This window comes from Amblyomma mixtum, chromosome 3 (assembly GCF_055824585.1).
Source record: "Amblyomma mixtum isolate Tamu chromosome 3, ASM5582458v1, whole genome shotgun sequence".
NCBI lineage: Eukaryota > Metazoa > Arthropoda > Arachnida > Ixodida > Ixodidae > Amblyomma > Amblyomma mixtum.
In genome coordinates, this window is record NC_143014.1 from 74,490,949 (window position 1) to 74,635,127 (window position 144,179).

General features: G+C 48.2%; 2 protein-coding genes and 1 pseudogene across 5 annotated transcripts; 1 reads left to right on the forward strand and 2 right to left on the reverse strand.

The window, feature by feature from the left end:
- Positions 1-39,050: 39,050 nt before the first annotated feature.
- Positions 39,051-42,282, forward strand: LOC149350609 (uncharacterized). Of its 3 annotated transcripts, XM_089576907.1 has the most exons (6): positions 39,051-39,209; positions 39,471-39,595; positions 40,584-40,628; positions 40,731-40,757; positions 40,828-40,894; positions 42,082-42,282. In XM_089576907.1, the coding sequence occupies exons 2-6, from the start codon at positions 39,473-39,475 to the stop codon at positions 42,168-42,170; spliced, it is 351 nt and encodes a 116-aa protein (XP_089433033.1). In that variant the 5' UTR covers positions 39,051-39,209; positions 39,471-39,472; the 3' UTR covers positions 42,171-42,282. The 3 variants fall into 3 exon arrangements, with proteins under 3 accessions (XP_089433033.1, XP_089433034.1, XP_089433035.1); XM_089576908.1 differs by lacking the exon at positions 40,584-40,628; XM_089576909.1 differs by lacking the exons at positions 40,584-40,628; positions 40,731-40,757.
- Positions 42,283-48,265: 5,983 nt separating this feature from the next.
- On the reverse strand, positions 48,266-98,785 carry LOC149350610 (putative NADPH-dependent quinone oxidoreductase VAT1L). 2 transcript variants are annotated; one of them, XM_089579673.1, is made up of 10 exons: positions 98,398-98,785; positions 62,209-62,338; positions 60,559-60,774; positions 59,721-59,863; positions 57,886-57,989; positions 56,339-56,394; positions 54,771-54,965; positions 54,190-54,288; positions 50,006-50,111; positions 48,266-49,172 (listed from the first exon to the last, which is right to left on the reverse strand). In XM_089579673.1, the coding sequence occupies exons 1-10, from the start codon at positions 98,613-98,615 to the stop codon at positions 49,162-49,164; spliced, it is 1,278 nt and encodes a 425-aa protein (XP_089435799.1). In that variant the 5' UTR covers positions 98,616-98,785; the 3' UTR covers positions 48,266-49,161. The 2 variants fall into 2 exon arrangements, with proteins under 2 accessions (XP_089435799.1, XP_089435798.1); XM_089579672.1 differs by having other exon boundaries at positions 54,148-54,288.
- An 11,052-nt stretch (positions 98,786-109,837) lies between these two features.
- Positions 109,838-111,342, reverse strand: LOC149350611 (uncharacterized; annotated as a pseudogene).
- Positions 111,343-144,179: the final 32,837 nt, after the last annotated feature.

Consider the following 144,179-nt stretch of genomic DNA (forward strand, 5'->3'; position numbering starts at 1 on the left):
TGAAGGAAGCAAGATGGGAGCTGTTGATATTGGGCCTCAAGGCTATTGAACGGTCACGCTCGGCGGATATTTGTTTCTGCTAGCTTTTCTACTATATTTCGCTGGAGCAAAAGTGGGACAGTCTGTAACTAATTTAATGGACAGTTCACTTGGCTTTTTTTAAGCTTCATATTTGAATTCAGCACTTTCCCAGGGAAGTCGAAAGGCTAATCCAAAAATACTGGTATTCGTTTTTAAGTAGTCGGCTCTTAGCCTGTAAACTATCATTTCCTGTTGTAAGAAGAAGCCATTGAGTGAGGTATGACAAATTCATGTTGTGTATTTGAGTTCAGTACAGGAGGTCTTAGCTTTGTAGAACTTACGCACGGAGCGAGCGGACGGGGCGGGGAAGTGCTCGTCACAAGTCGAGTGAAGCAATTTCGCTTCTCGTACTAAAATCCAACTGCACATATGCTGCAAAAAAGTTTGCAGGCGCACAATACTTGCAAACGCTTAGCATTTAAGTTGACTAAGCCCCACACACAATGACACAGGGTGTGTACGGAGAGCCAGTGGTACTGATTACTAATCATGCAAACAAAACTGATGATGGAATTTGCCAACTAAATATTTCTCATGATGGTGTCGACTAACCATTTTTGCGCGGTATTAAGTATCCATGAGGCCATGGCAGTGCAGTAGCTTTCCTTTCCAATAGTGAAACCGTTCAAACAGCAGTAAAAAAAAAATAATCTCACAAAGAAGCAAAAACAAAAAGATCCCCGCCAAGTGGGCTAATGGCTATTACGAAACAGAAGTGTTGAGTACGGGATTCAGACTTAGTAAACCAGCGGCTTTATGTGGCTTCATGGCGAAGTGCCAAGACACCCACTTGCCAATATTTCAGTGAACATTGTAGATGCAGGCAGCCGAAATAAAACGGTTCCCCCTACATTATGGTGCGCTTCACAGCTCGGGGCTCGCGAAATTCAGATTTTCCAATAAATTGATAAGTGCTTCAACAATACAACTTGAGACTGCAACGAAGCTCTGCCCATATTTACGACCTCCGAACAGAATTCCGCCACGACAAAAAAAAAGCAGTCGCTGTTGAAGCCTTTTTCCTGTTAATTACCTCAACAAAAAGCTAACTGTTAAGGCAGAAGCCTACGGCGCCAGTATAGCTAATTCCCCCCCTACCGTGTCCGTCTGAAGTCGGGAGCGGTTAGGAATGGTGACAGCGGGTCGCGCGCCTCGGACGCTGCCCAAGGCCGCGGGAAACAGGGAGCAAGGGTCGGCGACCTTCTCCCATTGAAGAGAGATGAGCTGTCAAGTGGGGGTGGGGGACAATAAGGTCGGCGCCTTCTGAAACCACCCGACTATCGCGTTAAGCGGTGGAGTCGACTTTGCTGGCGCCTCGGAAAGTGCGAATGTTTCAGGAAAAGTGCGCGGTCCGCCAGAGTCGGGCTCTGGCGAGCACTGGGCTCCGCCCACTTGTATCTACGGTGCCATCGCGGCAGTATTGGTTGAAATTGGGCGAGAGCAGATTTGATAAAGCTCCGCCCAATTATCCAAGGTGTTAACGAACACAGAGCAGGCACGGGCGCGCCAAGTCCCAGTCTCGGCCGCTTTTCTACAGCCCTTCTTTTAAACCGCCTTTTCTCTAAGTGTTTGTATTTTGCTCCAGTCTTCAATAGATTAGTTTTTTGCTTCTCAAGAAGTTTGGAGTGGCTGCCCCAACCGGCAACGTGTCGCCGGACGAGTGGACGAAGACGTGAAGTGCCCAGCATACGATCAGACCAACCGGCCATTCCGACCTTTTCTAACTCTAACCATCAGATGAAATTACAAGTTCACAAATGTTATTGCCTCTGGCTTGTTTAACACTGCAAAACGTTAATAATCTTATTCCCTTTGTTGTTTTCATTGGTCCGGCAACACAGGACGCCGCGGACCGCGGATATGATTACCAATGCTGTTTCTTTAAGTTGTATCCAACAATAATCGACCGCGTAAAGAACTGTCCGAGTTTCGTCCTCGCACAACCTATTATGTACTACTTTTTTCGCGGGAGACCATGCAACTTCCCAGCAATGTTTTCAAGTAATTTGATCCTCAGACAAATCATCCTTGTAAAATACAGTTGCATCGCCTTACGGACGTCCGTTGGTTCAGCCATTTATCTACGTATTTGTTTCTTGTTTGTTCATTGCATTGCAGAATATTGGTCTTTTGAGAAGGATAAGGCGATGTTGTGGTATGGTATGTCGGGTTTAACTTCCCAGGGCAACGCATGGGCTATAGAGGACGCCGTAGTGGAGGGCTGTGGATTAATGTGGACTACGGGGGTTTCTTTAACGCGCGCTGACATCGCGCAGTACATTGGCGTCTTGAGCTTCTCCATCGAAACGCGGCCGCCGCGGTAGGGATTGAACCCGCGTCGTCGAGGTCAGCAGCCTGGCGCCCTAACCAATGAGCCATCGCGGAGGATCAACAGCAGTCCGGTGTCCACAACGGACAACGAGATGAAGTCCTACCACAGTACTGGCCATTACTCTCCCTAAACTGGGACGGGCCGCCGCGGTGGCTCAGTGGCTATGGTGATTGGCTGCTGACCCGAAAGACGCGGGTTCGATCCCGGCCGCGGCGGCTAGAATTTCTTTGGAGGAGAAATTCTAGAGGCCCGTGTACTGTGCGATGTCAGTGCACGTTAAAGAACCCCAGGTGGTCGAAATTTCCGGAGCCCTTCACTACGGCGTCTCTCATAGCCTTAGTCGCTTTGGGACGTTAAACCCCATAAACCAAAACCTAAACTGGGACGGGATGTAAGATATGCGCAGCGTAAAGAGCCGAAGCACTGGCTGCGGAAGTCTTGGAGAGAACGTGGACACAGGAGCCATCTGTCCGGACAACTCGCGGCCAGCGTCGTCTTTGCTCATTACTTCATATTTATGCGCGCAAAATAACAAAGAAAAAAGTGGAACGGAATGACTGTAAACAGACGAACTGACAGGTCCTCGCGGAGCCGCCTTCCATTGCATCCGGCGTGCGACAATGAAGGCATCGCGCGATAAACTCGGCGAGCAAAATAACCTCTCGACCACCGAGCTACTCGCTCCCGCCCTTTTCGCCACGGGGAACGTCAAAACAACAGCGCCGGAGCGTGGACTGTCGTGCCAAGAATCGCACCAGGGCCAGCAGGGTGGACCACTTCCTTCTCCTATCGGCGACGAGGTATCATCGATTGGCTTTCGCGCAGAGAGAGAGCGCGCCTTATCAGGTGGGGGCCCCGCAGCTGCGCGCTATGATAAAAGGCGGCCGGTGGTGCCATTGTGCGCGGGCCACGTGCGCTCTCCCCGGCGACGGAACGCGCACGCCCACGTGCGCGTGGGCGCGGAGGAAGACTGCGGCGACAGCTGGACGGCGGCAGAGGGAGGCCGCCCTGGGCGTTTATTTTTTACGATGCCCCTTTGAAGTCGCCGAAACGCGTAAAATGACCCCCAGCCGACTTCCAGAAACCTATCATTGGGATGGGCGGGCACCGCGTTGCATGACGGGCATTATCCGCCGCCGGCAGCAGCCACGCGATTTGGCCGCGGGGACGGACAAGTGTGAAATCTTCCTCCTCGCCGCCCGCCGCGTTGACAGGGGTTTCCGCGGCTCGCTCTCGGCGGTGCGGCCGACGCCGATGGCCTCTTTTAATTCATCCGATACGAACGCGCCCGCTTTTTATTATCGTCATCGCCGGAGAGCGGCTCCTCCGACTCGGGGCCGAAAGCCATCATTGGGCCCCGGGAGGGGACCACTCGCTTCCACGCTTTCGCGAGGAGGCGACTGCTGGAGAATCGACTCCAGCGACACTGCGTTTCTGCAATTCAGATGCCCCGCGAGAAGCAGACGCTTCGGATGTCCGATTGCTCTCAGATTTCCTCGGTATAATGAAGGGCGCGCTTGGTATAGTATCCCAAGTGGATGCAAGAGCCCCATTCGTAAGCTCAGCAGATTTTTTCACGGAAACATACATCGCATGCGTGCTCAGCGGTTAGCTTGGGCACGAGACCTCCCGATATCTGCAGATACCTTGAACTAATCCAGCGGGGCTATCAGCGGCACACGCTGCGCGGCTGCTCCCACTTCCGCATGATTCAATCCGAGCTTTTCTGCCATTGAATAACGAGGAGGCATCAAAAGACGTACTGGCCTTCCGCACTAAAGTTGTTAGCTTGGTTGCTTCCCCCCCCCCCTTTTTTTTTTTTTTTGCAGCGAGAACAGTATCTGCACCGTTGAAAAAGATGCGCGCTCTCTTAGCGGAGAGGGGGAAACGCCGTCAAAGGTATGGAGGAGGGCGCAAGTTCCTCACGCCTTACCTTTCCTCTTTATCCTCCTCTGGTGCGGCGCTCCCGCAGCTGCAGTCACGTGACGCAGTTGAGGGGGAGGTCTCATTTGAGCTTCTTTTTGGTGAAAAAATTGGGTTCGGCATGGTTTTCCTTGTAAAATTTCAAGTTGGGGGCGCGGTGGGGGGGGGCGACCGCTCCTAAAATCCGCTCCTTGTGACCACCTGCAGAAAGCCCGTTCATGGCGCCTCGTGCAACTGTGGTTATCATCGATGGGGACGTGCGGTTGTAAGACGCCGCCAAAAGCTTCAAAATGCCAGTAAAGTTGTTCGATTTTTCACAGGAAGGTTTCCAAACCCTTCCTCTATAGCAAATTCGGCATGGAAGAAGACCAGGAGGTGTTTTTGTAAATGATGACAGATAGAAGAGCATATATTTACAGTATACGAGTACAAAAAGTAAAACTGGGAACAACAGGAATGAATTTACAAGAAAAACAAACTTTGCGCTACTTTACTCTTCAACCTAGCAGGTTAGAGCCTAAGAAGCAGAATGTTACATGCTAAGCATGGAGCCCCAGCTCAGGCTGGTCTCCATTCCTTCACTTCGGTTTTTATAACCGTAACACACAAAGAAATGGGGCGGTCATTTTCAGTGGCCCGCCCCAAACATCAATTCTCCAATCATTGACCTACCCCGTGGGTTGAGCTCAGCCCCAAACCCAGGGTCTCGCTAAGAGAACAAAATAAAAAACAAACCAATACTACACCACACTCTCGTCGGTAAAGGCATGCACATCCTCTCCCGTTGGGGCTCTCCTTCCGACTTGTCCCAAGCACACCGTCGCCCCCCTCTCCACTCGCACTGCAAGTCAAGTTCTTGGCACATATGCGCACCCCTTGTCATCAGTGCGTGTCATATGCAAACAATAGATGAGAGAGAAGCCGGTACGGCACAGACGGTGGGGCGCTCGGACAAGAGTGATCGATGAGCGGGCGGATAAAAGTGAGGAATGGATGTCGTTCACCACGTCGCCAAAAAAATGCTCTAATCGTCCTTTCCTGGGCTCTCTTTGTCGGCTCGGCAAACCAGCTACGAAAGGGTTCCTGTTTTCCCCCACACATTGGAGGGGCTTTCGTTCATAATGGACAGCCCCTTCCGCGGGGGCAGCGCCCTGTACAGTGGTTGTAGCTGGAAATGAGCAGCGACCTTTCAAGGCCGCTGTGGGCCATCGGGCGCCTTGCCGACGTTAGCGTATGCGTAAGGGGTGATAGGGGGGGGGGGGGGGGGGCGCCCTGAAGGTAGCGGCGGTGCTGTCGTTCACAATGGACAGCAACTTCCGCGAGGGCAGCGCCTTACACAGTAGTTGCAGCTGGAAATGAGCGGCGGCCTTACAATGCCTCTCGTCTCGGACATTGCACGTAGCCGGTAGGAGAGACCCCCAAGGAGCACGCGCTCGGGACGCTGTCCGCCAATTCGCTGTCCAAACTGTCCGCACTGCCTTCGTACTTGATTCATAGCACAGCTCGAGGTACAAGCGTCCTCACCCTGCCGAAGCCAACAGAGAGTACGCGCCTTAGTACATTACAGCGGGTGGACACCGCTGTCCGAAAGCAAATTAGGCTATGCGGACCCCAATATATATGTGCGTGTGTGTGTGTGTGTGTGTGTGTGTGTGTGTGTGTGTGTGTGTGTGTGTGTGTGTGTGTGTGTGTGTGTGTGTGTGTGTGTGTGTGTGTGTGTGTGTGTGTGTGTGTGTGTGTTTGGTTTATTGGTTTATGGGGTTTAACGTCCCGTAGCGACTCAGGCTCCCGGAAGGACTCCGGAAATTTCGACCACCTGGGGTTCTTTCACGTGCACTGACATCGCACAGTACACGGGCCTCTAGAATTTCTCCTCCAAAGAAATTCAACCGCCGCGGCCGGGATCGAACCCGCGTCTTTCGGGTGGTGGTGGCGAAAACTTTTAATTGCTGAAATAAAGTTTGGGATCCACAGAGTGGCCCCGTTACACGGTCGGCGTCCCTAGTCCGGGACACCGCATGGCAATGCGGCAGCAGCCGAGCACCATAACCACTGAGCCACCGCGGCGGCTGGAGACGCTTTCTAATGCGAAAGCATTATACTAGGCAATGTCGGCGGGGTCATGTCATCAAAACGTGTAGGCAGCAGTTGTGGCGCTCTCAGAAGAGGCAGGATCAAATGAATGATTGTAATCGATAGAGGATGATGTGAGGTTGATGCGCAAAAATGTGATCTCAATAGGATGATTAGTTAATTAATTAGAACCAAAAAATGTCGAAAAACCGTCGAAATAGCGCGGACGTCGATATATAGTAAGTGGACGGGAAAACAGCCGTGGACGGCAAGATAGTGTAAAAACAGGCAAAGGAGTGAAAATAAAGTTTGAAATCAATTGAAATGTGTTTGATGAGTAATAATTAACGGGCAAAAAGCTTGGTTGACATGGATTAATTAATTATGAGCAAAACCATTGGACGGTTGAATAGACGGGACGGCGATATAGTGGGCAGACAGAAAAGCAGCGTTGGCTCCAAATTTGAAAAACAGTATGTGTGATTGAGGTGAAGAGATGTAATCAGAGTTAAAATAATTATGTGATTAATTAAGGTGATTAACATGAACAGCTTTGAGACGGTGCTGACCGAAGGCCAACTGACGTGCCCAGTGACGAAGGAAAGAGGGGCAAAGAGTATCAAAGAGGAGCTAAGAAAGACGACGAGTGCCGTGGAAGCGTCAATGCTTTCGCATTCTCCCACTGCGGGTCGCCACAGTGATCTAAAGGCCCATCTCCATGTGCCCATCCAAGGCGCACGAGCGCAGCGCCTACGCGTACCAGCGTACGCCAGAGCCGGTCTGCGCATGCGTGAGGCGCAGACGCGAGCTGCCGCTAGCGCTTGGCAAATATCTGTCCATGTCAGATATTCGCGCCGCGCTCGCGCCGGAAGGGGCTCGCTGGTTTGCGGTCGGTGTAACCAATCAGAGAACGCATGCAGTTCTCTCTTCTCTCGGCATACGGTACGCCCCCTCGCGCCGTTTTCTTCGCTGAGCTGAGCTGAGCGACTGTACCAGCGACAGGAGGCGACAAGCCATCGAGTTGCGCATGTTTTTCGACGCTTGTCGCGGCGCTCGGCGCGTAGGCGCTGCTCTCGTGCGCCTCGGATGTGTCCATGGAGATGGGCTTTAATGTTTTTGCTGTCCAATAGCGAAACAACTCTCCTTATGGCTTATCCATTGCTGATATTGAGAGAGCAGAGAAACACAAAGTAAATGTGCTCAAATAGCGCGCACGAAATAGCAAACGATGATGATGATCATATAAAACGAATAGGGCAACCCAGCGCCCTCAACGGCCAAAAAGCTAACGAAAGTTGGCGCATGCTGCTCCATAGGACCCCGCCATATGTGCGGGTCTATAGTTCAGTATGTCTTGGTTACATCCATAGAGGAAGGAAAGAACTCAGGAGGGGCGGTTACATCACAATTTTTGAAGCCGGCGCCCCCTGCTCCCCTCCTACTTGGCTGCCGTCTCAGCTCTGTTGCGCATGCGCAGCAGGCATTGCAGCAGACGACGCTGCTACGCCATGCGCTACGAACAGCGTTACTATTGGCTGCGCCGTCGGCCAAGGACACCCAGTACTCCTTGCGAAAGCACGTGACTTCCGGCACACTTTTTGGCGTGCAGCTCGGTTAGCGAGGGCCTCTCAGCTTTCCTTCCTCCATGGTTACATCAATCAACGTACGCAGACGAGATAGCTCCAGTGATAGTGGCGCCATTCAGTTTGAATGAAGAGAACAATCTCTACAACAAACCCGTGCTCGTTAGGCCTAGCAGCTACCGAATCGTCCAACGAAATAAAAAAACAGACCAAACTTATCGTTCATCTAATTTGTTATAGGAAAGATAAGACGAAGCGAAAGCCCCGTACCCAGTTTATAGCCAGTTCATGTGCCGAAAAACGCAGTAACACCGACGAGTTCACTTCGAAGCGAGAGGCTCCGCTTCGAGCGTGCCGCCATGTTGGCTGTCCTAGAGCATCTGCTGATAGAAGCTTACGCTATGTGTAAGCTCCTATCAGCAGATGTAAGCTCCTACCAAGCCGGTTGTTTGTTCGATCATTGCCGCTGCATCCGAACCACCATATCCGCTTCCGGAGTTTCGACCAACCAGGTGTGACCACTATACGGCAGATTGTGACGCTTTTTATTACGACACAAACTCGGAATACGGACCCAGGATAAATTGTATTCAAAGAAAATGGCTTTTCCTGGCTTCGGCAAGCCGACGTAGCCTCCCTTTCTGTTTATCAGGCGGCATAACGACGGAGCCGGCAAGCGAGCGAACGCATCTTATACCCCTCCCCCTCGTTCTCCAGCCTCCACTCCACACTCCGCAGCTGGCGAGCGCGCGGCAAGGGCAGCGCCTCCACTCGGCAGCTACGCCGCGCCTCGCGCCGCCCTTCAAGGTCAAACGTGCCTCGCGGCCGCCCCGACGCGAAGGGCTGAAACCGGTCGTAATATTGCTTTCGCAATAAAAGGGGGTAAAAAAAATCTGCTTCTCCCGTAACCGAGAGTAGAGTAAGCATGAAGTGTTTACGGGCATAACACATTGGTTGAAGATGGTACTAGTCAAAATCTTAAAATGGGTCTAGTGTTCAACGCACCACACCACACCACACATACTGTGCACTGGTCCATGTGGACGCAATCGTTTCCTGTGGGCGGCCGCATAATCATCGCGTTGTCGGCAGGAGCGAGCAGTCTTCTGCTGTGGCGTATCACTTGCAAAGCGATCGCTTTCCGCAAGTCGCTTCCTACCTCTCCTTTCATCAGGCTCCATTGCTCGGCTTAAGCAGCTGTGACGGTGGCGGCTTTGAAATGCAGGACGATGCAGAAGCGTACGCGGACACGACGAGACGCAGGCCTGACAATAATGTATATGCAGCGCGTTCGAATACTCCGCGAGCGTGTATACATCTGCCTGCCAAAGGGGGAAATGTCATGAACTGAAGGCCCAGCGGCTGGTCTTTTACATGCGTGAGTGTTAGGGAGCCTTCATGAAGGCTCCCTAGTGAGTGTGGGACCGCAGCGCCATCCTTGGGGACGGCGCGGAAGCAGTTTTTCCGCCCAAAGCCCTTCTTGCCCTGGAGCACCCCTCTTGCTCTAAGCGGCCCTCTCTCAAAGCCCAGAGAGTCTCGTTAAATCTCGTACGGTGCCCGGATGAGTGGAATTCAGTGCCCGGATGTTGGCTCTCGGTCTCGGCGTGACGTCACCACACTGCCGACAACGGGAGCTAAAAGCATTTCATGCTTAAAAGAGTGCATCTTCACGACTTATGCTATCTGAACACTGTTAAGAGTGGACAACGTGGTCCTGGGAGCCGGGTGTGACTCATCGCGAAGCAAGGGATATGACGAGGCCTGGCGCCGGCGGCAGAAGCATAGACGACGACGGACGGGGTTGTTGCACTCCAAATCACCGAACCTCCGAACCGATCGAAGGACGCTGTGTCCCACGGGCCTGGGAGAAATTACTGTCAGACGAGTGTCGTCGTTAGGCAAAGATGTGGCGAGAGCTTGCGACAGCAGCAGCAACGGTGGAAACAGAAATGCACAGGAAGCACGGCGGAAGCAGCGGTATACGTTGGTCGAGTCGGTCTTCGGGTCACCGGACGAGGTGATGCTACACAAGGTCACGCCGAGCGAGTCTGCTAATTGAAAGACGCTGTGTACTCGAAGAGGTCTCGTGCTTCGGCCATCCGGCGGGGGAGATCGAGGAGGTCATTCACCTGCGGGGAGACTGCGGGATTCTCCTTTCCCGCGAACGCAACGCACAGAAGACTAGCCCCAGTGGACAAGGCGACACCTCAGTGTTTGTTGGTGTTCCCCTTCTCATCCCCCGAGCTGTGAGAGAGCGAGAGCTTCAGCACCGCCCCGTGCCGTGGGGGGTACCGCCAGCGTCATCAATGGCCCATCCGATTGGACAACGTTATTCGAACTAAGTTCCTGTCGTGTCCGGTCGCTGTGTTGAATGCAGCGAAAGACGCACACGGTTAGACTTCGTTTATTTAAGCCGATGAGGGTGCGACCAGCGTCGACCGAGGCAGCAGCCGAACTGGCCGCCCGAAGAAAGGAGGGAGTGGAGAAGCGTCCACGGCAGGGAGTGGCTTCCCAGAACAGGAGGAGGGTGCGGGGGCGCACCGTGGGGGGGCATCTGGTGACAGCGTGCGACGAGGGGCAAGCGGTCGTTAGGAGGAGGATTGAGTGGTCGTTAGGAGGAGGACGCGGGGGCGCACACACACAAAAGCAATAAGGGGGGGACACAACACTTCCTTCCCCCTTAGAAAGTTGCCTGGTATCGTGCAGGGGGTCGGCGCTCACGCGTGGAGGCGCGCTGGCTTTGTGCGCTCGGGGGAGAAACACTTGTAGGCTGGCTGTTGTTCGCTGTGTCTCCTAGGTCTGTCCTGGGCGAAGTCTCTTCTTCCGGGAAGGGGTGCCAGGCTATGTGGGAAGATGGTGCACGTGCTCTCTTCGCTGGCGGACAGCTCTCAGACGGCGTCGTAAATCTACGCAGCTGGTTGAGATGTCGGCGTGCTACTGTGCCATGTATGTTGACGAGCCAAGAGCGCAGGCCTATGCGTCTGACAATTGTAGCTTCCTCCCAGCGTGGCTTTTTCAGAAACTGTCGGGCGAGGACGCGCTGCCCCTCATTAAGCGTGCCGCAGCGCGGAATTGCTTTTTCTTCCCGGAACGTCTCTGCCTTTGGCTCGGGGAGGATGGCTGTGAGCTGGGTTCGCATTTCACGCTCGAACATCATTTTCGAGGGGGTCTCGCCTGTTGTGCTCTGAACCGTCGTGTGCTGCTTGAAGAGAAAGCGCGCAAGGCGGCGCTGCAGCGAGCCTGTCTGATCTCTTTCAAGGGCGCGTTTTAGCTCGGCTACGTAGCGCTCGGCTTGTCCGTTTGTCGCTGGGTGGTAGGGGGCCGATGTAACTGATGAGATCCCGTTGTCGCGATAAAACTTGAGGATCTCCGCAGACACAAACGGTGTTCCGTTGTCCGACACTACCTTGCGCGGCAGGCCGAACGTTGCAAATAGTGATCGGAGGTTGTCAATGACTGCTGCCGAAGTCGTCTGTCCCATTTGCCTTATCTCAAGCCACTTTGTGTAGGCATCTACGACCACAAGGAAAGTGCAGCCCTCAATTGGTCCTGCAAAATCAATGTGCAGTGTGTGCCATGGTGTGTCTGGCTTTTCCCATTCTGGGACAGGAGCTTTCGGCGGGGCGCTCCGGCTGCTCTGGCAAGGCTTGCATTCTCGCACCACTGTTTCGATGTCGTTGTCAATGCCAGGCCACCACATGTAGCTTCTGGCACACTTTTTCATTGCAACGATGCCCCGATGTCCGGCGTGGATGAGAGACATAGCTTGTGCGCGTAGTTCTCTCGGCATCACAACTCGGGACCCAAATATGATGCAGCCGCGATGGGTGCTCAACTCTGTAGCTCGCCTGCGGTAAGCGTCGAAGTTGTCCCCTTTGAGTTTATGCACGTTGCCTTGTTGAACAGCTGTGTAAACTAGCCGGAGAGCTGCGCACTTCTGCGTAGATGCTGCAACTGTGCCTGCTGTAAGCGGAGGTTCTGGCGGTGCTTCGAACATCAGAACGTCTCCTGGTGGAAATGGTTCGTCAACAGTTGCGTCTAGTGGCAGACGGCTTAGCGCATCGGCGTTTTGATGTTTACTAACCATGTTCTGGCTCGGCGTCTGGTGTATGCCGCATATCATCACGCCTAGTGGAGAAAACCAGTTTCTCCCTAGAAGGCTTGATCCTGTGCCCTTCACAACAAGCAGAGGTAGCGTATGGGTCTGGCCGTTGTAGTTAACCTGCACGTTGGCAGAGCCCAATAGTGGCAGATTCTGTCCTGACCACGTTCGCAGGTGCGTGTCGTCTTGTTGCAGGGCGGGTGCGTCAGATGGCCATGAAGTTCGGAACGTGTCCTCACTGATCAGAGTACAGGCTGCGCCGGAGTCCACCTCGAACTTAATCAGCTGGTGATGTACGCTTACTTCTGTAAAAATCTTCGGTCGCGTGCCGAGATTCATGGTGTTCAGGTCGTACAACACAGATGGTGTTGCTGATGTTGTTCCATGGAGATCAGATAGCGGCGTATTCTCTGAGGCGTTGACGCTGTGATTAGGCTGGGAAGGTGACTTTATCTTGGCAAGTCTCCGTTTCGTAATGCATGCTCTTTCGATATGCCCTCGCTTGTGGCAAAAATTACACGTGGCTGACTGGAATCGACATCCCTGGGGGTTGTGTTGGTCGTCACACCGCCAGCAGCGTTGTGCCTTTTTGACCGATTTTACAACAACAGAAGGCTTGCGCACCTGGTTGCTTGTCTGGTGTACCGGCTCGGTGTTCCGGCGAATCCCTCTCTGCTGGTGACCGGCGCTCTCCGCTCGAACGGCGATGTCGTAAGCTTTGCTGAATGTGAGGTCCTTCTCAGCGAACAGGCGCTGCTGCAGTGACTCGTCACTCAGTCCGCACACAAATCTGTCGCGTAACATCACGTCCAAGGGAAGCATGGTGGTGTTAGCAGAAGAAGCTGCGTCTCCCTCCTGCCCGGTAGCTGTTGTCGACAGCGTTCCAAAATTGCAGTCGGCAGCGAGCTTCTTGAGCGCGGCTACGTAGGCGCTCACAGTTTCTCCTCCCAGTTGATCTCGTCGTTGGAAGCGAGCCCGGCTGTAGAGCTCGGATGGCCTTGGGTCGTAGTGCTTTTGCAGCGCTTTTACGATGTCGTCGTAAGACACTGCCGCTGGTGTGCTTGGCTGAATAAGGGCGCAGACAGTATCGTAGGTCTGCTCCCCGCACAGCGTCAGCAGGTTGGCCCTCTTCAAGGCTGGGTCTGTGATGTTGTTAGCTTCAAAGTAGAACTGAAGGCGTCCAACCCACGATGACCACGATGAGCCGTTGAACTCTGGTATCTGATTGGGAAACCCTCGCGTAGCCATGGCTTGTCAATAGCGTTGCGTAGCGCGGGTCGAATCCACTTTCTCGTCGCCACTGTCGTGTCCGGTCGCTGTGTTGAATGCAGCGAAAGACGCACACGGTACTTTTAGACTTCGTTTATTTAAGCCGATGAGGGTGCGACCAGCGTCGACCGAGGCAGCAGCCGAACTGGCCGCCCGAAGAAAGGAGGGAGTGGAGAAGCGTCCACGGCAGGGAGTGGCTTCCCAGAACAGGAGGAGGGTGCGGGGGCGCACCGTGGGGGGGCATCTGGTGACAGCGTGCGACGAGGGGCAAGCGGTCGTTAGGAGGAGGATTGAGTGGTCGTTAGGAGGAGGACGCGGGGGCGCACACACACAAAAGCAATAAGGGGGGGACACAACAGTTCCCCAGTCAGGGATCTGGGGAACGCGAACCGTATTTAACGGGATGTTGTTGTGTGATCGGAGCATTCGATTCGATTCTCATCTGTAAATATGTAGAATAAACCCTTCTGTACAGTTTCCTCGATAGCGCAGTCCGACAACGTCATTCGGAGCCGGGACCTGCGGTGCTAAACGAGTTAGTCATCTCCAGGACCCCTCCGTCTTCAACTCTGGTTCCAGCGGTGGGATAGAAGCCCCATCTTTAACACTGGTTCCAGCGGTGGGATTGTGGCCCCATCTCTAACAACACGCATGGACTAACGATACACTCTGCTAACACCCACGTTGAGGCCGTTAGTCTCTTTCAGAAAACTTACCCCCTTTTTTACTCTGCTAAAACCAGTTCTGTTCCCTCTGCGCGAAGACGCTGTACAGCAAAGTATGCAGCCCTCACCGCCTCCCCTCCCTCTCGAAGACGGCCCTCTCCAGAAAGCAGGGTGGCGGGGTTATTTTGAGGACAACAATTAAGAGCTAAGCTGGCATCGCCTAGCCAGAACAGGTAGGCGTGAGTCATCTGAGGACACACGCTCCCCCACTGCAATGATCTTTTCATCCGCGCTGGCGAAGCTGACTGCGCCTCCTCGCTTCTGCGAGGGACCAGAAGCACTTTCTTGGAAGAACACGTACAGCGATATTTTCCCCATTACCGCCTGACATGGTCAGCAATAATGGCGGACGAGGAAGCTTGGCGGATGCGCAGAACAGTACTGGAAAAAGGTCCATTGGCCGCGATCGGTCACTACAACCATCACGCATGCAAACATGCTCTTGGTCGCTAACGATCAAAATAATCACTAATATTCGGTGCATGTGCTTTCATACTCGTGATTGGATACCGTTTCAAAAAAGCAGCAAGTCAGCAAATACAGACGGCATGGTAGGTGCTGTGTTACTCCTTTGACCAATCGCAGCTCTGAACGAAATCAACATTTTAGCGTTTCACTCTAACAAACATACCAGAGGCATTAAAATTATTTCGCCTATAATTTACGCTTATGATTAACCTTTTATTAAAGCAGTAATGAAACCTTTAAAAGGAACCGTCTTGCTTCATAGCCAGCTTAAGCTCTATTCGTTAGCGCTGTTGTTCATTTTCTAATAGCGTGAGATAAACACCAAGCCGCTTAGTTCCCCCCCGTGCAGTTCCGAATCACTTGTACTGCTTATTGAGGAAACCCTTGTTATGTCATGGCACGTGTTCCTGATAGTGTTCATGAAATCAGCGCTACGCTCTCTCGTGAGACAACAGCCAAATCGCACCTTGCACATGTCACGAATGTCCTCGATAGTGCATTACTCGTTACAGCCGCTCGAGTCTTAACATGGAATATCAGCGATGCCAGACGAATAACAGAAGGGGTTCAGGTTAACGTACTTGCAAGTTAATAAATCAAAATCGGACGAACGAGCGAGATTGTTGACGTAGTAATTTTATGTTAACTGAAGATATATTGTAAGGTAACGCAAATCCCGAATAAATTGCAGTCTCATATTTCTGCTCCATTTCAACAAAAACAAGCCCTACTCGCTGATAAATGTGTCTCTTCACCGCTAATATTAACAACGCTGAAAAAGAAAAATGCAAGAAACTAGGGAAAACATAATTCTGCAGCTGAACTGCATTGTGAAAGAGGACTGAATATTCGATATAGTACATACGTACTTTTTTGTTTAGAACACTTTTACTATGACACGAGCCAGGTCTCTGAGTCGCAGTTCTGGTGATCTACTATGAGATCACCAGAATTTGTACATCTGCTCGGAAACTTCTCAACGCAGCGTAAAAGACATTTCGACGTTTCCTTTCCAACACGATTACGGATCCTTTCTCTCGGCACAAGATAGCGAAGCCCACGGTAATCAGTTTTCGGGATAGCTGCATTTCCTGATCATGTTTTGGCGCGTACAAATGTTTCACGTAGAAGCAGATCGATTTCAGCTTATTTTAAATTGATAAACAGGGAGCGAGGCGACCAACGCAGTTTACGTCTATTACGAACTTCTCTTGCAGCTGAAATCGTGCTGCACGCTTACAAGAGCAGAAATTAGCTTGAACTCAGTGTACGCGTACGTAACTTGTAGCTTTTTGGTTGTTTCGCGCAGCTTTAATGCAGTCAAGTACTATTGATAGGCAGAAATGGAGTTGATCGCCTCCAATTTGTTTTTCGAATTGTAGCGCAATGAAAGCATCGCATTGAGCAACAAACCGAGTGCCACAGGTGCCCGAAGACCCAAGCTCGAAAATAAATGAAACCATGGCATATAAACAGACAGGTTTTCCTTCATCATCGTAAGCTGCTTCGGATGATTGAGACTTTTATCTTGTACGCACAAATAATATTGAGCTAAAGGACACACTGTATCGCACTGATGAACCGATCTTTAACAAGAAAAAAAAATCCAGCGGTGGTAGTTGCCTATATTGAATAAAATGAAAGCGCGTATAATAGACGGAATCGCCCGAATCACCCGTCGGTTGAAGCGTCTTAACGGGTGATTGGACTGGCATAGCTCTGCCAGTGCTTAATTTTTGCTCTGTTGACCAGATATGAAAATATTTCGAAAACTTCGCGCACACTCGAGCGTTGAGAACTGCTACATCATCAGTGGTCGACTGTCGTTTGAAACCCTCTTCTGCGCCATCTTCTTCAAAATTTCAAATGTTGTGAATCCCCTTTGTTTGCCTGAAGCTTCTTATCACTCGGTGTCGGTGCGGCTTTAATAAATACATATTTCTATAGCTGTATCTATTTCGCTTGAACTAAACTATTTTTGAACTGAGCTGGTTTTTTGCTTTCTTCGGATTCTCCTTACACGTGCGGCCCCATAAGCAAAAATAAAGCTGAAATGTCATATCAATATTGCAAACTGTTATTGTATCTGACGTGGAATCAGTAATGCTCTAGCATTTACATCCCTCTCTTAGCCAGTTCTATGAATGACTTGAAGTGCAGGAAGGGCAGTTTATTGATATTTATTTCGCAGTGCCTTCCGCATGCGGCAGTAAATGAGAGCTGACGAGAGCTTCCACTACTCTGAAAACTATTCTGTTGCATACACCGCAGATTTACGGCAGCATCTGCGTAATAGCCGGCTGCACTAAATACTTCAAACGCATACTGCAAGGCGCACATTGCAAGCTCCGAAGGCTGTTGCCCCGCACGCGGGAGGCATGACTTTGGAACACTGGTGAGAATACTGACGTTCCCTCAGCCAGTGGAGAAAAGGGAAAGAGGGGAAGCGCGTCGCCTCGCCGAACAAAACAAGGCGCAAAGCAATGGCTTGTAGTTTTTTCCTTCTCAATTTCGGTCACGTGCCTGTCTATTTGGATTGGCTATTTCCTCCCCTGGAGTCGAAGACGAAGCCGCTGTTTACACGTAACGCTCGTCGTAGTTGTTGCAGGGTGTCGCGCGTGCGAGTCAGGGCGCGCGTTCCTCATTTTGAGGCGCATGGCCTGTGTGCATTTCGTGTTCGCTTGTGCTCAGCGATTACTTCATCGTGCACGCTCCATCGATGTGTGACGCTGCAGTGGGCGACATCTTCGCGAAAGAGTGAACGCCTGAAAGAAACAGCGCACGCCAGATCGTCGCGTCGCAGCTCATCGTACGGATTTTTCGCGCCCAATTTCAACCGTACAAGTAAGTGACCTTTTCGTTTGGCTCTGATCGTTCGTCTCCTGTGCGCAAGAACATTGCCGGTCGTCTCTTCAACGCAACGTATTTGTCCCTGCTCATGACCATTCAGTCAGGTAAGTCGAAAGCACAGTCTCCGTTCCGAATAGTGTGCGCGCTTCTGTGGCACGTACTGCGCCCAGTGCTGACATTTACCGCAGCACTGTATGTGATTCTCATTGGACAGTAATCCTGTTATAATTTTAGCGCTACAAGACGACTCTTCCTGCCAGGTCGCTTTTTTGGGAGTGAATAGACGGGGCCATTTTTTCTTTTTTTTTTATCGTGGAGTTGAAAGCAAACGATAAAACAGTAAACGGGAAATGTTGATAGGCAAGAAATTAGCAGCTCATATGTGCTCTGCGTTTCCTAGCACGCGGTCATTTTCGCACACAGCTTGCAATATTCTTTGCTAATCCAAAGAGTGGCTTTTCATGCCAGCCGTTTTACTGCATTCGAATGGCAAGGTGCGCGTGCTAATGGTGTTAAGTTTATATGTAACTTGCTCTTCATTCAGGATGAAAAGTGGGTTTGTTTAGTTCTTTTTAGTAGTGAAAAGGTCTGGGCTAGTTGGTGACCAAACATTAGATCACAAAATTGTTTATGCATGTAAATGATGTGCAGATGTGTGAGGCTGTTAACCTTCTTTGCACAGTTCACACTTCCTTCCCAGCAAACCTCTCAGAGACGTCTTGCTAGACGTCTCTGAGAGGTTTTTGGTTTGCTGGGTTTTTGAGTGGGAAGGTGATGTTTACTGATGTGAATAATTTCCAATAACTCACATGAACCCATATTAGTATTATTTCACATTGTAGTGAACATAAAATTTAATTAAGCTCACGTGGCCTGCACGTGACAGCAGATATGAAAAGCAACTGTTTTAATAGCCATACTTGCATGCTGTCAGTCAGTGCTTACAATTTCATTGTGCTAGGCATCTGAAAAGATGTTATATAAAGGTTGCATTCTACTGTGCCGGCAAAGTGTAATTCATGAGAATTACTGCTGCTGCATATGCTGCAAGCATTGGATGAAGCAGCACTATCTATATAAAAAGTCGAGGTTTGCAATTTGCTCAAGCAAAAATAGTGCTTTAGAAGGAGATTGTTTTATGCTGCTTGTGTAGTTGATGTAGTCTTTTCAGTGAAGGCCGGCATAATGTAGAGGTGCAGTATGAAACAGGCTATGAACGGGAATAAAAGTTACCTTTATTATAATGTGGCCCATATAATTTTGTGTGTATGATGTTACCTCATTACCAAATGAGTGAAGACAACTCTTAGATGTGTAGGTTGACCTTGCAATTATTTGGTATTTAGCCCGAAGCTTTTCCTTGTTTTCAAGAAGCGGTACACTAACATTCATAGTGCATAGCCTTTGTGCCATGTCCAGGCTTTTACAATGGAATGCACCGAGAAATGCCATCACAGGCATAAGCTTCTTGCTGTTTACTAATAGGAAACGAATTCATAGGTAATATATGCAAGGAAAGCAGAACACACTGAAAATTACAGCTGGCAGTATCACTCATTGATGCTGAGATAATCACCTCACCTACACTTCCCTTTAAGGAAGCAAATTCACATATGGGCAACAAAACACATAGTGGCATCAGAGTGAAACCTTAACCACTCTAAATATGGAGAATTAAACACATGATATAGGAGGGAGGGATTTGTTAAATTGCATTTCATTTTTTCACCTTTTAGTAGCTTCCATTTCATGCAAGTGTTTTTCTGTTTCTTGACACGGCCCTCTCACTAGTCTGGCATCCCTGCAGCTGGGAACAATATTACGCATTTTTCTGATTCCTTAGTGTTTTTTCGCTTTGTTTTCCACAGCATTAATTTTTTCCTGAGAAACCAGTGTGCTTGTGATTATGTTAGCATATGTGAATGATTAAAAAGCTGTCATTAAAGACATGTTTTGTTTTTCCTGCATATATTTTCTGATTAATAAACAGAGGCCTGTACTTGTGGCATTACTTTCATGCGTATCCGTTTATCCCTGCCTTTTGTGCAGTTTACATTTTTAGACCTGAATTAACTAAGCGCATGGCCACGTTGTACTGAGGTTTGTGGTTTCAAAATTTATTACATGTTTTCTTCTCTGTGCAGGTCAAATACATGATACATACTGCCCCCATCTGTATGAAGAAGACTGCCAGGGTCATTGCTGTAGTATGGTGTAGCATGTGGCAAAATAAATACAACGCTATGTTTCTTTCTCTAATTGTTTGATGAATCCTTTGTGTGCATTCTGCAGTCGTACCTGCACCTGAACACAAGATGACACAGACCATCTCACATTAAAGATTTGTGCAACACTTCGACACTGCCAGCACTTCCAGAAAGGCTACGGCTTATACCATATGGGTCAACTTTAGTCCTGCGTTCAGTGGCCAGCTTTACGCTGCAGAAGGGCAATAATACTCTTGTGTGGCCAGTATATATATTAGAGCTGTGCACGGGCTCGGGCCGGCCCGAAAGCCCGTACCCGGCCCGGCCCGCGGGCCGGGCTCGGGCCTTGCGGAAGTCTATTCACCCGGGCCCGGGCCGGGCTCGGGCCACGGTATATTTGTCTCGGACGGGCCGGCCGGGCTTCGCGATCGCGATTGCTCCTGCGTGGCTCCAGCCGCCCTACTGTTGCAAGGTTCGAAACTAATCTCCACATGAGTGGTCTCACGAGCCCAAATGACACTGCACAAAGGAAGGTGAGGTGTGTCGAACCGAAGGCACTCGCAAAAGTACCCTCCGCCACGCGTTGACGGGGGCCGGGTGAGAGGGGGGGTCGGGGGGGTCATTATCACATGTACGGGACAACAGGATTCTCGCTCGTGTGGCAACAACGACGTTTTGTGACCATTATCTTCTTGCTCGCCATGGTTACCTGCGTAGGCGCATAGTTTAGTTGCCGTCACGTGAATGCGTGGAGGTCGCGCGACTCGATTCGTCACGGAGGACAGCGAAATCGGGCACCAAACGTGTCGCTGGCGACTCATTGGGGTCGCCCCTTCCGTGACGATTAGAGTGCCTCCGCGAGTCACCAGAGTGAATTAGCCTTCAGTCAAAAGTTTAGAGCTCTGCGGGTTTCCGGGTAGTAAGGTTCCTGTAGTATTCTAGACCATGAGAGCCGAGCATTTTAAAAACATTGAAATAAACTAATTTTCCTTAAATTATCTCTTTCTGTTTCATCGTCACTTCAATTTCAGTTTTGCAGGTCGGGCCGGGCCCGGGCCTGGCCTTAACTCGGGCCGGGCCCGGGCGGGCTTAGGTTTCTTCAGTGTCGGGCCGGGCCTCCGTCAGTAGTGTAGGGCTCGGGCCAGGCGCGGGCTAGAATTTGCGGCCCGTGCACAGCTCTAATATATATACCATCGAATAGTGCATAGATACCCTTTGCAATAGGGCATTACCTTGTACCACAGAAGGGTAACTTTATCCATCATGTGAGGGTATAAGCTTGCACCACAGGGGTGCAAACTTTGCTCTGTTTATTATGGTATAAGTTTAGTCTTTGACAAAGTAACTTTGCACTTCTAGACTGTGGGGTTTAATTGGGGAGATAAGTACGTTCTCCCCGTTTAACCGCGGCTGACAGAGTTCAAAGCCGCACGGACCCCACCCCGTGGTCGCGTACGCTACCGAGCGCACGCCGACCACGGCGGGCCTTGCTCTGCGGGAACAAAGGAACGACACACTGGCTGACACAAACAAGGCATTTATTGCTATAACAACAATAACGCCAGCTAGCAACAAAATACACTGAGGAATCGAGGATGTCCGACTCACTAGCACGGTTACGAGCGAACGTTCGCCCACGCTAGGGCAAAGGGATAAGCTCCGAGGCCGGACGGGACGGGGTGGCGGGAGCAAGTTCCGACCACGAGGCGCCCGTCGACGAAGAGCGGAGCCGCGAGCTAAACGTCCGCTCGCTATCCCGGTCCCAGGGAGAAGAGACCCCGTCGCCGTCGCTCCCCGCGCGCGCGCAGCAAAACGCCGTCCGTGGCGCTGGTGTCGCTGCGACGCGAGCGCCCTCCCGTGTCAGTTAAACACAACTAAGGGAAGTACGTTGCGGGGAAGCTAACCACAGGAAACTAGTGCGTTGCGGGAAAGCGAACGCAGGGGACGAAGGCGTCCCCACAAGACATAGCATAAATTTACCTGCTAAAGGTGCAAAGTTGTGCCTTTCATGCTAGGATATCTTTATGCTGCCCTCAGACTAACACTTACCCCTCTTAGAAAGGCGTAAGATTATACCTAACTGGCTTAAAGTTACTCTTCTTAAGGCAGCGCAAGTTTAGGCTATTAGAAGCGTAACATTACACTACGTGCAAGAGCATAATAAATACTTAGTCTCCAAGAAACAGCATTACCTTACCCCCAAAAAGGTCTCAGCTCAGCGACAAGGGATTTACCCCCCAAAAAGACTTAAGATCACACCTTTTTTTTTTTTTTTTTTAGAGTGCGGTTGCAAACTTGCACATTTCGAAACCCAGCCCTCTGGAGTGTTATGCACCCAGGGCAATTGTCGGAAAAATGCGCACACTGCGAACATAGCGCCACCTTGGACCACATACTATGGGAGTGTCCTTATGCCCCCCGGGAGGGATGACACATAAAGTCGAAAGACCAATGGGAGGCCTTACTACCGAGCTTCGACTCGAAGACTCAACTACGACTCAACCGACTGGCCGAAGCCGCCGCCGCGAGCCAATAGCTTTCGGCCGTCGTCTCGGCAGGTAGCCCTCTAGCTAACCTTCTGTTGGACATTAAAAGTTTTCCTATTCTATCGCATCCAGCACAATATCACTGTTTTCTAAAGCTGACGTGGGTTTTCTAAAACGCAAGGAACTCATTCGGTTCTTTTTATGACTCGCTAGCATGGTCCCAGTTAAGTACGGATTGCTCAATAGATAGAAATTCTCCCCCCGCCCGGTGTTTGGCTTTTCAAGGTTGGGTGATTGCATGGGAGAAGATCATATGGCTACCAGTCCCGTCACTCTAGGAGCTGCAAATTGGCAAAAAAAAAAAAAAAATGGGCCACTAAGGCACATCACCGCACAAGGCGGCCATCAATCGTTCGAAAGCGAATCGCACAGTTAGGTCTCTACATACCGTTATAGGAGCTATTTGTTAAGCACTTCCCTCCATTGAAGCCAAGCAGCAGGCTGGAGGGATGCTTGTACCCGCACAAGGCGGACAGCAATCGTACGAAAGCGAATCGCATAGGTAGGCCTCTACAGACCGTTATAGTAAGCATTTCCCTCCATTAAAGCCGAGCACCAGGCCGGAGGGATGCTTGTACCCATTAATAAACCGGTGGGTATCCGGCGGCACTGGGAATCGAACCTGCAGCACCTCCCGCATGCGAGGCGGGTGCTCAACCACAAGGCCACCACTGCGGTGCCGGTTTACTGCTAATGAGACAGCAAAAGCAATTTCAACGATTAAAAACGTGAAACAGTCATGCATATCCTGTCTGAGTGTGTCGCAAAATATCTATAAATTTGACGCGTAACTTGTGCAGAGGACCACACGTCCGTATTCGGCGGCACATGGGGTCATGACGGGGGGCGCAGCAGCGGCCCCTGGTGAATTGGGATCAAAGTAATTGTGCCGGAAGCCTGTAGCAAATTACGTCACAAAATGTGCTCTTTACCGCGAGTTTTGAAATATTAAGGCGAATGCCTTCAATGGCTCATACTGTCGTCCGTTAGCAGAGGGTGTCACACCTTTGGCAGCGTTTAACTCGTGTTAACTCGGGAACTAAAATAGATAGGAGAAAACGAATGGTTGCTTCAGATATAGGAGGAAAAAATGAACCTAGAAGGCACGTTTGATGACTGTAGAGTAATTAGTTAATTAATTATAGTCAAAAATGTCAAATTGCGTCGAAATAACGCAGACGTCGATATAGCCAAAAAACATGTGACGTCACATCCACCGGAAGTCGTCACGACATAGTGAAAATTGTCACAGATTGGTCGGAAAGACGCCAAATTTGTGTCAAATGAAATGAAAAAATATGTATAATTAAGCATAATTAACACTTAAGATCCCCGAAAGATGTATAATTTGGGTATAAATATAGACACGAGAAAGGTGTGATGTCATATCCACCGGAAGTCGTCACGGCATAGTGTCCTCGGCTTTCGCCTCTGAACACTTTAGTTGCCAAAACTCGCTATTTATTTTCATATTTGCAATGTTCTCACCCACCGGTAGGGCCCCTGCCCACCCCATGGTCCCAAACACTATCTACCTCACTTTGAGCGAGCCTCCTCTCCTTCCATTCCCTCCTCGAAATTTTTCTCTCCCGCTCCTCGTCGAGTAGGCTCGGCAAGGCAAAATCACCCCTTCCATCTCCGGTGTAAGCCGGAGGCGTGATGTCTGTGGAGTGCGTCACAGGGCGACGTCATGGCCCCGCCTTCAATAGAATTCTTTTCTTGGTTTTTGCATTTTCCCCGCACTTTGAACGATCGAGAGGCGCGATCGGCTCGACCACCTAGACTTGTTAGCGAGCGCATCCTTTCATACATCTGTTTGTCATTCCCAGTCAACGAGCCACCTTTTGATTTTCTTTTAGGCCTCCCCACCGTTTCACGAGCGGAGGGGCGGAAGTCGGTTGTGTTCGAAACACACGGCGAAGCGCAGACCCGGCAACCGCCCGTTTGCTTTTCTCCATGCGTGTTTGTGTTCTGTGTGTTTGTGTCTTTTCTCCGCTCCAAAGCATATGTCATTCATTGGAGTCAAGGCGTACGCAAGATGCACGAAAGATAAGCGGTGTGTGTGCGGAGCGGTCAAGTGGGCGAGCGAGGGAAAGGCTCTGCTGCACTAGTAATTAAAACCTTGTTTTGGGGGGCTTGCTTAGAAGAAAAAAATCTGAGAAGGGAGCGCGTACGCAGATCGTCTCGTGAGGTGATCACGGCGGGGGAGGGGAGGGGAGGGGAGGGGAGGGGGGGGGGCGAACCAACTCCCTAAGTTTTACTATTTTTTACTTTTTATGGCAAGGGTTCAAGGCTGTCGCCGCACGCTCCCTCCGCAGTTTTTTTTTTTGTTCCTTCATGCGGGTTTGTAGGCATGAGCCAGAACAGAAGGCGCTGCGGAAAGCGTTGTGCAGATGACGCGACGCCAAGGCTACGCCCAATCTTCTCCCGTCAGTCAGAACGATGCACCAATGGAGTGCCTTCAGCGAAAGTAACCCCCCATGACGTCAACGGGGTTCAGAGTAGTGGGCCGGGCCCGTTTTTGTTGAAGGAAAGAACGAGCGGGCTTTGATTTGAATTTTCGCAGCTTTTCGGGGCGCGCATGGCTCTAGTATTTTGCAGAGGTTTTCTTTGATGCCTCATCTATGCAGTGGGCTTGTTTTTCAAAAATGTCCGGACCCTGGGCAGTGGCCCTTTAATTCAGCACACGCGTGTGTTTTTGCTCTTTCCGTAGAACTATCTTCTCCAAGCATATAGACCGAGAATTGCTGCTATAATTTTGCAAACGCAACGAATAAAGTCCACCCCTAATTCGCTTGTTGCAGCAGGGCATCCACATGTTCCAACGCGAAAATGATTTAATTAGGAGCGTGCTCATGTCATCCACAGCAGCTGTGGCTCCTTTGACTTAAGGTTGCCTATTATTTGGTAGGGAACTCTCGAGCACTGATGTTGGAGGGCTCCCAACCGCAAAGGAGGGTGGGGGATAGTTTTCCAACAGCAGGACTTAGGAGGAGGAGGAGGAAAACTTTTATTCCTATTTACAGTGAGAGGTCGATGGGGCGAGCCGGAAGGGCCCGTCCCTTACAAACACTAGGAGGGATCCCTAGTCCGGGATCCCTGTAGCTTCCGCAGCGGCCCGAGCTCTAGCTACCAATGCCTGCTGGGCATGGAGTTCGGAGCAGCCGCGCAGGGCAGCTTCCCAGTCCTCTCGAGTGGGGTGGAGGTGGGGTGGGTAGGCAGGATTGGAAGGGCATGCCCACACCATGTGGTAGGTGTCCGAAAACTCCTCCTCACAGTGTGGGCACGCGCCCGAGAAGGAAGAATTGAAGTGCTTAAGTACTGCCGGGCACAGTACAGTATTGGTATAGAGGCGGAGAAGCCAGCGCTCCTCCACCCTGGTGAGGCCTTTACAGGGAGGGGGATATATCCATGAAAGTTTTGATAAAGAGAGGTGATCTCTTTAAAGGTGATGGCCGGATTGAAATTGAATTCCGGATCAGGCTGCGGATGAGGCGACGCCCGGTGAGTAAGCGCGCGGGCGGCAGCGTCGGCTGCCTCGTTCCCCTCAAGACCCGCATGAGCCGGAGCCCACACGATGGTACGATGGGTCGGAAACCCTGTGTATTCGCATGCGTGGAGAATTTTGAAAGCACGGTCTGGAATATACCCTTGCTCAATATTGCGGCAGGCGCCCCTGGAGTCCGTAATAATGACTCGGGACTCTGGATCTGCGGCGGCCAGTGCAATGGCGATCTCTTCCGCAAACGTAATGTTTGGGGCACGGAAAGTAAGGCCCTGAACTGTAGTGTTTTGGTGGATGACGGTCGCCGTGTACCAACCCCCATGGTGTGGGCCGGCCGCATCCACATAGAAGACACCTGGCTTATGGCCATACTGTTGAGAAATAGCCTCCGCCCGCGCGAGACGGCGACCATCATGGGTGTCTGCAGTCATGTTCTTCGGAAGGGGCCGCACCTGGAGTGCAAAGCGCCAGGCTTCAGGGATGCGGACCCGTTCTTCTGTATGTGTTGCGTAGGATATGTGCAAGCGGGTCAGAAGGCGGCTCCCCGCAGGTGTTTTGCTTAGGCGCAAGTATTGATTGTTAAGATGAGCTTCTCGTAACTCCCCAAAGGTGTTGGTCATACCCAGACCGAGGAGACGCTTGTTGGACGTCGTTATGGGGAGGTCGAGCGCTCTCGTATAAATCTTGCGGAGAACTACTGGCCTTCCCACAAACCAAATGAGCTCAGCTGCGTGACTACTGGGCCTCCTCAAGAGCTTCAACAGGCAGTAAACAGCTTCAGAAGCACATCCATCCTTATCATGGGGAGGTGGCTTGCCTGCATTTAGTCGCGCACTGGCCAACTGCTCGTTGTTGCCAACCCGAGGACGAAGGCTGAATTTGGCGCCACTCTGAACAAGGTAATCGATGTCCGGTGGTGCCGCCGCATCGTGAAGATGCTTAATAGCATCTGCACCCAGGGTAACTATGTCTTTTTTTTTTTAGCCAGACAACGCCCCACTTCGTTCAAGTGTAATTCATAAGCTGAGCAGCCAAGTGGTGGTTTTGTATGCGCCAAAACCTTTAGACCCTGCTTGTCTTTGAAGGCCCAGCTACTTATCCAGCACCCAGAAATTTCACCTGCGTGCAGCGCTCGGACTTGAAGGCATTGCAGATCTGCTTCCACTGATTGGCAAGGGAGCAAAGAGGCCAAAAGATGCAGCGAGGTCAAGAGAGCGTAGGTTCTGCTGATCGCATTAGGAAAGGTAAAGGGCTCGACATGCCACGAGCATATCAGTTGTGACCCACAACGGGCTTTGATCCTTGGATTGTATAATGTGTGGACCGCATTGCTCGTGTTTTTTCACCGGTTCCGCTCCTTTTTGTTTTAAATACTTATTTGGAACGGCGTAAAAACACAATTAACTCCTCCTGAACGTTCTTGTTCTTTTTATTTTCTGGTTAGAAGAAAATAAAGAGGAAAAGACAAAGGTGCTATGTGCACCTAACTCGGTCCGGGACGCGTATTGCCAAACCATATCCAGACGACATCCAGGTGACCCAGGTGTGCGATTACGGGAAATGACGCCACTTCCGTCGACAGCAAAAACGGCTGCTTCATGTGTGGCCACGGCGACCGCGGTGTTTTCCCGCCGTTTTAAACAAGTGGTTCCAAGACCAAGGACCTATGCAAGCCGCCTCGTTGGATCCTGGTACTTGCCTATGAATGCTTAAACTGCGTCGATTCTAAGGACCCATGCAAGCCGCACCGTTGGATGCTCAATATGCGTGGTCCAACGGTCTTCAAACCGACGAAAAACCTATGCTTGGCGGTGTCACGGAGCCTTTATTTGTAGCGATTTGTGGTCGTCAGAAGCGTTCCCAATTCCTGCAAGGATCATAATGGGCAGCGGCGAGTAACAGCTGCTTACGGTGATTTTGCTGTGCGTGCATAGGTTGCACAGCACTTGACAAGTGTCTGTGTAGTGAATGTGATCGGAGCGAGTGCTTTTCCGTCAAGGCGGAGAAATCTGCCCCTGCGAAAGCTCACTACGTAAACCATGTTTTCTGAATGCTGCAGTGAGCTTGGATTTATGCAGGTAGTCGCATTTGTGGCGTTGGTTGCAGTGATCGCGACCGATGCGCAAGCACGCTACGTTGTTCCCGCTACATATCCATCACTGATTTTGATACTGTGCTTGAAAACTCGCTGGAAGTTACACTGCCTCCACTGAAAGTTACGCTGCCGTGAAGCGTGCAATAACGGTTTCTGAATGACTACGCGATTCTTATCGAATAGTCTCCATCGCGCCAAACACAGTTACTGGAACAAGCAAGGCTGTAGTACAAGCTGCTAACAACCATCATAATTCCAAAATCACATGTTTCAAATCGCTAAGATTACATACTTTAAATTATTAGTCAGTAATTCAAAATGGCGCAATGCAGTGGATTTACTTGCTGACAGAAAAAAAAATAATTGTACTTGCAATGTTTCCCAAGAAGTGCACAGGAGTTGTCGCTGTAATATGTAAACAGGCCTCCTCCCTGCCTGCCTACTGACAGTATTGCAAAAGACGCGTATCCAGTTAATAATGCTTGCGCGTATATGAAGAGTGCATGCATTAAAATTCATATTTTAGCACACTGCTGTCCTTCACGAATGCAATGCACACGAGAAAATTATGACGTTTCTAGCCATTTGTCACACGTACAATCAGTGGTAACTAAAGCAGTTCTGCATTTCAGAGAACAGTGACAATGCTACAATACGGATTTATTTTGTTGTGTTTTTCAGGCCATTATAAAAGCCAAAATAGAAATAGAACTCTGTGGGTGGAAAAGGGCTGAGACGTGCATCATGTGTGCAGGGCTTTATTCTCCACAGTGACAGCGGGACATCAGTTCTAGCGGTCTTTCCTGAACTGACACTGCAGTTGCACAAGCCAGAATGCAGCGTTTAAAGCAAGTGTGGGATGTTCTGGCGAAGGCAAGTCATTGTTGACATGCACAGAACAAGCTGGCGTATAATCTGTGCAACTCAAAAACATCCTCAAATGTCCCTGCGCATGAAAAAAAAAAAAAGCGGGCACCCAGTACGTATTGCATAAAAGTCTACACATGCCGTCCTCATTAATGTCGACATAATGGGATTTAGAAGGCAGTAAACTGGTTTACAGGTAGAGGAAATGCAAGGAATAATTTGGAGGGTTTACCTAGTGGTGGCTCCTGGCTTATGCTGAGAAAGAATACTTCGTATCGCCAGGGAAACAGAATACGATGACCATAATGAATGTCTGGTTATATCAAGCAAACCCTATCATTTCAAGCAGACTTTGTAAAATTGGATTTTCGTTATGAGAGCTGACAATGTTGCAGAAAAAAATGAAATTTTTTTTAGTCATTGAAGTATGCGACAGGCTTACATGTCTATGTTCTCGGGTACAACTTCAAAGCAACGTTTAAGAATTGTTTCCGCTGATCACTAAAATGTAGTACAACGGTGACCAGGGGGTATATCCACGAAACGGTTCGCTTTGGAACCGGCTCGTTTCTCCACGTTTGGATGGCCACTTCGCCACCTGACGTCGGGTTGGCTGACGTTAAGTTGCAAACCGTTTCGTGGATATACCCCGGTTCCCAAAGTAGCAAGCAAAAGTGAGCACTGCTAACAGTTACCGTTCACTGATGTTTGTACCACTTAATATACGTAGAATCTTGGAGTTGCAATTTATCAATATCTTCAGCAAAATACATCTATTTCACGGCTAGTCTGATTTTCAAGGAAAGCAATTAAGTGAGGCATCGATAGGCATCAGAAACTTGGAAAAGACCAAGGGTAACACCTGATATTGCAGAAAAAAAGCAGGATGCGTAAGAATTAGCATGGGAAATCTGCCGACGGCTGGTGGTTAAAGCTTGGATCCAGTTTAGAGTTATTGCATGCAAGTTAACCAGCCTTACAGAAGTGAGGGATCTTATCACTAGCTTTTTCAAAGCCAAGAAAAAAAGCGTCGAGGGGGATGTTGCAGTCAAGGTGCAAGTGCGTATCACAAAGAAAGAGAGCAAGTCGGCTATGCACACAACTTAATGGGCCAAAACATTCTATCAGCGCAAGAACACAAAATATGTTTTACGATTTGGCGCACGTGTCAACGGCACAAATAGAGACATACGTGCTGGGTGATGACTGGAGGCACACAGAAAGGGGCCACGCTATCAAGAGGTAGGAAGCTATCTTCACGGCATGCACAAAATATGTATGAACAGTTGAACACACTGCTTCCTGCCCTGTTGTTGCCTTCTGCATGTTTCACACACCTTGAGCTGAGTGTTGTTGACGCTGCATGTTGACTGCATGTTGACGCTGTGCTAAGGGACGAGAACGACAGAGCAAAAAAGGCTACTCTGTGTGGTGACGTTGTTTGTTCTTTCGCGCCATCTTTGTTCCTGACGTAGGTTTGTAAGCTCCAAAGGGCTCATTTTCCTATCTGTAGTTTCAATGTGGCGTCAAAGTGGCGTATTCTTCAACCGCCACACTGTTGTACAATAGAACACATTCTTCTGATCAGATTTCATAATTTGCAAAGTGAAATTTACTTCTTAGATCACTTAGTTAAATAATCCAGCATAATTACTTGTCATCATGTCAACTAAGAAATAACCATAATTTCATGTATATGGTCATGCCTCGTTAGTATAGGCTCTCTTATTATGGACTCAAATTATGGACAGTATTTCTGAGGTCAAAACTTTTTCAATTCACTTACGCCTGATTAATATGGAAACTCGGTTAAGACAGTGGACAGAGTGAAAATGCACAGAGCCCATAGTCGCACGTATTGTTGTCAAACAATTATGCAGAGTGCAAAGACTTAAAAATTTTCGGATCTGAATAGATAAGTCAAACACTGTCTCAATGATATATCTTTGTTACACACTGGAATTGCCATCATACTGCTTGTCGCACTCTGTGCACAGAGTTTTGTGTTAACCCATGAAGGACACCGACTCCTCCTGCTTATACACTTGCTGGTTGCCAAAGCACTTCTTTTTCTGGCGTCAAAACCATTGCCAGTGCTTGGCGACTCGCATCCTGGCACAGGCTGCTCTTGTACAAAATGAATTAAGCTGCTTGGAAATAAAAGAATAGACCCACTTGCTTCGATTATAACCTCTATAACCTCACAGACGGTTTTCCGCAGCACACAACGCTGTGTTAGCACATTTTAAACAGAGTACCCCATGTTGCCACAACCTAAACAGAAAACTATATACTCTCTGGCTCAGCCCACCATCATGCACAGAAGTTTGTGTTGTCACCAGTTCTTCACGCGAACATTTTTTTGCAGACATTGGTCCGCATAGGTGGCAGGAAATAAAAAAAAGACAGCGCTCCGGAAGAGGCTGCTGTACTACACACCGATGTTTTCACACGTCGAACCCCATACCCATCACCCAAAAACGTACTGCATGGAGCACCAAGCCGCAGAAGGATGGCGACGCTGCTGTTGTCGCGGGAGTACAGTGAACGCGGGAGAAAGCAGACCGACGGCCGTGCAGCCAAGATCGTGTGACGTCACACACACGGCAGTTTTCAAGCAGAGTGGGCCTCTTCGATTTACCGCGCTCGGGCAGCCCGCTGGCTGCCAGAAAGTTCGCCTCTGACAGGAAATAGCATCACGGTCACATGGGCTGGCGGCTACCGGAACCACCCCTTCGGCAATCACGGCAGCAAGCAATGGACGGATCACGGAGGCCAGATGCTCTCCGTAGCCCCGTAGCTTTGCGTTCGGCTATCTCTCATTGCTACGCACGCGCACGGCAGAAATAGGCTGCTTGGGATCGAAAACAACGACCTGAAGTTATTGAGGGCTGCCGCAGACAGCTGCAGAACAAACAGCTGATCATTCTCGCACCAGTATACAACGGCGACGACAATGCGAGCGTGTGCCTTCGGTGCACAGTGTGCTGTGTAAGCTTCGAGAAATCTTCAACAGCATGCGATGAGCAATCGCAGTCTAACGTGTTTCACTCGACACCTCGTCGGAGGAAAAAACTGCCCTTGCGTTGCTTATCAAACGACACGCGGTGCTCTCGGATTATCGCGTGTTTGTTTACTACGCAGTAAGTATGACTGGTATGACCGCAGATGATCGACCCTGCATGACTCTGCTGTGGTCATTGCGATTTCTACGCTCGTTGTCTGCTTACTGTAAGCTGTAAGCAGAAAAGAATCGGGATACGTTCCGTTCAACTGCAGTCTGTCGGCCGCCGGCTTTTCAGGCGAAAGCCTTTAATGCCGCATCGTTGTCGACAGAAGGTTGCCAGTAGAAGCTTGTCAGCAGAGGTGTCACGCTTCTGACGAGTGTCCACCGAGATATGTGAGACAGTTACTGCGTAATTTCCTTTCCTGAAATACTATTCTCATTTTCTTCATTACGGCCTCTCTTTCTCTTTTTTCTTTCACTCCCACTTCCTCCCTTCCTGTGCGGTGCGGTTCAGGTGTCCACCGAGATGACAGAGAATTACTGCGCCATTTCCTTTCCTCAAAAAGCGTTGTGTTCAAAGGGCAAGGCATCGCGCTGAACGGGTGGTGGCGTTCCATGGACTCCCTGGCAGCGGGTTCCACTCGTGCGGAAAACGCTTTCGCCTCTACGCACTTTGGGCAGTCAAAGTGCCTCCTAAATTTTTTTTTGTTGTTATAGTTCTTTTGAAATTTGTGTTTTTTTTTTGCCGGGTCACAACAACGTGACCACCTGTTCCAAAGGGTTGCCAACACGAACATCATCATCATTATCATTGCGTATCCGTTTCCATACTCTCAACTAAAAGTGAGAACGTGAGAAATGACGTAATGTCTGCGTTTAGTGTACGTAGACAGCATCGATTAACCTCTTGCCATATCTGAGTACGCCGCGAGCAGACGACACACACACGACGAGCGGCGCCGTGGTGGCCGGCACGTGTGAACGAGGCAGCATTTCAGCGGCCACGAATTTTACTCGCTCTCACCGCCGAATGCCCAAGTCTTAACGAGCCTTTAGAAAGATGTGCTGCACATTAGAAAACATACACAGTACGCGGATTGCGCCAACAAGCGGAAGATAGTCTATAACTGAATTTTTTTGCTCACATGCTGTTTCGGTTTCAACAGCCAAACAGCGGCTGTGGCGTACAAGACGCGTGAAGGCCACGTGAGGCATACATCTTATAGTATAGTCGCTGCTTTCTCCATTTTATTTCGCAAGAACTCTCACATAAGCTTGCTAAAAGCTGAACTGACAAAAATGAAAAAGCAGCGATTATATGGCAGCTTTTGGACGCCTCACGTGACCTGAACCCGTCTTGAACGCCACACTCACTGCTCGGCTTTTTTAAACCGAAACAACACGAGAAAAAAAAAGTTATTCAGCTGCCGTAAGTGAATTCCACGTCGTAACTCGTATGTGCTACTGCCCAGCGCATTACTCCAATGAAAAAATACGCATTCAAAAATTTGGTGGCTCTACGATATAGAAGTCTTGGCGGGAAAGGAACGCAAGTTTGGCCGGTTTTTCGGCCTTGTGATAAATACGGGGCAGAAGACGGGTTCTATTTCAGTCCTAATTAAGGCATATCTTACAGACGCACGAACCCGCCGCGGCGGCTCAGTGGTTAGGGCGCTCGGCTACTGAGCCGGAGTACCCGGGTTCGAACCCGACCACGGCGGCCTCATTTCGATGAATGCGAAACGCAAAAGGCGCCCGTGTGCTGAGCGATGTCAGTGCACGTTAAAGATCCCCAGGTGGTCGAGATTATTCCGGAGCCCTCGACACTTCTTCCTCTCTTTCTTCTTTCAATCCTACCTTCCCCCCTTCCGTCACGGCGCGGTTGAGGTGTCAAGAGTTGCGATAGTTACCACGCCTTCCATTTCGAAGTATTGGCGGTAAAAGAAACTAATTTTGGCAGGCTTTTCGGACCAGCGGTGAATACTGGGCAGAATACGGGTTCTATTTGTGTCCTCTTTATGACATCTAATGGACAACAGAGTTTCTGCGGATAAGGCGTCCAATTGCAGCGGGCTGTTTAGGCTCGGCGTTTCGGCTGTCTATACCCGCCGACAGGCGGCGGCCCTGCCGTATTCGCTCCCGGTGCACGCCTGAAACAGTGCATGCTTTCTTCAGGCTTCCCGCATCCAACCTGATTCATGCTGTGCAAATTCTTCACTGTGGAGCTAACTTTGCGAGCGCAGATGTGGGCAGGTAAACCTTGTCGCGCCTCTACTTGCAGGGTTTTCACCAGCGGATCCGTCGCTCTTTCCCCGTTGCGCGGAGGCCATAGGCTCCAGAGAAGGGGACGCGAGTGGCGAGGCGTATGTGGAAAGTACCCCAGTTCCCATGCACGCTCGGTGGTCGCTGTATGGCAGGAAGGTATAACAGCAGTCACCACCGGGTGAGACCTTGGGGCACCCTTCTCAAGCGGTTGTCGTATGGAGTTACCTGCCACCGGTGCCGCCTGTGTCATTCGTCGCCCTCACAAAAATGCACACTGAGTGTCAACTGACCACTTATTCAGTCCTTGTAGTGTCTATAACATTTCACTAAAAACCCCAAGTTTATTGAGCTCGTTCGTTATGATGTCAGAACGTTCTCTACTGATATGAATCAACAGGAAACCAATTATTTAAGATCGATTGAGTCTCATTAGAGTGTGAGTCAACAGGAAGCCAAGTGCCTGCAGGTAAGTTGAGTCTCATTCAAAGTTGAGTCGACACGAAGCCAATTGCCTACGAGTCAAATGAATCTGAATTTATTTTCGTTCGGTAATAATTTCCCCGGAGCTTAATTTTTTCCATAGAACGCTCAATAAAAAAACTGATCAGTAGCGTTAGAAGTAGATGTTTCGGCAATATTTATGAAACTTGAAGCATTGAACCACTGGTGCAAAGAAAAAAAAACGCGCCAGACTAGTAGAAGTCTACATTAAGCATCGATTTCAAGAACTATACTTTTTTTCAATGTACGTCCACTAAGGACTCGGTTCAGTGACTAACATAACTTCGCAGCTAAGCCTCTTGGTTTGTGCCACCCACAGATTGTGTCACTTGCGCTGAAATTCTTTTCGAAATATACGGTTGTTAACAACTAAACACTAATACTAGATCGTGCATCCTTCATAGCGAGTATACACTGGGTAATTCTTTTTAACGTTTACAGATCTTTATTTAAAAAAAAACTGCAGAAATACGTCGGTGTGGTCTGTGCAGGAGGACTGTACAGCAGGGCGGGCATTATGTACGTGATAAAGGTCAATAATTAAACGATTACTAGATTATAAATTTTTTATTTCTGATTTTAAGGGTCAAGATTATATTGTGAAACTGAAGGCCGTCAAAATCGAAGGTGAGCCCACGTAACGTAACTGGTCAAAAAAGCCAAATTTTGGCGAGTCACAGCGCCAAGGGTAATCGCGTTTTCTAAGTTGTAAAAGCTGATATGGCTATTACTAACGACCGGCTACAAATCTCTAATTGCAACTGGGCGCCTAACTCTAACAGTTAAAAGTTAATTTTTAAAAATTAGTTCACCAGCAGCTTACTACTTAAAACGATTAATCGGTTTTCTGGTGTCCGCCAACACTGGTAAAAAAGCAATATTTTTATCTCAAAAAACCTATTTTTGAGAATTACTTAAAGTCTTACCTAAAATGCCCGGTACAGAGAAATAGAGAACTTTATTGCACTCCTCCATGCCTCAAAATTAATTCGCAAAAAAAAAACGACCATTCTACTGTCATTTGTTGCAAAATGCAGAAGGGATGAGTGACAGCAATTCCAGGAAAAGTGAAAGCTGAGGAAATCAACCTTGAAGTTTCTTCCCTCGTTTGCCTCGTTTATCGCCTCGTTTGCTTTTGCTTTTGGTCACCGAAATGCGGCGTTGCAACCAACGGAAGCTCTGATCTTTCCTCTTCGCAGTGGTAATAAGATGGCTGTGCTCCGTCGTCTGAAAGCAACAGAATCTGCGATGCTCCAGACAATCAGAAGCGCGATTCGCTCACAATTTTCCACGACTGCAAATAGAAAAAAAAAAAAACGCATTTTCTATATTTATACAGCATGTTCCGCTATCATATTTCGTCAGGACACAAATTGAGACCCGAAGATAACGAAAACAAATTTATATTGAGAAATTGAACATTTTGACTAAATAGTAAACAGCGACATCGCACAACACACGGGTGTTTTTTGCGCTTCGCCTCCATCGAAACGCGGTCGCCACAGCCAGGTTTTGAGGCTGCGTGCTCGTACTTAGCAGCAGGACACCGTGCACTTGAACTACTGCGACAGGTTCGTCCACCAAGGTTCAGTTCTGGCCGCGGCGGCCGGGCTTGAGCCGAAACGCAAAAGGCGCCCGTGTATACTGTGCGTCGTCGGAGCCCTCCGCTATTATGACCGGCGCGCTAGGTGGCTGGTGGCCCTTGGCTCTGGCGCGCGTGTTAGTAGATACCTCTCCAGTGACAACACCAGGTCCCAGGGATATTTGAATCATAGCCAAATATCCGTACTATCACCCGTTCGGGTGATAGTACGGACATTTACTTGAATCACGCCTCATTATGTTTGCACAATGTTCGCGACAAAGACGGCACAGTAGGCTTCTATGTTTTTTTTTCTAATAGAAGGTATCTGCAATGTTGTCTGCTAATTTTCATTTCTAATGTCATGACAGATTCATAATTGAATGAAATAATATTTCTCATTGTGCAAGAGCCACTCTCTCCAAAAGAAGGGCTAATACTAGTATATGAGCTTGCGGAAATACTTCGTTTTGTGAATGTATGCTTAATATGTTGATGCTGCTTGACTTCTGGTTTGTTGCGTTTCTGTAGCCTGATCTGTGTTTCGCATATGCTTGTTGTTAAACATGTTCGACGTGACATCCTGTGATGCCATGCAGATTTTAACCGTAAAAATTTCAGCAATGGTTAAGCAACTTCACCAAAGTAATAAGCGTAGTCATTTCTTCACGTCTAAATCACAGAAAATAAATTAGCTGTGCGAATATTTTTTACATGGGCCGAGCAAGATTTTTCTCTTGGGCCCATAAAAATCACCTGAAAAATTTACCATTACTTGACCAATAACCAATATATCCTTCTTAAGGCCGATGAAACTCCTCGGGGAATTCCTACGGAGCTCCCTTGGATATAGAGAGTGCGTCCAAAAGGATATGTGAGGGATTCCCGCAGGAGTTTCTCCGCACTTCCTAGGGATATTCGCATGTCTTTTCAAGACTTCGCAGGTACATCCCTTGGATGTCAGTGTTGTCACTGGGATCCGCTAATGCGTCCGTCATAGCCCCTGAGTCGTTTCGGGACGTTAAGCCCTACATACCAAATACCATACGATACCATCCCCTACTATAACATATGATCGTGATCACAGGCACAGCTACGTTTTTTGGGTAGCAGGAACAATACGACGAGAAATTTGCGCCCCTTCCCCATGTCTTCGTTTACTCTACCCATGTGTATTAGGGGGGCCACTGCACCTTGTCCATGTCTATATGAGGGGGAGGAGGGGGGGGGGGGGCACTGCGCCTTTGCCCTTCAGCCACCACAGTGGCTCAGCGCTTATGGTGATCGGCTGGTGACCCGAAAGACGTGGGATCGATCCCGGCCGCGGCGGTCGCATTTTGATGGAGGCGAAATGCTAGAGGCCCGTATGCTAGTTATCCGCTTTGGGACGTTAAACATCGTAAACCCAAACACCTTGCCCTTCCTCTAAGCACGTCTATGCATGATACCATACCATACCATACCATACCATACCGTACCATACCATACCATACCATACCATACCAAACCATACCATACCAAACCATACCATACCATACCATACCAAACCATACCATACCATACCAAACCATACCATACCAAACCAAACCATACCATACCATACCGTACCATACCGTACCACAGCATACCATACCATACCATACCATACCATACCATACCATACCAGCCGCCGCGGTGGCTCAGTGGCTATGGTGCTCGGCTGCTGGCCCGAAAGACGCGGGTTCGATCCCGGCCGCGGCGGCTGAATTTCTTTGGAGGAGAAATTCGAGGCCCGTGTACTGTGCGATGTCAGGGCACGTTAAAGAACCCCAGGTGGTCGAAATTTCCGGAGCCCTCCACTACGGCGTCTCTCATAGCCTTAGTCGCTTTGGGACGTTAAGCCCCATAAACCATACCATCGATACCATACCATCGATACCATACCATACCATACTGAGACAGACAGTTGCCACGCCGCCCCTCGGATTGAACACGAGACGTAAGTTGTTAGGTAGGCATGACGCCTCTGTGACATTGCTTTTCATAAAAATAAAATAAACAAAATGTGGTGGGCCCCCATTGAAGGGGTTAAATGCGAGCTACACTATAATTACAGTGTACTATCGGGAAACATTTGTCTCATCAGCGTCTGGACGAAGCGCTCGTCAGATTTTTCTGTGGCCCTACAAATTTTTGGGATGGCGACGGCCTCCCTTCCCTTGGCACCGTTGGTTAAAGTCCCTTGTCAGGTGCGAGACAGGGTTCGCAAGGCAGGAGAGAGTGGTCGGAGGCTCAAGGCAGCGACATAAAAGAGGCAAAGATATATTTCGTCGCTTTTTCGCACTTCAATGTTTTGATTGTGGCGGCAGTGGCGGTGCAGGAATAAATTGGTTTTTGAGGAAAGGAAATGACGCAGCATCTGTCTTACTTATCTCACTGGGCCACCGCGGTGGCTCAGTGGTTATGGTGCTCGGCTGCTGACCCGAAAGACGAAAAAGTAGTCCGCTGCTTAAACGTTTCTTGTTACGCAAACAAGAAGCTTATCAGAAGAAAAAAAAATATAAGCTCTAGGATTTTGACACGTGGATTGTTTGATATAGTCAAGCATTAAAAAGCTGATTTCGTTTACAGTTGCGGTTGGCCAGCGGAGTAATACAAGACGCCGCGGACCGCGGCCCAGTTAGCAACTGCTGTTTCTTGAAGTTGTATCCTACTATAGAGGCCCGTGTACTGTGCGATGTCAGTGCACGTTAAAGAACCCCAAGTGGTCGAAATTTCCGGAGCCCTTCACTACGGCGTCTCTCATAGCCTGAGTCGCTTTGGGACGTTAAACTCCATTAACCAAACCAAACATATCTCAGTGGACACCTGAACCGCGCGCCGTAAGAGAAGGAAGGAAGGTGGGAGTGAAAGAAGAAAGAGAGAGAGAGAAAGGTGCCGTAGTAGAAATCTTCGGAATAATTTCGACCACCTGGGGATAATTAACAGGATTTTTTCACGTTTTGGAATACTTTTTTTAAGTTTTGGCGAGCCTCGCTCGATTGTCACGTGGCGCCATCCCTAAGATGATGTGCACACTACACGGATGCCGCTGAGCTGTTTTTTCTTGGCTTGGCAACTGTGGGGCTCGCGCCGGTGTTCCGAAGTGTTCCGAACGTTCTGGGGTGTAATGTTTGTGCTGCTACAACTTGTTCAATCGTAGCCACTCATCCTGAGCTTTCCTGCCTTTTTCAGCGACACTGTACTTCGGTAAGCTATCTGCTACACTGGCATGAAAGTACTACTGTTTTCAGTGCACGCTATCTGCAGTACAGGACATAGAATTAGGTGGGCTGCTCTTCTAGCTCGTAGCCGTCACAGAACGCAATGCTTGCCAATCGGAGTGATGTAAAAATCTGTCAGGCGGATTTTGTTGCATTTAGTTCAGCTCGCACACTCAAATTTTGATCGGTATCCCTAATACGTGGGGTGCTTGTACTAGAGATATTCAGTTATTATCGTGATATGCAGAGATGGCTGAGCAGCCTGGTTACTCGTCTGGCAAAAACCAAGATTCGAAGTCCGATCTGAACAAGTCTTCGGCTGGAGGTGACCACGTGCCGGATCCCAAGAACATTCAAGATCTGACACAATATGTAAGCATACCGTTCATCGCACTAATGGGCGCGTGCCGTTATCCGCTGTTAACAGTTGGACTCCAGCTTGACGTATTTCTGCACTTGTGGTCTGCTTTTTGTTGCAGACGCAGCACTATGTTTTGACCAAATGGCACCATCTATTTTAGACCACTAGTTAGCAATATTGAACTGTGGAAAGGTACCAAGCCCAGTGTTTTTTTCGGTTAAGCTGTACAGAGGTCACAGAGTAAACACTTCTGGGATTGCCTCAGTATTCACGCAAAGTAATCACATTATTATTTACATTTATTTACAAATATTGCTGTCTCTAAGGAGAGACATAGCAGGAGTGGGTAAATACATTAGTAAAAACAAATAACGTGGGTAGCATAGAAATAGATAATACAGAAGTATTAAAAGCAGATCAACAGGTCAAATTGTCAGGCAACTGAACAACACTCTTCAATTGGCAATAAACGAATTGAGCCGTCCAATCCATTCCAAATTTCAACAGTTAGAGCGAGGAAAGAAAATTTAAAAGAATCTATACGTGGTATGAAGGGAACAATGTTTAATGGATGGTTCCGTCGGGTTGCACGTGCGCTTGAGGACACAAATTTGAAGGGTGCCTGAATGCTAGATGACGTGTGAACGATCTTGTGCAGCATAATGATGCGTTCACGTGTGCGCCTATGTTCTAAAGTTTGTAAAGATAAGCTGTGCATATGGGAAGAAGGGGAAAACTTGCGATCGTACCGGCCGAAGATGAATCGTATTGCTTTTTTTTGAACTGATTCTAAACGGTCAATGTCGCGCGCGTAATGAGGCAGACAATTGAGGCGTACTCCATGGTGGGTCGAACTAGTGATTTGTAAGCAGCTAATTTACATTCCTTCGTGGCATTTTTTAAGGTTCGTTTGAGATAGCCAAGTTTGCGAAGTGGTTTCCCAGATATGTTATTTATGTGAGCATTCCATTTTAAGTTATGCGAAAATATAACGCCCAGGTATCTCAAGTCGCTGACATTGGTCAACAAATTGCCGCTATTACTGTAAGGGAAATTCCTTTCCTTATTCTTTCTTTTTATTATTCTTTATTCTTCTTTTCTTATTCAACATTTTCTTATTCAATTATTCTTTTCTTTTTTCAACAGGAACTGACCTTAAGCTGTCTGAGTAATGTATGCACTTCTCTTGCAGGCATCTGTGTTATGCATTGTGTTAAGCATGTCATATTGTATATTTTTCTAGGTGCAGACCCTGCTTCAGCAAATGCAGGATAAATTTCAAGTGATGTCTGACCAGATACTCACAAGGAATATCCTTTTTGTGTGTTATTTTTGTGTGCTGTGCATATACATTTTATTCTTCAAGACATTAACTGCAAAGGTGTTTCGAAATTTGCTACCGTTTAGTACAGGCCACTGAATTTTAATTGGTGAGTAAATTGGCTCCAAAATCATTCTCAAAGAATGTCATCTATAGTCTGATACAATTCAAGAATGAAGCGGCTTTTCTTGGACAAAGGACCCTCTTCCAGCCAGTGTCGTCGGCCGATTCTCATTAACCTGCTAGCATGACAATGCAGTGAGGGGACCTCAAAACTTGATATGACAGTGCAGAAAAAAAAAAAAAAAAAACTAGAGACAGTCACTGTAATTTCATGCAGATTACTCATCTGCACTTACAAAGAGAAAGAAAATACTTTGAGATGCGAGCGCTGAAAGTCAGAAAGGTTGGTTTATTGGGGTTTAACGCCAGAAAGCGAGAAAGTCAGAAAGAGCTACATGTTCTCATATAGGCACTGTCATATCAGACAAAGTCATTCCAACCTGTTGTTTGCTGTTGACTTGCATATGATTATAATCTGAGGCACCTGCTGCAGAGTTCTTCAGTTTTCATTTACTGTTTACAGTCCATGAAAATGTCAGCGCTGCAAGGGCCATAAGCATGTCAGTAATGTTGACATTGAGGAACTGGGGTATGCTACTTCTTGTTGCACATTAAGTTGAAAGCTATAGTTTGTAGTCAAGAAGTTTTTGGATGGAAGTTCCTGGCTACCTGAATGCCTGTTTTGTGCATTACGCATGCACCAAAATTAATGATGATCAATATAGCTAGATACTGCTCACAGTGCATCTTTAACATTACAGCCCAGACCCAATTGTATCAAGTGAGCTGCTTTATTGTACTATTGGCAGCAGCAGTTTACGAGAAATGGGTGTGCAGAAAAAAGTTTATTCTAGCGCAGTCGCACAAGGAAATCAGCTGAAATTTATGAAGTATCAAGGGATGTACACGCTCCTTGCTCTGGCAGCATTACCAGGCGACTCGGTAGTGATGTAGAGCTATAATAAATGCTTTTTTTTTTGCGAGCAGTTGGGTGCCACAAACTTTTGCTGCCATTGGTACTCTAGTGTTGAACTGCTTCATGATAAGTGATAAATGCATGCAGTGTATTAGAGGTGGTGTTTATCTGATGTGTACTTTCCTTAATGTGCCCACTTGATGAAATGGGACATCGTATTGATGACTTGGAAAGGAACATTACAGATCTCATGGCTCAAGCAGGAGTTGAAGAAGCTGACAAGTGAATTGTGAAGGACAAAATGGTGTGCACATAGCTATTATATCGTGTGTTGCGGAAATAGACGCGCCCCGTAAAATGCTTCTTTCAGCTAAACGGGCTCATTGTTCGAGCTCAAATTTCGCATAGAAATGGCATTTGGTCGGCAGAATTGTTTAATACCACGTTTGCTTGGGGTACTTACCTGATTCGAACAGAATAAGTCGGATATTCACATCGTCTGCGGCGACGACGAAGGAAATTAAGCTGCTCTGTCAGCTATCGCACCGGTGGCGCCATCTCGTTTGTTGGTCGTGAACAATCAGGAAAGGAGGGGGGGTTTCGGGGGGTTTGAAGACGCTCTTTCAACTGGTTTTTTAATGCTCACAGAAAACTTAGCTTGCTGAAAACTAAGTCTTCAGCAAGCTAAGTTTTCTTGCTGAAAACTAAGTCTTCAGCAAGCTAAGTTTTCTGTGAGCATTAAAAAACCAGTTGAAAGAGCGTCTTCAAACCCCCCGAAACCCCCCCTCCTTTGCTGATTGTTCACGACCAACAAACGAGATGGCGCCACCGGTGCGATAGCTGACAGAGCAGCTTAATTTCCTTCGTCGTCGCTGCAGACGATGTGAATATCCGACTTATTCTGTTCGAATCAGGTAAGTACCCCAAGCAAACGTGGTATTAAACAATTCTGCCGACCAAATGCCATTTCTATGCGAAATTTGAGCTCGAACAATGAGCCCGTTTAGCTGAAAGAAGCATTTTACGGGGCGCGTCTATTTCCACAACAGTCGATATACAGAATGTAAAATAACTGTCGCTGTCACTGTGCTGTGTGCATGGAAACAAAGCACCAAGTTAAGAAATGTGATGCCTCACCTCACATCTTTGTTTGCCAGTTGACTTTTCTAGTATTTGGTTTGCTGTGGTAGATTGAGGCAGGCCTCATGTGAATTAAAAGCCAGTTCTGTATTTCATTGTATGGGTTGAACCACCATGTTTGGCCATAACCTTTTCTTGCATAGAATGAAAACCACTTGAATAATAACATACCCTTATGCTGTATATATTTTCAACTCATTTAGCTCTGCAGTATGCCAAAAGTTGTAGCATGTTATGCATGTGCTGTGAATTAAATCTTTTGTGACATGAAACCTTGCCTTTATACTGTTTCCTGTGGCTGCAGAAATTTTGTTACTGTTTGAAATTTAGTTGACCACCAGTGCACTGATTCTACTTGGCAAGTTTTTCATAGTAAAAAGGACTTGTTTCGGCAGCATAAATCCTATATCATTATCAAGTTAATAAAAAAAAACACTTGTTTACAGTGCTATGCGTTAAGTCTCATCATGATGCAAGTTTGGCAATGTTAACTAGCTAATGCAATGGCTTGACACTTACTCCGAAATGCCTGCCTTTGGTCAACTTTGTCTGCTTCACTAATAGCCCCCTTTTGGGGATCAAAGTAAGTTTTGAAAAATCTGGGCAACTAAGCTTATACCATTGGTGTTGCTTCACGATTTATATGGTTTTAGGGGGTTTAACGTCCCAAAGCAACTCAGGGTAGGAGGGATGCTGTAGTGGAGGGCTCCGGATAATTTTGACCGCCTGGGGTTCTTTAACATGCACTGACATCGTACAGTACGCAGGCCTTTAGCATTTCTATGGAGAAATGCGACTGCTGAGGTGGGGATCAAACCCCACGTCTTTCAGATCAGCAGCCGAGCACCATAACCACCGAGCCATCACGGCGGCTTTGTTGGTGTTGTGAACACAGTATCAAACTTGTTAGGTTAAATGTCTGATGGCAGTGACAGTGGTGTGGAGGATTTTTTTCATAGTACTCTGGCATTTTTTTTATTTATTGGAAATGGAATTGCTAAAAGGATGGAAAGCTAGGTGAGCTTGCATGACTGGCGCAATACAAGAGAGGCGTAGATGAGAAGCAGAAACAGCGAGTGTGGCACAAAGTACCTGTGTGATCATTGTTCGTATCTTGTCCATCTTCTGCTATCATGGCATTGTGATATCAAAATTTGCTTTTTCCACAAAGTTAAATGGTCCAACATCGTTTACCTTTGACCTCAATCTTCACCCCCATCTCTGGGCACAATTTTGAAGCAGTCATGTGGTACCCATTCCAATGCTAACTTGTTGTTTCACTCTGGATACTCTAGATTCTATAGTGCAGCCATCCTGTGATGTGCTGATCCTTCAAGGTTCTTTGGAGACCTTTCTGAGGCGAAAACTTCTTCAATGGAGGCCAAACATCTTCTGGCTGGGTGGAAAGATTTGGTGGAGCTTCACGTGCTTACTTGAGTTCACTGTAATAACACTGTATTGCTACTAACCCCACTCTTTAGGTCTCCTCAGTTTCATTTACTTGAGCTTGCGAGATCTTCGCAAGTGGCTTGAGAATCACTACTTATGCATAAAGTACACAGCATGGGTTCCACACATTTGAACTTCTGAATTTGCTTGTATTGTCTGCCAACAAGATTAAAATCAGACATGTAAGGGAGAGACCGCTTCAAGATGCTTTTTTTTTTGTGTAAAACCTTGTGTTTGCTTCCTTGCTGCAGGACAGGACAAATAGGAGGTCTGTGGGAGAGGCCTTTGTCCTTGAGTGCTTAGTTATTGCAGACTGCACTGAAATGGATGCTAGTATTACTCCCTTTTGCTCCTCCTGAGGTGGTTTCCTGTAAACACATTAGACTAACGTCATACAGCTTTGCTCTGCTACTGCTAGCTGTCTTGGTCAGTTGGTAGAACAGCAGCAGTGGAGAGGCAATGGTTCCAGGTTCAAACCCCATACCATAGTAAATAGCGTAGATAGCGTAAGGAGTTCGTTGTGCTGAAAACCCCGCGTCGGCCATCTCTCGCGTCAGTCAGAAAAAATCCCAGAGGTTTCATATCAAAAAAGAAATTCGCCGGCATTGGGGTTTGAACCCAGGCCCTCTGTGTGCCAGGCTGGCAGGCAACGCGTAAGCCACGAAGGGTCATTGGTTCAGGCATCTTAGAGGGCCACCTAGGGAATGCCAACACATATATATACTTCTATAAATGTTCGTGAATGCGTTGTGGTGGGGATGACTCAGTAACCGAGTGTTTGAGGTGTGCGCTGTTATGGTAATCAACAAAAATAAATATAAATATTATTAGGAATCAGAAATTGCACAACATTAAAAGGCAGTGTTATGGTGCTTCACTGTACTGAAACAAATGGCTGTTAGGAGCATGTAGTGGTGCGGTAGGTCATGCAGTGTAACCTAGATAGTGTTCGGAATTGATGATGTGATTGATAATTGTGTGTTGTGTTGGGTTTAATGGCACATAGGCAGCTAAGGCCATCATGCGCCAAGCACAAGATATACTGTGCTGTAATTGGTACTGTAATCTATGACTGATCACTAACGTGAATGTGGATTGGTTATCTGCGGGAAACGAGAAGAGAAGGTGCTATAGCATTTATTCTTCAGACGAAGCTTAAGCATCATCCCAATTTTTGGAAAAGCCATGTAGCTTTCCTTCATAGCTGAATGGCTGCACTCCAGTGAAGGTTAATGGACAATCACTGCCCCGGTTGGCAACTGCACTAAGGTTTCTTCTCAGATGCCGCAGCTGGGCTCATTGCTAACTTCACATGCCTGGTCTATACGCCTACTACTTGCTAACCATTCTACACAAGACCAGAGCACATTTCGCATTATTACGCAAGGCACCTGTGGTACTAGTGTTCAAATTCGGTAAAATGCAAGGAAAGTCTCGTCATATTGAATCCTTGTAGAGACTGGAGTACGGCCATGACACAGTCTGGGGGCTGCTCGGAGCACATGTGAAATGGCCAGCACATGCTACTCAAGAACTGCATTTATTCCCAAGCCTAGTCCAGTTTCTGCAAGGATACTGGCCGCATGGAAAGGGTAGTACAGGATTGTGCGACAGGCCCTTGTTTTCAAATAGGCATTGGAAAAACTTTTTGCCCCCGCTCCAGGCTGAAAACGTGACAGCTATACCTGGACTCCTCTGCTCAACTATGCCAAGAGAGCATCCACAATTACCTAGATAACCACCACACAGGGCATATTCTCGAGAGTGCCCAACTTCTTTATCCGGCTGGCAAACATATCAGGCAACAGGTGGACAAGAAAGTGTTTGGTTATGTGCAATGGCAGCCCCCAATATTCAACAGGGAAATAAATGTTCAGAAGCTACCGCAAAATGCAGGGATTAACCTCAGATTTAAAAAAAAAATTCCGAGATACGTGTCTATGGCGTGTTGAACTGGACTGTACTGCACTGCAAGGTGGACATTATGTACCTCAAATGGTCTAATTGCTGATTCATACAACTTAAATCATCTAAGAAACGTTTGATTTTAGGGGTCAAGGTTATATCTCTAAATAGATGGCTGTCACAGTAAAAGATTAGCCCCATTTTTTTATTTTCGAAATCAGCAATATGTTTCAAAATATCAAACGTCAAAAACACATTTGAAAGCTTGATTTTGGATTTTGGTTTATGGGGTTAGGCATCCCTCATAGCCAGAATCACTTTGGGATGTTATAGCGGAGGGCTCCGGTTAATTTCTGCCACCAGTTTTTAGCATGCACCATCTCCATATAGAACACTGGCCCCTAGCATTTAACCTACATCGAAATTCAACCACCATGGCCGGGATCAAACCTACTCTTTCGGGTCAGCAGCCAAGCACCACAAATAGCGAGCCACTGCAGCAGATAAATGCAATTGCACCTGTATTCGATTCGCAAGTGCAATAAATGCCACTATAAATATACAATGCGGGAAAGGCAGCTTTCGAATGGCTATCTGACATTCCAATATTTTGAACCACATCACATATCAAGAAAATTTAAAAACTCTGCTCATCTTAGATGTCAAATGCCACCAATTTCACAATATAATTTTGCCTCCTAAAATAAAAATAAAATAGTTCTTAATTTCAGTTCATCATAATTACTATCATATGAGGTACATCACTTTCATCTTAATGTACTATGGGGGAACGAAATCCTCCAGGAGTGATTTTGGCTAATAGCTGCCATATTTGTTAGCAACCACTATCACACATCGCAGCACCAGATGTTCATGTCAATCGCAGCTATCACAGCGTCAATCAGATTTTTTTTTTCCTCTGGGTAATCATAGCTGTCAGCTGCAGATGACTTATCTTGGAGACTTGTCCCCTATAGTTGTCATGGAGAAAAGTTGCCACTATGAAGACTTCGAAAACTGCGGTGCAGTTGGGCACAGCAGGTCAGTGAAATGCATAGAATCACAACGAGACGTGCATGCTCCAACCGCTAGAACAGTACTATTAGGCTGGCTGGAGAGGCAACAACTTTTCCACGAATTCCCATTCACAAACTTGTCCACGACTGTACAGTCCAGCTCGACAGACTGCACCGATGAGAGTTAAATAAGTGTCAAGGTACAAAAAATTGCCCCGTATATTGTTTCCTAGAGAACACTACAGTCAATGAAAGTTCTGAACCACGTTCAGGCTGCAAAGGAATTTCCTAGCTGGCCCAGTATTCAACATACGTGAACTATGAACTACATTTGCTTCCACATCTCATTGTGTGCACGAACGAAAGTATCAGTGTTAATACCGCAGCTATTGAGAACAGTGCCGAAAACTTACCATTGTCAATTCACCACAACCACCTTTGGGATCCCTGTGACAGCTGTGTGCTAAGTGTGCAAAAGTTGCATGTGCAGTGTGAAGACAGCAGACCAGCAGCTTTCACCCCTGACAAGTACTAAATAAACCAAAAACTGCAGTGTCAAACCGGGGAGCTAGAACCACAAGGGAACCAGTAGACCAGGGCCTTCACTAGGTGCATTCCTAGCTTTGGACTTTTAATCCAGGTCACAACAGGAAGTGAACATGTATGCCATCTAGACAATATGCCACTTGTATGTACTGTTTACCTTTGCTGCTAATGTTACAAATACGGCTTTGCTAGACCATGGTAGTGGGACAACAGGCTGCATTGTGAACATTTGGGGCTGCTGCATGCACCTCCCTTGTGTGTGTGTGCAGAGTATGAACATGCATGACCACATTGGCTGCATGCAGTTTCTTCAGACAGCTTGGAAGGCATGTGTACAGACAGTTTTAATGCAAACAAGATCACAGGCAGTGTGGAAACACAGCACGCACAGCGGCCATAAAAATACACATCTTTAAAGCGACACATGTAAATTATCTTTGCAAGAGCCAACCTTCAATTAAGTTCCGACGAACGTCGTAGTGCACAGCCTGGAGAACTGATGAAATTGAGAGCAGCACCTTTCAGTGTGCTCCTAAAAAAAAATGCAAAACAGTGTGGGAAAGGTTGCACACGAGGGCTAGAGGAGGAAGAGGTCCACCAAATACTAGCACAACAAAGGGTGCACAGAAGGCTGGAATTGAGGGCACACACTGCTAAAAACATTGGAATTTGGGTCTCAAATTACAGGTGTATAACAATTTCAAAATCAGTAGCCACTTGCACCTGTTTGGGGGTGAACACAGCAAGGGACTCCGGAGTTGTGCAAAACTGCCTATAGTGATATGTCATACCAAGACAGCCCCCACTGGTGGGGAGGGGGAGAATGGGAGCAACAGCCACACTTCATTGAAGCCACAATCTTGATTGACCACATGCTACAACATCCCAAAAATATGTAATCAACGGAAAAGAAAGACATTGAAGTGTCAACAAGAGTGGGGAGCCAAGACAACAGACTCGCATAGATACTGTGAACAACACTGACAAAGCATAGGCTTTAAAGAGTTGCACGAAAAGGGAATGTTGTTCGAGCACAGATTGAGGGCATGTTTAGGAGGAGCTGGGCTGGCAGTGCTAGTCCCAAACCCCTTCGCTTGAAAGCAGCTTCCAGACAAGATTGAAGTACATGAATTTCCTTTGACCACCATACAATGTTCTCTTCATGCTCCTGAGCAGCTTGCAGCAACAACAGATGTCCGAGCCCCTTGTTGAGCAAGCAGTTTAGCTTGCATCTGAAAAGAGTAAACAGATTTTACTCCATTTACCGAACACTAACACCGCTGTCGACCAATCAGAAGCACAGTGCAGGATGCAAAATCGCCTAACTCCACAGGCAACAGATTGTGATCTCCCATCTCCTTGCTCTCATGGGTCTCCAAAGTGATATTCTTGCACAGTTATTAATAGCATGGGATGGAATAAGGCAATTCTTGAGATTTTACAAAATGTCATCCGAAACTGCTCAGAGTAGTCGCAATTAAAACTCGCATTGCACCAAACTGCTTCTAAAGCCTTTTGTTGATGAGAAACAAAGAAAAAGTGCCTCTTAAAACCCGAGGGATAAAAAGTTAGTACTTATTTGAAACTAGTCGAAGTGAATAGCACGATGCTAAAACGAGCATCAATAACGGAATAAGTAGAAAAAAAACTGGTACTGTTGGGAGCAAGAGTGCATACCACACTGACCAAGCTGTACTGCATAACCAAAGGGAGGACTGCATCTTTTACAGAGGCATGTCAGGTTCGTTTCGACCTATCGCACTCCTACTCATCAAAAACCTGATGCTCCATTGCAGTATAGTCTGAGCTCGCATGGTATGAATCACTTTTGCTCCAGACCAGACTGTTGCATGCACAGATGCACAGGTTTTTTTTACCTGTTTCAGTAGTGAATGCTCCTGTAACCTTTACAACATGTGCACTAGGACGTTCCCGCACACACAGGTTTGCAACAGGGCACATGCAGGTGTCACATGGACAACAGCCTATGCCCTTTGTGACCTTATTCTAAGAGATCGAATTAAATGCCCAGGAGCAGCTAAGCAAAGTGCTGGAGCAAACTCACTGGCAGGAGGGCTCTGTTCCTCTTTGGCATCCTTCTCCGTGTCTGTACTCTCGCCTGAAGGCACAGGAGCCTTCCCATCCTTTGATTCCTTGTCTTTGCCCTTCGACTGAAGGCAGCAATTGGTGAATGAATGGCACCATAAGCACCATATGACAAGTGCAGTACAGGATATGCAGTATATTTTCACATTAGATGAAATACTACAAAACCACTTCCAGAAATAATTTTGCAAAAATTTTTCTCACGAATAAACTGCAGCCGCACATAAGCAACTGCTTAGTGCACAGCCATACCAGCAAATGCTAGGGGCGAGAGACCACTGCGTTCAAGCTTTCCACTATTCACCGGCGAGTTCTACTCAGTGACGTGTATCACCACCGCTAATAAGCTGAACTGAAATCCACAGCAGTAAGAAGGGAGCTGGTATCACTGCTTTTAACCCTTAATCACCATATTTCCTGAAAAACATACCGAAATCTTCACATTTTTTTTTACAGTTTTTTTGCAAAAATAACTTGTCTGTTTTTCATGGACAACTAGTGCTCTCCATTGTTAAAAATTGCAACCAGCACAATTGCTGACCATAACTCTCCTTTGGAGGTTATAGCAGTGGAACATCTGACCGGGTGAGTGACTTGCCATTGGAAATATTGTTACCATCTCCCATGACGAGTACAGCTCGGAGTTGGTGGTTCAAGGGCTAATCAACCACACACTATGCTAAATACTTCATCCTGTGGCCTTTCGGTAGCATTTTGCCTTTAATGCCTCATCGTTGTTGACCGAAGGTTGTCAGCAGAGGTTTGGTTTGGTTTGTGGGGTTTAAGTCCCAAAGCGACTAAGGCTATGAGAGACGCCGTAGTGAAGGGCTCCGGAAATTTCGACCACCTGGGGTTCTTTAACGCGCACTGACATCGCACAGTACACGGGCCTCTAGAATTTCTCCTCCGAAGAAATTCCAGCCGCCGCGGCCGGGATCAAACCCGTGTCTTTCGGGTCAGTAGCCGAGCGCCATAACCACTGAGCCACCGCGGCGGGGCTGTCAGCAGAGGTGTCACGCTTTTCTAGTCAGACCAGAAAACAAAATCTTTGTGCACGATGGAATTCGAACCACCATCCTTGCGTTCCGCAGCCGAACGTGCTAATGGCTCCACTACTTCCTGCCAATGCATATGTAGTTCTCCTAGTCTAGGACGCTGGAGAGTGTTTGCAGAAAAGTGTCAAATCAGACGGATGCCTCCCAAACGCAAAGGCTTTTGCCTCACCACACTTTCCGTCAACAAAGTGCCCCCCTGAATTTTTTAAGTTTGGTACGGTGACAGTGGCAACAGAAAAGTGTGATCACAATGGAAAGGAAATGCAAAATACTACCTCATCAGAAGAAAGGAAGGTAGAGTTGCATGCAGAAATGGAATGCTACAAGTGAACAGATGGAATGGTGCTGCAAAACTCAAATGCCCCAATCACAGCAGTCCCATTTTCTCTGAATCCAGGGTGAACAAAAAGGTTAAAGCCAACAGCGCTGTGAAAGAGTTGGAACTTTACTTACACTGAGGAGAATCATGTTCAAATAGCTTTAAGTCGTGTAATTTGTAACAAACTAGAATAAAAATCCCTTACAATCTAGGAAAAAAAATCACGGGTAGTGATATAACTTTGGTACAACTTTGGTCACCTCTTGTCAAAAATGGTTAACTGTTGCGTGTTGTGTAAATCAGAAAAATGAAAAAAAAAAAAATTATCACGGCCTAATCGCACATTTGTTCGGGCTCAAAATTCGCACAGAGGTTGCATTTGGTGGTCAGTTTGTTTTATACCACATTTAAGTGGTGTACTTGCCCGATTCCGTCAGAATTATTTGGAAATCCCCATTGTCTGTAGCGACGGGGAACCAAAACCGAAAGGCTTCGCAGCAGTGGTACCCGTAGCGCGATCTCGTACCCACCGGAGAAACCCAGTTGTGCTAAATTGGTGAGCAAATCATCTTTGTTTGGTGCTGTCTGCTGCAAAGCAGCGCAAGACATCACCGAAAATGCGGTCGTACAGCGATCAAGAGAAGGCCATGGCCGTGACTTGGCTATGCGAGTCCAAGTCCTATGCCGCCCTCCCCGGTAGAGGGCTCGTTTCTCTGGTAAGTGCGAGATGGTGGCCCGGGTACCAGTGCTGCGTAGCCTTTCGGTTTTGGTTTTCCTTTGCCGCAGACAATGGGAATTTCCAAATAATTTTGACTGAATCAGGCAAGTACCCCACCTAAATGCAGTATAAAACAAAACTTACCACCAAATGCAACCTCTGTGCGAAATTTGAACCTGAACAAACGCGCGGTTATGTCGAGATAATTTTTTTTCTTCTGATTTACGCAACAGTCGGTATGCATAAGCAACTCAGGACTAATAAACTGCCACATTGTAGTGGAAGGCTCCAGATTAATTTTGTCTACACCTCTCCACCTCCACCTCTCCACCTTTCCCTCATTAAAGCTCCTTTCTCTCTCTCTTTGTCTACACGAGGTTCTTTAAATGCAAAAAGGCTTGTGTACAGAAACTTCAGTTTTTGCTAAACTCAAAATTACCTGTGCTTCTCGGCCAAATACCACTGAGCTATCTTAAAGGGTAAAAATTGCAAAATTTACCATGAACAAGATTGCTTTTTCTGATGCATTAAAAGAAAAAATTTTAAAGGATGAGTGAATATGCTCCCTGGATTATGTGCAAACTGCCCAGCACTGTTTTCTTGGAATGAGGACAGCGAACGTACAAGTCTTATCTTTGTACTGCAGCCGATAAATTCATTTACCAATTTAAATTCTAAATACTGGAGCCAAGGTGAGAGAAGGGGTGCAGAAGGTTTCAGGAGGCATCAAGCGAAAACCTATGAAAACTCTAGCATTAACTGCCAGCAGCTGCAGCTGGCTCCCTGTTAACGGTTTGGTTGGTTTGGTTTATTGGGGTTTAACGTCCCAAAGCGACTGAGGCTATGAGAGACGCCGTAGTGAAGGGCTCCGGAAATTTCGACCACCTGGGGTTCTTTAACGTGCACTGACATCGCACAGCACACGGGCCTCTAGAATTTCGCCTTCAAGAAATTCAGCCGCCGCGGCCAGGATCGAACCCGCGTCTTTCGGGTCAGCAGCCGAGCGGTTAACGGTTTGAATAATAATAAAAAAAAAAAACTATCAGTAGTGAACTATCAGCACTGTCACTGAGACACTTTGCATATCATTACCTTTTTTGTGTGATGGAAATGAAATAGATGAAAAACTGCCCATATGCATTTTTAAGTATAATGAATATTTGCTGAAATAAGTGCTTGCCCATCAATCTCAAAAAGATTGCTAGAAAACTGTACAAACCCAGCTAAAGCCACTGCTCTTGCTACAGTGCATATTTTAACCACAATCTTAATTGCACAACATTTTCAATTAACACAAGCACAAAATTTCAAGTTCATCCCATTTAGACATCACAAGACTCCGGCCGCAACCCAAGCATTGTACAGCATACAAAGCCAAATGCCATACTGTTTATAAGTCACCAAACATGCTAGCTACATACAACTAACAGTTTCCGTACATCTGATTAAATAAACATATGTCCATGCTCACAAAGCTGTTTGTACATCTTCGCACTCAAGATTAGTTGATGTACCAGCGCATTAGAGTACTGATCAGCTGCTCCATGCACTGATTACGATATCTGCCGCAGATATCACTTCATAATTTTGAACAGTCAGCACAGTCATTAACCACTCTTTGCAATAACTTGCTTGCTGTTACAGGAACATCACAGGAACAAGTTTCCCTTGTAACATTTCTTCCATTCAAAGCTCCAATGAATATTTTTATGAACTGAAGTCTGCAATCCAGAAAGTAGGAAATAAATCCGAAGAACTGTTCAAAGTGCTGTAATCTGTAGACATTTTTCAACTTTTATTGGCCTTCATTGCTTTGTCTATGATGTATTATCCCTCCCATTCTTGTTATGACCAAATGCTTTTAACTGAACTGATAAACTATGCATCAATACAGCTTTGTGAATCTGGACACTAATTTCTTGAGTGGTTAGTGCACTGCTAAATAATCTACTAGCCAGCATTACATGAGCATGCTGTTAGTGAGGAAATAAGAACTGACTTGTGCTCACTTTGAGACTAAAACGGCGTGGGTGTGCATCAGGTGTGCCTACCTTCTCAGGCTGGGGTTTGGGCTTTGGTTCCAGGCTGGGGTTCAGTGTCAGCTTACCAACGTTCTTATGGTCATGCATCTTCTGCATGGCCTCTGTCACCTGTTAGAAACATCACAAAACTGCAATGTCACTAATGCTATGAACGAAGTTTTTGCTCAACATTTAATCTGGAAGTTACTTTACGCTGCAGACACTTTCTACACAAGATCGTGCACAGAGAAATAAGAGCTACTGATTACAAGCATTGCAAGGACTTCTCAGCTGCATGCCACCCAGGCCACTGAAGATTGGCCAGTATCTACCAAAGTTACAAGCTATGAAAAATTTTAACCTTCTCACAGCTTCAACTGTACACAATAATTTTGCAGAGAAGTGCCAAATAAATGCATCAACAAGTTTTGCAGTGACCTGTGCACGAGAAACAGGTTACCTTTTTGCCGGCAGAGCAGTGCTATAGTGGAGATGTAATAGTGGCCAGAAATATAAGCAGCCTAACGCTTGAGGCCAGTTTTCAGTTTAAATGTTGGCAAGTTTGAGCTGTAGACACCGAATACTATAGACACCAAATACAAAACACTTACATCTTCAAAAGCCCAGGAGGAGTCCACAACAGGAGTGATCTTTTTCTGCTCGTAGAGAGAGAACACCTTGGAGACTACTCCCTTGACGTAGTCGTGCATGCCTTGTTGGTAGAGCAGGTGACGCAGGTTGAATCCAGAGATCACCTTGCTCTCTTCATACAGCTTTATGGGGCTTACTTTATCTACCTGCCACCACTGCGGAAAGAAATTGGAATTTAAGCAGTCAGTGAATTCTCGTGGGAAGCGCATCACAAAAATTCCACCATGCTTTACCTTGAGCACATAATACTCTTCATATATTAGCATTTTTAAAAATCTGCTTTTGATCTTTATGTGAAAAGGCTTTTCTAGCTAAAATTTTTGGACATGTATGCTAAATACTCTAACCTAAAATTCAGAGGCTACTTGAAGGTTTACGTCTCCAATACAAACAATGCTACTATAAAGGGAACTAAAGGAAAAAAACAAACACTGGCACTGCTGTCTCGTTCCTTCCTGCTCTTGTGTCCTGCTCAACACTGCACTGCATTTTGCATCAACTAGCCCAGCTCAGCACCCTGGTTCAGCTTCTTTGTGGAGTTCAGTGTATGAAACATTAAGGTACAAACGTGAGCAGCTTTAGCCAAAGCACGCAGGCAGTGCTCTTATGACAAAAGGAGAAAAATTTCGAAGGAAGTGCTGGGCTGCACAAAGCATAATTGCGCTCAGGCACAGCCACATGGGCATACAAGCAACAAAGGCACAAGCACCACATCCCTAACAGAGGTAGTGTGCGAACAATTTGCTTTATACAGGAAATGGTTGTATAAGGAAGGAATGGTACAGCTGCTGCAGCAAACTTTACTTTGACAAGCATTCTCAGAAAGAAAACTTGTCTGGTGCAAGCCTTTAGGTGAAAATAGATTACTAGTAAATCAGTGCTTCAAGCTTTGCACCAGTCTACTTCAAAGTGCTTTGAGAATTAAAGTAGCTCTGTGGTATTCAATGTACCCTGCAGCGATTCAGCATATGTGAGGTTACATGTTGGGCTCATGCATTTGGCCACTTTTAGAGCCGCCAACAAAATTGCACTGACTGCAGCACCCAGCACATGTTTCAGAGTATCTAGCTTGAAACCAGGCTGTTAAGACTTGCCAGAACAGTTACATATGCAGAAACATACAGCACACTGCTACGATGACAGTTGTATAATGCTGCACTATCCCATGTGCCGAGAAGCCACAAGCAAAAGTGCAAAAATAATGCCTACTGTACAGCGCACATGAATGGACACGTGGGATGTGAAAAGTGAAAAGCAATCGGCCCCGAATATTGCTCACTGCCCAATGTACTTAAGGATGAATGGTACATGGACCACCTTTTATCCCTTACGAGATCACTGAAAAAGGGTCAGAATGGACACTTATACAACATCAAAGCAACACCCATTTTAGAGTAAGTGTAATGAGCGTATTTAGAGGAGTCAGCCCTTTCCACTTTTCAGAAGCATTCAAAGCTTAACCATTTGCAATCATTACCCCATTAATCATGACATTCAGGGTACAGACTGGTGAAGAAGGACTGCTTACCGACTTGGCAAAACTGAAGAAGCTTTTCGTTTCCCCAGCAACAATGCATGATGTTCCTGCAACATGAACTCGTTTTAGACTTCGCTGATTAACAATTTTTTATGGAAAATGTGCTACACTAGGAATTGGACGAAACAACACAGGGTACACGAGACAAGTGCGCACTGACAACTGGGTTTATCTCAGCTGCCATCTTAGCTCCTGAGAGAGAAAAAGAAAAGGGAAATAAAAAGCTTTTGAGATATGGGAGGGCAGTGCAGACAAGTGTGTAAGCACACCCTCTGCCGCACTAACAGCAGAGAAGATAAAATTAACAAAGAAGCGAAGGTGGCATACGGATGTAACGCACTTGGCGGTAATGAGTGCTTGAATACACTGAACTGAGCATGCGCATGGACTATTAATGTGCCCACTTTTTGAATGAACCCAGTTGTCAGCACATGCTTGTCCTGTGTACCCAGTGTTTTCTCGTCCAATTCCTAGTGTAGAGTGTTAATTCCATCAAAAATGTACAACCAACTAGCCCCCATTGCTGCCTTACCTGACCAACAAGCACAAGCAAGCACTGTTTCTCTGGACTTTTTGGGTATTTTTGAAAATTTGGCAGGCTTTTTTGCAATTCAGAACGCAACTTCAGTTTTTCTTTTTGGGCAAATATTTTCGATGAATGAACCAGACCTTTTTCGGTTATTTAATAATCCTGTGTGGTCAAAAGCCACTTGCCCGTCTACATTTTTGTTGGCATGACTAGTATTTCCCACCAGTTAACGTGTTACTGGCCTCAAAGGTTTGAGACAAGTGCTCTATGAAACAAAACTGTTGAGCTGCCTTGCAACCCAGCTGCCTGGTAATGTTACCAGCGGATGGAGCACACTCACTTCCACATACCTGCAGACATTTGAGGCGATTGGCTTACACCACTGTTGAAAAAATTTTCCTGCATACCCACATACCGTAAACTTTCGTGGCCGACATATGGTATTAATTGGAACTGTGCTTGAAGGAATTGAGAAATGATATAGCCAGCATATAAAGACGCAAGCAGAAATGCACTAGACTGACATGTTCTCATTTGGTTGCCGCGTATGGTTGAGCGAGAGGGCCGGACATGAGGTCTGCTCAATTGTCATGGTAGCCAGAATGTTTGCGTCCATGAGTAGCAAAAAAACTGGCTGAAAAATCTCTGCAAAAATAGCTGATTTCTGAGTGTGATACCTCTGCTTCTGTGCTACCGCTTGCGGCAAATTCGGTACCACAGGTGGCTTGTTACACCAGTGTCTCCCGTTAGAACCACATGTCTACAACAAAAAAAGGGCACAAAAATATTAACAATGTGGTGGCCTCTTCAAAGCCGCTGCCACAAATGGCCATGAACTGCTCCTGGAACTTCAGAGCCAGTTTTCTCAAGTGTTTTTTGACCCGACTACTCTCCTATATATGAGAGTTAATATGCAAGTAAATATTGTAACAATTAAGTCTTGCCTCTTGGCTACGCTTTAGACGAAAAGCATATTACCCAAGTAACAGTAAAAACAACTGGCACACACCGTAAAGAATGTATCTCCCCAGAGGCTTCAGCAGACTGTAGCCTTTCTTGCAGTCCTCCCCACAAAGGCAATCCAAGACTAGATCCACTCCATCAGGGGAGATCCTGCATGGAAGACAAACAAGGAAATGGTCTGAATAAACAATGGGTTCATTCAGCCATTCATGCTTGAGAGCCAGCCAGGAAGCATTTCCTAGCTCATTCCTATCAGCTGAGCAGATGCAGGTTGGAACTTGACTGAACAGCGTATACATGCAAGCTAGAGAACGAATATGTTGTCTCTCAAAGTGGCATTGTGCTTCTAGAAAAGTTTCCAGGAATACTGACATGCTATACAAGTGAACAAGTGCTCCTACACTACTACAGCTGACACAAAATTAAAGAACATCAAAAAATGAAGCCGCCAGGAAACTGCACACAAAAGTGGACATTGCTATCTTCGAAAATGAATAGCTAAGGTAAGGTGGATCACCCTTTTTATTGAATGCAGACTACATACAAGAACAATTTTAGGCCTCATTTCAAGCTTGTCAGAGAATGTCTATGTGCTAGTATGGATGGAAAGAAAAGGGAAGTGCACTAACTGCCAGCATTGACACCTTCTAGCCAGCCTTGTGCATGTTAGCAAAAACAAGTGACCAAATACAATTACTTTATCTGAAACGTCACAGGTTTCAGTGGTCAATGACACCATGAAAAGGAACCGAATAATTAGAGAAGTAATCGATAACTATTACATTATTTTTCATTTATGTTTTATAGCAAAGCACAAATGTACACTGATGAAAATCAGCCGGTGCAGTTTGTATTACATGCATTAGGTAGTTTCACCCGCACTTCTTCGAAGTTTTCTTCAGCATTTTTTCCATGTTTCCTTGTGAACACATCCACAGCGACACAGAAGGGTATCTCTATGGACATGCTGGAGGGAAGTGCGCTGCTTTAACGTGCAAAAACCTTGTGCACCACTTTAAAGTTATGCAAAGCAGCACGTCTCACTGGTCGCACCGTAAAGGGGCAAAGCCCAAGCTCGCTAAACACGACATTCTATCAGCACTGTCGTGGTGAAATGGGAAGTGTGGAACACTGGCTAGTCAAATGCAGGCTGCTGAACTTGCATGTGCGGACATTCTCACACGCGGTTTCTCCATAGCTTAACTTCTGTTGCTCCAACGTGAGCAAACCTGCTTCTAGCATAGAGGTTCTCAAATTCTTTGGGAAACCCCAATGAGTTCTGAAAAGTGCTGAAGAACCCCACGTGTCTTGGCTTCTGTACCTGCCTAACTTCTACGCAAAAAAATTTCCAGATACATGGCAGCATGCAAAAAATTCCAGAAGTTAATGACTGACTATATTGCAAAAGCTATGAGCAATTATGTAATGGTCAGTCCCAAAATAAGGTGGGCAAAGGAAAAGTAGGGGTTGAGGCAGGCATGGATTTCAGTGCTTACGGAAACCAAAAGAGCTAGACTCCGCCACAAACCAGTTTGAAAACCCCTAGCCTAGTAGTACGGGTTACAGCCAAACTTCTGAACTGTATTGCATTTGTGAGTAGATTTGTGGACATTTGTGGACAGTATTTGTAATGGCGAATTGCGCAGCGTGCCTCAAACCATGAAAGCAATGGAAGCAGAGTGCGGGAGAGTAATCCACAGGGGCAGGTTTACGAATTTACGGGCAACTCTTGGATGGGCAGATGGGGGGGGGGGGGGGGGGGGATTGCCTGTATTGGACAATATTTTGCGGAAAAAATAGAGACTAATGCATTTTGTCAAGAAAATACCTCGCTTGGGAAGAAAAGGAAGAAATGAAACCATGCAACTGTTGTGCACTCACTTGTTGACCTCTTGAACGTAGTCTGAGCTGTGGTCAAGAAGGTGAGTGACCAGGTTGGTCAAAGAGTCATGCTTGTTCTTCGAGGCAGTACCAATGAGTGTCACATCTGGGACGGTCTTGCAGAGCTGAGCCACTGCATGGCCCTAGAAGGCAAATGTAAGCCATGAAGGCTCAGTTCAAGCAAGTAGTACTTGCCAAAGAAGTTGGCCTGCAGTGAGATTTTCAAAACTACAGCTTGGAATTAAAACTAGCTACTATAAACCCTTTCAGGTGCCACTCGTTATTTTGATTAAATATGCATTTTTCTGCCTAGATATTATGTATATCCAGGTCTAACAATTTTTTTTTTTAGAATGTAAAAAATTTCTTCTCAAGTGCCACAATGGTGAAAAATTGTATCAATATGCCAAGATTTGTCAAACACCAAAAAGATTGTCGAATCAACTTGTTTTTCTGAATTTATAGTGTCATGTGCACCTTTGAAACAATGTTAGTGGTGGCAAAGCCTGTTGGCATGAAAATGGAAGAGGACATGCTACTAAGCTTACTGCTGTGAAAAAAACCACTGAGCCACTGCGGCGGGGAACACTGCAAGTTGTAGTAGACTAAAAAAGCTGCATGTTCGCATTGTACACAATTGTGTACATAGCGCCTTGAAGTGTAAAAGCAACAAGTCCTTCCAAAGCAACTAAGGTAACTTGTTCAACGAACACTGAAAACAAAACTGGCACTTAGGTGTCAACACATGCCATAAATGCAAGCTCGGTCTATATTTAATAAAATACATTACTGAACAAAAGTTCTGTGGAATGAGTAATGAAGACAAAATGCATCTTACCACTCCGCCACCAACGGAATGCATCAGCACAGTTTGCTTCTCTCGCAAGTTGCCAATGTCAAACAGAAGAGCATAGGCCACCACATAATTCATGAGCACAGCTGCAGCATCATCGAAGGACATGGATGCTGGCAATATGTAGGCATGTTTGGCTGGCACAGTGACCAGCTCTGCCCAAGCCTTGTACTCGGTCAAGGCAGCCACACGGTCTCCAACCTGCATCACAAAACAGTTACCTGTACTAGCAAAAAGCATCAGTCCCAGTTTGCATTTCATACAGCTCATAATGTGATAAGTAATTCTGTCTCATTGCTATCCATCTCAGCTTTCCCTGAAAAGCTTCATTAAATTGAAATACAGTTGATTTGTTACTACCAGTGCCAGAACTGAGCTGCAGCTGATGTCATCACTTCCACTGCTGCGTCATGAATTGAATGAAACTATTCAAAAGACATTTTTCAGAATGATGCAGACAAATGTCATACTAACAGCACTCATAAACAGGTGTACTGATGATACACAGTTGTGCCCTGTTAATACAATCGCCATTAATGTGAACTAATTATGGAAGATTTTTCAAGGGATCAAAGTTTTTCAATGCATTTATAAATTGTTAATATATGGAAAATCGCTGTCTTGACAATGGACGGGAAAAATACACAGCGCCCATTACGGCCCATGCATTTCTTTTGTTAATATGGATGGTAATGGGAACAAAATCTCTATTGCCCCAACCAGGTGTATCAAGTTCTGCATTTTTAGTGCGCAGGACACCAGAGGAATGCAATGAAAAACCCAAATGGCTGAGTGACTGCCATTTTTTAGTGGTTTCATGCTTTACAGTGCAAAATTGCCCAGTCTATATGCCTTACCAATTTCCATACTGCATGAATGGCTGTGAATAAAATGCTTTGCAGCTTTTGCCACGCAGAAAGCAACACTGAGCAGCTGTCAGCCGACAGTGCTGATAGCTGGTAAACAGCAGTTCATGGGATGTGAACAGTTGTAAGAGTTGGACAATTTAGCCAAGAGATGCAGTCAAGGTTAGAATAGATCACTATAAGTTGCCTCACATTATTTGAGGCATACTATACTATATATATTTGAAGCGTACTACAATTTACAGAGGCAGACCTTAACCATAAGTTTTTTTTTGTGACTTTTTGTATCCAAGATTTGTAATAGATCAACAGAATGGAAAGGTGGGCTAGTTGTAGGTTGACTTTGTGCAGTTTTGCTCAGGAACCAAAGTGTCTATATTAAAAAGGCACGACATAGGACACGCTTGGGCAAATGAATTTTTTCATGGTTCTGCAGAGAAAACTTTTTTTGGATGCTGCAAGTGCACAGTGGCATTTGCTAGCACATGAATTAAGAAACTCCTAATTTTGCTGGGTAAGGTTGACGAGGAGTGATCACCGAAACATTAGGGTCACTCTTTTACATTGAGTTTTTCATGCATGTTTTGTTTCAGACTGAAAAATACTGATAGATTTTCAGCACCATACAATCCTGCACAATTCCAGAAACAATATTAACAGGATAGCCTAGGGGCAAGAGACTACATCTAGACCCCATAAATATTGTAAGTCGGTTCATTCTTATAGCATATTTTGAGACTACACATGCTTGTGTCTATCCAGTTCTTACCTTGAAATCTGTTACACCTTCACCCACAGCCTCCACTTCTCCAGAGCATTCAAATCCCATGATGAATGGTGTTTTTGGAAGGTTGTCAAGAGCGCCTTGTCGCACCATCAGGTCCAAGAAATTGAGCCCGCTGGAACAAACACCACACCAGTAAGCTTCAACATTCAGTGCAGTGGAACATGGCAACATTAAAGTACCCTGGAAGCTACACTAGTGGAAATAAGGTCTTAATATCAAGACGTGGTATGATGAACGCAAAAGGTTGTATTCTACAAGCTCAACAGAAATTGTAAATTATGGGGTTTACTGTTCCGAAGTGACATTTGCTACAAGGGATGGTGTAGTGGAACGCTGTATATTAATTTCACCTGTATCCCCTGGAATTGACAATGCGCTGACATCACACAACACAGACATTTTCATATTTCACCTTCATCGAAATGCAGCCACCGAAGCTAGTATCAAATCCACTGCCTTGGGATCACTCCCCAAACACCAAAGCTACTGAGCCACTGTGGCAGATAAAAATGTATGCTGTACAGCAATTTTTGGGTTTCTTGGATACAAAAATTTCTGATTTAAACTGCATGCTTGAACAATTAATGCACGGGCAAATGCACAGATTGCAAGAGACATGGCCGCACATCAAGATGTAGCACAGATCTGAGGACATCAATATTTGCAACAGCACAGGCATGCCTAATTGCATCCTGTGAAGTTTGTCATATCAACAGGCTCAAATTAGCACTTCCTTAGCATGGTGCCCCAAAGAAAACCTAGGGGGTAGAACTGTAGTCAAGTGGATCGACTGGAGAACCAAAACACATTTCCTCACATTGACATCTTCACTGGTCAGTAAAGGAGAACTGACATTTCGAACAAGTCATGCAACTAAATGTGTCCAACAGGCATTTCTACTCCATTTTGCGTCATTTAGAGTTATGAGCCCTGACCACCGAACACTGATTGTGAGCTGTGCCCCATAATATTTGTCCTCTAAGAGTGGCATTTATCTCAAATCTAAGCGAAACTGACAAGACTGCCAGTACACAAGTAAAAGAAAAAAAAGGCCACTGGAGCATTAAGTTTCGAACTGGCTCCAGAGAGACAGATGGATAATTTGTTAGCCCAAACGGACGGCCAGTAGGACATGGCGGTAGTCTTGGTTTGTTAAGCAGACACTTGTTGGATCAGTCTCTGCCAACAGAGCTCAAATGATCCCAGTTCAACACTAATTCTAAATGGACTCCAATTTGCACCACTGCGTCCAGCGGGTCTTAGCTGTTGCATTCAATTTGTCCTACTGAACCCATTGTATCAAGTATAAACATTCCCAACCAACACATTTCGAACATATAGACTACCACCACAGGGAAAAAGCCTGTAGTTAGCCTCTGGTCTAAGCAAAGTATCTGGTGCTGCATGCGCTGAACTAAAGTAGCTTGGGCAATGCTCTTCGGTATGCTCGTTAGTCCCGACATTCACATATTTATGTACACAGCAAAACTAACATGGTTTTTATACAAAAAGCTTTTAACAGCTTGATCTGGCAAACCATATTCATTTGCACTACCTTTGGTGCGCCAAAATTAAAAATGACTGAACTCATTGAGCAAGTGCCACTGGTTCGGCAGAAGTGTTCTCTGAATACGTATTCAGCATTCCTGTTGCTTGCGTGCCACGCTTGCTTGTTTGGTTTTATCTCCATGGAAGTGTGCAATTCTAGTATCAAATATGTCGGCACTATGCTGAGCAACTTCTTGCAATCCTCACAAGTCACTCTTTTCCTTTTGCTTCACCTTGATGCAAGTAAAGTTGTGCAGATATTTCCCACATGTAGTGTGCACAACTTGAAAGGTACTATCGCACTCAGTATGACTTGCAATGTGTCCAATGTGAACTAACTGAGGTTCACTTTATTCAATGCGCCTTCACATACTGCACTAAACTTGTGCAAACTTTCAGTATACTTTGTTCTTCGCATAAACGGCTAATTTCAATAAAACTTCAGTTGGGGCTAGTTGGTGCATCATATTCTCATGGTGAACGGTAAGTGCGAATATACATATACACATATACACACACATATACATATATATATACACATATACATATATATTAGTTTAGTTTATGGTGTTTAACGTCCCAAAGCGACTGAGGCTATGAGAGACGCCGTAGTGAAGGGCTCCGGAAATTTCGACCACCTGGGGTTCTTTAACGTGCACTGACATCGCACAGTACACGGGCCTCTAGAATTTCTCCTCCAAAGAAATTCCAGCCGCCGCGGCCGGGATCGAACCCGCGTCTTTCGGGTCAGCAGCCGAGCACCATAGCCACTGAGCCACCGCGGCGGCCCACATATACATATATATACAAATTATATACATATATATACATATTATATATATATATACATATATATATATATACATATATATATATATATATATATATGTATTATATATATATATGTATTATATATATACACATATGTGTGTGTTCGGCCACCCTTGCTTAAGCAAATAAAATAGGAAAGGCATCAGAGACGAGTTAGCAACGCGAGCACAGGAACTTGCACTCGGCTGTGTAAAAGGACAGGAAGTATCGCTAATGCAGTCTTCTGCTTTTTTTCTTAACATGATAAGCTTCTAGGACCAGCCGCATGACCTCACTTTTGCTTCTGCCAAAAATAGACATCTCTCCGAATCGAATCGTGGCGCACAACTGATGCAATCTTTAATGTGCGACACAAAATGTACACCTTTGTCAACTTTATTCTTTATATTTAGAGCACGCTTTCAGAGTTGCTCATTAATACATTGCCCTGTCTGCCCGATGCAAGTCTTTCCACATGAAAGAGGGAAGGCACACACCACTCCGATGCTGGATGGGACAAAGATTGTCCTGTGCCCGATTTGGCAGCCATGCCTTCCATCACCGCACATGCGGGAGCATAGCTTTGAAAGCTTGTTCGGCACAGAAAACTCCAGAGGGACACGATGCTTGTTCACAACTCTTGAGGTGGTGTGAAAGCTTATGAAGATAAGGTACCACCACTGGCCTGAACGTTTCACGGTCGGCTGCCGCCCTCTTTCTTGGCATTCAGATTTTTTCTGCTTCTGAATCACGGCCTCGGCAATAGCTCGGCAACCATAAGAATAAACTGCTAAGTGCATCAATTTCCAGCATCGCTGAGGCAGCACTGCTTCGAGAACAGAGCTCCTGCCAAAGCTTGTGTGCTGCGAGCGGCATAGCACATTTAGAGAGGCACTGATGACAACCCCATCCAATTTTTCAGTAAAAACTGACTGTCTATGCCAACATTTATCCGACAGCAAAGGGCTCATTGATCCCCGAAAAAACCGGGTTTAAAAATCTTTCCGCCAGTCAAACCAAACTCATGATCTTACTGAAAAGGAAAGGTTGCCACAGTTTTTAAGAGAATGTCAGTGCAGCTAGAGTAGCCCCTACGGTACGAGCCCAAAAATATGTCGACTCACGCAATTTATTCACGAAATAGGTGAGTGATGGCAACACATGCGTTTAATTTTTAGATCTTTCCTAGCTTATATAAGGCCCGCTTTCGATGAGTGGTCTGAACAGAATGTGTGTGGTACCCTATTGATTGTATCCGTCCTTAGCGTACGCCCTTTTACTGATCTCCTGGATGGGACCCATTTCTCCAATTGCAGGGCAGCTACAATAAAATCCAGCTGGCTCCAGTCAAATTTCCGACGTTTTTACTTTTGACTGGATCGAACGTCACTGCTCACGCGGCACGACGTCAACAGAAAGGCTGCACGAAACGCTCCGTCATAAGCACGCGAAGCAACTCGAACGTGGGCAGAGTACGATGGGTACGATCGGTACGATGGGTATACGCTTTAGGAAAACTTTCAGAACACCTATCCGGCGCGGCGCGTTTTCAAAATGCAAGTACACATTAAACAGCTTACAAAAAAAAAAAAAAAACTGGCGCCGTTTAAAGAGGCCGCGCGCAACGAACGGTCATGCGCGAGTTGCGCGACTCTGGGGCCAGCCAGCGCGGTACCGCGACGTTCTGTCACGCCCCAGAGCAGCGGCGGCGGCCAGGAAAGGCCATTTGTTCCAACCGCTGGCTGGGCTAGGCTGGCCAAGAGCGCGCCAGAGTTTCCGCCGCAATCCGCCGAGCAGATCGGCCACAGACAGCGACCGCGAAAGAGCGAAAGACTTCCCCGCCCAGGCACACTTCCGGCCGAGAAGAGACTGCGGGGTCGGCCGCCTGCGCGGGCGCAAGCGTCTATCGTCGACCGCCCCCAGACTTGGCGCAGTAATGCGGAGCATGCGCTCGCGCTTCGTGCTGCCGAGCAGCTTTCGTGACGCGAACGGGAGAAAAGCGGCTTCAGTACTCGCGACAGTGACGAAGACGATGCGTCACATGCACCGATCGGCAGACCTGGAAAGCACGTCCTACGGATATCTTGGTTTGGTTTGGTTTATTGGGGTTTAACGTCCCAAAGCGACTCAGGCTATGAGGCGCCGTAGTGAAGGGCTCCAGGGCTCCGGAAATTTCGACCACCTGGGGTTCTCTAACGTGCACTGACATCGCACAGTACACGGGCCTCTAGAATTTCTCCTCCAAAGAAATTCAGCCGCCGCGGCCTCCTACAGATATCTGAAAGTGCACGTTTCCCATAGCAATGCAATGTTCAAAGGTTCCAAAAGTAGGCAGAAGCGCGTACGCTGTAGCATTAGATTAATTTGCATAGTATTTTATGGGAGTTTTATTTGATGCATGTTAAAAACTTGCTCGATCAGTCGCCAGCTAGGTGGCACCAATTTTATTTAACGAAGAATCCTTATTTAACGAAGAACGAGAAGAATCCTTTGCACGTCGGCACCGTCCATGGATTGTCCACAAAATTTTCAGCTTCATGCTCTTTTGAATGATAAGAAATCTGAGCCCGGTAAACTTATTTCAACACCATATTGCTTTAGAGCTAATTTCTGAAGGCACCGTATTTCGTAACGAATTTTTTTCCCACCTGTTTTCAATCTCACGACTGACGTCATCGGGGCAGGGGACGCGTGGTGGTGTGTCTCTCCCTAATCGGTTGCGAGCTACTGCTAGCAGCGATTTTCAAAAATTGTTTCTAAATTATAGGGTCCACGCAGAGCTTTCAAATTTGACTCGAATACCACAAAGACTACCTCTACAGATCTGTTGCACTAGAATATGCCCATCTAAATCATTTCTGGGTCCCTGTATAATGTTGTATTCGACTATCTAGTCCTACGCGACACACATCAACGACAGAAATGACTACCACTTCTCTACCCTCCACCACCCCTAGAAATTCGCACACCCTACACCTAAATTTTAATTCCTGGGGAAACCCCATGGCTACAACCCTAGCAAAATGGTGGTCATGACGTCAAAGTTCGGTTCAGGTCACGTGAAGATTAAATCTGCGATGCATTCGCTTCTTCGTTTAATTTGACTGAAGCTAGCTTCTACGCCAGCCTGCGCTTTGAGCCGCAATGCCAAACGAATGATGAAGCAGCTATATTACCAGTACGGGTCTGCGAATATTCGAAAGCTTCGAACGAATATCCTCTAATCCGCCGAATAAAGCATGAAATCGTGTACTTCTAAAACATATTCGAATAGTTGGAAATAATTTGAAGTATTCAAACAGATCAAATTAATCTACACTAAGAAATGCCATAGTTTTCTTCGACGACTGTTCCTAGAACAGCGCCCTATCCGAAGCTGCACAACTCGAGAACGCAACGGCAAATGCCGCTAAAGGAGCCCTTCCAGCCGATGGCGTCGGCGGATCCTCCTTGACCAGTTTTTTCCCTCTCCCCCTTGACCGATCACCTTAGGCCGCCTAGCGTGAAACTGCGGGGGATGGCAGATGAATGAGAAATAACTATGGCTTTTCTAATATTAACCGCGGCGTCATGAATATCGGTCGATGCCGTTGGCTGGGGGGGCCTCCATTGAGGGTATCTGCCGCTTCGTTCTTGAGTTGTATCCCGACAATACCGCACGAGGTCTACGGGTCCGTTCAGGCGGCTGCAACAACGTTGGCTCACGCGGCCTCCAAAATTGGGAAACGCAGCAGCGTTCAGCCAGGTTTAGCCAACCTTGTAATGGATGCCGTTTCCATATGGCTGACAGCTCGTGCCCCTCACATCTACTGAGACGTACAGCCTTTGTCAAAAGTTTGGAGCCCAGGGGGTTTGCTTCCGAGCCTCACTGTGTGGTTCGTAATGCATCTCCAGCGCTCCAAATTTCCTCCGGGTAAGAAGGTTTCTGGTTCTGCCTTCTTCAATGGGTAGGACTTCCCAGATTGCTTCAGGAGTCCCACTACAAGGCTTAGAAGCAAACCCTCTGGACTCTAAACTTTTGACAAAGACTGTACGTGTTCACTTGCTGTCGTCAGCTATAACGAACGTTAATTTTGCTATGCATGTGTACCCCTTGGGTGGCCACAGGTCACAACAGTCGGCGTTGGACATCAACAGTGGACATCACTAACAAGATTTAGCACAGCGGGGACGTACTAGCGTAGACATAACCGGCTTTGCGGACGCCGGCTGCGTAGTGGCCCCGTCTTGCCGCGAGCCTACCACTGCGCGTGCGCAGCTTAAAAGTTAGCATTATGAGTTATAGCGCCACAGAGTTTCTTAGTATTAATATATGCCTACGTGCAGCGTCCGAGAGGCGTTGCTATGTGTTTGGCGACGCCTTACGACAGCGCGACCCACCCCATTACGACAAAGTTAGGTCGCACGAAGCGCGTGGCCCTGGGTGTGCAGGGGGTGGTCACGCTTCAGAGCCGCTGTATCGTAAAGGTAGATGCCAGTAACAGCTCTCGCTGGACAACAACCAAAATATGGTGTCTACTCATTTAAGCCCGTTCTAACCTGTCAACATTCGTGACAGGAGCACGCCATCCAGAGAGATTTGTCAAGAAGTGGACGAGCTATACGCGTAGACGGCTGCCAGCTGTACGCACGCCATCTGAGTTACGTAACATCTGACACCAACACACACTCGGGACATTCGAACTGCAAACTCTGCGGGAGATTCCCAAACAATGACCTCATACACGTACTGAAAGTAAGCTTCTAGCACACTGACCTCATTTCCTCTAGAACACCCTCAACTGCACCGCCCCGCATCCTACGCATCCAGAGCGACAACCCACTGTCGCCCCGCCTCGCTCCCATGGCAGCTTAGAACATCGCTCGTATGCACCGCAGACGCGACTCGAAAATTTGCAAAACTAATTCTACTTTGCATTAAGTCTTAAGTCTTTCCGGAATATGTTCCCGGAGAGCAATCTTAATTCCGTTTCTCAGATAAACTTCTTGCAACGTTCTGAAAAGGACCCTGCAAGCGAAAGGAACGACATTTCAGCAAAACGATGGCCGGTTTTAAGCTCGGGCGTATCAGCAATACACGAATTAATCAAGCCACGAGACGAGAACGCCCACGTATGCCAAAGGCAGTGCCCCCGAGCATGGACGGAATATTGATTTAGAATAACTGCTTGAGGCACTGTAGTTCAACTTTCGAAAATGCTGGCGCCAAGTGGTAGAAAAAACTTCCGCCTTCAAAACGAAGCGCGCAAGCTCAACATGCGAGATTGCGCGGACAGCTGATTGCACGCTGCGGCAGCAAATATGACGGCGATAAGTCGTTTAACCTCGAAAATCATCTACGAACACAGGACACAACGGGTTACCTTCCGTGGTAACCCCTTGGACGACGCATCAAATACCTTGCGGGCGTAAAAATCGAAGATTGAGAAGTTTGCTCTGTATAGTCGCGAGTGCTTGGAGGACCCGACAGCACGAAACTGGTTTTTTCTCTCTCGTAGGAAGAACTACCGCACACCGTGTCAAAAATGTTGAGCCATGACCTTCAAGTTCAAACCGAGCTCGAAACGTGCAGACAGTGGTTCTGCGAGAGCTACAATGGCTATACAGGAGGCGCGACGCCGCTCCATAGAATTCGCCATCGAAATCAATATCGCGCTTCGTAGCGGACAAAAGGTGAACCCTTAAACCGTCCGGGGCCTTGAAAAGGATCGCAAAGAGAAATGACACTCCTCGATGCAGAGACCCTTTCAGGACGGCGGGACGGGGTCTAATGAGCTGTGCGCACACAGCGTATACGCGCCTTTGGTGGAGAACCATTGTTAGAAACCCAATTGTAAGGAATGCAGGCATGTGAGCACTGCTACTCTTTAGATACCAGCACCCATCGCGCCAGCTCATGATCAGGTACGGAAACCCCCGAATACCTTCGGCGCGCTCTGTTATCTCAGGTTTCAGCTTTACGAGGTTTAATGTCCCAAAGCGACTCAGGCTACGAGAGACGCCGTAGTGGAGGGCTGCGGGAAAATTTCGACCACCTGGGGGTTCTTTAACGTGCGCTGACATCGCACAGTACACGGACCTCCAACATTTCGCATCCATCGAGATGCGATCGCCGCGGCCGGGATCGAACCCGCGTCTTTCGGGTCAGCAGCCGAGCACCTGAGCCACCGCGGCGGCTACAGTATCTCAGTTCGATCGCGCTTGAATTGGTCGTAGCCAACGTACAGTTCTGCCTTGAATTCGACTCTCCCGCACGATTCGACAACAGCATGCCACTAGGCAGCACACGAATACCTTGGGGTGTACTCCAACCATCACATATGAAAAGATGGCCTATTGAGCAGGAAATGGGAAAGCAAAAAATATTGCCACTCTTTCGTAGACCATTCTACATATATGGCTGTATCCGGAAATGGCTGAAAAATAGGCACTTAAAACGTTCGTAGCACCACAACATAGCAGGATACAACCAGTGACGTGATTGGCCAAAATGACTTTCGAGCAGCTTTTGGAACGTTGGAACAATGCTTTTGGAACAAAGATGCAGAAAAGAACCACATACCGCTGGAAAGATCCCAACCCATGACCTCCGAATCTCGCGTAACGTATTCAACAGAGCTATAGTGCCTAGAATATAACATAGCTACGGCGTACGGTTAACAAAAGGAACGAGAAGCGGCAGCTGGGCGGCTACAGTGCCGGCGGCACTGTAGCCCAGCTGCCGCAACGCCTGCGGTAATGTGTTAGCAGAGGAATTCTGCACAAATGCAGCTTTTTTGGCGATATACGTGTCATGCTTAGTGCTCATGTATAGGCTCCGCTTCACTAAACCATGGAATGAGCTCAAAATTTGCTGTGGTTCAACCCTGCTTAATCTAGTAAGACGAGCGAAAGCTGTTAAGCATGGTTATCCAATCTGACGCCTTCCCATATCGTAAAGATCAGATTCCGCTTGACGGCGACGATACATTGTCGAAGCACTAGTTGCGGCACGCTGCTCATTCATGGCTTTGTGTGAACGCAAGAACACGCCACACTTATATAGTGAACGACGCGCAACGCGATTTCCGGCAATTGCGAGGGTGCCGTCGGCTCCGCATACGCAGCTGCGGCGAGGCGCAGCGAGTCACGTGATTCGATAGTTTCGAGGAGAGAGCGCCGTCGGTTCAACGCGCGCAGCTGTGCCGATGGGTGGTAAATCACGTGGCATGACGTCAGAGCCAAGCCTCCGTTCCTCCTCGTTTGAAGGTCAAATTTCGCTGCCACATGACCCCCAGCTTTGTGCGGGAGGAGTAGAGCTTTCGGTTTGGTTTGGTTTATGGGGTTTAACGTCCCAAACGACTAAGTCTACGAGAGAGTGGAGGGCTCCGGAAATTTCGACCACCCGGGGTTCTTTAACGTGCACTGACATAGCACAGTACACGGGCATCTAGAATTTCTCCTCCAAAGAAATTCAACCGCCGCAGCCGGGATCGAACCCGCGTCTTTCGGGTCAGCAGCCGAGCACCATAACCACTAAGCCACCGCGGCGGCCAGTAAAGCTTTCGCTCTGAAATGTTGCCACATTTCAACGATAACCATCGGAGTGACCGCAGCAGCAATATTTTCTTTTCAGCACTTGAACAACGCTCCACCGAACTGGACGCTTACCTTTTGCAGTTAAAATTCCGAATGAAAATTTGACTAATTCTTTGCTTAACGCGCCATAGGCCATCGGTCGTACATGACTGACGTCTTGAACCTACAACCAAAAATTAAAGACTGCGCACCTGGACAAGCTGCGCTATCTAGTTTGCTCCTATGACGCCTTTTATTTGGTTTCAGTTTATTTTCTAATGCGAGCAGACGACGTGAAAAATGAAATTGACCAGACGTAGGTGGTGGTGGTGAAAACATTTATTAATCATAGAGAGAGGTGTTGGGGGTCGTGACCTGAAGGGTCACGCCCTTACAACCACTAGGTGGGATGCCTAGTCAGGCACACCATTGGCGTTTGCCGCAGCCCGGGCGCGCTGCGTTAAGGCCCTTTGGGCCTCGAGGGTGCAGCAACCGGACAGGGTCGCCTCCCAGTCCTCTCGGGTGGGGTTCGGGATAGGGGGTAGGGATGGGTTCTGCTGGCAGGCCCACACCATGTGGTAGGTGTCAGACACCTCCCCACAGTGTGAGCACCGCCCGTCGAATTTAGGATCGAAATGCTTTAGAATTGCCGGGCACAACATCGTGTTGGTGAGCAGGCGCAGGAGTACCCGACGTAGGCCGCCGGTCGCCGATCACGGAGTCCGTTTCGCCGTGCGCTCATCGAAGGCGAAGAACTACGCAGTACTTTTGTAAGTTCTTATGCAGTCCTTTTTCAAATACCGCGTGGAATGGTATCTCAGTTTTGATTGCGAGAGGCCCGTTACATCGGCGCGTGCCAACGCGTTTTCCGTTTTGCCGTTCACGTTGTATTTTATGCAGCGCGCTTGATTTGCAAATGATGGAAGTGGTTTTATTTCGTGTCTTAGGGCTTTTGCAACATACTGCTAAGACATTTCACCAAATGTGCCAGCAGATTTCATTAAGCTGTCAAGGAAGGCTACGGCCATTACCAACCAAAAAAAAAAGAAAACTGCAAGCTGTGCTGGTTTGGTTTGGTTTGGTTTATGGGGTTTAACGTCCCAAAGCGACTAAGGCTATGAGAGACGCCGTAGTGGAGGGCTCCGGAAATTTCGACCACCTGGGGTTCTTTAACGTGCACTGACATCGCACAGTACACGGGCCTCTAGAATTTCTCCTCCAAAGAAATTCCAGCCGCCGCGGCCGGGATCGAACCCGCGTCTTTTGGGTCAGCAGCCGAGCACCATAGCCACTGAGCCACCGCGGCGGCAAGGATTTTTAATTAATTTATTTTGTGGTGCTGATCAATTTAGAATATTACTGAATATGTTATCGCTTAAAGCTAATTGATTATAAAAGCAGAAGAAAAAACAACCACTGCCGCCGGGGGGTGGGTTCGGATCCCACCGGCGGCAGTGGTTGTTTTTTCTTCTGCTTTTCTAATCAATTAGCTTGTCGTGTCCGGTCGCTGTGTTGAATGCAGCGAAAGACGCACACGGTACTTTTAGACTTCGTTTATTTAGAGCCGATGAGGGTGCGACCAGCGTCGACCGAGGCAGGAGCCGAACTGGCCGCCCGAAGAAAGGAGGGAGTGGAGAAGCGTCCACGGAAGGGAGTGGCTTCCCAGAACAGGAGGAGGGTGCGGGGGCGCACCGTGGGGGGGCATCCGGCGACAGCGTGCGACGAGGGGCAAGCGGTCGTTAGGAGGAGGATTGAGTGGTCGTTAGGAGGGGAATGCGAGTGGTCGTTAGGAGGGGGCGCACACACACAAAAGCGATAAGGGGACACAACACTTCCTTCCCCCTTAGAAAGTTGCCTGGTATCGTGCAGGGGGTCGGCGCTCACGCGTGGAGGCGCGCTGGCTTTGTGCGCTCGGGGGAGAAACACTTGTAGGCTGGCTGTTGTTCGCTGTGTCTCCTAGGTCTGTCCTGGGCGAAGTCTCTTCTTCCGGGAAGAGGGGCCAGGCTATGTGGGAAGATGGTGCACGTGCTCTCTCTCTGCTGGCGGACAGCTCTCAGACGGCGTCGTAAATCTACGCAGCTGGTTGAGATGTCGGCGTGCTACTGTGCCATGTATGTTGACGAGCCAAGAGCGCAGGCCTATGCGTCTGACAATTGTAGCTTCCTCCCAGCGTGGCTTTTTCAGAAACTGTCGGGCGAGGACGCGCTGCCCCTCATTAAGCGTGCCACAGCGCGGAATTGCTTTTTCTTCCCGGAACGTCTCTGCCTTTGGCTCGGGGAGGATGGCTGTGAGCTGGGTTCGCATTTCACGCTCGAACATCTTTTTCGAGGGGGTCTCGCCTGTTGTGCTCTGAACCGTCGTGTGCTGCTTGAAGAGAAAGCGCGCAAGGCGGCGCTGCAGCGAGCCTGTCTGATCTCTTTCAAGGGCGCGTTTTAGCTCGGCTACGTAGCGCTCGGCTTGTCCGTTTGTCGCTGGGTGGTAGGGGGCCGATGTAACTGATGAGATCCCGTTGTCGCGATAAAACTTGAGGATCTCCGCAGACACAAACGGTGTTCCGTTGTCCGACACTACCTTGCGCGGCAGGCCGAACGTTGCAAATAGTGATCGGAGGTTGTCAATGACTGCTGCCGAAGTCGTCTGTCCCATTTGCCTTATCTCAAGCCACTTTGTGTAGGCATCTACGACCACAAGGAAAGTGCAGCCCTCAATTGGTCCTGCAAAATCAATGTGCAGTGTGTGCCATGGTGTGTCTGGCTTTTCCCATTCTGGGACAGGAGCTTTCGGCGGGGCGCTCCGGCTGCTCTGGCAAGGCTTGCATTCTCGCACCACTGTTTCGATGTCGTTGTCAATGCCAGGCCACCACATGTAGCTTCTGGCACACTTTTTCATTGCAACGATGCCCCGATGTCCGGCGTGGATGAGAGACATAGCTTGTGCGCGTAGTTCTCTCGGCATCACAACTCGGGACCCAAATATGATGCAGCCGCGATGGGTGCTCAACTCTGTAGCTCGCCTGCGGTAAGCGTCGAAGTTGTCCCCTTTGAGTTTATGCACGTTGCCTTGTTGAACAGCTGTGTAAACTAGCCGGAGAGCTGCGCACTTCTGCGTAGATGCTGCAACTGTGCCTGCTGTAAGCGGAGGTTCTGGCAGTGCTTCGAACATCAGAACGTCTCCTGGTGGAAATGGTTCGTCAACAGTTGCGTCTAGTGGAAGACGGCTTAGCGCATCGGCGTTTTGATGTTTACTCCCATTGCGGTAGACCAGAGCGTAGTCGTACGCTGAGAGTTTGATGGAATGCTGCGTCGGCTCGATGACACCTTGCTGCTCCAGTTTGTCCAACTCTTTTTCAACTGAATCTCGGAGAGCAAACGGCACCGGCCTGGCCTTCAGAAATTTGGGTTGCGCGTTGTCCAACAACTCCAGTGTGACCGGGGGCCCTTCGTTTCCTGGAATCTCTTCCGAGAATACTCTTTCGTATTTCTCTTGCAGTTGCTCAACCATGTTCTGGCTCGGCGTCTGGTGTATGCCGCATATCATCACGCCTAGTGGAGAAAACCAGTTTCTCCCTAGAAGGCTTGATCCTGTGCCCTTCACAACAAGCAGAGGTAGCGTATGGGTCTGGCCGTTGTAGTTAACCTGCACGTTGGCAGAGCCCAATAGTGGCAGATTCTGTCCTGACCACGTTCGCAGGTGCGTGTCGTCTTGTTGCAGGGCGGGTGCGTCAGATGGCCATGAAGTTCGGAACGTGTCCTCACTGATCAGAGTACAGGCTGCGCCGGAGTCCACCTCGAACTTAATCAGCTGGTGATGTACGCTTACTTCTGTAAAAATCTTCGGTCGCGTGCCGAGATTCATGGTGTTCAGGTCGTACAACACAGATGGTGTTGCTGATGTTGTTCCATGGAGATCAGATAGCGGCGTATTCTCTGAGGCGTTGACGCTGTGATTAGGCTGGGAAGGTGACTTTATCTTGGCAAGTCTCCGTTTCGTAATGCATGCTCTTTCGATATGCCCTCGCTTGTGGCAAAAATTACACGTGGCTGACTGGAATCGACATCCCTGGGGGTTGTGTTGGTCGTCACACCGCCAGCAGCGTTGTGCCTTTTTGACCGATTTTACAACAACAGAAGGCTTGCGCACCTGGTTGCTTGTCTGGTGTACCGGCTCGGTGTTCCGGCGAATCCCTCTCTGCTGGTGACCGGCGCTCTCCGCTCGAACGGCGATGTCGTAAGCTTTGCTGAATGTGAGGTCCTTCTCAGCGAACAGGCGCTGCTGCAGTGACTCGTCACTCAGTCCGCACACAAATCTGTCGCGTAACATCACGTCCAAGGGAAGCATGGTGGTGTTAGCAGAAGAAGCTGCGTCTCCCTCCTGCCCGGTAGCTGTTGTCGACAGCGTTCCAAAATTGCAGTCGGCAGCGAGCTTCTTGAGCGCGGCTACGTAGGCGCTCACAGTTTCTCCTCCCAGTTGATCTCGTCGTTGGAAGCGAGCCCGGCTGTAGACCTCGGATGGCCTTGGGTCGTAGTGCTTTTGCAGCGCTTTTACGATGTCGTCGTAAGACACTGCCGCTGGTGTGCTTGGCTGAATAAGGGCGCAGACAGTATCGTAGGTCTGCTCCCCGCACAGCGTCAGCAGGTTGGCCCTCTTCAAGGCTGGGTCTGTGATGTTGTTAGCTTCAAAGTAGAACTGAAGGCGTCCAACCCACGATGACCACGATGAGCCGTTGAATTCTGGTATCTGATTGGGAAACCCTCGCGTAGCCATGGCTTGTCAATAGCGTTGCGTAGCGCGGGTCGAATCCACTTTCTCGTCGCCACTGTCGTGTCCGGTCGCTGTGTTGAATGCAGCGAAAGACGCACACGGTACTTTTAGACTTCGTTTATTTAGAGCCGATGAGGGTGCGACCAGCGTCGACCGAGGCAGGAGCCGAACTGGCCGCCCGAAGAAAGGAGGGAGTGGAGAAGCGTCCACGGAAGGGAGTGGCTTCCCAGAACAGGAGGAGGGTGCGGGGGCGCACCGTGGGGGGGCATCCGGCGACAGCGTGCGACGAGGGGCAAGCGGTCGTTAGGAGGAGGATTGAGTGGTCGTTAGGAGGGGAATGCGAGTGGTCGTTAGGAGGGGGCGCACACACACAAAAGCGATAAGGGGACACAACATAGCTTTAAGCGATAACATATTCAGTAATATTCTAAATTGATCAGCACCACAAAATAAATAAATAAATAAAAAATCCCCTGTGCCCCTTGGTTTCTGTGGCTGTTTGCTTCTTTCATATTTATAACGAGCCCCTCACACCCCTTCCCTTGTTTGCTTATATTATATATATATATATATATATATATATATATATATATATATATATATATATATATATATATATATATATATATATATATATATATATATATATATATATATATATATATATATATATATATATATATATATAATCGCAAGAATGGCAGCTAAGAACACGTGCAACGTTTTGTATATTTTATTTTTGTAATCAATGCCTGGCTCAGTGCAGCGGCTTTGTTCTGCTTGTACTCTGTTACCAGCATATTTAACCAATAAATTTTCGAGAAGTTTTACACACAACTGTAGCATTTTCTTCATTCGGAAACATAAGCTACACAGTTTGACGTATTACAATGCGCAGTGAATTTAGCATTTCTTGAAATAAGTTGTTTAAAAACTCATTCGGTCATTTATTCGCGGTACGGAAAGAGTTAAATGGTTCACAAGATTAGCAGTCATTCGAAGCCGTTGTAAGCGTGCTTTCAAAAGAACGCCGCGTACAGCTACAGCTTCAGGAACTTTAAGAAACTCATTTTTATGATCCGCGTGCTTACGGGCGGCGCGAATTTGATTTCCACTGATGATGAAGCTCCACCGCCGCACTGACGCAAGCGCACACAACAGTACGCGTGAAAACGAAACTATACCGAGAGCGCGGGTAGCGCTTAACGAGATGCATCTGCACTGGCTGTCCTAGTCTGGTTTCCGTCTTCCGCTTTTTGCCCATTTCCACATGCCCGCGAATCATCATCATTTATTTGACCCTTAAAGGCCCCTGGGGGGGGGGGGGGTATTACATAAGGGGGAGAGTAGTACATTCAACATGACTCACATTGGTGGGGAAAAGGAAAAAAGAATTAAAAAAGAACAAACAAAAAACACACACACACACAAAAAGCCTAAAGAGAAATAGTCACGAAAGGGAAATGAAAATTTATACAGCAAGATAACACATCAGACGTTCTTTAAACCTTACTGGATCGCATTCAATGACAACCGATTCTGGAAGCAGATTCCAGTCTTGAATAGCGGCTGGCAAAAGAGATTTGTTAAAGGCATTAGTTGATCCGTGTAAACGTTGGATGCTCATGGAGTTGAATAAACGGGATGACGTGCGCACAGCAGGGACACCGCTAGGGTGCTCCGCTAGAGACACCGCTACAGAGAATGCACCGCTAGAGTGCTCGCGTGCCGCAGCTTCGCCCACTACTATCTGCCAGCCCCATTTCCGTGCACGCCGGGCATAGTTGGGATAGATAACGGCAGAAGCACTGAAGCCTGTTCACATTCTTCGTTAACGCGTTCATGGCCAATTGTCGGCCGAGTCGTGGCATTACGCAATGAGCTGCGTGGTTGCTGCACTTCCGTTTTTCCGATCCATGGAGCGGCGACTCTCGCCGTCAACGAATGAATGTTTAAGAGCGTTAGCTCTTACTGCTTACGGAAGCGTTTGTCTGCAATGGTCAAACCGACGAAAAATCACGTGACTACACTATATCAGCAATGCCTGTACTTTCCTGTACCTGTACTGATACCTGTACTTTCGATCCGTTTGAAAGATTTGCAACGCCCACCAGTTTACGCCACTCCGTGACCCGACTTTCCCGCCCACGCTTCGGTGCTCGCCGCTGTTCGCTGCTCTAGAGCAGGCGGAAAAGCGCGCTCGTGACGCTTAAAATATTAGAGCGACAGCGCCAAGGCTAATCGTGTATTCGAAATTCTAAAGTATTATGGCTTTTACCAACTGCTAGCTTCGAATCTGGTTCCACCAGGCGGCTAACAGTTAAGCGTTAACCTAAAAAATGGTTAACCAGCTTGCTGGTTAACATGATTTCACTCTTCTGGTGTCCGCCAACACTAGTACTGGAATACCGCACAAGACACCTCTATACCATAGAAACCCTACTTTTAAGAATTCTGGTTCACCTTCGTTGAAACACCCTGTATTTTGTGTCCAATGTAATGTACCCCTGGGATCGAAGGGATAATCCGAACAAAGACCTCGAGGAGGCAACAGGCCAACTGAATGCGACTGCACCTCTCAGACCAGAGTGAGGCAGCTAACAGATTTTTATGGGCGCGTTTTTGTGACGCTGCTAAAAGAACGCCTCCGTAAAGGCTAAACACTGGCGCAAACTACGAAAGTGCGTGCCCTGAGCCGTATTCACACAACCACAAAGGCTACGAGTCACCTGCGCGTGTGGATTCAAACGACTGACCAACCGGAACCAACAGTGGAGCGTGCAGAGGTGCACAGCAACGGGGCGCGGTCACATTCATGCGCCCCGCGCCATCCCACGCACGGAGTCTTGTAGCTGCGGGCTGCCGCGACAATAGGCACCCGTATGTTGCAGGAGAACCACTGACACCGACTGGGGCCAGGCTTACGAACCCTCAACATGGCGTAGACGACGCTGATTAACATCTTACCATAAATAAAGGGTGCGGTCGGAAATACAATCGAACCTCGTTATAACGAAACGAGTGCAACTAAATAATGGATATAACGAAGGAATAACGATTCCCCCTGGAAGCTCGGTCAACACGGCCTATAACGAAGCTACGGCTATAACGAAGTAATCGCGGGACCTCTTCAACTTCGTTATAACGAGATTCAACGTGAGGGAAGCTCAAGCGCAAACCACTGTGGCTTAAGCCGCGTGCTGTGTGTGGCAGTGGCCGCCATAATATGAACCGCCCGGAACTCCGACACTCGTGCGCATGTACTCCCGACTGCGGCAGTGAAATTAAAAGTTCCAACTCGGTAGGCGGCACTGTAGCGAAGTACTCCTCTATGTTTCGCATCCAGTATCGAGGCAATCGCATACAGTCCGCGCATACAGGAAGGCAAGAAGGTAGGTTGGATAGAAGCGGCCATGAAGTCATTTTTGTGAAGCCGGAAAAGATCGTTCTTTTGTGTTGGGTTTAGTGGCGCATAAACATCCAAGGATATCATGCTCCAAGCTCAAGGTGTATAGAAAAAAATGTTTGCTGCAGAACCTGATAAAAACGAAACAACGGTGGCCTAGATGGCCTAAAAAGTTCGTGCTACCTACTGATTACGTATGAAACGAAATTTTACAAATGGCTAATAGTACAAGCTTTTTTTGGTCTGGTAACGTCTGCGACCATCCTCTGCTGGGCAAGGATATCGAGGCTCACAACAAATCAAATGAAGACAGCCTTCTCAGGAATGAGAAATTGGTGTAGATGTATTAAGCGAAGCACTGGGTGATAATTCAGAGCTTTTTCAAGGAAAGCTGCTTCTCTTAAAAACCTATAACCAAGAGAAGTCAACAAATGCACTCTCGCCCAAGAGTAGTGTTGGGTGAAATGGGATGCATTGTAAAATTGAGTGAAGTGCGTTTTTTCTCAAGAATCGACTTAGAGATTTAGCGCAGCGCGATCCGCTAGGGTGATCCGCTTCCGTAAGGACCAAACTACGCCTGCGCAGTGGCAGGCGTGTCCAGTGCGCAGACAGCTCACTGCGGACGCGGTTCACGGTAGAACTATTGTGTTAGAGCTATTTTTGAAATGTTATACGGCTATAATCCCATAATCTCGCTGCAACCAGACAATGCGGCGGCGGCCCGAATTGCGCGCCGCGCTTCCAGTCCAGTCATTCTCAAAAATTTCGATTTCAACGTCGCATCTGTATGGCTTCTCAAAATGACGCCACCCGCGAGGCGAAGAAGCTACAACGGAAAATTGAAGTTGCGTGCCATTGAACATGCGCTGGACAAAGTGAACCGCGCAGAAAGGAGGCAGTTCGACGTGAGTGAAAAAAAAAAAAATTATCCGGGACTATCAGCTTCTTTTTGGTGCGGAAACGAGGCGAACCCTAAAATCGACGCCCACTGAGAACTTCGCCGTAGCGTGCCATCCGAGCAAGGCCTGTGGAAGTCAACACCGGCACCATTTGTGCATGCACATTTCCTACGTGCCCTTCGCGCCACGGGATGACCAGAGTAAATCCCTGCCTGCTACATACAGGCCCATTCCGCGGGAAACACTGATTGAAAGATTCTCGAAAAAACTGCGTTTCCCGCTAGTGCAGCCTAACGCGGAGGAGGCCATGGCGCTGGAGAATTTTATTCGTAAGGAAATACAGAGTTTATGCGCATGCTTGGCGCAGATTATTCGTGATTTGTCGTAATGCAGCAACATGTTGCACCTTTGCCCTTTGGCGCAGAAATCACATACTGGATCGTGTCCAATGCGAAGACGACATAAAATTACTTCTATAAAATGTTCCTGGTGCCTACAGGTCGCATTCACCCAGGACGGGCTTTACGAAGTGCAGCTTGTTTAATCAGTTATCCCAAGTTGTCAGCCATTACTGTGCATTAGTTTCTATGGGGCACGTTGACGAATTCGTGACTGCGCGCTTGTGCAGCACATAGGTTGGCTCTTTCGATTCAATCTACTCCAACATAGCTCGGCACCCGGCAAAATTTTTTACTCCCCTGTGTTGTGTGTATTATGCTTCCTACTAAGGATTCGACCATTTCTGGAATGTACTGACATTAGCAGGCTCAGTGAAACCGTGTGGATTATGTAAAGCCGGAAAAGGGCACGCCGCCATCTTTTCAGAGCAAGTTCTCATCCCTTTACATTCTCTCCTCCACCTTTCCCCCCGTGCGATTGCGTGCGCGTACGGGCGGGGTCAGACACCGAGTTCTGACGTTAAACGCTACTTTGTTTTTAACATCAGCCTAACGTTCCAGTGCAACATTCAGCGTTGCTACAACTTGCACAATTTTATGACGTTATGACGGTGCTACCAGGCTAGCGAGTTAAACGCTTTTCAGAGACTCCATCACGCGTTACAAGAAACCGTTCACTTTCGCTTGAAGAAAGAGCTTGAGAGGGCTTGAAGAAAGCAGTCACATGGCGAAAACGCGCACTCGTGGCTTAGCGAGGACGGGACGACAGGACGCAGGAGCTTGACAGGCGATACACTGTGGAATCCAGAGCCAGCCCGACGCACAGAGGGCATAACACTTGCGCGACACGCCAGAGCTGCGTGCTGCAGACTACGAAAACAGAAGCCAAAGCTGTGGCGACCACCGAGGGAAGAGAAGACTATGCAATCCCAAGAAAAACTTTCCGCTTTGGGCCCGTTTCTAACGACGTCTGCTTACGCGATATCTAGCGATAACACATGAACACGTCCACTGCACGCAGATCAGGTGTTCTAGACAGGTGTTTTGTCCTCTGCACCGTGGGACCATCGCCTCTGAGCCATCGTATAACCTGGTATAACCACTCCACTGCTAAGAGCAACGCCGATCCCAACGCCGATCCCTTACTCGACGGGTCGCTTCGGACGAGCACCGCAAATCAGCACCGATTCTTCGCAAGGCCATAGGACACACGCAAGTAATCCAGGCGCTTGCCACGCATGCTACGACGTCCCGCAGGAAACTGCCACACGCAGACATCTCGCAAATAGACGCAAGAGGTCATGGTGACCGAAGTCACACCGCAGTTTGCGTGTTGCCGTGACCAGCTTTGACCGAGGTAAGGAGTAGCGCTCGCAAAGTCGCCCAGCCCAAGCAGCAAACGAAGGCTTCGCTCATCCTGATCCGATGGCCATCGATGAACACGTTCTGATGTCCTTCAAAGGAAGCCGCTGAACATAAACTCGAATGCAGAATTTATAGAACAGGAGTGCTCCAAACACTTGGAAAGCAAGCCTCTTATAAATGGCGTGGTATGAAGGGATTAACGTGCCGAGGTGACAGAGGCTATTATCGACTCCGTAGTGGAGGGCGCCGGAATAATTTCCACAGGGCGCCTTTTGCGTTTCGCCTCCATCGAAACGCGGCCGCCACGGCCGGGTATTCGATCCGGCGACCTTAGGATTAGACGAAAAACCTTATATTGAGAACGTATGGCTGGCCCCATGGAAAATGTGTATTCCACACATACCACTCTACCTACGTGTTCGAGCTCGTCCCTCAGCCCGTTAAAAGCACGTAGCTGAAAGTGCACCTGGCAAAGGTTCCACGAAAATGCGTCGGGTCCGTTCAGAAACCGCCCCATGTCACTTTATTAACGCCCCATACTTTGCCACCATGGCGCGGCGTGCCTTGCGGTGTACGCCTGTACACAGGCTTACTGAGCGGCCAGCCACAGGCGGTAGACTACACCGCTTTCGCCATGAGGAGGGAAATAGCCTAGAACTTCGCCCGCCAAGCACCAGTCCTCCCTTGTATACCGTACTACGCAGTCATTTGCACGACGAAGCAGCTGCAAAGCGTCCGGAATAAAGACGAAATGTCGCCCGGCTAAAACTTGTTCTCGCTGTAGTAACTACTGTCGAAAGCAGATAAAATTACCTCAAGAACCGTGCGAACCGCTTCAACAGCCGCGGCATGTGCAAACCCAAGCTGTTTCAGTTCCAGAGCTTTCAAGCGGACGCAAACAAGCGTCGTTTTTGAATTTCAAGCAACTGAAAGTTTCGCCCTATCGGCAACGTCTCGTGCATGCTCTTCTTAACACTGTTGGCGGAGAATGGGCGTGCAAAAACGTAATACCCATGGATGCTGAAGTTGGGTTACGAGCGGGAGGTACTATCGGCAGGAAAAGTTAACGGGGTGCCGGTTGGCGGGGAAACACACAGAACATGTATGTTCTACCCGACGGTAACGATACCTAATTGGTTGTAAACTTGTTAGGTAACGTGGCAACTCTACATAATTTTTTTTTTCCCGAGGACACGCATCCTATAAAATTTCTGCTGCCAATAGTATGCGTTAATGCGGCTATGTGGACAACAGCCATTCCAACAAATACCCGAATTTATCCGCATCATATGCACTAGAAAATAAGTGTTCACAGAATCGACTTCCGCACAGGTCACAACTGACAGGAGGTTCATCAAACAACTCCACGCCGTAGCTGCTAGAACATTAAACTGAGTATGCGTAATCGTTTAGTCAACAAATTTAGCACGACTAACACTGCACCCAAAACAGTCGTCGAGAAATGACAACCTTCGCTAGCTTCCAACTGTCGCGACTGTTACCCGAGCCTATCACCAGAACTCAAGTCATCTATAAAAAGTAGATAAAAAGCTGTTCTGCATCTCTCGCGTCACCTCTGACGTGGCCAGCGGTATACGCCTGCGCCACTTTACGTGCAGGCGTATACTTTTGCCCGTGCCACTGCGTGGGGGAGCCACCTGACAAAACACTCGCAGTGTTGAGATCGGCGCGGTGGGCCCGTCTCAACACCAGCCCATTTCAGGTGGCGCCCCTACGCACAGTGGCATAGAGGGGCACAGATCAGAGCTTGGGGGGGGGGGGGGGGGATCTGTTACTTTTGCCCCCGATGGTACATCTGGCCCCACCATCCGCAAAAGCTCCGACGGTTTTTCGACCGAATGGCTGCTTGAAAAGGTTTTTCTATCAGGAACTTTAAGAACGTAAAAATATGAATGTGGAAGCTCCGAAATGCCACTTGCGTCCTGTTCCGCGAATGCATATTAGCATGGCTTCTGTTATCGACCTCATGCAAAATTCTGCAAAAGGGCTTTCCCACATAGTTCATTAAAACAAGATGGCGGAGCTCTCTCAAGAGCCCTGATGGAGACAAGATGAACGCCATGAATGTGGATGGGAAGAACGAACGTTTGGGGAGGAGCACAAAAAAAAAAACGCGTGCTTTCGCGTTGCGATTGCTCGATGCGACCGGCCATTTTGCTGGGTCACGCGAGGTTTCGGAAAAGTCTGGTTACGGAATTGCACTAAGGTTCACTGTGTCGCAGGGCACTCATTCTCGTTGCATATTCCGTGTGGACAGCCTCGCGCTGGTTCACACGGAGGTTGGCAGTGGCGACGAGAATCGACGTTGGCTCTTCGTTGGCCGCAGCATAGTGGGGGACCTGAAAACCAGCGCGGCCCGTCAGTGAACGGACCGGACACGCCGTGAACTGGAGAATCGCAGCGGCTCAGGGGCGAGCGCCACACGAGACGGGAACCGCACGGGTCCACCGCACATGGCGAGCGCCCCTTGAATTAACAGCACTGGCCCCAGCCTGGACGCGAGCTCGCCAATAAACAAAGGCAGCCCCCCGCCGGAGAGCACGCGTCCTAAATATAGAGCGAAGGTCGGACGATGGCTTTGCGTGACTGGCTTCGAGAGGGCCCAAACACTGCAAGCGAGGTTCCGCGGGCGAACACCATTTTTGGCAGCGGCGCGTGCAGTACAGGAATCGGACACGCCACCGCTTCGCGGCGGCCACATTTCTCGCCACGGCAGGTATATTCCGAACAGACGCAACCCATGAAACCTATTGCCATCTGTACAGGTATTTAAAGCGGCTTTAAAGTGCATCCGCACTTCACGCGAGACGGTCTTAATGTTGCTGAATGACGATGACGACCTTCCCCCCCCCCCCCTCCCCCCAAATGACGACCCCTACCCCCCCAAAAAAAGGGGCCAATTATGCTGCGATCTGGGTTCCACGACGACTTCGCAAATGGCGGAACGAGGAAAAGATTCTTCCAAGCAAAGCAGCAGAATTGTCCCGAAACGAATTAACCCAGACAGCACATTTTTTCCTCACCCCAGTCCTCGAAGCCTAATGGGAACGTAACGCGGCTATATGGTGACACGCGCTACGTGCATGCGGCCGTATAGTACGTATTCAGAGATCTACCCCGAGTTTCGATCCGCGCGCGCCGAGTTGACGCGTGCAGAGACTCTGCTGGCACGCAGAAAGGGCCGCGAGCCGCATAGAGCAGCGGCCACCTGCTTCTGGGCCACGCGGTCGACGGGGCGATGATGCCGCCAGTGACGGCGACAGTGCACGCGCTAGCTGCCGCGGACACGTCGCCGCTCGCGTCAATCACATCGCGCGCGGCGCGTCTAACACCGCTTCACACAATGAAAAATTGCGCGGCAAGCGGCAATAAACGGGCGGCTGTCGTACTCTGGGCCAAACGCTACGATGGGGCTTTAGCGTCGTAGACTCAACGATTTGGCGCGTAGATAAGCTGCACAAACGCCGCATTAGCGTGAACGTAAGGGACGTCGCATTGTGTAGATGCACCGCAGCATTAAACGTCGGAAGGTGCTTCCCTAAATTCAGAGTTGTGGAGCGGACTTTACTCCCTGGTAGTAGCCGACAGTCTATGCGAGGAGTAAGCAATGCGCCTCCGTCCAAAGCGAATCGGTTACATTAGACGAGGCAACCAAGGATACTAACGCCTCCGTGCACAAGGTTCTAGTCAGAGCTTAAGAGCTGTGCAGCTCTGGGCAAAGAAGCGGCAGATTCGTCCGACGATTTCGATCTCAGTCCGGCATGCGCGCGCCGACCGTCCACGGACGCCGGCCGCTAGGCACGCGCTCGCAGGCACACTAGAGCGCGGAAGGGCGCGGCCATCGCCCATGAGTGCAACAAAGTTGAGTCGCCCAACAGCTGCGACAATCCGTGCGGCCGGCGAAAGCAGCGCAGCAAACGCGTGCGCGCGCGTGACTTGCACCCGTGCATGCTCGCGCAGAGGACTGCAGAAAGTGAAACGCTGGAGGAGCCCAACAGCGATTTGGCGCGTGACGCACACCTGCGCGCAGGCGTGGCTTATTTGGACAGGCCGAGTCCGATGATTAAAGCCAGGAGGGAGAGTACACACACGCCACCCAAGGGAACAGAGATAAGCGACCAAAATTCCGCCACACTCATCAAAATGCAGACAACAGAAGGCGCTCTACAAGAAGGCGCCGCCATCCCGGAATTAGCCCGGGACAAGGAAGGAGCGGGGATTTCTTACACCAGAATGCGAGGACCTTCGACGTGCTGTTTACCGGCGGGGGGCAGCTGGCGTCTTTCAGCGGGTGCCAAGCTTCTCACCCGAAAATAAATACACGCCGACGCTTCACCTGCTTCCTTCCTCGCACGTGCGAACACCGATATCGCGTTCGAACACACGGCCGAATCCCAGCACTGCTTTGGCGCTTGCATAAGATCAGAGCCAGCCTACAAGTCATTCAAACCAGGGCCACCAGACTTCAAGCCGAAGGCTTTGTCCTACGAGAGTCCGGTGAATACGGAAGCGCCCGAAATGCAAAAAGACGCTCGTGTGTTGTGCGATGTCAGGGCACCGTAAAGAACCCCAGGTGGCCGAAATTAATCCAGAGCTTTCCACTACGGCGTCGCTCACCGCCAATGCGCATCTTCGGGACGTTAAGCCTCGCACATTAATTATAAGCGATCTCCCCGCGTTTTCCCGGCGACAGCGCGCCTTTAACAGAAAGAGGCCCGAGACATTCTTTGATACACGCCTTCGGGGCTGAAAAGCATCAAACGCGAGACGAGCCCCTGTAAGCCTAACGCCCGAATGAAACATACTAAATTCCAAGAAAGCAGGAATATGGATTAAAAATTGGAGGGGCACTTAAGCTGCGCCTTAAAGGCATGACGCGATAGAGTCATTGGCTGATTCCCAAAAATGCAGAGAGTCATTCTTTACTTTGCGTACACAGATCCCTGGGAGTCCTCATAGCCCTACTGGCGCAGTGGGTGCTTCCTTGTGCGACCCAGGTTGCTCTTCCCAAGCGACCAATCAGTAACTGCCACGTACTTGCCACGGTGGGCAATTTGTGATGAGGCCGCAAAGTCACGTGACCTAAGTGGACCATTTGCCGACTAGGTTGCTCTCTGGGGAGCCACGCCCGTGATTTTTCGCTTGCAACGCCGACATGATTTTCTGGCGAACGGGGCCTTCAATGCTTCCCCGTTAAACAAATCCTGAGCCCCCCCCCTCAACTATCCCCCACCCCAGAAAAAAAAAAAGTTCTGAAATACGAACAATGTGAGCTACACCAGTGGGGAATGTTCGTCGCCGAGCAAGCAAGGCGAGACATGCGAAGCCCGGAACAGCGGCAAACAGTTTGTGCCATAAGGTAGCCAAGATGTGAGCAGTAAGGGACAACTTGCACTGTATCTGCGGGAGCCCTTTTCCAAATATACGCATATAAGTGAAATAGCAGCGCAGAATCCAACGATCTAGGGCGCACGCGACACGACCAGATGGGAGCTGGTAAAGCACACGATAAACACACTGCGTGCACGAGCGACGCTGCAGCAGTGCGCAAGCTGGCGCACATGAGAGCCCGCAGCTGTGCGCCAGATTTCTATTTTAGTTGCGTTGCACCCCGGAAATTGAGCCGTTCAGCAGCAGCCGTAGGCAAACAGTACTACTGCCACGACTCGATTGCTTCGAACTACACCGCAGACAGCGGTGACAAACTTTCGCACAAATTCCTGTTCACTAAATACAGGCAGCAGTCATGCTTTTCGTATTCATCAACGCAGTAGCAACTTCTGAAAGGGGCGTTCGATGTAAATGAAAAAAAAAAAAATGCTGAACAGGCTACGAGACGAGTGCCCCGTCGCCTGTCCCGAACCGTCAAGAACTATCTGCAGGTGTTGACACGGGACGAGGGTAAAAAAAAAAAAAAATTGCCGACGCACACTCTGCACGAGAGAATAGAGATTACATTATCCCATTTGCTGCCTGCATGCGTCCAGAACTATATAACGGCTGCAGCAACGCGCAATTAGTGACAAAAGCAGTCAGCGGAACTGAAGCCAGCAGAAGCGCCGCAGACTAAACACCCCTCAACGCAGCGCCCGCTGATAGGTGGTGAGAACGCCACTCGGGGCAACTTTAAAAGCTGCACGGCCCGTTCCCGTGACTACCGCACGCTGGAATTAGTGAAAGAAACGCCGCTTCTTTCCTAGCAGGGGAGGGGGAGGGGGGACTCGAGGCCCGATAGAGCGCGTTCGACGACTCCAGTTTTTTCGCGCAGTGTCAAAGCACGTGGCGTGGTCAGACATCCCACGTGACCTTGCCCACCAGCTGCGCGGGGACGAGAGCAGTAACATTGATTAACGCGCCCTGGATGCTGCACGACTTCCATCGGTGGCCGAGGAACAGCACGGGGTGTAGAATGGCGAACGCACGCTGCAAGTAAATGCTTAACGGCCCCTGCCCGTGGCAGAGAGCCGCCCGCTGCCGAGTGCTCTCTGGGCGACGAGGGTTCGGTAGAAACGGGTGACAAAATGGTCGACACTATTGGGCCTACTCGAGACTTTCGCTGGCATTTTTGAGAAGACGAAAGAGTCAAGTGAAATTCAGGTTACACGCTATCTGCAAGGCGTCCGCATTCGCATATCCGCACATGTACTCAATGCATTTTCTATTTTATTCACAGAAAGATCAGGAAAGGAAGTTGGGGGGGGGGGGGGGCGGTACTGTATAGTTTCCGACTCAACGGATTCCTTAGGCAAGGAAAGGTTGCAGTGACACGGTGTTTGGTATGCCACGATGCACGGCTGAAACCCGCACACGTGTTATTAGTAGCATGTACAATGGCAGCGCTTGAGGTTTCCTCGACGCATTAAATCGGAGCGCCAACGAAGTTAATGCAGGCGTTCGCCAGCTTAAATACACGTGCTGGCGTTTTCTCAAGCCATTGCGGTTACATCGCACAAGACATAACGCGACATTTTGGAGAAAAATTAAATCAGAAGCCGTGCTTATTATAACGTCATTTCGGTGCGAAGAAAGTGCCAGATCACATTTCCTACTTCAAGTCGGCGATAATGCAACAACGTGCACCGTAATGATTAAGCATGGAGTCAGAGTCGAGAATTCGTTTAAAACTGGGTTAGTAATCTAATGCTGGATGAACTTTTTATTGCTCCAACGCAAACGCCCCACCGACTGCTTCATAAATCGTTTGAAAACACTCGTAAGCAACGATGCGCACACTTTCGGAAATTAACTGGAATTGCAGCAATGGCACAGGTTCCATGATATGAGAGGTTAGCGCTACTTCACGGACTGCCGAGTGCACATGCTCCGATAACTACTGACTGGTCCACGCTGCGCTGCGCCAAATTCGGCGAACCGAGTCACTGCCAAAGGAATCGCGAGGCACTGGCAGGCATGATTTGCAAGAAGCCAACATTACGGCTACTGGTGTGCGAGTATTTGAAAGTTTCGAATAGAAAATCCAATATCCTCCTATTCGATTCGCTGAACGAACCAAACAGTGCACGCACAAAATTATTCGAAACTAATCGAACGTTCTCTAAAGTTTCCGAATAGATTTCGAATACCTGAAGTTCGATTAAAGCACGCTGTAGTTTTCTCGGACGAGTTTCAAGGAAGGTCACTCCGACGCCCCACAGCATGCTCCCGCAATCTGTCGGGCCGGGATGGAGGGTTCAGCTCCGCGATGCGGTCGATTTCATGTGGCGGCGGTCACAATACTCGCACATCCATGCTCCACCAAACTTGCGCGACGCGAGAGCCCTCGGGTACGTTTATAGCACACCGTGCCTTGGCTCAGCGGGCCAAGGCGGAGCAAGCGCTCTTCACTGGATCTTAGTGCTGGCCCCCTTCTCGACGCGCCGTATCGGACGCCATGGATAACATGTAGCTTTCGTCCGTCTCATCGCCAAAGGTGGCACTAATTTTTCCTTTCATCCGTAGAAAATGGCAGTTTTACTATGCGTGTGACATGACGGTCATGCGGTGAATATAGTGACGTTGTGTTGCTCACGGTAAAGGTTAACTTCTATGGCGCAAGGGCATCTGCGGCCAAAGAGCGCCATGGCACAATGTATTTTCGCATTGCTCAAGATGGGGTCAAAGACCCGCTTCCCAAGCATTTCACCCTAAAGGAGCGCAGCACCCGGCCAGGGGAAAGCTTGTACCCACTGTATTCCCGGTGGGTGCCCGGCGGCACTGGGAATCGAACACCGCACCTCCCGCATACGCTGCGGATGCTCTAACTATCGCTGCGGCGACTTGCGTTGCCCCTAGTGGAGATAGTGTTGAGCCTTGGCAGCCATACATACAACTAAGTTACGGCGGGATACGGCAGCGCCGCCAAAAATGCTTAGCACTTTCCGTTGTACGAATATTCGATACTTGCGCGAATAACCGTAAAAGTATTAGATTCTGCGTTAGCCTACATTATTCGTATTCGATTCTGTTGTAAAGGTGCGCTATTCATATAAGATTCAGCTATGAAAAAGTATTCGCCCACCACAAATCTTAGCGTGAAATGATATGCGAATTAATGCGATTGAGCATATATGGCTGAAGTATATATCTCAGTAAGCAAACAAAGAGACCTTGCTCGTCCCTCGCCTGAAGATCAATATGCGGTTCAGTGTACGGACTAAATGACCGATAACGATAAGCATAGCGAACTGTCAATAGAGGACGAGTGTGCACGTTGCAGAACACTTCCAGTACAGATCTCTTTACCGCAATGGAAAGAATCGCCGAACAAAAGTTAGGACTGGTCCAGCTAGCTGGTGCTGAAGGACGTTTCCCAACCGACTACAGGTCATGTCTTAGCTCTAGCCTAGCTGCGTTTTCGCTAAACTGCTGTCAGCTTGGTTTTTTACCCGCCGTCGCTATGATTCGCCGAAACTGCTAAGCTGCGTTCATTCGCTAGTCAGAATGCCGAGCATTTCTGCACAGCTCAGTGCTTCGTGACGCGATTTGAATGCGACCGCTCTAAGTTTGAATCTACTGCGAAATGTACCGACTAGCCCAGGCAAGTACCCTTTTGAATCTACTCGGATTGCGCTCTAACTCAGTTGTACTTTTTCCAAGACTGAACTAAATACATGCTTAGCCGGCCGCTGGGTTGCTCTGTGCACTGCACCATTCTTCTTTACTGGAGAATAAAAGGTCACGACGACAGGAACACTACTGGTCCCATTCGGTCAAAATACAGAGCGATAACCTTCAGACCGCGTTGGACTTGACACGCGTGTTCCACGAACAACGCCCCGCATCAAACCACCGAACTACAGCACTCGAGGACAACCATCGATTCACTAACAGCCCTATCTGGGAGTAGCGATAAGAGCCGAAACCGGTAGCCAAGTGGAGCCAGGCCACGCAGAGGGGCAGCACCGGGCGATATGGGCTACGACAAAAAGCCACGGTCGCGGCAAAGACTGGGCCGGGCACACGCCCCGCGGAAGGCACTATCAGTCGCTCAGCGCAGCTCTTGGAGTGTTTTGGACATTGAGGCAACTGCCCTCAGCCAAGGAACACAGTCTATTTCAGGGCCCCCCCGCTCAAGTCCAAACAAAGGAACGATAAGGGAGTGCGCGCTCACCACAGCGGCATGCCAGTCGAGTAGCTGCGGCCAGTCGCGTGCTCGAGAAGGGCACGCCTGCCGCCCAGCAGCAGGAGAGATTAACCAGTAAACATGCACCGCCGCGCTAAAAGCCGCGCCGGCAAGCGTCAAATTAAAAGCGAATATCGACCGGTGAAGGCCTCACGCCGGCCTGGAACGCTCGTTCTCATCATCCGGAGCCTCACGAAATGCGCATACCTTGCTTCGTCAAAGCGGTGGAAGTATGCCCAAAAGCCCAGTTCACCGTACATCATGTGCACTGCACTCGAGGCATGCAAGTGCAGATCACACGGGACAGACGCACCCAGCTGCGCGATTTCTATCTGCAAAAGTTGGCGAGGCTCGATGCAACTCGAGCCCGACGAACTAATCAAAGCTCGCTCCGGCCGGAGCCTGCTTCCAGATGACAGCGCCCGAAATCCTGGATTCCGCCCGGATGGAATCGCTCCGAGGGCAGGCAGGCCCCTTCGATCGTCGTCGGCCCAATATCGACCTTGCGTGCAAACTGGTGGGCGGCAGTCGCAGCCTGTTGCCGCCGCCGGCCACTCGCGCAGACAGGCTGTATACCGCCGGGCGGAGCAATGCGGACAGTCTCCCACAGATCGCAGCTACCGTCCTCGTCGGCCGAAACAGCCACTCCGGTCAAACCGAACGTCCTGATCGGAAAGCGTGAGAGTAAGAAGCTTCTGAGGCAACTAGGCGATGCACGAGCAGAAAGCGAGTCTGACGTCTCTCGGAAGATGCCACACACCGCTCAGAGCAACCTTCGCTCCGACAACGCTTAGTAGAGCGGAACCCACGTTACGCCGCACGTGACGCACGACACCGCACTTTGCGAACGTTCTGAAATGGTATATTGCAGCAGGAGCAATGCGGCATGCCGCACCAACTTGTTTGTCAAGCTTCATTGTCAAAGCGAAACCATCCGCATCCGAATTATCTCAATCTCAAACGTTCAACCTGCAGCCCACCACTCGCGCAGATGTGTCGCGGAATCAATGCCGGAAAAGGGTTAGTCAGACCCCGTGAGCCGGGTGCCCGGATCGCCGCGCGCATACCACGCCCGCTCTTGCGGCCGAACGGGGGAAGACTCAAAATACCAAATTCGCCTCGCAAAACGCGGCTAAGAAGTCGTCCGTCGACTCCGGGGAAGAAGTGCACGGCGCCGGCCGCGCATGGCTTCGGCGCGTATTCCCGGAACGTTCACTCGGCCGCAGCTAGACGCGTCGCTCGGGTCACTCAGTCACGCTGAACAGACATCTCCCGAAGGCCTGCGCGCCATGCATGCCCTGGGGAGGAGCAGCGAATCCTTCGAAGGAGTGCTACACGCCTTTTTCCCCTCCCTTCCGTAGAAGTGTCACTCAAAACAGTACCTCTCCACTGCCGTTTCTCCCGTCATTTCCCATATATTTTCTCTCGCATACCCTCTACCCCATCTCGATTTCTTCCGGTTGCAGAGCAGATGGTAGAGAACAAAGCTGCTGCAACCGGCAAACTTGTATCGACGAACCACGCTACCCGTCTTCACTGTTGCAGCTGACCGCCACTGGTACGAAGAGGACGTTGCACCACGAAAAGGGAGGGCAAACATGCTTAACCGCACCATCTTGAACAGAGTTCGCCATGAACCGACGCTTGAAGCTGCGCGTCGGCAGCCTGGGACCAGAAAATTTAGCTCAAATAATCAACGGTCGTAATTATCCTCTTTAGAAAAAGTTGCTATTTTTTAAGTTCACAGGGTCGAACGGTAAGCAAATTCCTCCATTACCACCTGCACAAATTCAGCCTTCAGCCGGCGGCACGCGAATGGAAGAATCAGGAATTGACCAATTTTCGACAGCTGCGTACACCGGCGCGCTTCCGGAGCCAGCTAACAGGTGAACTGGCGGTTAGTTGAACTCTAACCACGTTAGTTATCCAATGCCGATCTGGGAACACGTCCCTCGTGGGTAATGTCGATGGGTGCTCAGGCCCACACATTCGTAGAGCGCGGCAAACCACGCTGCCGAACTAAACTGAACACCGCTGCCGCCACGTCAAACAGACTATCAAAGCTGTCCCATCGCCCTCGCAGTACGCTACACCCGCGTCAACATTTCGCAGCTGACGCCCACCGTGCGCTCAGATGAGTCACCGGTGCCTGGAAGACGAGAACCGAGGTCGCTGACGGTTTCAGAAGACAAAGGAAACGCGGCCCCAACGTGAAAGCCCCGTCATCCGCAACCAGTCAGCGGCGTGCGGCCGTCAGCGCGCTCGAATCGTTTCTATCCTTTCACCATGTCGCCGACAGATTTCCATATCGAGCCGCGGCGGCTATTATCGCGAATTGTGTACTGCGCCAAGGCCAAAGAAACGAAGTAATTGCCCCATTGTGCCTGCGACAGCTTTGCTCTTCTATTTTGAAACTAACCACTTTTCACCATGAACCCAGCCTAGCCAAACAACCTCGAAAGTGAGTCAACGTTTGATTTGGAAAATCGATAGCGACCCCTGCGAGATGGCAATAACCAGCGGAAACGCGCGACTCCAGGGGGCGTGCTGAGGCTGATTCAGGTATTTTCGAGGGAAAGCCGAGGACACGCCGCGCGCACCGATAACGAGAGCGCAGCTCGATAGCGCGCGGCTCAAAAACGCCCGGCGACAACGCGAGAGCAGCGGCGTAGGAGGAGGAAAAAAAAAGCGAAGGCGACAAACGATAGGCTCTAGTGACATCGCGGTACATCAGAATAGCAGTCAGGGCGCAGCAGCCGCGATCACGCCGGAGCGACGCGACCAACAAGTTACACGCGTATTACAGAGCAGACTGCTCTTATCGCGGGAAGAGCAATATACAGACGCCTGTCCGTCACGCGCCCACCCGATAACAAGCTCCCCGGGGAGGAATCGAGAAAAGCCCCGATTCACGGCCGACTGTAGGGCCACCGCGGGCAGGATCTCGAAGCCTCTGCTCGCTTTGAGCAGTGACTTTGCCGCCAAGCCTCGGGCAGTGCGCGCAATTTCGTGAAGGAAGCCGCCCGCGCACAAAGAGAAACACCAGCCGGGCAATGTTGCAAGAAGCGAGCGCGCACATACGACTGCATGGGAATCAAGTCCGACGGTGCAGACTGCGCAACTGACCGCGAACGATATTTCTGGGATGAATCGATATCTAAGGAACTTTCTCGCGGGTAGGTGTTGAGGCTCGCTGCCCTTTGGGCAGAGCTTATACTAGGCCGGCGCATCAGGCTGGGCAGACCACGCATAAGCACAACTAGGGGTCTTCAAACGGTTCAGCGGGCACAAAAATCGATTCGCCCAGCTCCACTGTGACGCAAACATGACCTGACGCGACGCCGCCCGCTCGGCGTAAGAACGGCGGCAGACTGCCGCCCGCTGCAGTAGCGCACCCGATCGAGCAGCGGCATCCTCTGAAAAATGTATAAAAAACGCAAATACGGACATTACAGGACGCCGCAGCACTAACCGTGTACTGGCGCTCTAATATGCCCTCAATTTACGCGGTTCTCCGGAGCTTTTGTAGACTGCTTTGATCCGAGCGCAACAAGGTGGCAACGATGGGGAGTGGCAGTACCTTTTTGCAATATGGTCCTCCTCAAGAACGAGAAGCCTCAAGTTCCGTCTAAGGGAAATTTAAACTCTAGAGTTGTATACTAAACGGAAACGCGTACCTCTGTAATCGGAATTTCAGCAGCACGAACAACGTTCTTAACTCGCTCCTTTTTCAGTCGTCCGTATCTTTATTAACTGAAAATAAAAGCCGTCTTGTCCGGGTGGGCGGCAAAAAAAAAAACAAAAAATCTGCCGCGAAAATACTATTACCGGCCGATGGTAGTACAGCTTCAATGCCAGACTGCACTACGCCAGTGCTCTAAGGCGGCATAAATTTCGCCGTGGTAGAAGTGTTTGCCAGCTAGGCTGCTCCGAATTGTACCCGGGGCAGACACCGGGCGCACTGTGGAGGGAGGGTGGGGCGCTACATTCAGAGCGTTGCATATCGCCAGAGAGGAAAATTGTCTCGTGAGTTAACGCACTGAGGGTTTTAGTTGTTGGGTAATCGTAGAGTATCCTTAAGTAGGGAGAGGTAAGCGCCCCCAACCAGGGTTGTCCATAAATCCGCCCCTGGCTACCAGCCCCACCCACTAGATCTCAGCCTAACGTATGCCATCATGCTGCCACAAGTTTCGTCGAAGTGACAAGAGCCACTGGTTGTACGCTTCGTGAATCAAATCTGCCACACATTAACACAGAAGTACAAAAGTGCGCCAGAGTTTTGCACCTCCTTGGTTAGAACACGAAGATTTCAGCATGCGCATGGTCAGTCGCACGTCAGGCTGAAAATCACGTGCGCAGGCAAAATAGGCCACGCCATGCGCCTCCGTAGGGCGCGTCAGCTACACATGTGGCCATGTCGAAAGCTGCTGCCATTTTACTTGCGGCAATATTTTGCAGTTCCGCCTGACCCAACTGGCGCCAGAGCGACAGAAACGCGCAAGGAGGCACACGTTCACATTCCACGCTACGCGGTCACGCATTCTCCGAGACGTTCACCGCCGTGCATCACTGACTCAGCGACGCCGCCTTGAGGAGGACGCGCTGTGCGTCACGCTGCGTAAACGGAATAAACTTCCTTTTTGGACACATTTCGCAAAGCCAAGAACAGGTGCCTGTGTCACGCTAAGCGTGCGTATCGCACAGCACTGCCCCTCTCCGCTAGCCTGCAGCGCCGGAGGAAGGGGGCACTGACAAGGTTGGTGAACTTGAATGCCAAAGTTAACCGACCGTATGTAAGCGCACACATTTGTTGCCGCGAAATGCCGGCTTCTGTGTAAATGTGACCTTCGAAAGTGATGACTAAGTATTCACTAGTGAAATAAAACATTGCTACAGCCGTTAACTGTCAGGGTCCTGAACCCTTATCAACGGAAAGCTTCAATTTATCAACCGCCGTTAATATTCCCAACCCAACGTCATACATTAGAGCCAAAGTTCACTTGAAGCAAGTGGCAGAAAGCTTATTCAGAGCGTAGCGCCTCATTACGTCAGGTCACACAGCGGCTATTAATTCGCAACAGCTGCATTAGTCCTCGAAGATATAAACAGGTGTCTTGAACAAAAGGAATATGTGCAGCAGCGAACACGACCAGTACAGCGCTAATGCGCTTACATTTATTCCCCCGCCATCACAATCTCAAAAAGAGCACAAATTATTCCGAGTTGTACAGCTGTTGCTCTAAAAACAAAAGTACCAAGAACCGCCGCCGCCTTACACTTGGAACAACTGCAGAGCCGCCCTAAGCGTGCTATACTAATCCAGAGTGCGCCTAGTCATCTTCCGTTCTTAATTATAATTTTCACGTTAATAAAACCGCGAAACGGAAAAACACGACGTGCACAACGAAGTCGTCAAAAAAGCGCGCCAATAACCTGAACGTCTCTGCCAGAAATGAATGCAAGAACAGCAGCCTGGAACCGAACGAGCGAAAAAAAAAAAAAAAAACTCGCATCTCGCGCCCGTCTGCCCAAAAAACTGACGTAGGAAGGCGGGAGTGCGCTCCCACTTGCCGGGGGTGTTGGCTCCAGCCGAAGGAACTGTCATAGCCACAAAGCGGGCTTGTGACGGGCCCGGTTCGGCTGTGGCAGCACCTCGTCTGGTAGCCTGTCCGCAGCAGCCAATCTTACAGACACCGCCCATTCCGAAATTCGGCAGTTCAAGTCTGCGTGAACGGGCCGAAAAAAGAGCGCCCGGATAGCTGATTGCGGTGCAGGCATACTTACCAGGCCTTGACTCGAATGAGCAGCTCTCCCTCGGCGGCGGCGGGTTCGGGCTTCTTGAGGACTTTGACAGTCTTGAGGCCCCCGAAGCCGGTGAGGACGATGGCCCGCATTTCTTTCGCTGGCGGAGCGGCCGCCGCCGCTTCCTCCGCCGGGGCGGCCGCTGCTGCCGCCGCCGGCTTCTGTTCCTCCGTCTTAGTCGCTGCTTCGGCCTCGGACATGACGAGCTACTCTTTGCACCTAAAGACCTACGCGAAAAACTTGAGCGGGGCTCAGCCTGTGACTGCGGATCACCGAGAAACCGACCTGCAGAGCCTGGCGGACTGTGACTCAACTGGTGGCAGTTGGCGGCAGCGTTTGACAGCTAGAAGAAAAGCAGCGCGCGCGCGCGCATCGCAGCTTGCGCAGGCGGTGTGAGAAGGCGGCGCGGACGCACACCCTCGCGACGAAAGTAGTCCGCGGGCGGCGGCGAGCTGTGTGGCTGAGCCCGCTCATCCAGGGGCTGCGCCCGCCGCCGCCGCGCCGGCATGGCAGCGCGGCTATGCGCCCGCGGGCAGCTCCGCTCTGGCTTTTTCGCAGAAAGAAGGCATTTCTACAGTCACCGCTGGGAAAGCCGTGGCTCTGGCAAGGTCCCACTATGAAGTAACTCGACCTTTGACACTGATCTTTACTGTTCCCAAGGGGGATTAGGTTAGCCTGTCTCCGTTTCGCAACTGGGCATGGCAACGCTCCCGGGATGGCGCGAGAATTGCGGGCGTCTCGCGAAAAGCTTTCAATCCCCATATGCCACGCCAATCTGCGGCGTGTGCTAGTGTTTTAACGATGGCTTAAGAACAATGATCGGCGTCTGTGCTGGGCGCCTCCAGAAAACGTTTAATTACAATGTGCTTAATTAGTTTTGTTATTTAAACACTGCGCACTCGACTTTCTTGAGCACGTTGCAGGATAAATGATAACACAGTGGTCAGTTGCGTGGATAAATGAAGGAATCAAGGGAAAGCCCAACTTTCCCCTCACACAATCCCCCATACCACATGGAATCGCTTTGAAGGGGGCTAAAGAACCCGTTCGATAACACGAGCTAATTGCACTCCAACGCTTCCTTTCCCCATCTCACGCTCACCTCAGTAAACGAACCTGGCCTCGGCGCCTGTCTGCAGTCATTCGTCAATGCACAGGGACAAGTGGCATTTCAAAAGAGAAATGACTGCTTTCCTGCATTGGGCAATTGCACATCGTACGAAGAGATGATAAAGTCATAACAAAATTTTCGTAACTGTTTTTGCGAAACACGGGACGTGTTCATCACACCGGTACTGAAGCATTTTTCATAAGTAACATTGGCAAGTTATTGCGGTTAAGTGTAGGTTTCACTTAAAATTAAGTTGTGTTGGATAGCGCCAGATATATTGGCCTCTAGCATTCCAGAAAACGCCTGATCAGTGTCACTCTGCGGCAAATGAAAATATTCACTGAATTTCACCGCTTTGTTTCTTACAGACTGACACTTTATTGCTGGTTCTCGCGAAAGATGTACTGTTACAACTTGTTGCATTGGTACTATGACGAAATGAAAATGGTTACATTTTCTTCATTTTAGCAATAGCACTGCTGATATGCCTGCTAAAAATGTCCTGAACGTGTTGCTGCTGGAACCAAGAGGATACGAGAAATGTACGCAGCTCTTGACAATGGACGAGCTCTACAGGCATATTTTCTTCCGCACATGATTCGTTTAGGCTTGCCGCTGTCAACTTATGCATACCTGTTGTAAGCTTTGAATAGAGTTTTATGCACAAATATAACGCTTAAAAACAGCTCCACATGCTCACAAGTGACGGAGACTCGGGAGCATGGAGCGGGAGCATCACTTGGGACTTCCCCGACGCACGTCTAAGCTTCGATCGGCTCGCGCCTGCTAGGGCGCCCAGGCTCCGTTGACAAAGCGGGAAGCCCGAGACGAGAATGCAGCCTGCGGGGGCCCAGTTTCCCGGCTTGCCAACGCTTCCTGGGCATGCACATAGCACTGACAAATGTGCACCGGCACATTCTCCGCTAATAACTGTGCCTTAGCACATCAAAAGCCAACTAACTATTGGAGAAACAGGATCGCTGAGGAAATAATGATCCGCCGCTGCCTCTGTACAAACGGTTTTGTTATAGCTAGCTTGTTCAGGCGCCGGTACCTACGAGACTCGTTGCACCATGTGCATGCACTGCGCGCAGAGGAAGCATGGGCAGCAGGCCGATGGCGCATGCAGTTTGTGAGTATGTCAGTATGTCACCTGTATGTCACCTGCAACAGTATGTCAGCAGTATGTCAACAGTATGTCAGCAGTATGTCAACAGTATGTCACCTGCAACGCTGTTCCGTCGTTTTGTTGGATGGTCCTGGCCCCCGGACCAAGGTCAGCTCTGAACTGCTTCGGACCGCCGCGATGGTTCAGTGGTTACGGTGTTCGGCTGCTGACCTGAAAGACGCGGCTTCGATCCCGGCCGCGGCGGTCGATGAAGGCGAAATGCTAGAGGCCAGTGTACTGTGCTATGTCCCTCATAGCCTGAGTCGCTTTGGGACGTTAAACTCCATAAACCAAACCAACCGAACTGCTTTGAGTAAGCGCGAAATTATCACAGAAAGTCTAAAAAGGTTCTTTCACAAGGTTCATATGCTTGCGTCAGTCAATTCGTGAACCGTTTCTGTGTTGGCAGCGATGCGTTTTCACGAAAAACAGTACTTCTCCCTGTTTTCCTCCTTTTGTTCCATGATGGGAATAACTGAAGCTTCATTTGCGGAATAGTGTAACACGTTCGCTCAAGTACAAAGTAACTGAACTGGAAATGGGAACCGCAATGTTGAATAAAAGATCTGAATTCTGGGCCTCACTGCAGTGGTTTTGAAATGCAACGCTCTGACCCTGTCGCTAATAATAAGCCCTACAATAAAAAATCTAACAGCTTGGCAGCATCGTGGACAATATTGTCAGCTTCTGTGTGGCGGCTGAACCGCCACGCTGGGCACGCGCACGGTCGGACCCCTGTCCACTGCGCTTTCGTGTGGGTTACGATGTCCGTAATGAAATTTGCGCAAGTTGCAGGGTTGTATAGTGCAGGCACATTTTTATCCGCGTACGGCTCCTTTCGGCTATAGTTGCAGTAGTCAGCCCGTGCAGGCCGTGATCTAGGTTTGTAATAGCGTTTCATGCGTGACTATACATCCCCATGGATACACAAGGGACGGTACTTCACTTTTTTCGCATCTTCCGCTCAGCAGCTGCTTAAGATAGGAGGCCCGTTGCTTTGTCGAGTTGCCCTTGTGGCATGTTGACCCCCTTCCACGCAGGGCGTATGACGTGGTTGAAAAGTGGCAAAATTAGGCGTGATTATTATCACGAAAAAATTGTCGGCCTAAAGCTGCAGTGTAGCTTCCAGCGGCCAGTTTAGCAGGGACGCGTTCTTTTTGACGCCCCCGCTGTAACATTTTAAAAACGAGTGCACTTCAGAGAACTCAAAAGAAAACATTCGACAGAAGTCTGTCTGGTTGGGAAATTTAATGTTAGGAGAAGGTAAGTGACGCCAACCAAGTAAAATACAGGAAAAACACGACGTTTCGGGACCGGCTCGGCCCCTTCTTCACGGTGTGACTACGGGCGAGCGCAGCTTGGCTTTTTAAGCCCCTGTGTGGATGACCTGCGGGTCAATGGCCGCAGCCCATGGACGTAGGATGAGGGGAGAGTCCCCAGGGAACGATTAACATTCTCTCGTGTTTGCTGTATGTGCCACGACTCGAGTAGAAGCCTCCTGCGTGGGTTAGCTTCCGTTTCCAATACAATGGTGCTGTCGAAGTCAATTGGGCCTGTAGTCACACCGTGAAGAAGGGGCCGAGCCGGTCCCGAAACGTCGTGTTTTTCCTGTATTTTACTTGGTTGGCGTCACTTACCTTCTCCTAACTTCAGAGAACTGTATGAAACAACACCGAGTGATGAATTTCTTTAATTAAAATAAGATGAAAGACATTCCGCGCGTTTTATTAAGTTGAGGCTTGCATTCGCAAACCATTTCTAATGGCCGAAAGAGAATTTACGTCGTTCGTAAGACTGATCGCATCCTCAGTACTTCGCCGTCCGCACCTCCAGCCATTGCTGCGTTGCCATAACGGCAGTCTGGTAAAACTTGCCTATGAAAGATGATGCTGTGGTTCCACAAAGATATCGACCACTCTATGCTGCGTCGTGACTTGTAACATATACCCCTCGAAACAACCTGATATTTTCCGACCTGACTTTTCTAAAAGTGACCCCCCCTCCCCCTCCATCTCTCTCTCTCTCAATCCCCCCCTCGCACGCACGCACGCACGCGCGCGCGCACGCACACACACACACACACACACACACACACACACACACACACACACACACACACACACACACACGCACGCACGCACGCACACACACACACGTACGCACGCACGCACACACACACACACACACGCAATTGGTGAATGTCTGGTGCTGCAGTGCCCCTACTGAATTCCATGACCCGGACCTGGGACATTAATTAAAACTTTAATTCTGTCTCAGCGTCTAGGTAGCTCACCGTGAGTTTCCCTTGTTCTGACCCACTATAGGTCTTGTGCAGACCGAGGTTTCGACCGCACATGAATGTTCGACGGACCGGGAACTCGGAAGAATAGCACACAATAAAATTCATTGCATTTCGATTTCGAAAGTTTCAATCGTTTCTAAACTTCATTATGGACTCACTAACACAATACTGTTGCAATCGAAGGTGAAACGATCAAACGTGAATTGTATTGTCAATGCGAAGGTATGTCGCGTATCCCGGTCTGTGGGAGTCGCAAGACATCTATTTTTAGTGAAATACAGGTGCGAAAATCGGGAAGAAAAACGGCGCCACATATGCGAAGCCAGACAGCGACTAAAATGAAGGGGCGGCCCACTTCGTATAACGCATGGTAGTAAGGTAGCGTGTGTCCTGCGCCTTCTGCGTGTCCCGTCTTTTGCGCTACCTTACCACCAGGCGATTACCTTGTGGCGAACAAGGCCTAGCGGGCTCACGAAACAGCAGCGGTCAGGTGCAATATAGCTCACTAGAGAAATATAGGGAGATAGATGGGCAGACAAAGGATTACATATTGCACATCAGTTAACACTAACGAGGACGGCAGGACGCGCACCACCACAGCTGCAATGCGCGTGACCATTTTCTCGGCATCGAAAGAACGTATGCAGGAAAGAAATAAGATGCTCGAAAAGATCGGCCAAAACAGAAAAAGTTGTAAGAAAGACTTGAAATAGCGAAGCTCGCTTATTCATGGCCCGAAATGCATTGCAGCGGCCACCAAAGCCTCCCCAAGTTGCAAACGTGGAAGCTTTGCCTGTACTCTCGCTCGCGAAGGGCAAAATGAAACAGTAGAGCACAAACACAGGAGTCGAGGTCTACGCCCAGTCCTTGTTGTGGCGATATCAAGCCAGCTGCGTAAGCTTGAGTCACTCGCCGTGACCACGGTCGGCTGCAGAAAAATATGTCTTTTACAATGCGGATTCCGGACTCTGGTGAGTGCCCAGAAAGCCGAGCGCTGCACACATGCGCGTTCTACGCAGTTGAATGCCCGGGAAAGCCATTGCCACTAGCCAGCACTAGATTACCTCTGCCGCTGTTTCTACAAGCAGCTGTGAAGGTGTAGGTTGCGCAACCACGGGACGAACCACGAAGAAAGACACAGAGACACACACAAGCGCTTGTGTGTGTCTCTGTGTCTTTCTTCGTGGTTCGTCCCTTGGTTGCGCAACCTACACCTTCACAACATCATGTACCAACTAGGCCCAACGCAAGTTTTATTGAAGTTTCTACAAGCAGGCAGGCGAACATCGAGCCGACCATGCAAGCGGCTCACGTCGGCGTTACGTAAGGCATCTAACCCTGTCCGCCATGGTGGGCGCGACCCTCGCACAACCCAGTGCGATGGGGGCTTGTCGCACCTGGCAGCTGCTTTTGTGAGTGGGTGACGTCGCGCCAAGTGCGAGCGTCCGAGTGCGGCGTGCCAGGCAGGCGAGAGCCCTTGTAGGAAGTGCCCAACCTTGTCGAAAGGACGTCCTTATCGCGCCAAAGGCGACCACGTATACGAAGAGATTTGGTTCTTGCTATCTCCGAAAGTCCGTGGTGCCGATAGGACCCCGCCAGCAAAGAGCGACTCACGCTCGAGCGCGATGTCAACGTCCGCGCGGTCCTGGCCTTAACGTTCCGGCTGGACGCGCGCCTTATCGCGCAGGAAGTGTGCACAGTGTGCCCGACCATTCATTCCTGCTGCAGAACCCGTATCGCGCTGATTTTCGGGGCGCCGGCTGCCTGGCGTGCGTGCCGAGGGCGTCTGCCGTGCGTCGAAGCCCACCTCGCCCAACTGCGTTTTGCTGTAGCCGGTCGTATGCGAAGCGCGCCCTGTGCCATAGCCGGGGCACTTTTCTCGGTGACAGAGGAATCGTCTTCTATCACGCAGCGATGAACAAATATCCACATATCATATCTGTCTGTGCTTGTTCGGCAATCAGCAACACGAATTTCAACGTATCTAGAATGGTGTGCGGGGTTTAACGTCCAGAAGCTGCGCGTGTGCGATTAGGGACGCCGTACAGTGGAGGGCTCGGGATTGATTTCGACCACTTGCGGTTCTTCAACGTGCACTGACGTTGCGCAGCAGACAGGCTTCTCTTCATGTTGCCGCCATCTAAAATCCTGCCGCAGCGATCGGTATTCGATCTCTTTAGAGAATTTTGGGCTCAGCAGTTGAGCTAGAATGGCTTCAAAACGCAAAGGATTGCACGTTCTTCTTTGTTTTCTTTTCAATTCTACCGCGCGGGCAGCGGGCCTCACGTCGAAGATGTGCGCCCTTACACGACCTGGGAAAGACTTGTTCCACAGTGCACGTTATATCGAAAGGCAGGTTGGAAAATAAAAACTGCAATTATTTTTCGTGGGCACTCCACGCACCGGCTTTCGTGTTTCGCCTCCGTCGAGAGTCGACCTCCGCGATCGGCAATCCAACTTTCGAAACTCTTGCTCACCAGCGGAACGATCGGCACAGCTCCGCAGCGGTTGATGCGCTCAATCTCGCAAGCGCATAGCTGCGAACGTGTCATGCAGATGCAGCGCAGATTGCTTGGAAATGCCCGTCCTCTTTTATACAGCACTTCAGGAGGGAAAAGAAAAAGAAATGGCAGGACGATAATGAAACCTGACGCGATAAAGCTGCGATACAGTTCGGATTTACCCTCGATGATGACTTTGATGATTTTGCTCTAAGCCACACACGACATAATTTTTCCCGAGGGTGGAGGTGGGTGAAGGTGAGGTGAGGTGAGGAGGTCGGTGGGCGGGTGGCGCGCAGGATGACTGTCCTTATTCAACATCCATATGATCAGTTTTTAGAATTTCGAAAACTCAGTCACCCTCGGCGCTGTGGCCCAACAAATTTTCGCTTACATCGCGCCAAAATACACGCGCTTTCGAAAAGCTTGCAGGCAAAGCAACCCCTCCAGTGCGCTAACTCGTTGAAATAGCCAAAATTTGTTGGGCCACAGCGCCGAGGGGAACTGCGTTTTCGAAATTCTAAAAACCGATACGAATATTACGTAGGGTGGGATACACTCCTCTCACTAAATAAGGAAACTAACAATTGTAGTTAAAAAGTTAACTATTCAATATTAGTTAACCAGCCTGCTAGTTAGCACGTCTTAGCTGTATCGTGATGCGATACACCGCTGAAAATACTATGCCGAAAAAAGCGCTCTTCTAACTTAAAAAGCCTAGTTTTAAAAATTGCAGAACGTTTTATGTGAAACACCCTATATATACCTGTATTTCTGGAGGAATGATTTTCCCGGACTAGACATTCCTATACAAATACGAGGCACTATATGTAACAAACATCGTTGAGCACACGAGCAACGGGCACATTTCAAGCGGGAACAACTTCGTGCCTGACTGTCTCAATAAGGGCAGGCTTTATTACGGCACACGTGTACGATGGCGCGGTGCTTTGTTATCCACGGAGAGCGAATGGTGATGCAATTACTTCATTCAAATTCCATTTCGTTGTCGTTCTTTCTGCACCTTGTTATTGCCCCGTGCCCCCACTGTCGCTGAAATCAGGTCATTCAGACGGGCGGGTGGTAACAAATCGAATAAAACCGGACGAAAAGAATTGTATTATAGCGCCCTTACATCCGTTACGTGCATTTCTTCCCCCACTGCCCACCAGCGAACTGAAAGCACTAGGCGCGTCCGTGAAAACAGCGTCTGAAAAGGAGACCTCATTAATGTAGCGTGGGTGGGCCACCCAATTTTCGGGGGTGGGTCACGCCTATCTTCGGGGTGTTCCACGTCGGTTCTGAACGGGTCAACTCAATTTTCAGATTTTCGGGAGTGGGCCACTCAAATTTCGGGGGTGGGCCAACCCCATTTTTGGAGGTGGGCTGATTCGATTTTGAGACTAGGTCAGGCCTGCCTTCCACCCGAGCCCACCCAGATTCACCGGCAGTCACATTCGGCCGAGGTCATTACAAGAGAAAATTTCTGGTAGTCCAAGCCATATTTGGGCGTGGGCCACGTTGGGGACGTGCCATACTACACTTCAGGATCCCATCATTCAATTTTCGTCGATTTAGGACAACGTCACTTCAAGGTCAAATTCCGGGTGGTCCATGCCATATTTGGGCATGGACCATGTCATCGTATGCCATAATCACATCCCAGCCTTCAGGGCCATTGCCAAATCTCTTTACAGCTGTTTTTAGAGCAGCTGCAAATTGAGTCACGTGACCCGCCAGGAGGCTTCACTCAGAACCCCGGGTGGTCGAAATTTCCGGAGCCCTTCACTACGGTGTCCCTCATAGCCTGAGTAGCTTTGGGACATTAAACCCCAATAAACCACAAAACCAACTCATTCTACGGCTTTCGCCGAGAATGCAGCTAGAAATGCTTTCGCACTAAAAACAACCAGCAGGCCGCGAATGAGCTTGCGGGCCACGCGCATGAAGCTGGCCAGCAAATCGATTGCAGCAACCTTCTCCTTATCCAAGAAAGGGACATGACGACGCGCCTTATGCTAAAATCTCTATATTCATCCAGACTACGCAAGGCAAGGACGAAGTCACCTTCCCAAGCATCTATGCTCAATCATTACGTCATACTATTCGTAAAGACTCGAGCGCTCCTTTCGCGCTCATTGTGAACAAGAAACCCGCAGCGGTTTGTAGAACTCTTTATTTTCAGCTATGGTCAGCGACTGCTTCTTCACATCATGGGAATACTGATTTCCAATTGAGGGCACGAAAGAGGAAGTCAGATATATCTGTGACCATCAAGTTATGCGCATTGGAAAAACACCTTCTGATACTGATGACGACAACGAACAAACTAGCGCCACATCTCACGTTGTAGAGTGGGACGACAGTTACGAGTCATGCACTCCTATATCGGGCATGGAGGCAGAGCTTGCTGAACCTGGCCTAATCCTGCCGGGTCGCCGAGTCCTGTAGGCTATATGCATGAACACCACGAACGCCGCCACACGAGTGGACCGCGTCCTGGCGCTCAACGCGCAGACATTGTGGCAGCCTGTTTTTGAAACAGCCGTCCAACAAAACTACGGCGCGTCCAATTTGAACTTCGTGCCTATTCAAAAACTATTCGGTAACTTGATTTATTATTAATGACTTTGAACGTACGCTATTTGATTCGTTCAGCGAATTGAATAAGGGTATATTCGATTCGATATTCAGAAATGTCGAATATAATCGCATAGCGCTCCGCTTTCACTCTGGACGGTCCCATACGCTACACAGTGATTTCTCTCTTGTCTCTTTGTTCCTTCATACCGTAGAAAAAAGGAGACAGTTGGAAGTTAGGACGCCGTATACATACTCGGTTCCCCGCAACACACTCACAAAACAACAGGCAACAATCCAGAGACGGCTACAAACTAATACACAAGTCGCATCATACACAGTCAGATTTGGCCTACTCAATACACCCCAGAATGCGTGAGGTGCGGAGAGATAGGAAGTTACAGAGGAAGTTACCTGCGAACTATCTGCACGCTTCGTCTCAGTGCCGTCCCAATCTAAAATATTGCCTTTCACCTCGCTCATTTGGTGAATACTGAGCTGGTGTCAACTTGAGGCGATTTGCATGCATCGTGATCACGCGTCAGTTCACGTCTCGGATTTTGAAGGTCACTGGAGAAAGCTTCTCGACAACCTCACATGGTCCTCTCCACTTCGTCTCGATATTTACTAGCTATAACCCTGTCTACCCTTGGCAGTTCTCGATGTACACGCTGTCCCCCACATCGAACGGTGCGTCTCTGGAACTGCGATCGTGTGTCTCTTTCCTTCACTTCGCCGCTTTCATTAATGTCTCCCTTGTGAAGTGCCTTGCAACCTGCAATCGCGATTCCAGCTCCACCTTCTGGTCGTCTAGTGAGGCGTATGGGACGCAACGGGGACATTCTGGGGCTGGTCTGGGTCTCTGCCGGATAGAAGAAATAATGTCGTGTCGCCCGTGCTTTCGTGCAGTGCAGAATTATATGCGAACATTGCATAGGGGAGGGACAGGTCCTAGTCACGCTGGTGGCGCGAAACAAAATGCGACAGGAACCCGGTCACGGATTGGTTTAGTCGCTCCACCATGCCGTTGCAAGCAGGATGGTATGGTGTTGTATGCTTCTTATTTATCTTAAGTAGCCCACATGCACTACTCATCAGCAGCGACACGAAGTTGGTTCCTCGGTCTGTTAAGAGTTGCCTTGGAGGTCCATGTCAGAGCACGATCTGTTCGACAAACTCTCGCGCAATCGTGTCTGCCTTTTGATCTGCGTGATCGTAAATACACCATCTGAAGTGCTGTACTCCCCAGACAACCGCGAGGCACTCCCTCTCCGAGGCTCCGTACTTCTGCTCTGTGGGGCTCAGCTGGTGGCTAGCCAAAGCTACAGGATGTTCACCCTCGATAACCTGCGAAAGCATGGGAACCAACCGCGAACTTTGACGCATCTGTGGCCTTAACGAAGGACAAATTGAAATTTGAGTGGCGCAACAGCGGTTCACTGATTAACTTTCTCTTCAGGGCCCCGAAAGCATCTCCTCTGCATCCTTTGACCAGCGAAAAGCGACATGCTTGGCGGTTAAGGCGGTTAAGGCGGTCAGCGGCTTAGCTAGCTTGGCGAATTCCTCTGTAAGTATACGGTAGTAGCCAATCAGGCAGAGAAACTGCCGGACCTGGCGGACACTAGTCGGGGATGGAAAATCCTAGATATATTTAGTTTCTACGGTTCAGGCCGGACGCCGTCAGCTGAAACAACGTGCTCGAGGTATTCAACCTCCTTTTTTAGGAAGGGGCATTTTGAAGGATTAAGCTTGAGGCCCGTTCATCGCAGTCGCCCCAAAACCTTTTCAATGTCGCGCAAATGCCTTTCAAAGTTGTCACTGTATATAATTATGTTATCCATATACACGAAGCACAACTTTCCCAGAAGGCCTGCCAGGATTACATCAGCAGTCCTCTGCCACATAGAAGGGCTGTTGATCAAGCCCTTCGGCATATTTTTCCATTCATAGTGCCATGAGGGTGTATTGAGTGCCGCCTCAGCATCTGCCAGGTACATTGCTACCTGCCGAAATCCCGCCTCCAGATCTATCACCGTGAAGTACTTGGCAGAGCCCAGCTGAGAAAGAGTCTCCTGTATGTTGGGAATGGAGTACGAAACGATCCGAGTTGACGCATTGAGTTTGCGATAGTCCACTACCAGTCGGTAGGAACCATATGGCTTCTCCACGAATAGGGCCGGGGTCCCCCATGGCGACTCTGAGTGTTCGACTATGCCGCAGTTATTCAGATCCTGCACCTGCCGCTCCATCTCCTCACGTTGGGAGTAGAGAATTCGGTACGCGTGCTGGTAAGTGGGCGCTGAAGTGCAGATTTCTATCCTTTGTTGTACAATGCCACAGCAGCCTAAACCCAAATCGGTCGCGGCGAACAAACCCGAGTATTCGTTCAGCAGGGCAGTCAGCGCCTCCCTCTCCTGGGACGTTACGCGAGAAAGATCGAACAAAGCATATGGCGCGACTGAAGGGTCCAGCATGCCCTACAGCGGCGAGTACCGTTTCGGTGGGTTCACGTCTCTCAATCGCAGTGGTAAAGAATGATAATGTTTTGTTCCTGGGGAGGCTCAATGGCTTCTGGATGCAATTAACCGCATGCAGATGCACTCTGTGGTCGCCACTAACAGTCACAAGGCCCGTGGCTGCCTTCAGGCCATTGCTAAGAGAATCGGTCGGCTCAAGCACTCCCACGATGCCGCTCTCTACATCTGAAGGCACAAGCGCACAAAACTTGCTCCTATACCAAAGGAGGACGATTGTCTCATCGAGCAGCTTTACATTCTCCACCAATCCATGGTCTGTTGGGTGTCAGTATCGGTAATGCAAATCGCAGCCATTTTCCTGTTCGCAAACAGAACTTTGGAGTCCCCCGCATGGACCGCGTCTTCGAAGAATAAGACGTCTACCTTTCTACTTCACAAAAAATCCTGCCCTAAGGTACCCGACACTCCTTTTGGCAGAGACACTGTGTCCGGGCATATGTAGCAGGGGTATCTAATGCAACTACCCCGAGAATGAAGTGTAACCGGTAGCAGTCACTTATGACAAAAGAATCCCCCGTTATACCTACGAATCTGGTTGCAACACTGCAAGACGCTTCCAACACCTCGCGATCCCCTTTCTTTCGAAGCGTGTTAAAACCGCTTTCCTTAAGTAAATTCACCTTCAACCCTGTGTCTGTATCAGTCGTTGCAGGCAGCAACCATTTATCTTGCAGCGCACAACAGGGCAAGCCTCGTCGGCAGCGCACTGTCCTTCGTCGCGACGCCATATTGGATCAATTGAGGCGTCACCTGTACATAGTTCGTCAAAATCGGCGCGCGCTTAACCGCCGGTCATCTAGTTTCAGCGTCACATTTTATCGCTGTGTGTGTGTGTGTGTGTGTGTGTGTGTGTGTGTGTGTGTGTGTGTGTGTGTGTGTGTGTGTGTGTGTGTGTGTGTGTGTGTGTGTGTGTGTGTGTGTGTGTGTGTGTGTGTGTGTGTGTGTGTGTGTGTGTGTGTGTGTGTGTGTGTGTTTGCGGGGGGTGGTTGGGGGTGGGTAGAGGAGGTAAGTAGCTTCTGACTGATGTACTACGATGCTAGCTAATCAATCTGGGTGTCTACCGCAAACTTACAAAGTTACGGCAAAGAAACATGAATGTGATATAGGGGCTGGTGGCGGGGCGGTTTCCTCCCCCCCACCCGCCCCCCCCTCCCCCTCAAGCGAGAACTTTAACATAGCAAAACCGTGCTGACCCCATATTTTCTCGACGAAAAATTTTCAAGGAATGAAGGAATACCCGCACCCTCCAAGAGCGACCCATCCATAAATCCGTCCCTGTGATGAGTGATGCCACCAACTGGCCAACATACGTCGGTACCAGTATCCCCTCCCCAGAATAACCCAAAGTAATCAATCAATCAATCAATCAATCAATCAATCAATCAATCAATCAATCAATCAATCAATCAATCAATCAATGCAATCTTGAATTACCCACTTCCCCCCCAGTGGCCTAGTGCCTTCCTCTCAAAATAAAATGCTCTCACTCACTCACTCACTCACTCACTCACTCACTCACTCACTCACTCACTCACTCACTCACTCACTCACTCACTCACTCACTCACTCACTCACTCACTCACTCACTCACTCACTCACTCACTCACTCACTCAATCAATCAATGGAGTTTTGTCAGTGAGTCCAAAGCGAAGAGACAGAGCTCCTTTAATTAAAATGCACTTTTTGAGAACAGTTCACATTTCATGCCGTTTAAATAATTGAAACCGGTATGTGTGCTTGCAAGCAGGCGCTGGGACTGCGGGCACGGAGGCAGCACGTCTCTCTATTTATGTTCCCCAGTGAAATATCCGGCTTCACTGCAACATATGCAATACCGCAGAAAAGGAGGCTTTAAAGGGGAAAAAAACGCAGCAAGCAAACGAGTGAGGGTGTGTGGAGATTAATGCGAACGCTTCAGACTCGCCGATGGCCTCAAGGAGAACGGCAGGCAATCATGATACGATAAGCTTACCACTGCCTACTCCCCAACCCACCTCCACCCTCATTCACCTAATAGCCAGCACACAAGAGATTTTAGTGCTCTTTCAGCAATGTAATCTCTGAACGCGCTAGAACCCCTACTGAATCCACATCTGTGTTAAATCTTTTTATTACAAACTCAATACTTTTAACAGAAAAATGTGGTGTGATATGATGCCATATTAGCGACCACTTTCCTGTTTTACTCTGTGTGAACAGAACTATAGGCTACAGACAAACAGTAACGAGGAAATCGGGCTATAACAGGTACGGCGCCTGTAATCTTTCGGGGAGGCTGACTGGACAAATGAAAACTAGTTAACAGACGTAAATTAGAGGCATATAAGTTTCCGGATCGATTTAAAAATTTGGATATCTCCCACTTTTCTGTAAAATGGCGCAGACGAAATCGTAAAATACGCAACACGTGGGTATATGGCGAAAAATTACAGTAAGGGACAAGTTATCAACGGTTTCTTAATACAAGAGCACCTGATGACCTAACTATTTTTAACTACACAGAAACGGGCAGATTAAAAATTCAAAATTATTTTTCTGTTCTAAACGTTAAAGAGCGACATAATTTACTACGGGCTAAACTAAATACTCCCTTACGTCGCCACAAGCTTGCCGCTCACCCTCGAAACTGCAATTCAATGGCCAAGAATTATCTGGAAACGAACTAGGTGATGCGTTTAACACTTCCTTTACGATACTGCCGTGATCAGTGGCTCGCCTGGTGCCTTGGAATACATCAATGTTCCGAAAGTGACTCTATATCGCTGCAACCTCGAACTGCTCAGGAAATAATAACTGTTGAGAATTAAAAAAAAAAACAGTGCATGCCCCGATATCGACGACCTGCAGATACGGCCTGGAAAGTACGTAGCTGATATCACCGTGCCGGCTGTCACTAACATAATTAACGCGTGTGTAGCGAGGTCAGTTTTTCCAACAAAAATGCAGATAGCAAAGGTTACAGAAATAAAAAAAAAACAGTCGAGACGATTTGGGTAACTATAGGGCCGTCTATACTCTCTGTCTTCTCGAAAGCGCTTGAAAAACTCGCACACTCGTGTTTATCGAAATTAATTGACAAGTACGAGCTGCTGGCTAAAATTAAGTTGACTGAACTCGTACTGGTTGAACAGAAAGAGTTTAGTCTTGAGCAGTCTGAAAAGAGACCTGTGATACTCGGTGTGTTTGTTTGGTTTATGGGTTTATGGAGTTCAACGTCGCAAAACGACTCAGGCTATGAAGGACGCCGTAATGGAGGGCTCCTGTTAATTTCGACCACCTGGAATTCTTTACCTGCACTTATATCGCATAGTACATGGGCCTCTACCATTTCGCCTCTATCGAAATTCGACCACCGCGGCCGGGACCGAATGCGCGTCTTTCGGGTCAGCAGCCGAGCGCCATAACCACCGAGCCACCGCGGCGGCTGTTGGTGAGTTTGTGGATTTTTTTAAGCATTTGACGAGTGGATAAGGATATTTTGTTGGTAAAACTGCAAGCTCTACAGCTAATACGGTCATGAGTATCCGAGAGAAAATAAGTTCATTTAACTCACTTCTGTTCTGCTGTTGAACATCTTCACTCAGGTGTACCGCAAGGCAGAATACCCTGACATAAGGCATTTATTTTTTGTGCAGATGATGCTACTGTCTTATTGTCTCGAACAGATAGTTCACAAGCAATATCCACATGTAAGGATACGATGACACTGCTGGAAAAATGGGCGATGTCAAACATCGCGTGTATAAATGAGCAGCAAACTGGGGTAGTCATACTCAGGCCAGTAAACAAAATCATCCCACCACATCAAACCATAGCACTTAACTCCCGCAATACAGATATTATAGAAAGGTTTAAATGTCCTCGCGTTGTTTTTTTTCTCTCCATATGCCCTCACGACAACATATCTGACGGCAAAGTTAGCTCCGATCACCTGCTTGGTAGGCCGACTTAGACATCAATTATCAAAGCGAATTAAATTGCTTCTATATAGCTCCCTTCTTTATTCTCATCTCAATTACTGACAATTGTCATGGGGGACCTCATCGCCCTCTGGTTTGCAACGCATTTATATTTTGCAGGAAAAAAAATGGCTGAGGCTTAGCTAAGGTTAAGCCTAGTCAGATGCGAAGCATATTGATGGCTAGGCTTGGTAATACATGGCTTTCCTTGGTTGAATACTTGTTCATTTTAATACAACCACTAGAAGTGTAGCAAGGATTGCCGTGGCAGCGGGGTCATCGGTGAATTCAATGCAGAGTGTACAACCGCTGCCCCAGCACCGGCTACAACAGCATTCTTGGCACCCATGGAAAGTACATTCGAAACACCCTTAGTTATTCCACCACCGCCACCATTCCCTATAGACTGTATTGATGTACCCCCAGCAGCAGGCAGCGCCTCTGCTGTGGAGCCTCCACCGCCGCGGCCGACCGCGCGAGCCGGCAGCCCATCTCTCCTCTGCTGTGACGTTATGTTGTCACGTGGTCAGCCGCCGCGCCTCTGATGTGGAGCCTCCACCGCCGCGGCCGACCGTGCGAGCCGGCAGCCCATCTCTCCTCTGCTGTGACGTCATGTTGTCACGTGGTGTCACGTGGTCACGCTAAAGGTCAATGGTAGCTCCACCGCCGCGCTCGACGGGCTGTAGTGTAGCTCTAGTAATATGCTTCGCATAAAAAATGACAGAATGTTTGCCTAAATTCTATAAACATGTGAAAGCAGGATTACATGAACGATGACGACGACGATGAAGACAGAGAATTCTATGTGTCTTTGCGCCGCCGGTGGAAGTTGATGAAGACGACGATCTACAATGCACAGCGTCAGTGTGTGCTGCAGTTTAACACGAGGCGTGTACGCAGAGCCACCTCGTCCACCGAAGTCCCTGTTCAATGAACAGTGCGCCTTGGTGCGGGGGGGGGGGGGGGGGGGGGGGGGGGGATTATGCCGCGCAGGACCGGCCGCCTGAATGGTTGCCTGTTTAGAAGAACGTCAATTTGGGCTAGATGGTGCATTATTTGAGACTGAAAAGGCAATATACAGCAAGAGGTACACAAGAAAGACCGACGCAGGACACGCCCTCCTAAGAAAAGTCAAGTCTGCCTTGTTTCAGAAGTCGTGTGAGCCAAAAGAACGGTCCATGAGACCAGAAGTGGTGCCTTATGTGCACAGGGTCGTGCACAATGTGAAAAAGGGTGGCGAAGCGACATGGCGTGCTGGCCATGTTTTGTGCTCCACGAAAGCTTGCCCAGCTATGCGTGCGAATTGTGAGCGATAAAAAGAGCTCTTGCAACAAAAAGCATGGCAAGCAGTACGTGAAGTGCTGCACAGGTGTGGTATACGAGATACCACTGGCCTGCGGAAAAGCCCATGTGGGCCAAACGGGGCGGTGCGTTAATGACCGCGCGGCTGAGCATTCACGATCGCTAAAAAATCTAGGAGGTGCACATCTAAGAGGTGCACATCTTTCGCCGCACTGCGCTGAATGCTTCGTGTGTAATCGTGCGGCAGAACATTGGCCGGGGGAAAAAAGATGCAAGGAATGCAAGTGTGAACCACGACTTTAGGAGATAAAGATTCTGGGCAGGAGTGGAGATATGAACGCACGGGAGGTTTTGGAAGCATTCCACATAAAAAAGAAGGGATTAGATTGTGTAAGTGATACTTCGGTCCGCCTTTTCAAGACTGAGATATCATATCTTGAACGGTTTTTTTGATGCCTTGTTGTACCGGTTTTTTGCGCATGCATTCAATTTCCTACATATTTTCTAGCTTTGCAGTAACTAAACTCAGATGAAGTTAGTGCATGTCCTGCGTCAGTCTTTCTTGTGTACGTCTTGCTGTAGCGCTATTGCCTTTTCAGTCTCAAAGGTTGCCTGTTCTTGACGCTTGTGCATGTCGCCAGCAATTTTGATGTTCTGGTGGAGAGCAGTGTTCGAAGACATGGGAATGTGTGTCTGCATTGCGAAATAGTATCTGTGTACGTAAAGCATTTGGTAGCTGAGCGTGATTGATTTCCATGCAATAAAGAAAAAAAAAACTTCGGCGATAGCCTAGTCCTCTCGCGCAGTGGTCAGCAAAGCGAATCTGTTCGCGCTGCCGCGGGTCCGAATCCCAGTCGTGGACATTTATGCGATTCATTTTTATTTGATTCTTTCGCTTGGCACAAACCCACAAACATCGCAAGATCTTGCTGGGGGTTTACTGGTCGGAATAGTGTTTTCGCACCAATATATTCGTCATGTTTACAATGCACCATAGAGATCACCTAGCCCACAGCATTTCCACAACGCCCAAATAATCAGTATACGCGTGCACCCTGTACAGATATCTATTAAGCGAGAGGTTCAAATAAATAAGAACCTACATAGTTTACAAACTCTTGCAAATTTGAAAAAAATTATAATCTACATTATCCAGCTAGACATGCAGATTCTTCCGGGTCCCCGTTTCAATACCAGACAATGGCGTTTAAGCTGAACGTTACCACAGTTGTAAGTAAAGCGTTGCAAGTAACTGATTACTTGTAATAAATGACATTTCAAAAATTTTGCGATGCATGGATTTTTTTACAAGGTGTAGCGTCCTCGGTAGTCCCATTATTATTTTTTTCTTCACTAATCGATTACTAATATTGAGTAACTTCCTCTTCGAAAGCAAGTTGTAGCCACCGGTATAACTTCGAGAACATAAACTTGTTGGTAAACACCATTTCTAGCGCGGGATATTCCCTCGCGATAGATACACAATTTTCTGTCGGCGGAAACACCGTGCATGCAAGCCCCAGCTGCCTGCATCTGACTAGCCCCGTGTTCCGCGGATTCACGACGGCAGAACAGTATGTCACGTTAATTGGGCTTGAGATTGTCCTCTCAGAGCGCGAACAACAACGAAGCGCTACGCTTTGCGCAATTACGAGCTGGTTCGCTTCGGGACGTTAAGCCCCACAATTTACAAAAAGTTATCGTGAGCTTCGCCTCGTTATAAAACTTAATTTTGAATGTTTCCTCTTCTCTGTGATTTAATGTGATTCTATGATTTGTATTGTCACTGGAATTTGTTAATGTTCAAGCTACGATATTACCCCCACGTATACTGATATTACGTTTGACTTATTTTGCTCCAAATTATGTGCATCTTTTGATGTACCGCTGTGTTGATCTGGCCGAAACAAACCAACCTGCGGCAGTGGGCTTGTTTCGCGCCGCCCTTCTATCTGTATTTGCATGAGGGCGAACTGAAATTTTGTTCTTATTATTATGTTTGGCTATTTACGGCCTGGCCTGTGGATGAGCTTGAGTTTCTTGGTGAACAGGTTAGGAAGGGCTCTCAATATTTGTGCACACCCATCCGCTCCCTTTTGTGGGATTTCTTGTTACCTCTCTTGCATTTCGCCCCATGCGAAATAATTAGGATGTTGTTGAGCAGCGCTCATATTGTGTAGTTTCTCTCTACGCTCTGTTTACGCACTCTTAACATGCTCATACGTGTTTTTAAACATGACCCAGGCTAAATCTCCTCAACGGCGGCGAACCGGAATGAGAAACGAACTTCCCGATACTTTCCGTCCCAATGGTTATCAGCTTGGCGCCCGCTAAAGTAATCTGCGCCCCGTAATCGGAAGGGTGGCGTGCGGGTCTCTCAAGAATCTGCAATCACCGCGAAGATCACTGCTATTACTGCGCTACAGGTTGCCGGCGGAAGTGTGTCACACAGCGATTCCATCTCCTCGTAGCTCGCGAGGCACGACGCCCGCCAGCGCGAAGGTGACTCAGCTGATAAGGCTGCGCTTGTGTGCGTCCCAACTTCGGGCTAAACAACGAACAGCCGGGGGCCTCTACAAATGAGAAGAAAGAGTGAATGGTCCGCAGAGCGCGCTCTCGCGACGCGCCGGCTATGCAGGTGTTACGGTTGCGGTTGGCAGTTACAAGACACTGAAATAAGCTTCAGTTTGGCTCGAGACACTAAAAGCGTGCAGGCCTGTCTTGCTGGCTCGTGAGCGCGTTCTGTACTTCAACAATGTCGGCCGCAGAGGCGCTCTGAGGTGCCGCGTGGCATGACCTGGACGAGACTCGTTTCACGAATTAGGATAGCACCATCTATAACCCATCCCAGACAACGCTGCGCCTGATTGCAAAGCATTTCATGCTTGCTCTCAAGACCGAAGCAGGGGATTCCGCTGGAGCCGGTACGGCAGCCTTTCATTCCTGTTCACCTTGCTATAGTCGGACAAAACTCAAGAACAAAGCGGCAGACGCCCCTTGAAGGAGCCCCTCCAGTCAATGGCGTCGACAATGCTCCCCCTTTCCCATCTGACCGATCCCCTTTGACCTAGCGGTGTGGAATCGCGGGGTGTGGCAGATGTAAGGGGAATAACCGCAGGTTAATCGGATTAACCGCGATGTCATGAGAAATGGTCGACGCCATTGGTTGGAGGGCCTCCTTTGACGGGCATCTCCTGCTTCGTTCTTGGCTTTGTACACTGGCGTGGGCGCAGGCTGCGCAGGGTGCCGCTACGGGTTGTGTCGGTCCCTTTGATCTAATTGCGCACTACCACTCAGTCGGATACAAGTCAAGGAAAAAGCGGCTTTTCTCCGTCAAAGGATCCCCTTCCAGCCAATGGCGTCGGCTGATTCTCATGAACCTGCTAGCCTGACAATGCAGGGAGTCTTCTCGAAAAAACGTAGCAGCACGAAAAAACGGGGACAAAATAGACACAAGCACGACAGTACGTATGCTGCACTTCCAACTGAATTTTATTGAGAAGACCAAAGCTTAAGTACAGCGCTACTATCGCCTCGTGGCAATCAACCGCAATGGTCCAAAAACGCCAGTTCATTATCAAGAAGAGACAAGGAAGCGGTGCTAACACACTGACTACCTGCTTTTCTAATGTGATATGCCTCAATAATCCCTCTTTCCATCCGATCCTTTCCACGCCCAAGAAACTTAGTTTTCCGAAAAATGGGTTTACACTTACAGTCCCGGCAGTGGATAGCAAGATGACCGCTCTTCCCTTCTTTCACCAGATTGTAATGCTCCCTAGCTCTCTCATTAAAACAGCGTCCAGTCTGACCAATGTACACTCTGTTGCAAGTGAGCGGAACGCTGTACACTACCTTAGTTGTGCAACGGGTGAAACCTAGTTGGTGGTTGATAGTCGAAATCGCCTTTTTCTTATTAACCATCATATGACAAACTTTTGATAGCTTGCTTGGGGCAGAGAAGAACACGTTTACATCGTATCTTCTTGCAACTTTCTTTAGATTATGGGTCTCTCGGTGTAGGTACGGAATTACTTCAGTTGCCATCATGCCATCATGCTTATCTGTCTTTTTGGTGCGCTTTTTCTTTTGTAGCAGCGTCTCTGCAACAGCTGACAATGAATCTGGAGGAAAGCCTGACATGCACAATCGGTCAGTTTGCAACTGAACGCTTAAACATTTTATGTGGACATGATTTTTCCAAAGCGGAATTGAGGCAATTCATGGCTATTGGTCTTTTGATTATCTTCAAATGAGCACTACTGTAAGGGAGGAGTGCCTTTTGTTAACTAGGATTGTACATACAGCGTATATGCCCATCCAAAAGATTAATTCTTAGCCGCCGCGGTGGCTCAGTGGTTATGGTGCTCGGCTGCTGACCCGAAAGACGCGGGTTCGATCCCGGCCGCGGCGGTTGAGTTTCTTTGGAGGAGAAATTCTAGAGGCCCGTGTGCTGTGCGATGTCAGTGCACGTTAAAGAACCCCAGGTGGTCGAAATTTCCGGAGCCCTCCACTACGGCGTCTCTCATAGCCTTAGTCGCTTTGGGACGTTAAACCCCATAAACCAAACCAAACCAAACCAAAAGATGAATTCTTAGGTCAAGAAACTGTATACAATTTCCACTAGGGAGTTCAAAGGTAAACTTTAAGCCTTTGGATACCGTTTTGAACGATGCGAGAACATCAGCAACAGCTTCGTGAATAGATAAAACATGCGGCTTGTCCATTATCACCAAATAATCGTCAACATATGTAAAAATGCGAAGGTTAGGGAGTAAGCTGAGCAGGCTTTTGTCAATGCAGGAAAGAAAAATGTCAGAAAGAACGGGTGCCACACACGACCCAAATTAACCCAAATTTCCTGCATTGACAAAAGCCTGCTAATAAAGAGTTAACCTTTCCGGAAGTGTTCCCGAACAACGTGACATCGAATCTGCAAGACGTCGAGCATCCTACAACCATCATCACCAACATATTTCCCTCTATAGGATCTATGGGGAAAATCAACTGTACCCTCCCTCCCTGCATTGTCACGCTAGCGGGTTCATGGGAATCGGCCGACACCATTGGCTGGAGGCTGATCCTCTGGCGGGGACTTGTATCCGACTAGAGTATGACAATGCAGGCAGTGGTAGATGAAAGGGGATAGTCCACTCCCTGCAATGGCCGGGGTAGTCGCCACTCCTGCATTGCAACGCGAAGGTTCGTGAGAACCGGCCGACGCCATTGGCTGGAAGAATTTCCTTTGACGGGGAAACGCCGATTTTTTTCTTGGCTTGTATACGACATTATGAGAACAAAAAATAACTACGCAAAAGGACGGGACAAGAGAAAGAGAACCACACGGGACAAACGCAGTTCTCTTTCTCTTGTACCGTCCTTTTGCGTAGTTATTTTTTGTTCTCATAATGTCAATTCAATGATTATTTTCAATTCAATGTTTATTTTTCCAGAAAGTGCCTGGAGGGTCTCCTTGGCTAAAAGCTGCTCACGCAGCTTGACTAAGGCCTAGAAGACCGTTTACATAGCAGTTACAGTGAAAACATATTATAATTAAAACAGACATTTTACCTCTAATTTGCAACAGTAAATTCAAGTTTTGTACAACATTCGGAGCACTGAAATTATACCATGTAAATAACACAAGTCAGACATCAAACAAAACACACAAAAAACACATTTCAAGAAACGTGGCAAGAAATATTGTACAATTGATTTACATGAAACAAAGCACAAGAACAGAACAAGAAAAAAAAAGAAAAAAGAACATAATGTGCAACAAAATACAGTATAACAATACAAAGTATTACCAGGGGAGAGCAATTACAAAAAACGAGACCTCAAACCTCTTCTATTCAAACCTAAAGTGTGAGTATTTTTGTTTAGTATAATTGGGAGGTTGTGTGATAACGCTTGATACTTATAAAAGGTTCGGAACCGTGGGATTTCCCACAAATCTTTGTTTCTTGTGGGTACGTTAGCGTCGCGGCGCTGCAGTGATGCTAATGACATTAGTTGATTTATTGTAGTAAGGGAGGAAAAGTAAAATGTTTTCAATAGTACCAACTAGCCCCTCACTGCACTCTTCTAGGCTTGTATACGACTTTAGAAGGATGGATGTGTCTTGTCACGCCTCCTACACGGCTCGAGCTCATATACACAAAGTTCCAGTGGTTTCTACTGAAACAACTGTACGCTTACCGGAACTGCTTAGCTTCAGATGGAATCTTCAGTACTGCAGTGGACGCTTAGGTTTTTTTCTCTGCCCGGGTGTGTGCATAGTAGAGCTCGGCACTGGCCGTAATTATTTGATTGCACCGGGCCCGGAGCCGGTAGGGCCTTTCATTGCCCGCCTGAGGAAACTGACCTACTTGATCCGGCCCCCAAATAGCACAGGCTGGGCTCAAGCCCGGAAGCGACTCTAAAGAGCACTTTTCGGTAACACCAGAGGTTCTTGTTTCTATCATATATTTGGAGCAGCCCTGCGACGCAATCCAAGCATGTCGTTTTTATTTTTTGTACTAACAGCATGGGACATGGTGCCTTGATGCCCAAGAAGATAGCCGAAATGGTAATATTGAAAATTTTAATCTGCTCCAGAAATGCTTGTTTCGTGCGGATGGTGCCGAAACGTAGCGGCGATTTTCGGCCACAAGATTGGGCGCTCCCTTTCTTGGTTGGGCGTACAGTTTAAACTTAGTTATTCTATGCTCGGGAAATGAACCCAAAACAAAACGTCTCTGATTAATGCAAGCTTTTGCTCGAGAAAAAAGAAATAAGTGTTGAATACGCACTATTATATTATTCAGAAGTGTTGCGAGGCGAGCACAGGCAACGCGGCAAGGAGTGAAAATTTATTCGCGCATCCAAGGTCTCTGTATACTCGTGAAGCCCCCGCCCGAGTTGACAAGTGTTTGGGTTACTACTGTATGCGTGTGACTCGACCGCGTGTCTGTGTTGGCAGCCGCGGATGCCATGTGACTGTAATGCATATACGGAAGAAAACCCTTTCCCCTTTGTGTCTGTAATCGGACGGTTGTGGAAATAAACGGTTGCACTCCGCCTGCGTCTTCTTTCTTAATGGGATAAGCAAACCGTGATGACCGCCAACCTAGAAAAGCTGCAGCAGGTCTGCCTGGCGACCAGCAACGCTGACGTCTACCTGGAAAGGTTCGATTTGTTTGCTACAGAGAATGAAATGAAAAAGAAGTTTCCAGTCTTCCTAACTGTCCTAGGAGAGCAAACGTATGGGACGCTGCGTAGTCTCCTGCCGCCGAAGAAGCCCACCGAAATGAAGTGCGCAGATGCTGCGAAAGCACTGCGACAACACTACGCTCCGAAAGGCGCACAGGAACACGGCGTGTACGAAAAGTGTACACGCCGTTGAAGAGCAAATGGCAGGACATGGTTAGCTAACGATCGGCAGAACTAGCAGAACGCCTCCCATTGTGGTCAGAATAATGCTAAATGGCAAATATATACCCATGGATTTGGACACAGGAGTCGCAGTTACGATAGTGTCTGAAAAAGATCGGTGAAAACTTTCCCACCTTGACTTACAGTAACGAGGAAGTTGAGCTGGGAATGTACAACGGAGTTCCCATTTGCGTGAAAGAGGCGCATGTCGACTTGAGCCATGGAAATCAAAGCTATCACTTGCTGCTAGTTACTGTGAAGCGCGAGAAAGGCACAGCCCCCTTCAAAAGTATACAGCCCAAGGAGTTTGCTTCTAAGCTGTCTAGCGGTGCTCCCTAGCACATCTAGCAGACCAAAGCTTAGAAGGAATGAGGACGCGAAACCATTCCTCTTTCGAGAGGTTGCGGTAGCTGAGGATCACAACGAGTCGTGCTGCAGGCCTCACAAGCAAACCCCTTGGGCCCTATACTTTTGACGAGGGGCGTACACGCATGCAGTAGTAACATATACACTTGTCAACTGCGGTGGTGGCTTCACGAATAAAGGGACCCTGGATGCACGAATCAACTTTTCCTCGTTGCCGCGTTGCCCTTGCTTGCCTCGCAACACTTCTGAGTAATATAATAATGCGTATACGACACTCAGTTCTCGTGTCATTAAAGAATTCAAGGGAAGCATCCGTATGAAAGAAGATACAAGTCCCGTTTTCTTAAAAAAAGAGTTGATGTAACTATAGAGAAAGCTGATGTTATATACCGGGTTAGACATAGCCCATGGACAACGCCGCTGGTCGTCGTGCCAAAAAAAAAAAATTAGATGGAATAAGGATATGTGTGATGACTACAGAGTGACTGTCAACAAAGCCATTGAAGTGCGTGGACCGCTATCCCTCGCCTCTTCCTGGGGACACTTTTGCGTATCTTGAAGGCGGAACCGCGCCCACCGTTCTGAACCTTTCTGAGGGCTACCTTCAGTTCAAGCTCAAGGGGTTCTCTCGGTGAACACGCACATACGGGACTATTTAGGTTCAGGTGGTTACCATATGGCATAGCAAGCGCACCAGCCATGTTCCATAATGCATCAGCAGGCCACAATGGATCAGACGTTGCAGTGCATTCCTCGTACGACTGGTTACTTAGACGATGAGCTGGTTCCTGACAAAGGCCAAGCAGGGCGCTGCAGCCGTTCAGGGCAAGTGCTGGGCGCACTATGCAGATATGTTTTCCGAGTAAATTAAGTAAAATGCATTTTTTTTTCAAGAAAAAGCGCAGTACCTAGGGTACGAGTACATAGGCATAATCTGCATCCAACTGCAGACAAAGTGAAGGCGATTTGTGAAGCGCCGAGACCTACGAACGTGACTCTGATCAAGGCATTTTTGGGCCTAGTAAATTTGTACGCGAAATTTTCGCCCAACCTAGAAAACTTGCTAGAACCGCTACCACCACCTTCGCAAGGGCTCAGTATTTAAATGGTCGTGTCAACATGACGACTCTTTTGCACAAATCAAGCAGCTTACTAAGTCAAAATAGCGTCTTACAACTATATGACGTATTCACTTGACTTGCGATGCCTCTGGGTATAGCTTAGATGCGGAGTTAGCACATGCGGTTGACTGCGAGGAGCGTCCGGTTGCGGTTGCGTCTAGGTCAATGACACCAGCTGAGAGAAACTGAGAGAAACTATGCGCACATCGAAAAGGAAGCGCTAGCCGTCGTGTTCGCCATTAAGAAATTTCACAAATACCTGTATGGTCATAGTTTAAATATTGTAACAGGCCATCAGCGACACACAATGATACTTGAGCTGAGCTGAAACAGCATTCAAGTCCTGTAGCTGCAGCTCGAATTAATCGACGGGACATTTTTCTTGCCAATTACCGTTTTCGCATTTGGCACAAGTCAGACACAAATATATGCAACGCTGATAGCTTGTCACGCCTGCCTCTGGCTGAAGCCACTGACGTCGCTGAGGAAATATTTTACTTCTCTACTGCCAAGGACTTGCCGATAACTGCAAAATATATCGAACGCAAAACATCACAAGATAGGGTCTCGTGCGCAGAGCGCGTGGTGTACAGTACGTGTCAGGTGGCGCCCCGGGAGGGTTGTCCTAGTAAAGTCTCCTGTAACATACCTCGTTCATGCAGACAGTCAAACTCCTTTCGTGCATGCCGATCACCTGCAGTCTTCTTTTTTGACGCAAACTGAGCTGCATGATGATGTAACTCAACTGCCGCATACGAGTGATCAACCTGCTGAACGAGTTGCCGCATGCGAGGGATGTGTTATGTGATCAGAGTGCTTTGTCACCGGAAACAGCTGCATCGCCTGAGCCACTGTGTAGCACCCGCGTTCAGCGGCCGCCAGACCGGCTGACGTATGACCGACTCTGATCTTGTTTGGAAAGGAGTGTTGTATACGCACTATTATATTACTCGGAAGTGTCGCGAGGCAAGAATGGAAAACGCGACAAAGAGAGAAAATTGATTCGTGCATCCAAGGTGTTCGTGAAGCCACCAACAGAGTAAACAAGTGTTTCTGTTTGTGTTAGACACACGGTCGAGTCACTGCATGAGCGTGACACTGTAAGTACTTTCCTGACTGTATGACTGTATGTTCCATTTAAGTCTCTATAGTCGGATACAACTTAAGAACGAAGCGGCTTTTCCCCCCGCCAAAGGACCCCTCTCCAGCCAATGGCGTTGGCCGATTCTCATGAACCTTCTAGTGTAGCAATGCAGGGACTCAAATCAAATCAAATCTTTATTTGTGCTCTACATGAGCATGGGGAATGGGAAAAAAGAACTGCTGCTTTAAGCAGCTTGACGAGTTCTCTTCCCCGTCAAGTACAAGAACAAGAGCGGCGTACACAATGCAAATAACTAGATACAAAAACATCCTTTGAATTACAGAATGGCACATACACTCGCACTGTCCTGAAGCAAACTACAAAACACTTATGAGTCACAAGCAAGAATTACATGAATTAACAAAAGGATACACAGTCAGAATAAAGAAAAATAAAAAAAAAACAAAAAACAACGAAAATCAAATTATAAGATTTACGTCACCCATTTTCGAGATACAGAAACATTTTATGGAACTCACGAGCAGAGACCGTTATTATATCATTACCAATAGAAGTTAAGAGTTTTCGGAAGTAAATAAGGCAACATGGCATCGCCGCAATAGGTTCCATTTAAGCTAACCTTCCAATATTCTGGATGTCGTGTCGGATACGTGCATGAATTGAGGCGGATGTCAGCTAGCCGTGCTGAAAGATTAGTATTAATTTTTGTTTTTCTTCAGTGCCTTGCACAGGCGATAACTATAAAAACCGTTCATTTTAATTAAACAAAACTTTGGTATTAAAAGAGCTGCAGGGTGATCTTTAGCAGCATTTGGTATTACTCGTACCATTTTATTTTGGAGTCGCGCTAGTTTCTCAATATTTGTAGAAGTAGTGGTGCCCCATATTACAAAACAGTATGAAATATGCTCTAAAAGAGTGAATGGTAAATTAAAAGCCTTGAACGGACGGGAAGAACATCTCTATGCCGATGTAGCATACCAATTGTTCGTGCTAATTTGGATAGTACCAGATCTATGTGTGCATCCCAAAGCATATGTTCATTGAATATTACGCCTAAAGTTTTGAAGTTATGAACTACTTCGATGCGATTGCCATTCAAATAGGGTGAGAAATTCTCTGTGAGCTGTCGGCCTTTTGCTCGGACAATAATAGCTTTGGTGTTGCTATGGTTGATAAGCAGTCCACTGCAGGTACACCAGTCCTGGAGCTTTATCAAAATCTCATTGGCTCGCATAATTAATTTGTCAATGTTATCGTCGCTCACACATAATGTTGTGTCGTCGGCAAAGATAATGAACTTAATAGAAGGGTCAATATTAAAGATATCATTAATATAGATGTTAAACAAATGTGGGCCTATATACTCCCCTGGGAACACCTAATGGTTTGGTTTATTGGGGATTAACGTCCCGAAGCAACTCAGGCTATGAGGGACGCCGTAGTGAAGGGCTCCGGAAATTCCGACCACCTGGGGTTCTTTAACGTGCACTGACATCGCACACTACACGGGCCTCTAGAATTTCGTCTTCATCGAAATTCGGCCGCCGCGGACGGGATCGAACCCGCGTCTTTCGGGTCAGCAGCCGAGCGCCGTAACCACTGAGCCACCGCGGCGTGGGAACACCTTTATTCTAAAGTCCTTGAGAGTGCCCTTCATACGCGCTTTGTAAATTATTCTGATAAACAAGGATTTATAACAGAATCCCAATACGGCTTCCGTAAAAAGCGCTCCACCGAATTGGCTCTTCTTGACCAAAAAGAGTATATATTGCAACATATCGAAGATAGAAACTTCTTCATAGGGATCTTTGTCGATTTTACCAAGGCGTTCGACTCATTCGACCGTGACTTACTTTCAGAAAAATTACACGACTATGGTTTCCATGGCACAGCTCTTAATCCATCAGTATGTAACTATAAATAATTTCACATCCTCTATTAAGCCTACTTCATTAGGAAGTGGGCTTAATAGAGCCCACTTCCTGCACCGGACATATGTGACGTGCGGCACCTGTTGTGGACTTGCCCAACGATGGCCTCTATTAGAAAACGGCTCCTCGGGGAGGTGGACCTGCGGTGGAACCGCGAATTTGACTATGTGAAGTGGATTATAAACAATCAGCTCATCGGCAACCTCTGCGACTACCTCAGCGAAACTGGTATTCACTCCTTCTTTTAACTTTCTATCTCCTGCATTCCATTCACCTTTTGTCAACTTATGCCTCGTGACACACTTCCCACGCCAATGAACACAATGAACGCCGGTGGCCTATGTCTTCAGTGACGCTCGATTGGTTCCGTAGCTTAAAGCGAGACTAAGGTGTCCACTGTCCCAGGGGGCCAGTTATGCGCTTTTTGTTTGCTTTCGAAGCTCAAGGTCATTTGAAGGTGAAAACTAGGCACCCGGCGATCGAAGCACAAGGTCCCGTAGTGAAGCTTTCGCTTCAAAAAGAACTCCCTAGTAAATTATTCCGTTTTGCCGGAATAAAGCCCTTTCCCATCACGGAATACGCTAAGGACAAGTGATTTTATGCCTATCTCGGCATCTTTTCGGTAGGTTCGCTTTTAGTGTGATCGAGACGAAGAATGTAGCGGCAACGCTGCATCTGAACCGAAGCGGGCGGGCAGGGCGCCGCCGTATTGACATGTGATGGAGCGATAGACGAACAGACAGAAGATGTTCTCTTGGGCTGTCTTGCGCCCAGAACCAAATGAACTCGACGGCGGCGATAGCAACAAATGTGCTCGGCGGTCGTCGAAGTACTGAATCACCGCCGCTCTCGGTCGCGTTCATTTTATAGCTGGCTTAGAACCTTCGAGATAAAGCGCCAAAAAGAGCTACAGTAATCTCGAACAATGTAGAAGCAGTTGCGTGTGGCTGCAATCATTCGAGATTAAATTGGTCGCATCTCGCGTCACAAACAAGGCGATAAAGCCTCGTGCGGAGGCTTTCAGCATGAAGAAACAAAAGTATAAAAAGCTTCGCGGCATTCCTCCCCTCTAAGAGATGCATCGGTCCGACACTTTTCAACAAAAAGGTGCCCAAAAATAAACACTGAGAATGTAGGCGCAAAGCGTCCGTTAGCGTCCATATAATAACGCTTCAGGAGCCCAACATCCACAACTACCGGATGCTGTATCTCAATCGGGGACGACCTCGTAGTCAAGTTACTTCTACTTCGTACGCCGATTATCTAGTACACTGTAGTCAAGTTCAGCGATTCAACAAAGGATCTTGTACGATCTTGTTCACTAAGTCCGCGGCGGCGAATGGGCGTCCACACTGCCCATGCTCACCGGGCTTATATTTCGTGCGGCTTCGACGTAGATTGCATAGCGTTCGGGGTCGGTGCGCTGTTGATCCTTGATCCGAGCCGGGCAAGTCGTTGGGCTTCTTCTGTGCACTGAGGGTAGGCGGCGGCGTCGATTTTGTCTTCATCAGTGACGTTTGGGAGCATGGATCGAATGTGGTGCTTGCCTCCCTGCCGTGGACCAGCCTAAACGTGTCATCCGAGTGGTCTCCTACACAGCAGTGTTGTACGTAAAAACGACGGGGCAAAGTAAAGAAAGAGGGAGCTGCATGAAAGAAATACAATTTAAAGTGCTTCATGGGTGCTGTAAAAAGGATTGGGTTGTTTATACAATGATGATTTAGCGTGCACGGTAAGGTGAAACGAAGGCTCTAGTTGCCATATGATGCAGTGCACATCACTAAGGATGTTGCGGAAACAGCATCGCACAAAGCCGTCTACCCCCCCCCCCCCCCCCCTTTCTTTTTTAAAGAGATAGCTTTAAGGGTCCCGTTCTGCAGAAAATGCGGCGGCGCCTGCTATGGTTGCCGAGCGTGAAAAATTCGCATTGATCGAAAAGGTGGCTACGTCAGAGCTAAAGCGGTGGATTTGAAAAGTGATTAAAACATTAGATACCTGGTGATTAGAAGGTGGCAACCTTACTCAAACGTCACTAGGACACACCAGTGTATAGAGTAAATGAATTGCCCTGAAAGGAAAATTGGTTTGGCTTGGTTTATGGGGTATAACGCCCCAAAGCGACTCAGGCTATGAGGGATGCCGTAGTGAAGGGCTCCGGAAATTTCGACCACCTGGGGTTCTTTAACGTGCACTGACATCGCACAGTACACGGGCCTCTGGAATTTCGCCTCCATTGATTTTTCGATTGCCGCGCCCGAGATCGAACCCGCGTCATTCGGGTCAGCAGCCGAGCGCCATAACCACTGAGCCACCGCGGCGACGAAAGGAAAATTGGGAAATTAGTCGGGAATCGAACCCCTGACCCTTAGGATGAGGGTCAGATACGCTTCTCATGCATAGGCCACGCAGGCATACTCGTACAGCCCCGTTAAAGCTGGAGATTGTATGCATATCGTGCGGCACTATGGAAACAGTGTCCGTATCTGCGCGGGCTTGAGGAGCCGCTGCCGGGACGCTGTCTCGTCATACCTTTACAGGCGGAGCTTGAAGGAGTATAGACACCTAATTTTGATGGCATGTTTTCTTCTCTATAATGATGCGGAAGACACTACTATGCATGAGCAATGGATGTGGCGTCAAAGAAAGGTTATAGGTCCCGTGAGGCATGAACAAAAACTGCGATATAATCGTTGCTTCATCGTTTTAATTCACTACAGTGCTAAAGCCAGCCTTCCTCAAACGACGGAATGACAACAAATGTAGAAGCACCAATTATATTGCAGTTTTTCGTGCCTCACGTGACCTATAACCTCTCTTTGACGTCAAACTCATCGTTCGGCTTTTTAAACCGAAACCTAAGCAGCGAGATAGACATTCGAGTATAAATTATTTAGCGGTCATAGGAGGATACCACGTAGTAATCAGTGTATAAAAAATTAGTGGTCACTGCGCCGACTCACATTGGGAGAATGCGAAAGTACTGACGTCTCCTAGGCACTCGTCGCCTCTCTTTGCCTCTCTTTATCATTTATTTGTTTTGGCTAATTAATTAACTACCGAATTAGCGTAATTGTCTTATGCTTTAATTAAAGATCGATTTATTTACTCTGATTATACCTTCTTTTATATCAATCAAAAATTTTGGTTTTTCAACTTTGGTGCCGTGGTTGCTTTTCCCGTCCAGTAACTTTATCCCCATCCAGCCTATTCAACCGTCCAATGGTTTTTGCAGATAATTAATTAACCTATGTCAATGAAACTTTTTGTTCATCAAATACATTTCAATTCGTTTCAAACATTATTTTCACTCATTTGCCTTTTTTCCCACTATTTTTCCATCCCCGGCTGCTTTCCCGTCCACTCACTATATCGACGTCCGCGCTATTTCGACGTTTTTATACATTTTTAATTCTAATTAATTAACTAATCATCCCATCGACACACACACACACACACACACACACACACACACACACACACACACACACACACACACACACACACACACACACACACACACACACACACACACACACACACACACACACACACACACACACACACACACACATATAATAAGCAAGCCTGTGGTGCTTAACAATGCAGAGGCCGTTGTATTTTCTTACTGAGTACCTGTTCCTCGCACTCTCTTTTTTTGTTTGCGTCGCACTGCCTCTAATAATTTTTGTATGTGTATTTTTCTGCTATGTGCTTTGTGTTTCCCACTTACCTGTACTGTGCCCACCGCTATAAAAGGGGATGCATTAACAAAGTAAAACCACTCCTGAAGAAGATCGGTCTTCCGATCGAAACGTCGAGTCGAATAAATGTTTCCTTTAACGAAGCGTATACTTCGCTATATACTCTCGTAAGCCGTCAAGTACTTTATGATTTCGCAACCTATATATACATGGTCTGTTCTGAAAGTAGTAGGACTGATTTTTTTAAACAAAATTTATTCAAGTGAATACTACAAACGATTACCATTTTTCGAGGTAGCACCCTTCCTCACCTAGACGCTGCTGCCTATGAGTTTTACATTTTTTGTACGCCTCCAGGAACGCCTGGACCGGAATGCTGTTTAGCTCCCTCGTCACGGCCTGTTGAACCACCTCTACCGATCCGTGATGTTTCCCCTCGAGCGTCGATTTTATTCTTGGGAATAGAAAAAAGTCTGGCGGGGCCAAGTCGAAACTGTAGGGGGGCTGAGGCAGCGTTGCCGCCTTGTGCTGGGCAAAAAATCGGGGTCCTCATTCTCATGATGAAGATCCTATCGGTTGGCCTTTTCCTCCTCTGACAACACTCCCGGCACCAACTTCGCGCACGCTTTCCTCATGGATAAGTTTTCTGTCACGATCTCAAAAAACTTGTGTTTGAGGAATGCTGAAGTCATCAGCAAATCTCTGATACTGATTTTACGATCACTGCTAAGTAAATGTTTCACTCGCTACACATTTTCGTTGGTCTTGCTGGTCGAAGGGCGTCTGGAGCGGTTGTCTTCCTCCACTCTTTCCTTACCTTCTCGGAACAGCTTGTGTCACTCAAAAAACACCTGATCTACCCATGGAAGCGTCACCGTAGGCCTCCTTAATCATGTTGTGAGTCTCTTTGCCCGTTTTACTAAGATTTGCTCAAAATTTGATCGCGTATCGTTGATCGAGCAAACGCTCGACTATTCTGCGTGACGAGACGTTTCGACAGGGGTTCACAGTACAAGCGACCTCCTCTCTTCAGCGGCCGAGAGCCTACTACCGATTTTCCCCAGCATTCCCAATATCCCCCTTCAACGATCCTGCACGCGCAGACCAGCTCTCTTCCGCCCGTTCGCCCAGGAAAAAACCAGTCCTACTACTTTCAGAACAGACCATGTATATATATATATATATATATATATATATATATATATATATATATATATATATATATATATATATATACACTGCATTACTAATCAATTATCTTTAAGCGATGACATATTTAGTACTATTCTCCATTGATCAACAGCATGAAATAAATAAAATAAAATGAAAAAATCCCCTGTGTTTCTTGGTTTCTGTGGCTGTTGGCTTCTCTCATAAATAAATAAATATATATATATATATATATATATATATACACTTGCGCAGTATCCTCACACCGTCCTCTAGCGATCACAACCACACGTTTGATACTACTTCTTCCGAGAACGTCACAACTGCTGCGGACACGTTTTGGTGACACGACCCCGCCGACATAGCCTAGAAATGCTTACGCATTAAAGGGCAGCTGCAGAACTTTTTTGAGAATTTCGCGATATTCAAGGATTAAAATCTATGTAGACTGTAGGTAAAGCATGCCAAGTATTTTTGCCCTAGCAATTAAAATAGCGACGTAATCGACGATTGAAATTTGCGCTTCTCCTCAATGCATCGGAGGAGTGCAGGAAAACTCAGCGTGACGTCACGAAAGGTATGATTTTAAATTACCGCTGTCGTCAGCCACATCCTACCCTGACGCGTTAGACGCTGCCAAACAACTCTCGGCAAGGTTCGCCTTCGGTGGCGTTGGTTTTTTTTTCCTTCAAAACAGGCGTTTTTGAGTTGGAAATGTACCGATACCTTCGATGACGTCATCATGCGCCCCCCCCCACTTGGCGTTTTGCGCTGCGGAGAAGCTTGAAGGACGTCCGGACTTTAATCGGCGATTACTTCATTATTTCAAGTGCTAGCCCAAAAATACTTCGCATGCTTTACCTGCAAGTTTCACGCATTCGACCCTCTTAAGCTCGTTGATTTCTAAAACCTATGCAGTTTCCCTTTAATAATGCCTTACGCCGCATTACAAAGAAGAAAACATGCACCCAGAAGTTAGGTGTCTATACTCCTTTAAGCGTCCCCCCATTTTTTTTTACTGCCGTCGAGCAACGATACGACTGATATGCAAATTTCTTTTCTTCCCCGGACCCTTCCTCATTCTATTCAACCTATTGCCAATTATCTGCGCTGTAAATGTGCACGCCAGTACGTGAGCGCTTAGTGCACACACAGAATATTTTTAAGTGTGCACCAGCTTTTATTGGAAATAAGTAGAGTTGGTGAAGCAACAGTTCTGCTTAAACATTACAGCGTGTTGCGCCTCTGCTCTGTTGCACGCAAAGGCAAATGTGAACTAAATCGTAGCTTTTGCGTTAACACAGGCAGACGCATGCATGTGAGACCACTGCATGCAAGAGGTACTTTTGTAGTTTGCGTCAAAAAAGCTTGTTTTTGGAACGCAAGCACGTACGTTTTCGCAGGAATGCCTCGATGAACCCGAAACGCTTGAAGTACGCCGATTTTGGAATATGCACGTGGGGACGTCGCGCACACGTCCAAAGAGCATCCAGTAGGCGTTGTCTACGAGCACGCATTTGACTAAAAATAATCGTCCCTTGACCTTGGCAGACATTCAGACGTTTTTTTCTGCATTCAACTAGCAAACAAGCTAACGAAGCTGTTAAATTAATCTTGTAGAAGAAGCATCGTAACTCCAAATGTTTCACTTTACAGTTTCAGAGGCGTTCCCTGGGTAAGGTGAACTTCTAGAACTTGTGTTTAGCGTAATATTTCATTTGGTTTGTTCTGAGCTTCTCTCCTCTCTGCCTTAATAAAACCGTGCACACTTCAATTCACAAAAGTTAAACGCATGCAGCACATTCAGAAACTCTGAGCCTCCAAAGTGGCTCCGGCCTTACTGAGGTATTACCACCCGTTCTCATTCTTGATTGGTCAATTCGGAGCGAAATGGCTGCTGGCGCTCTGTTTTGGTAATGAAGAGCAGGCTGCCTAGTTACACCCTAATAGAGAGTCTCCTGCCGCGCTAAAGGAGTCCTCGGCGTCGATCGGCTGGGCGCGCCAAGCATGCCCACACGCCGATGAACTCCTAACACAGAGGTTTGGGTGAGGGGAATAGCTCCCTCTCCCATTCGCAACTGGACAAACCAGACGCTGAGTGACAACCGCCCGCTTCTTACCCTTACAAAAGATGAACACTATCATTGTGATATATAATTATGGTTAGCCATCATAAATTAACCACAAAACACTGCGCTTTTTGCACGAGACCGACGTCATAAATTCTTTGAGTTTTTATATAAACTTTTCTGATTAAAAGAAAATATCTTTCCAGCACATGCCACGATGCATGAAACATCGAGCAGCAACTCCCCTCACAGCCTGAAATCAGTGCTAGTCTCCCTTCATTAACGTTTCGCTGAGTAATTTAGGCAACATTTATGGAACACTGACTAACAATGTTTAAAGATGGATGCAACGCAAAAAAAATATGCTCCAGACAAGAAAAAGTCTATTTCAAGCATCTTCTTCAACCACTGCCCCAGATATATTTTTTAGTTGCTTTTGCAAAAAGATGCACACCAACTAACGGAACATTGCATTTAAATCTCTTGATTTGTACCTACCCTAGATTGCTTACATGACGTCATAATTTTGTTTTGAGAACTGCTTTCTAACAACTTTTCACAACTCAAATTGGGAGGCCTTAGCCGCCGTAGTACAGAAAAGTTCTAATAAAGTGAATGTATTGGCACGGCCGCTCAATGGAGAGCGCACTGGGTGCGGCCCGTCGCGTCGCCCGAAAGAGCCGTATCGCGCCTAGTTCTCATCGCCACCGCTGCGGCGCCACCGCTCCGGGACGAGTCCGGGCGGAGAGCTGCGCGCAGCGGCCGAGGCAGTGCTTTCGTTTAGGCGTCCGCGCGGTAGGCGCTTTATAATTTTAGCATTTACAAGCTGCGTTTCACAGATTATGGTGATGCCACGTGCAAGTTTGCTATTGATAGCGTGATAGCGGCATGTCACCATCACTGCGCTTTTCCAAATCGCCTGAGCGTTACAGCGAGAATCGAGGCAGAAGTGCGCTTCGCCGAGCGGTCACCCATTCGGTGACAGGCGTTTCAACCACTGTAATAACTTATTACATATTACAATCTTGAACTCGGGACAAGGTTTCGGGCCACTTATTCAACATGCACTTTTTGTAAACTTACGTTTGAGGTCGTAACGTCCAGCATTATAGTTCAGCCTGTTGCTCCGTTTTCGCTGGAAATAGTTTCAAGTGGGTACCACCCCGTACGAGGGTCATCCCAAAATTAAGGACTGCAGTTTTTTTTATCAATCGAAAGACATTTTTATTTTAAGCAAATTACAAATCACTCAAAAGGAACACACCCCGACGCGGTGGCTCAGCAGTTACGGCGCTCGGCTGCTGACCCGAAAGACGCGGGTTCGATCCCGGCCGCGGCGGCTGAATTTCGATGAAGGCGAAATTCTAGAGGCCCGTGTGCTGTGCGTTGTCAGTGCACGTTAAAGAACCCCAGGTAGTCGAAATTTCCGGAGCCCTTCACTACGGCGTCCCTCATAGCCTCGGTCGCTTTGGGACGTTAAACACCCATAAACCAAACCTTAAAAGGGACACCATCATTCTACTTTTTTCACATAATCGCCGTTGGAGTCTATGCATTTTCACAGACGCTGGGGCAGTTTTTGTGTGCCCATGTCATACCAGCTCGCCGCTATGCCGTTGAGGAAGCGTTTGACCGCATCTTTCACTTCGTCATCATCAGTGAAGCGCCTTCCAGCGTGGTGTTCTTTTAGCTTTGGAAAGAAGTGGTAGTCAATTAGTGCCAAGTCCGGACTGTAGGGTGAGTGGCTGATGACGTCCTATACAAACTGTTCTAGGAGAGCGATGGTTTGACAGGCAACGTGGGGCGTTGTTCCTCTTCTGCGATCTTGAATCGCCCCCCTGAGTTTTTCCTGAGTTTTGCCATGACTTTGCCGGCAGACTGTGTTCGCTTGAATTTTCGCGGCTTGGGCGAAGATGAGCGCCGCCACTCACGTGATTCTTGTTTGGTCTCAGGCGTGAAGTGGAATGTCTAGGTTTCATCACCCGTAACAACAGAATGCAAATATCTCCGTTTCATCTCCAGAACGCGGAAGAAATTCGCAGGAGGAGTCAACGCATTGTTGTTGATGGTCGTCTGTGAGCATTCGCGCAACCTGTCTTGTGCACACCTTCCGATATTTCAACTTTGCTGTTAAACTCCTTATGAATAGTGCTTCTAGAAACGCCAGGAACCAAAATGCAGAGTTCGTCGAGTGTGATCCTCCGTTATTGCTGCATCATTTATTCGACCTTCGCGACTGTTTCATCAAAAATTGACGGCCTCCCGCTTCTTTCTTCGTCGTAAATTTAAGTGCGACCAGTTGCGAACTTCCTACACCACTTGGGGAAGTTTTTAACATCCATGCAAGACTCTCTGTACACTTCCGTCAACTGGCGATAATTTTCGATTGGTTGAACGCCATTTGCGTGAACTTCGCTCCTGGCGGTAGTGACAAACGGGAGCTCCATTTCAAATGGTTGCCGGGCCATGTCTGACAGTCCCTTTCGCGCTGAGTCATGGCTTGTTTGGAAGACGGGGAACAATGAACACAGCAGTATAGCGAGCAGCCACGCATATAGTTTCCCGGCGGCCGCAGCCCTTTGGAGACCTCACTTTTGGGATTACCCTCGTAAATATACTGCTGACACAAACAGTTGTAAAATAAACAACAAAAGACAGCCAGTTCAACCAGACGCCAGCAGGCTCAGCCAATGTTTTTCGTTTTATTTTGAAGCCACGTGATGCACCGAAGGAATTCAAGCCTATTTTACAAGCGAAGAACTTTCCTCGAAAGTGGTTTATGAGCAAGTATGATTTTTTCCACCGTAAGGTTGATGTTTTCTACCAAATCGGTCAGCAGTGGTCGCATTAGTTTGGTTATAAAGGCTTTGCAGAGGTCCTCGGTGTGACTGCGGTCTTCTCTCTCTCTCAAATCAACTCCGGACATTGCTTCTGCGGGAACTCATGGTAACCGATCTTCGGATCTTTTCTTGCGTTTGCGTTGCACAGCGGCACGCAGCAGTTGCATGGCATGGTTTCGCATGCGCTTTGGACGCTGTTGACACAGGCATCGATGAAAAGCACGCAGAACTAGCAGAACCACGCGGTCATGCAGAGTAGTTACAGCGAAAACACGCGCCAGCACAGCCAGCGCACTCCTTCCGCGTCGGCGGCTTGTCACGGAGTGGTGGTGCCCCCGCGGAGAATAGCGGCGGAAACTTCAACTTCTCCCAATACGCGCTTCCCCAGCCATTGAGGCGCGACGCGGCGGGCCGCACCAAGTGCGCCTCCATTGAGCGGCCGTGGTATTGGTGTGTCATGTATTTACGCAGCACTGAAAAGCCATATTTTTTTTCTATTTTGTTGTTACTTGTTCCTTTCAGAGAGTAGATGGAAGCTGTTCGCTCTAATGATTGGTGGGTCTGGTCCTGGACTTTTCCTCGTTTCAACGAAAGTTGCACATATAATAGTCTCGGGGATATTTCGAGCACATTTAAGAGAATTATCGTAGCGTTTCTGCGCGATGTAATGTGCCCAGTTTCAATCAGCACCGCACCAGAAACTCAAGTCAGAAGTGATTAGAAATACGTGATGAGTATGATGTCTAAAGTCATTAACTTAATCAGTGTGATCAGAAAGTGAGGATTTGAGCTGGAAGCTTGGGGCTAAGCAGCGACAGACGCTAGACGCTAACAGTGCTTAGCGCCGCGGTAGCGCGTAGCATTGCGAGTGTGTTACTGTGATAACGTGAGAACGTTACTGTGATTCCCTCTTCACATCGCTCGGAAGCCGCGGCAACGGGCTAACGCGCGTGCCGACGGGAATGTGAGAAGTCGTTTATGCAGCCGATGTTGTGTTTGTGTGCGCCCCAGCTTCGGGTTAAACAACGAAGAGGCACGGCTCGACTGTAAAAGAAAAGAAGAGCGCTTAGTGCCGCTTTAGAATGTGTGCCGTAGATTCATCGTTGTGCTTGCCCGAGCGAACGATACAGCGCGATTGCCCGGTCAGTATCACTGCCGCTCAGCGTTCCTTTGAAAGCACAGTGCACATTACTGGAAAGACCGCGTGCCAACTCTTCAGCGCTATGCTCAGACTTCTGTGCCCAATAGTTTCTCGATTTTTGGCAGGGCGACCGCATGCAGTCTGTTTCTTGCCGCTAAAATTTATTATGTACTGCAAATTATTCATTGCGCAAGACTTTATATCGAGCGTTTCCACAGAGTTTTCGCAACTTTTGTGTGGGATTCCTTCTTTTCAATCAATGAGGCGTGATAACCTCTTCCGGCCTGTAAGCGCTGGCGGCCTCGGTTTAGTCCATCTGTATTTCGGACAGATGGTTTCACGTTTCATGTTTTTCCTGGACACTACACACCCAATAGTGCATGCGTTCCTGCAAGTAAATTTAGTCATGCTTTACCGAGCGTCACTGTGTCTTCTAATGTTTCTGATCGTCCGTGTTTGTGGGGAATCATGCATGAGGTTTATTTGTCTGAATTCGTTTCCTATTTGTTCGTTTTTCCCCCCGAGTTGCTTTTTTCGATGTCGAGGAAACGGCTGTACAAGGACTTAATCTGTATGATCTTTCCTCCGCCAATGTATCGCTCTGTGTATTTTGGTTTACCGGGACATGACGTACTCAAGACGGTACGTAAAATTACCCTCTTGCCATGAACAAAACATTTTAGAGCGCAGCTCTTTGGCGTCCGTTCCTGGGTTTCGCGTCGTCGTCGGCGTTGTCGTCGGCCTCGTAACCAGCTCCGCCCCCCTTTCATCCCCCCAGCGCTAGCAGCGACCGACTGATACCGCTGGATGCCGCTGACGCCGCTAGAGAGTCAAGATAACGTGACTGCATAGAACACCGTCGCCGCCATGCAGAAAGAGGAGGAAAGGGTCCCCCCCCCCCCCCCCCCCCCCTGTTCTTGTGTGGCGGATAGGGTGCTCTTCAGTTGCCGACGCGCCGGTTATTTCACGTAGGCCCCGGCACGTCGACGAATACGTGACCACCTTCCCACGGCTAGACCTGGTTCTTAGCGCTGCGGAAGCGAGGGTATCATATTGTTTGTGTCGGCATCGGCGGCGTTGTCCCTGAAACCAACTCCGCAGCTGGGGTTGACTCACTATCGAAAAGGTGAAACAGCTTATTTGCTGAGCTCAAATTTCGCATTAGGAAGTAACGTAATCATCGGTAATTTTTTTTTAAGCTACACACTGTGATATTACCAGTTAAAACATAGCTATAAAAAAAAAGTTATTTTCGTGTCTACAGTGAACTGTCGCCTTTGTGATGCTCCTGAAACGATTGTGCATTGTTTTATTAATTGAAAAAATGCAATACTCTTCTGGGACATTAGGCAACGGAAATCGAAAAAGAAAGACTTCATTACGCCGCATTCTGTACGATTTCTTACTGCACTACCATTGGAATTACACACGTGCACCCTTTACACAGTTCAGTCCAAAAGAGCGCAGTCTCTGTGCACGCACGCTGTGCATTCGCCGCCACCATGCGCAGCGTTGCTCGTTGCGCCTGAGGCGGCGACGCCAGGGGTAGGAAACTTCCTATAGGTATATATTATACATGCATATACCCTTGTCCAGCCGTTCGAGACGGTGGTTCAAATCCCACCCGGGAATGAAGTTTTTTTTTTTTTCTGCTGGTTACCATTTCCATGACAATGAAAGCAGACCCCGTGGCCTGGGAACTTTTGACGGACCCTGTACTTGCTAGGAAAAAGAGCCAGTCTCGAGGAGGGGAGCGCGCGCGGCCCCTCGAGACCGGCCGTGGCTGGGAGCTGGAGCAGGTCTCGCAGTGCCCCAGATGGCGCAGCCTGTCAAATCCGCTTAGGGTGCCTCGATGCCAGCGCCGCCGTTCAGGGTGGTGCCATCCTTTGACCGCTCCAACGCCGCCTCTCTCTCCCTGCGGCGCCATTTTGAATCACAGCGGTCGGTCGGGCTGGCTTGGTGCAAGCAGCTGAGCTTCCGTTTTTCGAGGTCTAGTGGCTGCGGACGATCGCTGGTGGCTTTATTTGTTTGACAGTGCTCCACCGCATGACTGAGGAGTTTCTCAAGCCCATCGAGGCAGCATGACGGGTTGTTGTGTGCCAGTGTGCGCCGGGTCAACGCGTAAAGGTCTACGCTGTTTTCGCTTCCCCCGGGACACCGAGCAAAGGAAAAAATTGGAAGCTCAAGTAAAGAAGGATAAGCCCTATAGTACATTGCTTGAAATGTTACACCTCACTGTCCTTTTTACCACTCTGTCTCGTTCTGCTATTTCGGGGTTTGCATCTTTTTTTTTCACACTTTGTTTTCATGTTTGCGGCGAAGGTTGCACCACACTGTGCAGAACAAGATTTTTCCCCTAAATCTTGTTGACTTATTTCTTGGTTTGAACTTTTTTTTCATGCTTTCCTTTTATGTTTTCCTTTAAGGTTACACCCCACGGTACATGCCTCACTTTTCTGTCTCAATGTCTTGCTTGCTTATATTGTAGTTTGTGTTTTTTTCATGACCTGCAATTACAGCTGGCATTAAATGATTAATTTGCATTATTTTTTGTTTTGTTCTCTGTAAACTCTGTAAGAGGGTAGGCTGTGGTTAGGTTAGGTTAGGTTAGCTTAGGTTAGCTGAGGTTAGGTTAGGTTAGGCTAGGTTAGGCTAGGCTAGGCTAGGCTAGGCTATGTTACATATTTGTCTTCCTCAATAATAAAGATCAGCTTTTAGGTAGGAGTTATTTTTCGAACAGCCTAACCCATAAGCACACAATTTTGTAGACAGAATAGGAAATACACGGATAGCCAACCTTAAAAACTGCGTTGTTTTTTTTTGAACAAAACCCTCTATGGTCGATTTTTTTCGAAAAGCGTGACTTTTCAATGTCGATTAATTCGATTTGGAATTTAAAATTTTCAGAATTACTGCAGTTTTTTTAATGACTAAAATCCAATCTTTTTTGAGCAGGTTTACATGCATTGTTTATTAATGAATACCGATTGGCTTGAATAAAATAAATATGAAAAATGTATGTAGAATTGTGTTTCACAAACTGAGGAATCGCAGGAGAGCAACCGGTGCATATGTCCAGGGCGCAAGCGAAGTGTGCATGCGTGCGCACGCAAGAACATTCGGTGGTTGTGCGCCCCTCATAGAAATGAAACGAGTGAGAAACTTGCAATAATCCTTTATGCTATCGCCAACGAGGGGCGATACGTTTTCTTTGGCCTCGAGAAAGAAAACGCAGGAGCAGTGGCATCATTTGTATATACCAGCGCCCGCCCCATAAGCAGATGTAATTGCGCCCTTGTGAGCAATAAACGGGCGAGCAACTCGCAGTTACCCTTTGAAAGATTAGAAATCAGACACCAGTTTTTGCGAGCAGAAGAAGCGGAAACAGCCCGCACGACGATAGCGAAGCCACCCGAGCGCTCGAGCGGCTGACGACACGCGGGCGTTAACAGAACGTGGGAATTAAAATCCAAAATAACGTGGGAAAAAAAGAGGCAGCAATTTCTTCTATCCGCAAAGAGCAGCAGCACCCGCCCGGCAACAGATCTTTAAAATATTAGCGCGTTTTTCAAACCAACAGACGGAACAGTAAATGTTCAACCTCGACCACCTGGGGCTGTAAAATTAAGTCATGCAATTACGTCTTCGACCCTCGGATGTTAAAATGGCTATTATGAGTGAAAAGATACGCAGTGCGATGTTGATGAAAAAGACAGTTCCAGTCAAAAGCACTCTCACGCCCGCCGAAAGTAAAAGTGGCGCCGTTACACACGCTAGCGCAGCTGATCCCGTGTGATTCAATATGGCGGCGCCCGCGATGTTGTCTCCACCCTGTACGGCGGCGCTGGTATCGAGGCACCCTAAATCCGCTGCTTCGCTGGCCTCGACGAAAATTCTGCGCGCAGATGACTGCAGTTACCCGCCGTTTCTGGACAATCCAGGCGAGTTCTAATGTTAAAACACAGACTTCAAAGCTACTTTGTGGTGTGCGATGGTTGAGCCCAAATAGGCCAGTAGTTTGCGCAGATTTTTTTTACAATCCGCATAGATAAATAGAGAGCACCATATATATATATATATATATATATATATATATATATATATATATATATATATATATATATATATATATATATAGTAAGGCTGCGCCTTACGGCACGGCTACAAAGGAAAGCTATACAGCTTTCTCGGAATATATATATATATATATATATATATATATATATATATATATATATATATATATATATATAATATTCGGAGGTCGTGGGTTCGGATCCCACCGGTGGCATGTGTTTGTTTTTTCTTCTGCTTTTCAAATCAATTAGCTTTAAGTGATAACATATTCAGTAATGTTCTAAATCTAACAACAGCACAAACTAAATAAAATAAAATTAAAAAACTCCCCTGTGTACCTTGGTTTCGGCGGCTGTTGGCTTCTCTCATAATTATAACGAGCCCCTCATTCTCCTTCCCTTGCTTGCTTAATTGCTTAGCGAGGGCCTCGGTTCTGGCAGCCTTGACGCCATAGGGAGCATAAGAGGGTCCTCACACAGCTTCCACCCTCGCCGTTCGATGACGTTCTACGTCACATCAGCGGTAACACAGGACGTGCTACGTCCGCGGCTTAAGAACGTGGGTGGCGCTGATGAACACTCTCAAGGTTAGGTTATTTGTAAACTTAAATACCCCCCAAAGCAGAAGATTTGACAGCCGTCGCCGTAGCTCAGCGGTAGAGCACCGGACGCGTAATTCGGAGGTCGTGGGTTCGGATCCCACCGGCGGCATGTGGTTGTTTTTTCTTCTGCTTTTCTAATCAATTAGCTTTAAGCGATAACATATTCAGCAATGTTCTAAATCTAACAACAGCACAAAATAAATAAAATAAAATAAAAAAATCTCCTGTGTACCTTGGTTTCGGTGGCTGTCGGCTTCTCTTATAATTATAACGAGCCCTTCATTCTCCTTCCCTTGCTTATATATATATATATATATATATATATATATATATATATATATATATATAAATTCCTCTGCTTGACCGCCCGCCTTGTAGAGCTCAAAATTTGTTTGGCGGTCAGTTTTGTTTTATATTACGTTTGGGTGGAGTACTTGCCCGATTCGGTAAAAATTAATCGGAAATCTTCATAGTTTGTGGCGACGGCGCACCAAAACTTCGAGCTTTGGCAGTAATGTTACCGGTAGCGCCGTCATGAGCCCTCCAGACGAACGAGCACTCTACCGTGCAGGGAAGGCTGCGGAGAAACTCATGGGAAAAGCGCAAGGTGCGGCGAAGGGGGGGGGGGGGGGGGGGGGGGGGCTTGGAGGTGCAGTTGCGTGCAACAGCGTTTTCTGCGCCGAATTTTGATATGAATGAATGAATGAACTTTATTTCCGTCATCATGGGGCCTCACGGTCGGGGCGCAGCAATTAGGAGGGG

Coding starts and splice junctions, on each gene's coding strand:
- LOC149350610 (XM_089579672.1), bottom strand. CDS start 98,615: ATGTCCGAGGCCGAAGCAGCGACTAAGACGGAGGAACAGAAGCCGGCG. Junction 62,339..98,397: donor CTCATTCGAGTCAAGGCCTG/GTAAGTATGCCT, acceptor TGTTTGTTCCAG/CGGGCTCAATTTCTTGGACC. Junction 50,112..54,147: donor CACGCCGTTTTAGTCTCAAA/GTGAGCACAAGT, acceptor TGCTGCCTTCAG/TCGAAGGGCAAAGACAAGGA.
- LOC149350609 (XM_089576907.1), top strand. CDS start 39,473: ATGGCTGAGCAGCCTGGTTACTCGTCTGGCAAAAACCAAGATTCGAAG. Junction 39,596..40,583: donor TTCAAGATCTGACACAATAT/GTAAGCATACCG, acceptor TATAACGCCCAG/GTATCTCAAGTCGCTGACAT. Junction 40,758..40,827: donor CCTTAAGCTGTCTGAGTAAT/GTATGCACTTCT, acceptor ATATTTTTCTAG/GTGCAGACCCTGCTTCAGCA.